The 111,872-nt window shown below is 40.8% G+C and overlaps 16 protein-coding genes, 2 long non-coding RNA genes and 2 other non-coding genes across 32 annotated transcripts in view; 10 read left to right on the forward strand and 10 right to left on the reverse strand.

Annotated features, from left to right (window-relative positions):
- The window catches only part of LOC135593208 (uncharacterized), a 2,144-nt gene extending 2,143 nt beyond the window's left edge, over window position 1 (forward strand). For all 4 annotated transcript variants that reach the window (XR_010479467.1, XR_010479477.1, XR_010479491.1 and 1 more), the window contains one exon: window position 1. This exon is cut by the window's left edge. This is a non-coding gene — a long non-coding RNA (uncharacterized LOC135593208).
- Window positions 2–954: 953 nt separating this feature from the next.
- Window positions 955–4,533, reverse strand: LOC135593296 (uncharacterized). Its single transcript, XM_065083246.1, has 5 exons — window positions 4,302–4,533; window positions 2,685–2,968; window positions 2,326–2,415; window positions 1,653–2,023; window positions 955–1,548 (listed from the first exon to the last, which is right to left on the reverse strand). The coding sequence occupies exons 1-5, from the start codon at window positions 4,474–4,476 to the stop codon at window positions 1,284–1,286; spliced, it is 1,185 nt and encodes a 394-aa protein (XP_064939318.1). The 5' UTR covers window positions 4,477–4,533; the 3' UTR covers window positions 955–1,283.
- A 1,651-nt stretch (window positions 4,534–6,184) lies between these two features.
- LOC135593390 (uncharacterized) lies at window positions 6,185–12,571 on the forward strand. The gene is made up of 5 exons (XR_010479575.1): window positions 6,185–6,523; window positions 7,927–8,267; window positions 10,789–10,827; window positions 10,951–11,005; window positions 11,083–12,571. It is a non-coding gene; the product is annotated as an uncharacterized LOC135593390 (long non-coding RNA).
- Window positions 12,572–13,436: 865 nt separating this feature from the next.
- On the forward strand, window positions 13,437–14,997 carry LOC103980122 (AT-hook motif nuclear-localized protein 20). Its single transcript, XM_009396408.3, has one exon. The coding sequence runs from the start codon at window positions 14,005–14,007 to the stop codon at window positions 14,803–14,805; it is 801 nt and encodes a 266-aa protein (XP_009394683.2). The 5' UTR covers window positions 13,437–14,004; the 3' UTR covers window positions 14,806–14,997.
- Window positions 14,998–19,149: 4,152 nt separating this feature from the next.
- LOC103980111 (uncharacterized) lies at window positions 19,150–22,616 on the forward strand. The gene is made up of 2 exons (XM_009396398.3): window positions 19,150–19,526; window positions 21,061–22,616. The coding sequence occupies exons 1-2, from the start codon at window positions 19,434–19,436 to the stop codon at window positions 22,222–22,224; spliced, it is 1,257 nt and encodes a 418-aa protein (XP_009394673.2). The 5' UTR covers window positions 19,150–19,433; the 3' UTR covers window positions 22,225–22,616.
- Window positions 22,617–24,510: 1,894 nt separating this feature from the next.
- Window positions 24,511–26,042, forward strand: LOC135593588 (zinc finger protein ZAT5-like). Its single transcript, XM_065083778.1, has one exon. The coding sequence runs from the start codon at window positions 25,121–25,123 to the stop codon at window positions 25,919–25,921; it is 801 nt and encodes a 266-aa protein (XP_064939850.1). The 5' UTR covers window positions 24,511–25,120; the 3' UTR covers window positions 25,922–26,042.
- A 1,344-nt stretch (window positions 26,043–27,386) lies between these two features.
- Window positions 27,387–34,320, forward strand: LOC135593423 (protein SOSEKI 3-like). 2 transcript variants are annotated; one of them, XM_065083527.1, is made up of 8 exons: window positions 27,387–27,528; window positions 30,044–30,271; window positions 30,385–30,454; window positions 30,535–30,650; window positions 30,748–31,702; window positions 33,271–33,580; window positions 33,671–33,731; window positions 33,809–34,320. In XM_065083527.1, the coding sequence occupies exons 2-8, from the start codon at window positions 30,064–30,066 to the stop codon at window positions 33,853–33,855; spliced, it is 1,767 nt and encodes a 588-aa protein (XP_064939599.1). In that variant the 5' UTR covers window positions 27,387–27,528; window positions 30,044–30,063; the 3' UTR covers window positions 33,856–34,320. The 2 variants fall into 2 exon arrangements, with proteins under 2 accessions (XP_064939599.1, XP_064939540.1); XM_065083468.1 differs by lacking the exon at window positions 27,387–27,528 and adding an exon at window positions 29,632–29,948.
- Window positions 34,321–35,399: 1,079 nt separating this feature from the next.
- On the reverse strand, window positions 35,400–37,598 carry LOC135593541 (protein WALLS ARE THIN 1-like). Its single transcript, XM_065083690.1, has 6 exons — window positions 37,147–37,598; window positions 37,011–37,073; window positions 36,814–36,930; window positions 36,349–36,745; window positions 35,856–36,007; window positions 35,400–35,768 (listed from the first exon to the last, which is right to left on the reverse strand). The coding sequence occupies exons 1-6, from the start codon at window positions 37,353–37,355 to the stop codon at window positions 35,567–35,569; spliced, it is 1,140 nt and encodes a 379-aa protein (XP_064939762.1). The 5' UTR covers window positions 37,356–37,598; the 3' UTR covers window positions 35,400–35,566.
- A 5,496-nt stretch (window positions 37,599–43,094) lies between these two features.
- On the forward strand, window positions 43,095–46,689 carry LOC103980067 (probable xyloglucan endotransglucosylase/hydrolase protein 32). Its single transcript, XM_009396354.3, has 4 exons — window positions 43,095–43,599; window positions 43,684–43,784; window positions 43,973–44,190; window positions 46,130–46,689. The coding sequence occupies exons 1-4, from the start codon at window positions 43,401–43,403 to the stop codon at window positions 46,491–46,493; spliced, it is 882 nt and encodes a 293-aa protein (XP_009394629.2). The 5' UTR covers window positions 43,095–43,400; the 3' UTR covers window positions 46,494–46,689.
- A 790-nt stretch (window positions 46,690–47,479) lies between these two features.
- Window positions 47,480–54,496, reverse strand: LOC135593684 (ascorbate transporter, chloroplastic-like). The gene is made up of 11 exons (XM_065083942.1): window positions 54,212–54,496; window positions 52,881–53,491; window positions 52,648–52,755; window positions 52,319–52,474; window positions 51,031–51,246; window positions 50,317–50,526; window positions 49,480–49,617; window positions 49,032–49,133; window positions 48,572–48,637; window positions 48,149–48,233; window positions 47,480–48,005 (listed from the first exon to the last, which is right to left on the reverse strand). The coding sequence occupies exons 1-11, from the start codon at window positions 54,264–54,266 to the stop codon at window positions 47,908–47,910; spliced, it is 1,845 nt and encodes a 614-aa protein (XP_064940014.1). The 5' UTR covers window positions 54,267–54,496; the 3' UTR covers window positions 47,480–47,907.
- Window positions 54,497–54,761: 265 nt separating this feature from the next.
- Window positions 54,762–56,952, reverse strand: LOC135593740 (glycerol-3-phosphate 2-O-acyltransferase 4-like). The gene is made up of 2 exons (XM_065084016.1): window positions 56,275–56,952; window positions 54,762–55,733 (listed from the first exon to the last, which is right to left on the reverse strand). Exons 1-2 carry the CDS (start codon window positions 56,902–56,904, stop codon window positions 54,852–54,854), a joined length of 1,512 nt encoding a protein of 503 aa, XP_064940088.1. The 5' UTR covers window positions 56,905–56,952; the 3' UTR covers window positions 54,762–54,851.
- A 560-nt stretch (window positions 56,953–57,512) lies between these two features.
- LOC103980028 (uncharacterized) lies at window positions 57,513–63,182 on the forward strand. Of its 2 annotated transcripts, none has more exons than XM_065084154.1 (3): window positions 57,513–57,920; window positions 59,876–60,135; window positions 62,347–63,182. In XM_065084154.1, the coding sequence occupies exons 2-3, from the start codon at window positions 59,876–59,878 to the stop codon at window positions 62,960–62,962; spliced, it is 876 nt and encodes a 291-aa protein (XP_064940226.1). In that variant the 5' UTR covers window positions 57,513–57,920; the 3' UTR covers window positions 62,963–63,182. The 2 variants fall into 2 exon arrangements, with proteins under 2 accessions (XP_064940226.1, XP_009394593.2); XM_009396318.3 differs by lacking the exon at window positions 57,513–57,920 and adding an exon at window positions 58,439–58,749.
- Window positions 63,183–63,786: 604 nt separating this feature from the next.
- Window positions 63,787–63,858, reverse strand: TRNAC-GCA (transfer RNA cysteine (anticodon GCA)). The gene has a single exon. It is a non-coding gene; the product is annotated as a tRNA-Cys (tRNA).
- Window positions 63,859–63,975: 117 nt separating this feature from the next.
- On the reverse strand, window positions 63,976–64,047 carry TRNAC-GCA (transfer RNA cysteine (anticodon GCA)). The gene has a single exon. It is a non-coding gene; the product is annotated as a tRNA-Cys (tRNA).
- A 1,197-nt stretch (window positions 64,048–65,244) lies between these two features.
- LOC135679848 (FT-interacting protein 3-like) lies at window positions 65,245–68,236 on the reverse strand. The gene has a single exon (XM_065193834.1). It carries the CDS (start codon window positions 68,234–68,236, stop codon window positions 65,408–65,410), a length of 2,829 nt encoding a protein of 942 aa, XP_065049906.1. The 3' UTR covers window positions 65,245–65,407.
- Window positions 68,237–70,046: 1,810 nt separating this feature from the next.
- Window positions 70,047–74,688, reverse strand: LOC135594150 (uncharacterized). The gene is made up of 6 exons (XM_065084581.1): window positions 74,330–74,688; window positions 71,896–72,554; window positions 71,591–71,783; window positions 71,064–71,128; window positions 70,773–70,983; window positions 70,047–70,676 (listed from the first exon to the last, which is right to left on the reverse strand). The coding sequence occupies exons 1-6, from the start codon at window positions 74,498–74,500 to the stop codon at window positions 70,338–70,340; spliced, it is 1,638 nt and encodes a 545-aa protein (XP_064940653.1). The 5' UTR covers window positions 74,501–74,688; the 3' UTR covers window positions 70,047–70,337.
- A 277-nt stretch (window positions 74,689–74,965) lies between these two features.
- Window positions 74,966–78,108, reverse strand: LOC135594218 (uncharacterized). Its single transcript, XM_065084644.1, has 6 exons — window positions 77,709–78,108; window positions 76,211–76,782; window positions 75,948–76,140; window positions 75,810–75,874; window positions 75,524–75,734; window positions 74,966–75,447 (listed from the first exon to the last, which is right to left on the reverse strand). The coding sequence occupies exons 1-6, from the start codon at window positions 77,859–77,861 to the stop codon at window positions 75,079–75,081; spliced, it is 1,563 nt and encodes a 520-aa protein (XP_064940716.1). The 5' UTR covers window positions 77,862–78,108; the 3' UTR covers window positions 74,966–75,078.
- A 1,112-nt stretch (window positions 78,109–79,220) lies between these two features.
- LOC135594290 (probable ascorbate-specific transmembrane electron transporter 1) lies at window positions 79,221–81,331 on the forward strand. Of its 3 annotated transcripts, none has more exons than XM_065084706.1 (5): window positions 79,221–79,761; window positions 79,952–80,000; window positions 80,076–80,275; window positions 80,346–80,521; window positions 81,037–81,331. In XM_065084706.1, exons 1-5 carry the CDS (start codon window positions 79,612–79,614, stop codon window positions 81,182–81,184), a joined length of 723 nt encoding a protein of 240 aa, XP_064940778.1. In that variant the 5' UTR covers window positions 79,221–79,611; the 3' UTR covers window positions 81,185–81,331. The 3 variants fall into 3 exon arrangements, with proteins under 3 accessions (XP_064940778.1, XP_064940823.1, XP_064940869.1); XM_065084797.1 differs by having other exon boundaries at window positions 79,229–79,761; window positions 81,042–81,331; XM_065084751.1 differs by lacking the exon at window positions 81,037–81,331 and having other exon boundaries at window positions 79,226–79,761; window positions 80,346–80,816.
- Window positions 81,332–82,050: 719 nt separating this feature from the next.
- Window positions 82,051–99,051, forward strand: LOC135582240 (K(+) efflux antiporter 2, chloroplastic-like). 5 transcript variants are annotated; one of them, XM_065084275.1, is made up of 22 exons: window positions 82,051–82,365; window positions 82,619–84,247; window positions 86,812–86,977; window positions 87,176–87,266; window positions 88,535–88,671; window positions 88,781–88,840; window positions 88,929–89,048; window positions 89,156–89,224; window positions 89,667–89,732; window positions 91,270–91,359; window positions 92,439–92,543; window positions 92,615–92,743; window positions 94,313–94,522; window positions 94,803–94,952; window positions 95,809–95,862; window positions 95,987–96,045; window positions 97,620–97,686; window positions 97,769–97,945; window positions 98,095–98,151; window positions 98,271–98,345; window positions 98,471–98,605; window positions 98,832–99,051. In XM_065084275.1, the coding sequence occupies exons 2-21, from the start codon at window positions 82,656–82,658 to the stop codon at window positions 98,588–98,590; spliced, it is 3,594 nt and encodes a 1,197-aa protein (XP_064940347.1). In that variant the 5' UTR covers window positions 82,051–82,365; window positions 82,619–82,655; the 3' UTR covers window positions 98,591–98,605; window positions 98,832–99,051. The 5 variants fall into 5 exon arrangements, with proteins under 5 accessions (XP_064940347.1, XP_064940445.1, XP_018683907.2 ...); XM_065084373.1 differs by lacking the exon at window positions 98,832–99,051 and having other exon boundaries at window positions 82,051–82,463; window positions 98,471–98,809; XM_018828362.2 differs by lacking the exon at window positions 98,832–99,051 and having other exon boundaries at window positions 82,051–82,456; window positions 98,471–98,809.
- A 616-nt stretch (window positions 99,052–99,667) lies between these two features.
- LOC103979966 (MLO-like protein 14) lies at window positions 99,668–107,108 on the reverse strand. Of its 2 annotated transcripts, XM_009396243.3 has the most exons (15): window positions 106,246–107,106; window positions 104,896–104,953; window positions 104,457–104,698; window positions 104,146–104,262; window positions 103,459–103,519; window positions 103,041–103,138; window positions 102,746–102,820; window positions 102,026–102,111; window positions 101,782–101,831; window positions 101,575–101,615; window positions 101,321–101,485; window positions 101,190–101,225; window positions 100,996–101,063; window positions 100,847–100,907; window positions 99,668–100,289 (listed from the first exon to the last, which is right to left on the reverse strand). In XM_009396243.3, the coding sequence occupies exons 1-15, from the start codon at window positions 106,369–106,371 to the stop codon at window positions 99,876–99,878; spliced, it is 1,698 nt and encodes a 565-aa protein (XP_009394518.2). In that variant the 5' UTR covers window positions 106,372–107,106; the 3' UTR covers window positions 99,668–99,875. The 2 variants fall into 2 exon arrangements, with proteins under 2 accessions (XP_009394518.2, XP_064940589.1); XM_065084517.1 differs by lacking the exon at window positions 104,896–104,953 and having other exon boundaries at window positions 106,246–107,108.
- Between the last annotated feature and the right edge of the window lie 4,764 nt (window positions 107,109–111,872).

Here is a 111,872-nt window from a genome sequence, read left to right on the forward strand (position 1 = left end):
ATCCGGGGTTCGTAAATTTTTTTTTTTCTCGACTTGATTAAAAACATGTATGTTTATTCTGTGGATTATGGATGTATTTTACAGATTTTCTGGTGAACTAGACCTAAAGTTTGTCTGTTTTTGAGAAGTCACTTATATGAATTCATGCCTTGTTAATTATTGAGGGTCAAAATTTTGAATGGCCGAGTCTTTGAGAAGTCAGTTATATGATGTATATGCGAAAAGGATGTGTTGCTTGTGGAGTACACTAAATTGCTGTGTGATAGATAGATCATACCAAGTAATGTTAAGTTCTACATGAGGTTCTCTGTTTCTTCAATTTTTTAGTTTATTGTTCTGATATCCTCATCAGTTTTAGTTGTTTCATACGACTTTGACACAGTCATCATAAACTTTTTTAAGTTCTATAGTTACCAATAGTCATCCAAAGTCTCCTCCAAAAGTTATCATAAACTTTGATGCACACTGCAACTGAGGATGTACATCTTGCTACCAGCTTAGATAAGAACCTGCAGCTGTGTTCACTTTAGTTACTTGTTTTCTGCAAATATACATGATCATTCCCTATGAATGAATGATTGGTGAAACATCCTTCAGTTTCTCCAATCATATGATGCTTTCATGATCTATCTTTCTGGAGCAAACATCTCTACAGTGTATATGAACTGGTAAAAGTCCTATGTACTAATCTTCATGAGCTAAATAATTCTTTGCATCTCCATCCTTCCAGCGATCTGATCTTTGACTAATAATTTCTTCATGAGAATCATTCTATCTGACAAGTTCTTGTTGATTTTTGTACCGTATATACCTGTATGGTAAGACTGCAAGAAGAACATATTGATGACTAACATTATTCCAATATATGACAGTTTAACAATACAAAATGAATCATAAACACCTAGCAGCATTTTCATGTGAGTTTCTCGATATGGGAATAAATACAATAGTCAATGACTAAAATTTGGTAGGATGTTGACAATTACTCCATGAACGTATTACACCGAGTTTAGACCGTTTTACATTCACATCCAAATCAACTTCCACGATTAAGGGTGATAAAAGTGTACATTCGAAACACTAAAGAACCATTATCTTGATAGTACATCACTGGAATCACATTGTTTGATCCTTCTGGATGTCCAACTATAACTTTGAAAGAGATCAGCAACTTGCAGTGCCATTGCTAACAAGTTCAAATTCGGTACATTGACCGAACAGTGTTGAATAGATCAATTCTCATTGTGAGAAAAATAAAAATCAAAGCCAAGTGATGGAGAGAGCTAACCAAGCCACTGTTCAGCACGGCGTTCACCACCACCTCCGACAGCATGACGGATGCTAATCTTCTCACGTGCGTACTTCTCCTGAAGATATTCAAATGCATTCATGTCAAGTTTACCGGTCACGGACTTCCCTTGTTTTCTTCTGATATGTTGTTCCCTAATTGAAGCCCATAGCTTCTCAATCGCATCTCTTTGTCGAGCCGTGAACTTGTCTATGTTGTCAAAAGCATGCTTAACCAGTATATCAATAACAGTTTGAGCCCTGAGAAAACCAAAGGCACGACATCAGTGCACAACGTTGAATGCTTGTATAGAAGCAATAAAAGCATAAACAGTGTATCATGTGACAAATTTCGATGATCTTACCATGGCACTTTATAACGACGTGCAGCTATTTCCAAACATAATAGTAAAACCTCTCTTTGAGATTTGATAAATCTCTTAGGTTCTTCTGCTTCTTCTTCCTTTTGGTTTGAAGTTGTCACATCCTTTCCTCTCGCTCTTTCATCTTTCTTGGATTTGCTTGGAAGCAAAACATCTAACCCAAATGGATCAGAAACATGGATCTTCGTTTCGGACAAAGTAGCTGATGTAGTAGTACCCAGTTCAGCAGTGTCTTTGCCTACTGCTTTGTTTTCAGCTAGTGCCAGTGCTGCAGCTTCTTCTTTGTCATCATCTACTGTAGCATGAGGGAGGCTAGATATTGCATCTTTGATCTTTCCTGCTGCTTTTGAGTACTAAAGAATAACAATTGTCAGTTACAAAGTAGGTACAAAAACTAAAAAGAAAAAGATTGCTATAACAATTCATTATGTTTATACTATATCATCACCAAAACCATTTAATAAACATATCTTGATGTTTATTATCGATATAATTGCAAGCATTAAGTTACTGCAATTGTCAGGAAACACATTTCTGCAGGGTTCCAAAGCAAACAATCACTAATTAGTAAAAACATGTTAACATGTTACTGCTAAAAGGTCTAATAGCCCATCAGAAGAATTATATGATATTTTATGAGTTCAAAAATGCATACCACAAAGCTGTCATCAGTATAAAGATCATTTGCAACCACCGCCTGCAAAATCCACGTTGCCAGCTGATTTTTCTGCTGCTTACTGAAACACTGCATCTCATGAGAAAACCAAGAATAGGTAAGGACAATCTTTTTTTCAACAGTATATCAACTGAATCAGAGAGAATGTATTTTGGAACAAGGAAACATTAGGTAGAGTAGAAAAATGGTATTAGAATAAACACAAGATTCCGTCAAAGTTCTGAAGCATCAAAAGCTCTCTACATTCTGTCAAATACTAGTGACATGTTGAAAGCCCGTCCTGCAGATATTACCACAATCAAGCGGATAAATATATGTAAAGACTCTGAAAAGCTAACCTCTGCAACATCTTGAACTGCTGAAAATAAGGCTTGATAATCCATTCTCAGTGAAGCCTCATTACAAACTGATGGCGAAGCCATTGCAGCTTCCAGAATATCAAAAAACTGACTGCTAGTTCCCGACTTGACACTTCCAGCTTGGATTAGTTGCACAGCAAGTTTTGATGCTTTGCTGAACTTTGCAGGATTCTTTATGTGTGATGCTATCTTTTGCATTGCTTCTATAACTTGTGCCTCTGTAGCATCAACACTTGTTCTGAACCTTAGGCGCTTCTGAGGTGCTGCAAAAGTATGTCAAGTTGTTTAGTTTTACAAAATGCAACAAATTGAAATCCTAAAAATAGTCCCAGTGCAAAAGAAGATAATTACCATAACCACAACCATCAAGCCTTAACCCAACTAATTGGGTGGCTTTTAGTGATTCTCATTCATCAATCCTTCCTAGTAAGGCAGCAAAAGAGAATATTACATGAAACTAACCAAATTTTTTAAAAATATCATGTTTCTAGCACAAACATGGTCTAGTATTCACAAATATTCATAAGACACAACTCAAAATTCCAAGAGACTTCTAGTACCTCAACTTGGATCTGCTTGAGATGTAACTAAACCATATATAAGAAGAAAGTTAGAAACATATGCTCAGAACCTAGAACATTTATCTTTGCAAGTAGTATGAAGCTCTATGGGTTTGACCCAAAAAAGCAAGTCACAGTACAGATTTTACTGCAACAGCAACTGCATGAAAAAATTTTACCTAGCTCCATTCGGAGTTTATCCAGATGATTCCACTTGGTTTGCTACAAGGAAGCTGCTTAGTCAAGTTCCACAGTCAGTTGAAGATTCTTCATAAAGTACTAAAATAATAAGCGTCCTTATCACTAATATTAAGAAGTTCAAGCGGGGAAAATTAGTAATTTCGGTTAAAATCCTTATTAGTTTCATATCAATTTCAAGCAAAAAGCTGAACTATAATTGTCATATTATATGAGCATATTCCATCTCATCTTTTACAGTCACCACTGCAGACTTTCTTTAAATTGTTCCAATATTTCATTCACAAAAACAAAAATCTCATCCAGCAAGCAGTCAAAAAAAGTAATCAAACATTAATTTAACCACTCAGATACATCTTGCAATACAAGGAATTTTACTTGGATTCTCTTCCTCTTTGAAAGATTGATCAGGCCTAACACCATCTGACATGACGTGGGATCTCATGTCCAGATATCATACCACCGAGGAAGGTCCAACCCACTCAAGTCAAAATAAGATCTTATGTACGCCCGCTACAATTTTAGCGCAGATGAACTAGGTTGAAAAGGGAGAGGGGAAAAAAGGATGAGAAACAAGGAAATTAAGTCAGAAAGACCAAAGACAAGAGTGAAAACCAGTGAACCGCAGACCTAAAGAAAGCATCAAGTTGGAGGTCATAAAAAAAGTTATGAATACCTCTACCAAAGGAAACCCTACCACGAACCCTAAGGACGCACCAAGAACAATTACCACTAGAATTGGACATAATAAACACAACCAAGTAAGACAAAGAGACGACTCAGACCCACATATAGAGGCACATAAAAGATGCTATCTTTATCGAGCAGAATCGCGCACCTGCGTCTTGAGGGTCCGAGGGCTTGTCTCGCTTGAGGGCGCTCTTGAGGATGGGCACCGGAGCCGGCGGCGGGGGCGAATCCCTCTTGGAAGAGGAGGCCGCAGGCTGCTCCGGGAGCTGCGGCGGGGACGCCGTCGAGGGAGGAGGCAAGCCCTGGAACAGGTCGTCCGCCATTGATAGGGAGATTGGGGGAGAAGCACGCGTGCGAAGCCCTCTATGAAAGCTAGTTCGTTCCCTTCAACATAATAATCCCTGTACTATGCAATATTTTTATACTTTCCTAACATTTTTATATTTACATATAAGTCCCATCCAATATGAGATTTGCATTTTTATTTTTATTTTACTGTATTAGATGCTTGTATTGTTTTGGATAAATTTTCAAAAAAATCCTAAATTTCATTTTTTTTCCATAGCAACCCCTTCCTTTTATCTTTATTATCTTTTATTTTTAAAAAATAAAATAAAATTATTATGGCATTCGTCCTGTAGATCATCACGTATCTGCCCTATCGATTATTGCTTTTATCCCTCGCCTTCACCGTGTTCCGAGGCCTCATCACCTTCACATTGTCTTCTTTTTCTCTAATCTCGATGAAGATGATTGTTAATAGTCATATAAAAATAGAGATTTTGCTACATCCTAAAATAACCATCATACAATTCTTATCCTCCAACATCTAATGCTTAGCATCGATGTGTTCGATCAAAAGACGAGTAAGCATCTTGCTGAGATTTCAACCGGCATACTTCAACTCATCGAGACAAGTGAAGACGATCGAAGGAAGGGTCACTTTATCGAGGACATTAGTCTTGATGAGGAGTCTATAGTCGTGGAAATTGATATCTAACTTATTGATGAGAGCGTTGAAGGTGCTCTACATCCGCGGTTTGTTGGTAAATGCGACAATGTCAATATGACATCAGTTATCTAATTCAATAACCTTGAAGAGGATGACAATAACAAATTGAAGGAGCTTGCGGCATAATGCATATCCGACAAAGCAAGAATGCTCGAAGAAATCGAAGGGACATGGTGTTAAGTGCTCGAGTTTGGAAACGATGGACACCCATCAAATTCCTCAACCTAGCCTTTTCGATGATCAACGAGACGAATGCTAATGATAATTTTATTTTTTTTAGAAAAATAAGGACTTTAAGTAGAAATAAAGTAAAAAGATATATTTTGCCCGAAAAAAGTGAAAACTGAAAGAAATATTTTTTAAAAATTTGCTCTAATGTTTCTCAAATATGTATATCGATACTTGTACCTATATACACTAAAAGAATTACATTTGAATGAATATGTATGTATATATATATATATATGTATGTATATATATGTTTATTTTATTTAAATGAATATGAATGTTCACATAAGGCATTTGAACCGTTACGTGTCGACATCTTTGCGTCTATCTCGCTTCAAGAGGCGTGAAGAGACTTACAGGTCGCATTAAGATCCGCGCTTGATACTACGAACGGTAAGATTTCGATCCCTCTATGTCGTATAAGTTCAACAATGCTTTTTTGTACATAAATACACATACACAAACGTTTTCATTTAACTTCCGTCAGTAATGCATCAATTGTCAAGATTCACGCTGTCATGATAGGGAACTCATATCCTCTTTGCGTCGCACATCCAAGGCGCTTCAAGATACGTGCAGTCTTGCAGGTTGCATCAAGATCCACGATATTCATCAAAACCGTAGAAAAGAAAGCATCGCTTGACACTACGAATGGTGAGATTTCGATCCCTATCGTATAAGTTCGACAATGCTTTTTTATACATAAATACACATACACAAACGTTTTCATTTAACTTCCGTCACGCATCAATTGTCAAGATTCACGCTGCCATGATAGGGAACTCGGATCCTCTTTGCGCCGCACATCCAAGGCGCTTCAAGATACGCGCAGTGTTGCATCAAGATCCGCGATATTCATCAAAACCGTAGAAAAGAAAGCATCGTTCTCTCTCCCTCCCGATCCGACGCCGTGCGCAAAAGAAACCCGACGCCAGATTTGGGCTACGCGATCGGAGTAAGGTTGTTATGTTGCAGCCGATTCTTTCTCCTTATTTTGATGTGTTGATGGATCGATATGCTTTTGGATCGACGAACCGGCCTAGGGCTTCTGATTGTTGCAGGAAGATCCCAAGAGTTATCCTGCATTCTTCAATTTAATCTTGTTAGACAGTGTTACTTTATGCCGACAGGTACGGGAAAGATGTATCAGGATTCTATCAGGTTGTAATGATTCGATTGTGTTTCCGATTCATTTATATTCGTTGCTATAGATTTCAGTATTGGGTTTGATTTTATGTGCTCGTTAAAATTCATTTTATCTAGTGGCTTAGATTGTATTATTTGTCGTACGATTATGTACATTGAATCCATCTGTGCAACTGCACTGAAACTTGACAAAATTGACAGAGAAAAGAATTTTGAAGAAGGCAGAGGAAGTAGAAATTTCTAAGTTTTTTTTTTTTCCTTAAGAGAAGGTTAGTTCTGATCTTTCCCTTACCCCGGAAATGATGGACATGAGAATGATAGGAACGTAGGTCTTTCTTTATCATGCTTTGTCTTTTTATTTGTGAAAACGTGTTAGGATGTTGCTTATAGTGAGTTCAAGAAAGAGGAAAAGTCTCCTAAAGCTAACTGACTGAAAGACTCAATTGCAATAGAAGTACTGAGATAATCTAGCCATAACCTCTTGGTTAGTGTAAAAGGTTACATGGTAGTAGGAGTTGTGGGAGACAGGGTAATGTTGTTCCCATATAAAATCTTAGCAAGAAAGACAACTAGACCTCTCGTAGGTAAACAACTTGCTTAACCTAATCATAGTAGGACCCTTTGAGACCAGATAGACATTTTATAGGTTATAATTTACGGTGGTTAGTTTATGATTTTGCATTTTATTCACAGGAAATAAACTGGTATTTTGAACTGACAGATAGTATTAACTTTCTGCCAAAAATTCTCTCCTAAATGGAGTAGCTTTTCAGCCAAGCATCCCTTTTGCTAACACCTCAAGCGAGCTAAGTTTCATAGATCCTCTGACTCCTAAAGTGGATCCATATAACACCTGTTGATATTTGGCCATTTAGAACTCTTGACCAAAAAGTTGATAAACCTATTTGTCTATCAGAAATTTCACTTAAACAGGAACTAGTCACTATCAAAATGCCTGCCTGACACTAACAAAACCTAATTAAAAGTGATCCATTTGCAACTAAAGTCACATTACAGCTAAGTTCTTCTGAACCGTGAGGGCAAGTTGGCCACATCTAGGCCCAAAATGTTTCTTTGCTGCATTAGATAGATTTTCTGTTATCTTTTCTTTTTATGATAATTTGCTTTCCATTGAGATACATTTTCTACTAAGAAGCTTGTGGTTAGACTTTCTAGCACAAGCTATTTTATTTTTCAGCTTTTTTTCAATTACTTGTACAAGTTTTCATGTGACAATTGTTCTAGAAACTTCCTCTGTTGTACCAGTTATTAACTGTACTTATGAACTTGTGTGTATATATATCTTAGTTGTGGTCATGCTGCATCAGCTAGTTGGCAAAACAAGAAGTGATATGTTGGTTGCTACTCATTTTCCACTCTTTTACAGATTGTGTCTGTTTTAAGAATACAATGGAGAAGATTTCTGTAGGTGAAATTTGGTTTAATGTCATGCATGCCGAACTGAATCCATGCACGAATGCAAGACCAGTAGGATGTTTCATACCTTCTGGGTTTGCTAGTAATGACAAAATGCTGAATATCAAGCCCCATGGGTCCCAACTGTTGTTTGTTCATTGCTGGCGTGTCTTGGCTCATGGAAGGGCATCTGGCTGGAAGACTATTGCACGACCTGCTATCATGCCAGTTGAGCATTCATCCATGTCAGGCTCATGGAGTGATAGTATTTATGGGATATCCATATAGTCTTATGCTGGAAAATAGGAAAAGGTATGGTCTTTACTTATTATCTGAGTTTGACTTTGTCTAATGCATCTTGGCAATGTCACTAGATGGTATCAAAGAACTTTTGGGTCTTCTCTCCATGTGAGCCAACATGTGCGATATGGTGTACCTCTTTCATGCCTAGCTGGTTCACCTCACATTAGTCCAACATTGTGATTTCAAAGGACGATTTTGAGCTACTCTTCATAATGAAGATTTCATGAATTTGAGTGGGATAAATTGTCAAATCCCAGTTAGTTCTGAAAAACCAATTGATTTGGTATATATGACACTAGTACCCTAATGCTAATAATCAGGAATTAAGCATTTTTAGTCATGTTGGCTAAGGATCACTTCAAACAAGTTATTGGCTTATGAATTATGATGCGACTTAAATTGACACCTTATATGTGACATTTGATTGTCAAGTTTTGGGTTCAGGAAAGAAGTTTGGTTGTCAAACCAAAGATTGGTAATATGTGATTTCTCATGAGATAAGATCTTTTTTTTTATAGCAAACTTGGTTACAGGCCACTGCATTTGTTCAGATGGGTTGGATTTTTGCCTTAAATGAAGCAGGTCTAATTATCTAGTTTGATGCTCTAGAAGTTGGACTATAATTATTGGAACTTATCTTAGTTTTCCTCAAATCAAAATTATCTCAATGTTAGTTTCTTTATGCTCTCTTTATCGTGTATTTCATATGGTAACCTCTATTTGTTAGCTCCAGCTACATGTAGTGTGGCGAATAATCATTCAAGATGTGGATCAGAAGCAGAGTGAGATTTCATCCAGATCAGTTAGGGACTGAATCTACCCCATCTTTAGCTATATCTATAAGTGGAAAAAAAAAGTTTCAATTGAATCAAGTAAAATGGCTTGTGTTGGAGTTTGTTACTGGCTGGTCGAATATGGAGCTAGCCCTGACTTATTAAATGGTCAGCTCCCCCTTGGCCCTTAAACACTTGAGGCTCTTAATTTTTTGAGAAGTCCAAATTATCCATTTTTTTCTGATCAAATAATTTAGAAAAGTGAGCACAGATCCCTTGTGTTCTAAACCTCCTTTTGTTGGTTGATATATCCCACTCTTCATGTGTTCTTGATCAAATAATTTGGAAATTGAAGGCGAATTTACTTTATGTGTGTTTAGAATCTTTAGATAAATATACATAAGAATATTTAGTACTAGCAAATGAAAAATGTCTAATATTTTGGTCCTCTGAGGAGATGCTTCACTTTTTTATGCTCCATATTAACTCAATGAGTTGATTTGTTTTGACCTTATGTATGTTTATATACTTATATGCATATTACATTTAAGTGAATGAACAATGAATGAACTCTGGCCTATGAGGTGCCATGAATTGAGGCACATGGAGAAGCTTTATTCTTTAGCAATCTGGCAATTAGCAAAATGGACTAAACCCATAAAACACACCATAATTTTTTTGTTTTTGAGATATAGGAATTCTATTTGCCCTGATTTTATAGTAACTTCATTTTGCTATCTCTTCATGCCTTAAAACTCGTAACGTTCTGAATTCATCAACCACAAGCATTGACATGGAGTTACTCCTGATGATCTCATATTCTGATGTGTAGCATAATTTATTCCCCTGTTTTTGTTATTTTCCAAAAAATATATACTAAAATCATTATAAGTCTGAACTTCTTAGTATTTGACACCAAAAGCACGAGACTTAATTCAGTACTGATAAGATTTTTGGAATGTAGGCTCCAATTACTGCCTGAAAACAAAAGCAAATGCAATAGGCACTATGCTCTAGCAATTGTAAGATTAGTTATTTGATGACTTTACCAAATATAGGCATCTCAAGCATGTCTTTATATGCCTTTAACTAGATTTTATACTGGAAATAGGAAATGGATCTCTTTAATTAAAGCATATCTTTAATTATCAGATGGAACCAGAAAGGGAATCTTGGAAATTCTTTTCTGCTCATGGTGTGAAAATTTAGTCTTTGTATATTTTGCACAGGCGCCAGTGCAATGTCTTCACAGATCTGTGTGTGGATGTGTGTGAGGATATGTGCTTTTGTCTGATGGTTTCCTTTTGTCTTTCTACTTTGGTTGCAACATATATAGCCCACCAAGGCTGGACACACCTAACAGCCAAAGGCAGTTGATCTTGCAGACTGGGTATATTATAATTATGAAATGAAGAACTTTACAAGCCATATCAGTTGGATTGTTTTTCTCAAGCAGTCTTTTAGGCTTCTGGTTGATGAAGAAATTGAAGTATTGTAAAACCTTCAAAATGGAAGTAGTTCATCTTTGGATGGTCAAGTTAGTTCTTGTTCTGACCTAAGGAGTCCTTTTTCTCCATCTCCATATTCCCTGTATCTCATGCAGCTTGTGCTCTTTCACCTTGATGATCAACTATATCAAAATTCTTCCCCTTGGTGTTTGAGCTTCACTTTTTTCTGCTAGTTCACTAAATAGTTTTCTCTTGATGTCTAGACCAAACACGTTACAACTTCTGATATGCTTCAATGCTCTTTTACAGTTGACGATGTCATACATGAAGTGATTGAGGGTCACAATGGTATGTTGGTACATATGGTATTATGGTTTTACATGTATTTTCCCTTGTTCCTTTCCTCCATATCCTCCAACCCCTTTTTCAATCATGGCTGTTATACATCAACCTTTTTATGTTTGGTTTTAGGGAAATGATATGGATTCATCAAAGGGCATTTTTACTGGAACAATTCAGGAAGATGGTAAATAGTTTAAAACTCATGAATTACCGTAATCCTTATATCTGGACTGCTGAACTTATTGAGCTTTCTGGTATCAGGTTTTCGAGACCAAATCGAGTCGTAGAATGGCCACCCTTGTGGCGTCCTTTATGACCCTCTTCTTACTTGCTTATTCTTGAGAAAGGAGCAGTCATAGTGTTCTTTAGATTTTTATCATTTCAAGATATCAGAGCGCATGCTTTTGGTTCTGCCTATGTTCTGATGCTGGTGCTTTGTGCAATGTCTTCCCTGAAGGCATGTTTTCAATATATAAGATTTTAGGTGCTCTTGGCTAGTCTTTCTGAAACGCATACAGTTCATGGATTGTGATTACTGTTAGTTGTATTTGTAAGGAACTGTGTGCTTCTTTGTTGTCACATGATAAGTGAACTTTCGAAATGTAAATTGCAACTTTCTTTCACTTTGCAAACTTGCAACCATCTCTCTCTCTATCAATAATATATGCATCTTTCCAAGGGAGGGGTAGGGCATCTGAATCCTGGAGCACCACCAGGTCAGTAAAAAAGACCCTCACTTCCCTGAATAGGGAAATAAATGATTTGTTGTACGGAGCTCTTAAACTGTGCAGTGACAATGTCATTTAACCTTGTACTTTCTTTTGTGATGCATCCTTGCAGGGGTACATACCATGAACTGGATAACTTGCTGCTTGGATAAGGGACAAATGTTTCGGTTCTTTTCATCACCCTTCATCATTTCTGATGCTGCCAACTCATGTGACCCTGAGCTACCAGTGGCAAACATGTGTTCTACCTTAAGACCTGAGAAACTTTGGTTTAGGTATGATTGATCTCATACAGTAAAAAAAGTTGGGTCTTCGGTACATGCATGGGAAAGATTGATTTTAAAACAAGGGTTTACATCTCACAAGATTTAGTGTGTATCATCTTTTGGTTCACATCTGCCCTTTTCATGTGCTCCTTACCTGTACTCCACATAAACTACTGCTCTTGCCTGGCCCAGGTTGGAAGGTCACGCACACACCACCATCATTTATGTTTGACAAATGTAGGTTATCCATTTCATGAAAGCTGTGCCACTGTTTTGTTAATCTATCATTCTTAGTATTTTATTGCTAGAACAGTGCAATTGGATTCTTTATAGCATAGCATGACAGGATCTCATTAGGTGGGGAGCCGTTGTACTTGCAAATTGTGCCCTGGACCACCATTTTGGGACTCTTAAAAGTTGATACTATTATATTAGGTAATCATGAAACCCTTACTTGTTTCATGTGATTTGATAAATTAGGAGGTAGGTTATCTCTCCATGTTTGTTTTAGGAAGTTTAATCTTCCCTATAGTTGGTAAGTCACATAAAAATTGGATCATAGGAATCATTCATAAGAGAAATTTTTATTCGAATTCAGAAGTCACTCATGTTCTTTCTTATCGGGCATGAAGGAGTGAAATTATTCATAGACTGCTATGGCTATAATGTACAGTTTTGCTTTCATAAATTAGAGTAGCTTCTATTACAGAACACATATGGTTGGCAAGTTGGTTAAGGGGTACTTTTTTAATGGCTCATGTCTAGGGGTTCCAGCCTGATGTGATGCAGCACTTTGGTCAAGAGTCTGGAATGTGAAGGTGAGGTGCTTCAGATTTTGGATGTATTTAATTAATGAAATTTCATCACCCAACATTTCTTCCTGTGATCCATGAAAGACTAGCAAATGATAGTTTTGCAGTTTGGTCTCAATCTAGTCCAAAATTCTGCTGGAGACACTTCCACCTCTGCATCCTGATACACTAGAAGAATTATATATGTAGACATATCCACATACACACACACCTAGCTTCTCATAGGCGGCTTTGACCCATCAAGCTGGTTCACCCCTTTTGCTTATAAAAGGTAGAAAGAAACATGCAAGAGAAACAATAAAGATAGCACTGACCAATTTGTTCATGTTGCAGTCGTAAAGTAGTTGTAGATTTATAGTCTTTTTGTTTAGCTGGGTAAGATGGTGGATGCTGATCTTTCTTGGATCTCATATAGATGGAACCAAAGGAAGCTATTGGAATGAATTTACATGTTCGTGTTCAAGTTTGTAGACCAAGCATCACTTTTGTGATTTTGCAGATGTTTTTGCCTGACTGGATCAAGGTTCTGATGTAGCTTCAGAGAGGCTCTTGGTTTCATTGACCAAGCCATCTGTCAAACTGAGGTTGCTTTCCCCTTGTCTCTTGTCAGTGGTCAGCTCAAAAGCAGATGCTTCGATAGAGGTTGACTTATTGCTTGGATAGTTATTAAGTTTTCTGAAAATAATATTTTTGGTTAAGTTAAGAACATTTAAATTTCTATTTATATTAATGTTTCATCTTTTCTGGTAATAGTTGTGGTACATATTTGCATCAATTTAAATGATTTTTTTGTCATTCTATCTTCTATCATCAGAGAAGATAAGTTGTCTAACTGAGCTGCAGGTTTAGTAGCACTGTAGATGTAAATAAGATTGCAGATGACAAATCTGAGCTTGACATATGGTCCTACTACATTGGAAACTCTAATTTTCATCTCTCTCTTTCTCTCTCTACTGCGTCACCTATTTCAGTACCAAACCAATCACTGCTTACACCTAAAGAAGCAATGGATTAGAAAAGTCTTCCCTCTTATATCAATCAGGTCATGCCCATCTGCTTGCATTCCTAAGTTTGAACAAAGAGGATGGAAGAGAATGCATCTTCTACCCTAAACATTATAATAAACATATTCCTCAGCTCTTTATCTCTCCATCGTGGACCAGTGCACATCATATCGCCTCTTTCCTTCCGCCTTCCCCTACTCTCCTCCCTCATCCCTCTTCCCTCTTCAATCCTTCTCTGTTTTGGAGATTGCAGCAACTGAGTGCGAGCAGAAGAAGAGGAACAAAGCTCTGTAAGAATAAGAAGGAACGAGAGACAGAGAAGCTGGCGGCTAATCCTTGGTGGGCGGGGCAGCCGGGCCTTCCCGGAGGAGAGATGGGATCCTCCGATCCCAAGAGCCACGAGCAGGAGATGGGGGTGAAGGAATCCGACACCACCGGGAGCGGCGGCGGAGGCAGCGGTGCCGCCGAGGACGAGAAGGACAACGACAGCGAGCCGAGGGAGGGTGCGATCGTCGCCAGCACCCGCCGCCCCCGTGGCCGCCCCCCGGGGTCCAAGAACAAACCCAAGCCCCCCATCTTCGTCACCCGCGACAGCCCCAACGCCCTCCGTAGCCACGTCATGGAGGTCGCGGGCGGCGCCGACATCGCCGAGTCCATCGCCCACTTCGCCCGCCGCAAGCAGCGCGGCGTCTGCGTGCTCAGCGGCTCCGGCACGGTCGCCAACGTCACGCTCCGCCAGCCCGCCGCGCCCGGCGCGGTCGTCGCCCTCCACGGCCGCTTCGAGATCCTGTCCCTCACCGGGACCTTCCTCCCCGGCCCCTCTCCGCCCGGGACCACCGGACTGACGGTTTACCTGGCCGGTGGGCAGGGCCAGGTGGTGGGCGGCAGCGTCGTGGGGTCGCTCATCGCCGCGGGGACGGTGATGGTCCTGGCTTCCACGTTCGCCAACGCTACCTACGAGAGGTTGCCGCTCGAGGAAGCTGAGGAGAGCGTCGGTGGCGGCCTCCCGGTGCAGCTGCATGGTGGGGTGGCGTCACTGATGCCCGGGGCCGGAGGGCTGCCGGACCCCTCGGCGCTGCCCATCTACAACTTGCCGCCGAATCTGGCACATAACGGCGGCGGCCAGATGGGGCACGACGCCTTCGAATGGGCTCATGCGCGGGCTCCATTCTAACAGGTGAAGCATCACAAGAGTACGTAGCCTCTTTACGTAGAAGTCAATGGAGCTCACACAGGTTGAGCTCTCAGTTATTTCTGCCTACCATGTAGTTGTAGCAGTAGCAGTAGCAGCAGTGTGTTGTCTTTGGACTCCTGACAAATTAAACCACTAATAAACAGTATGATGATGATGTTATTACGATTACAAGTAGTGATTCCTTGTGATGGTTCATTGGATTATGATTACAAGCACATGAATTCTTCTGCACCCTATAGAATTGGTCAGATACTTTCATTCGAGTCAATCCATTGCTAGCCTTCTGGTACTGATGATTGCTGTGAGCTAAGCCTTCATTCATCAAAGAAGCTGATGCCAAAAAAGTAGGCATAATTATCATGGCATATTAATTCCACTTCTTTGATCACACATCAAGTAGTGATGCCAATATTCCACCTATGTCGATTGATTTCGGATTTCTTCTTCCTCCTCTCAACCCCCAGCATGTTAGTCTCCCAAGTGCTTTCTCCATCGAAGACCAGTGTAGACCCAGGAAGAACTAAGGCACACGATGGACATGAAATGAACATTAATCTGCTGTGGTAGAAGGGCAAGTCTTCCTCTGACAAACATCAACCGGATCTCATAATCTATTCCTCGAACCACCTATGTTTTTGTTCACTGACTTGATGATTAGTTTATCATGGTAGTGCTAGCAGTGAAACTTGATACAATTTAATAATGTTGATATCATCCCAGCTAATCTCTACCATTTTCATTATGATGAGTTTGTTCTTCCTTCTTAATCCGAGGTTTCGACTACAGATCCATCAGTAGCTTTTGATTCGAACCACTCTTTTGCTTGTGTCGATCACTATAAACTACTTGAAAGTACTAAGAGCAGACCTAATTTTCAGCAGGTTAGGTTAACATTTGCATCTTAGAACTGTTGATCGCCGTGCCACTACCTGTTTAGTTACTGGCATAGTTCTCAACTCCAGAGATTTCGTTGACAAACCGCAGCTGAAGAAAAGTCTTTGGCATCAAGATGACATGACCAGGCAACTCGACAGTGTTTCCACGATCACAAAATGCTGTAGCAACAGTTCCTCGTGTTTTCAGTTTGTTCAAACTTGACGATGGTTTTCTGTTTTGATTCGTAACATCTAAATCTTCCTGTAACGAAGAGGAACAGGAAGCAGAAAAAGATTTGACTCAGAATTGAAACCAAGGAAAGCCTAATAGCTAAGCAAAGGAAAAGATTGCATGTGGAGATCATGTCACTGTCTTTCTCTTTCAAGATCTTGTTTGTGGATGGATAGACTAGACATCACTTCACAATTGTCGCATGGCATTGCATCAAAGTCCATCCATGGCTCGTATACATGATGTAAGGACTCGATCCAATAAAGACTAGATTGAAACAGCCAACATCAGTCATGATGAAATCGTAAGCTGCTGCTTTCAAGTCTCATGCAATAGCCGCAGTTAAAGACTCGTTTAGTTTAGTTAGATTGACTGCTACTTTGTCGTTTATTTTCCCAACATTATACTCATATTCACACTGATTTGGTCGAAACAGTGAGATCGATGCCGACGTTATAAACATAGTTTTATGGAGAGGAAGTTTGATCCGAACAGGTTTTAACCATGGCAAGAGCTTCCTCGTTTGGTGATGATGGATGAACTTGGCACTGAGCTTGAGAGAGAATCCACTGATCAACATGCACAAACAATTGCTGTCAGTGGCAACAGGAAGGGGGACCATGCATACATAGTAAGATCAAGTGAGATTTCAAGTTAAATATGTCTGCTTCATGGCCATATTCCTTTGGTAGTTTGATTACGATCGTTGATGGAGCATCATCTGCTCCATGAAAGTGGACCACTTTAAGGTGTCATTCATTGTTTAGTGAGTGCAAACAAACATTTCCAGATCTCAAAGCCATGCTATGTATGCCCTCCTCCTGTCTTCTCATTTGAAGTAAACCCAGGATAATATTCTCACAAACCTTGTGGTTTAGTTCGATAGGATAATAGACAGAGAGAATCTGCAAGATCATGAGGATTGGTAAAGTTTATTAGTGGTGTAAGCATGTAATCAAACAGTGGAGTCGAAGACTGATGCGAAACCAAGGGAAAGAAAAGTCCAGTTAATGCGCTTCTTTTGACTAGCTAATCTTGCTTGCATGCATGAGAACAAGAAGATGGTCCTCACCTCTCGATTGCACATAGTTTGACCAGGAAAGTGCAGCACTAACGACAAAAGGTGGGCAGGATGTTTCATGCAGAAAATTCTACTGTGAATGATAAGCTGTGCTTCATGTGTCCAAACGTATGTCAAAGAAGATGGTCACAGTCATCTCCTCTTACCACAAGTCGAAAGATGCGCATCCATGCTGAATGATGACCGAGTTAGATAAATGAAAGTGAAGGATACAAACTGAGATAAAGTCCTACTAACAAATTTAGACGGCCAATGAATGACATATGTATATATATATTGCTACTACTTCTATGATTCACAACTAATCCACGAAGGGAATCATCCAACCAATATATAAGATAAATTATTAGGGAGGAAGAGAGAACACTCAAGACAAAAAAAAAAAAAAAAAATAGAGATTAATAATTAAAAATATTATCACTTTTCGTATTAACAAAGGCATAACGATTTTATCAACTCAAGATTAATACATGAAAAATAATTCTTATAAGGAATGCATAATCAATCAACCATGCAAACACCGTATAAGATCTGTGAGAAAAAAAGATTTAGACGACTTGACTTGACATTCGCTTGCTCGTATAAATAAAAGTCTAATAAGTAACTCAAGTCAGTTATCAATCGTCTTTCTATATGAAATATTTATAAAAATATTCGCAAAAGTCCAATGATAGTTGGGTTGATTATCAACTGTATTCCCTAAGAATATTCACAAGAATATTTTTGAAATTTCAGGGGATAGCTCGGGTCGATTATAAACCAACTGCCTCCCCTACAGAATATTCACAAAAATATTTTTAAAAATCTAGGAGTAGCTCATATCGATTATAAACTGCCTCTCTGGTAAAATCTTTACAAAATATTTTATTTTTTCAAGGTCAGATGTAAAAATATACTGTCAACTATAAGTAAAGAGACACAAATCGAGAACTTAGATAAGTTGACTTAAGCGTCGGACGGACTAGCTCAGGTAACCTCTCCTGACTTCGATCTTTATGCAAGTTAGGTCAAGAGAAGATGTTTGTCATCTTGAACGTTCGTCCATATGGATCAAGGCTATATTGATGTCGATGATATTTTTTTCCTAATAATATCATAATTTGATAATAAATTAGATGAAATAAGTTGTCTAAAATGTTATTCGACTAGTAAATCAGTGTAAATATCCGATCTGATCCAAATCAAATCAAATATAAACCAAAACAGGCTCGATCCTTCATGAGAGCGGGAGCTTGACATACCCAAAGGCCACGAATCGTTACGCTTCCCAATTAGGCCGGAGCTTACTGAACCAACGTGAACCGGCCCGCCCAGCTTACTGCGCCGCATCTAGATGGGTTCGGTCTGCCCACATTTGAGCCGCTCAATAGCAGAACCGTCTTGGATCGGGATGAGTCTTGGGCTGGTCCAATTGAATCGGGCCTTCATGGGCTTCCAATGTGGCTCGCGTGGGACGCTTATCGGGCCGACACGTGGAAGAGAAAAAGGCACCCGTAGGATGCGCACAGCTACCCCGACGTCACCCCATCCGTCGCTAAACTCCAAAGTCAAAAAGCCAACTCCCGACACCGCAGCGTGCGAAGGCAGAAGATGACGACAGCCCCCACCATAAACAAAAGATTAGTATCTAATGACTCCACTAATCACTTTCTCTCCTCGCGTCCCCGTGTTTAACCCAGCACGAACCCGTCTGCTTACCGCCAGCCGTCCGTCCCCCACCTTCTCGGGCCCACCGGGGTGGAGCTCACGCGGTTTCCCGGCGGGCCCCCCGAGGGCGCACGTGGGGTGAGCTGCCCGAGCTACGAAACGAACAGCTGAGAAAACGCTTTCACCGATATCATGTCAAGTCGTCGAGGCACACGTGATGTTGGCGGGTAAAGTTACTTAATTACCCTCACCATTCTACACCATTCACTATCGCGGAGTCGAACAATCTTGACCGTTCGTTTCGCGTTGGATGCGTTGAAGAGGAGTCTGCAATGGGAGAGTGGCGGGTAGGTAAAGTAGTAAATAGATGCAGATTTAGTGTCAAGAGTTTGGTGCCGTGTTTGACCTTCGTAGCTTTTTATTTTTATTTTTTTCTGCAGGAAATTTAAGATTCTTTTTCTTTAAAATGGTTCGGCTCATTCAACCCCCACTTTAATCTCGACTTCTTCTCCGCACTGCCCCCATCTCTCTCGCTCGGTCTCTCCGATTCCAATTCCCTTCCGTAGGGGATTCGGCTCTCGAATCCCAGCGATTTTTCTCGGTGATTAGGTGATTCTTGTCGGGAATTTTGGTCTCGCGGTGGCAAATTCACGTTCGACGACGGGATTTGAGCTGTTCTTGCCGGAACTGTGGTACGTGATTGGGGGGATTTGGGGGACTTGGGGGTAGATTTTGGGAAAGTCTTCCTCTTTCTTATCGGGAAGGGGAAGAGATGAGGGGGATTCATAGTAGCGTGGAGACCGTGAATGCCGCGGCGGCGGCCATCGTCTCTGCTGAAAGCCGGGTTCAGCAGGTCGCCGTTCCGGTTAGTTGTCATTCTCTCTTCCTTGTTCTTGTGCCCTAAGTTTTTAATTTGGTTGTTAATGTTGTTAATTTTTTTTCACCTTAATCAGTTCAGATCTACAAGGAATTGTTGTATGGAACGGTTTTTTTTGGGGTGTAGAATTGCTAGGGTATCTTAAAGGAGGAATTTTTCGGATCAGCTTAATTTGGCAGGGAGCTTATAACTGCTCAGGGATTTGATTATGCTAGATTTCAATTGCTTCTTCGTAGGATTACGTTGTTTAGAGGTTGTATAATTTTTAGTCAACTGTTTATGAACTGATATCAGTGATCGGAGATGAATATAGAGTGTGTCTAATATGTAGATTATGTGGCCTTTTGTAAGGATGCCTTAAGCTTAATACTTATGTAAATGCTTATCATCAAAAAGGTCTTGTTCCATTAAATTGATCTAAACAATCGACTATGCTCTCTAATACTGAGAACAGGATCTCGGGGTTTATAAATTCGAACACTAGGAGGAGATGGTGAACCATATCTTCACTTTTCGAGATACTGCTTCAGAAAATAGCTTATCTTGTAGGTTTGATGACAGTTAAGATAACACTTATTGTATTTTTTTCCAATCAGCACAACACTTTACTACTCAAGTTAATTAAGCAAGGATTTTAATATTTTGATTATTTAAGTGACAGGAAATGGTTAGTGCACCTTGTTCTTTATTATTTGTCTTATGGTTGTTTACCGGTATGTTTTCATACTAAATGTGTTTCACTTCACCAAGGTTTTTGTTTTGGCATGTGTTTTGTGCCTCTCTCTTGGGTGCAAGAACTTTGCATCTTAGTACGTCTGAACCCTTAAACAATTGGAATGAAGCAATTGAAGGATCATGAAAAACAATATGTTAGCAAAGGGATATAACATGGAGGAACATAATCAATCATTTTGATGCAAATTCCTGGGCACTGCCTTTACAAGGATGAGTACCCCCAGACCTCTTCAAGAAGAGGAGGGAAGCCAACCTCTGAACTAGTCAAACATGGAAAAGTTTGTGTCACCAATGTGTCCAAGCCTTGCAAAGTTTCTATATGTTCATTGTAACTGGGCTTCCATATCGAATTTCAGAAGCATATGATTTGTTATTCTCTTTATATTAGAATAATAATAATGTCTTTCATGTTTGCTATACGTAATTACTATTTAGCATCAAGATTAGACCACATGCATTGGCTCTTCCTAAATCTCGCATAAACGGAAGCCTCACCACTAGGCAGCCCTTTTTAACTTTTAGCATCATAAATTATGAGATACCTGGCCTCTGCCCATTACTGGGTGGGTTAATATGAATGCATTAATGGCACAACATCTTAAAATATTTAGGTCTGTGTTATCCTGCGAATTATGTTGAGTCACTCTGTCTCTGCAATCTGCGAGGAACTTCTATTTGTTCCATCTGCATGTTAAAGTTCATGGGCTTTTCAGACTATGCTAGTAATGCTTTACAAATATATACTTTTTTGGATTCCATCAATATTAATTTGTCTTTTAACTGCCAGAGGAAAAGATGGACTGCCTGGCTCAGTGTGTATTGGTGCTGTGGTTCTCATGGAAATGGCAGGCGCATCAGCCACGCAGTCCTTGTTCCTGAACCAGCATTTTCTGTGTCAGATGCCTCTGCACGTAGTAATCCAAGCCATCCACCTGAAGTGAGACTTCCATTTATTGCACCTCCTTCTTCTCCAGCATCCTTTCTGCCATCAGGTATCCCATCTGCAACACAATCACCTGCAGGTCCTGTATCTCTTTCTGCTTTGTCACGAAGTTCCTATTCTCCAAGTGGCCCAGCTTCCATCTTTGCTATTGGGCCCTATGCAAATGAGACCCAATTAGTTTCACCCCCTGTCTTTTCCACCTTCACAACTGAACCTTCGACTGCTCCACTTACTCCCCCACCAGAACCTTTCCATCTCACAACCCCTTCATCGCCTGAGGTACCATTTGCCAAACTGTTGACTTCTTCCATCGATGCTAACTGTAAGAAGAGTGAAGCGTATGAGTTTCAATCCTACCAGTTTTATCCTGGAAGCCCGATAGGTTGCCTCATATCACCAAGTTCGGCTTGCTCGGGTACTTCATCGCCTTTCCCTGATCCTGAATTCTATTCCTCTGCTGCTGGCTCCTTCCAATCATTCCTTATTGGTGAACCACCAAAAATCTTAAGTGCTGAAGGAATTGCTGCACGGAAACTTATACCCCGACATGCTCGAAATGATGGATCACTTTTGGATGGTCAGATATCAGCAGCTGCATCAGTAGTGGACCCTGCTATTGTGCCTAAGATTAATGAACACACAATGGATCACAGGGTATCATTTGAGTTAACCGCAGAAGAGTTTGCACGGCGCTTGGAAAAGAAAGTAGCAATGTCAGGTGAAGGTAAATTAGAAATATTGACTGCAAGAAATGACAAAGCCAATCCTTCTTTAGGAACCGATAACAGCAGCAGAATCAGCATTGATGATACCTACCATGACTTGCCCGAGAAAGCTCAGCCTCTTGTTACTCCAGCTAAAGAATTCAAATTTGATAATTCAGATGGTGTTGCTTCGGAGCCTAATGTTGGTTCAGACTGGTGGGCCAATGAGAAGGTCGCTGGCACGGCAACTGAACATCGGAAGAGCTGGGCATTTTTCCCAATGATACAACCAGGGGTAAGCTGATTGGTAATTTTGCTTTGCTTCATGTACATCAGGGAAGGATCGTCAACTGTTAATTAGGTCCATTATCAGTCACGAGAGACAGACATGTTGGGGATCATGATCCACCTGTGAATATCTTTGTTTGGGTAAACAGTGAAGCATGATAATTGGCTATATGAACTTGATTCGAGACAATACTGATGGTCTTATCTCACCTGCATCGGACAGAAATAAAGAGAGGATTTCACGCTCTTGATCTGTATTAACCGTTGTTACACTTAAATAGTCTACTTGCCTTCTTGCTGACTAATAATCAGAAACAAAAGTCCTTTGTAACATATTTCATGAACTCATATAGTATGTTCAAAACCTTTTTTTAAGTGCCTTTATGTATCTTAATCAATTTATCTTCAGTGATATGTCTTGCTATCCTCAGGTTCATGCCCCTTCCAGTGTAACTTTGAGGTCTTCATCGTCCGAGTATGCTTACCTGGACACATTCACTTCCATTCAACGCATTTGAGTGCTTTTAGATTATCTAAATATATTTATTTGTAGGTTTAAAACATAAGAGACAGCATGCAATATGGTATTCTTATGGTATTTGGTCGTGTAGCCTATATTTGTTGTCCTCTTGGTTGATTTGTAGTTGTGATGAGAACAGGAACTCCATCCCGGTTTTACATCAAGGAAAACAATTAAGCATGTCTCTGTCTTCATCTTTTAGGGGAGAATTGACTTCTCCCCATGTTTTCTAGCCCTCCAAATCTTCAACATAATACATAAACACCATCATATCCATGTCCAACCACAGTATTTGGATTAATGCTCATTCAGAACTACAAAAACATCATCAACAAGTATGTCAGGCAATCCAATTAGCCTTTTCCTAGCTAATCTTCTCCTCTGTGGTTGGACATGCCTTTCACATTCATTCTGTTGCCTCAGAAAGCATTTGCCACAATGGTAGCATCGGAAACAAGGGAGTGGTTGTCCACTAAGAGCTGCAAAGTTCTCACTGGATGCTGAAGGGAGAGTCCACCTGAAGTTGGGAAGGTGAGTGGTTATGGGGTCATTATCTTTCGATGGTTCCTCTGTCACGGCGACACCTCTCAATTCCCAACTTACAAACTTCATGTGGCGCTCCACAGCAACTGGTCACACGATTGGTCCATTGCTGTTGTTGCTGCTCGGCATCTGCATTTAGTGCCAGTGATAGCGTTGGAGCTTGTGGCCATGACATCATTTGTAGCTCCCACCATGATATTTAACTCCGAAAGCTGCTGTTCTGCAGCTGTCTGTTGGATTGTTGGTAGAATTAAGCTTTTAGCTTAATGGTGAAAGGTCGACAGTCGGTGAAACAAGTTTGACTCTCCAGCTGCAAGCCAGCAAGAAACAGTAGCACAGACGAAGGATGGATGAAATGATTTGGAGTCTAATTTGCCTCGTCCCAAGGCATTCACTCTCTTCCTAGTTAATGCTCATCAGAATCTGGAGCAATCTTCTCTGACTCTTTTGTTTCTCCAGCATATTTATTGGCCACCGAATTCATCTCTGTTGGAAATGTGTGTGTGTGTGTGTGTGTGTGCAGCTCTGTTTCTGGACTGCATTGCAGCAATCAGATGCCACACAATTCCCTTTAATCTCTACCTCTCTCTCTTCATCTTCTCTCTCTGTCTGATGTGAGATGTGCTGCCAAGTTGCCAATTATTGTATAAGAGATTGCCGTGCTCTCCGGCAAACTACCGGTGTTGTTCCAGTCCACTTCCCACTCATGCAGCTTCTGAAGCGAAGGGCAAGTTGTCTGTGGTTGGATCTAAGATGCAATTTTGCTCCTGGCTCACCAAGATTCAGCAACATGATGCCATCATCATCCATGCCATTACAATAAGACCAGTAGAACAAGTGTGAGAGAGCTGTGCATGTTTTAGATCGGAGAAGTATTCGTTTCTTGCACCTTTCGTGACTCACACGACCAGAAAGAGAGCCACTTGGTTGGCCATGAATCTGTCCTGCTCTGGTGCCCAGAAATGTCCTAAGATCATCTCAATCCAAAGTATGGCTTATGCTTATCTGGCTTCGATCTTAAATCAAAACACTTGGAATAAGAAGGCCTAAACAAATCCAAGTCAATTGCTTCTCAATCATGTAAGCATTAGCAGCAGCTCAGCTGTATCCTTCTTCAGAACTGTGGAAACAGGAGGGGGGTGAGAGAGACAGGGGCAGAGGGAGACGCTTTTAATGAATGCTGAGATATGTGGATGTCTGCTTACACTTCCACCACTACTGCCAGTCCCCACTGTTCTCAGCACTAGCAGTTTTTAGTAGTTGGAAACCAGCAAACCACAAACAGCACACCACACACTGTCTCCACTCCTTCAATTAAGTACACGGCAAAGAGAAAGCAAGCAGAGCAGGAAATTAGAAGGCTGTGGAGGAGTCCAGTCTAGCAGGCTGATCTTGTCATCAACAATCCTTGGTTTCCTTCAAAGCTAACCCTCTCTCTCTCTCTCTCTCTCTCTCTCTCTTGTGGAGGAGGCAGCAGCCTCTCCAGTTGTCTTTTTGAGGCTTTAACTCCTATTAACGAAGCTTAGGTAACAGTCAAGTGTTCACTGCTCTCTCTCTCTCTCTCGGCCCATCTACAAAGTATGCCTTTCTTGATCGTTGGTCTCCCTAGCGTTTCTGTTGTGGTTCTGTGTGAGCTGCGTGGAAGTGAGATTGGAAATGGAAGGACAGGCCGGACTTGCTCTCGGTTACTGTTCATGGTGGTCACATAAATACAAAGCCTAGTCACAATCCACTCACTCTATATATATATCGACAGCCCTCCCTCTTTCTTCCCACTCTCTTCTTCTAATTCTCTTCTCCGTCTTTGTTTTCTCTCTTTCGTCTGTGTTGGAAATCTTGAGACGTGGGGATGGATGCTGTGGAGGATCAGAACATTCATAGCGTGAGCAGTGACAACAGCCACAGCAATGGCCGGTTCGCCACCGCCATCGTCAAAGGCAAGAGGACGAAGCGGCAGAGGGCGGCCGCAGCAACCGCCGTGTCCCCGGCTTCGTCTACCTCGTCCTCTGAGCTCTCCAGCAGCGTTACAGAGGAAGAGGAGGACATGGCCAATTGCCTTATCCTCCTCGCTCAGGGCCGTTCGTTAGTTGCAGGTGCAGAGAATGAAACCGCGGTGGAGAACGCCAGCCAGGCCGAGAAGTCCACCGTTCGCAAGCTCACCGAGACGGCCACGACCACGAACGGGAAGCCCGGCGTCTATGTGTATCAGTGCAAGACCTGCGACAAATGCTTTCCTTCCTTCCAAGCGCTCGGCGGGCACCGCACGAGCCACAAGAAGCCGAAGCTGGCACCGGTGGACGACGGAGACGGCCCACAAATAACCATGAATTCTCCGATCGCAAAGCCTTCCGTGGCGTCACACATCATCAACATCAACAAGCCCAGGGTGCACGAGTGCTCGATCTGTGGATCGGAGTTCTCCTCGGGGCAGGCTCTCGGCGGCCACATGCGGCGGCACCGCCCCATAACCGAGTCATCGGAGGCCAAGAAGGAGAAGATCGTCCTCCCCTTGGATCTCAATCTCCCCGCACCATCAGATGATGACTCCCAAGACCTACCCAAGTTGCCACCTCCAGCCGCGGCCTTCCCCTTTGAAACTCAGCAGCCGCTTGTTTTCTCAGCCTCGGCTTTGGTGGATTGCCATTACTGAGCAATCAATACATCGAAGCAAACCTCTCCTCCTTCTTTCTTGTCTTTATTTCTTTGTTCTGAACTATGGCATATCAAATGAATTGTATTTAACTGAACATATATAATTGATTCTTTTCATTCGTCTTTGATGTGATGAGAGAAGGAAGGAAGCCACTGAGCTGATGAAAGCGGAGTGAGTGCAAAGGGTACTCTTTGAGTTTTAGTTCTAGTAGCTTTCCTCTCTCTCTCTCTCTCTCTCTCTCTCGTGTAGTTGTGACACAGTGTACACTTGCAGAAGAAACAAGTAAAAGCAAAACCAGGGGAAGTTGTGTGGGAATGCATGGGAGAGTTAGATTGGCTTTTGGTTTCTCCACCACCAAGGAAAAGCTATGGATCAGGTTCTCATCTATCTCACTGAGATTTGAGAGTTCTCTGCAAGCCAACAGCTAGCCAACCTCCCCTCATATCAAATGCCAAAGGAATAAAAACAAAGAGTTGTGGAAAAGACAAGTAGGTGACTCCCCTTCCCTACCAAGGAAACAATCACGCACTTGCGCCAGATAGAAGTGCAAGTATCCACAGGCTGCTGCTGATGCTTATCTCCTCAACACATCACTGCCCACATCACATGTTAGGGAGTGTCAAACCTTAGTCAGCACTCGCATGCCGAAGGTTGAGATTGCACCATCAGAGAGCAAAGAGTTGGGGACAGTCCTTGAGGAGCAAGTCAGCGGAAGCACCTCCATATAATAATTAATCCAAGAACTTTGATGCTTAATGTTGGCGTCAGTTGAGTGCACGTTATAGCAGTGCAGCACAAGCAGAAGAAGGTGGAGACTTTGCTTGAAGCGACCAAAAACATGGAGGAAGATGAAGCGGAAGAGGAGGAGGAGGAGGAGAAGAAGAAGCTTGACATCGTCACATGGAGGTGGGGGGCGGTTACCTTCTCTTCATAATTCATCCTCTACTTTAATGCTCTAAGCTAAGTGGGTTGCCTTCTCTTCTTTGATTATTTGGTGGCTGTGTTGCTTGCATGTGGTCTGCTAACGCACTCTTTTAGGAGTGGAGTTCTCTGCATTCAGTGCAGTGAATGATATATCTTGTGATATCAACTTGAAGACCACACAATCTTCTGTAGGCTTTTAATGCATAATGGTATGTTCAGTGGCAAGCAACCGAATGTACATGAACGGATGTGAATGCTGAGATCAACCGAAGCTTGGTCCAACCTTTTCTAGCTTTACCTCTCGCCGGAGCTGCATGAACAGTGGCTGGCGTGTCATAGTTGACCAATGGGGATCGGGGAGGATGGGGATCAGAGTGGGCATCGTTGACATCACCAACTTTCAATGATTTGGACTCACATGGAATTGAATGGTATGCCGACAGATGAGCTCTGGGATTAGGTCAGCAAAGGCCAACAATGTGTACTTGGACTGATCGATATACCCACCATGCTGTTGTTCTTGCAGGTCAAACCCATGGCTTTCAGAAGCCTTACCTTCTCTGATTTGGACTCGTCAGGAGAGGAGAGCAATGACCGCAAGAAATCTCACTGCTCTTCCCAAAGATTTTGTTTCCGAGAAGTGGATGGAGTCCAGAAGTGAATCAACGTTTTGGTCAAAGGTAATGTTCTAAAACCAGCTTCTTTCTGTCTTCTTTCTCAGCCTAGCTTTTACCTCATGTCTCAATCGGATATCTGATTTCTTACATAGTAAAACCATGTGAGACAATGGATTCAGTAATAGAATAGAGCTCTTCAGTGGACTCCAATGGTGTGGATCATGTTAGTAGTTGGTGGACTCTGTAATGAGGTCAGCTCTTGCAGCCCATCACCCACTCGAGGAAATGTCAAAGTGATCTGCACCTGACAAGGCTTAGTAGTTGTCTTCAGAAGAAGAAAAAGAAAGAAGATAATCTTTCTTATGAGTCTACTTTTAAGCGTTAGATCAAGCTTAAACTCTGGAGAGAGAGAGTCCAAAGCCAGAGAAGAGTCTAGGCATGAGATGCTACAGGAATCCTCAACTGCATCTGTGATCATGAGCTTAGTACTTTAATCTGTGACCTTTGGCCATGGCTCCAAAGTACAAGACACTGCACACCTAATAAAACTGTGAAACAAAGTAGATGTCTACAGTGGCACAGCTCATCCTCTTGGTAGACTCCTGTGCCAAGTCCAAAGCCAAAACCAAGCAGCAGCAGCAGCAGCAGCCTGTGACCTTCCCTGGAAAGGGAGCTTCCACTTTCCTCCTCTGAGAGAAATAAGCCCACTTCATGTTGCTGCTGCTGCTTGTTTTACTCATGCCTTACCTCATGGAAGGCACCAAGAAATCTGCACATTTCATCAAAAATGAACTTGACTATTAGATGAACTATGAGCCTCCCATGCTCCATTAATCATCAACTGTAGCACTCAAGACAATCACACAATGCAAGAACAGTGATGCATGAGCTTCACATGATGATGTAGTCCTCAAGACTTTTACCAAAAGAAGATGTAGGTGTTAACACTAGAAAAGAAAAAGAGTTCCCTGTGGGTGTTCATCTCATGGCCTCCTCTGGTCAAAATTCTGTTTTCACTACATTGGTGTGTGGGTCTCTCTCTCTCTCTCTCTCTCTCTCTCTATCTCTCTCTCTCTGATCCTTTCTGTAGGTGGAAGTACAGGTCTGGTCCAACTGCAGATCGGTTCTGCAATATTCATCTCAGTACTTCTAATTGTCCAGTGAGATTAAACAAGAAATACAAAGGAAAATTTGTCTTGACAGTGATCTCCAAACCCAAAAAACAATCAGTCTGTTTTCTGATTTCTTGATTATTGTTGTTTGGTTCTCTGAAACAAGGAACCAAAAACTCATCTTTCTTGATTGACTTAGGTGTCTGTAAGAGTCTGAAACATCAGCGGATTTGTCCTCAGTAGTGCAAGCAATCAAAGCTGTCCAAATTCTATTTCTTCTGATAAGAATTGGTCACCGGTAAGAGGAAAAAGTGAGCCTAAATCACTTGGCCGACTGCTCACACCATCCTCTCAAAGCAAAACGCCATTAAAAGCGGGTAAAGGCTGTTAAAGCCTAAAGAGACAGGTGATCTAAAGAAACAATCCTGCATTTAATGAGGCGTGGGGAGCAATGCTCCTCCTCCTCCTCCTCCTCCTCGAATAATTGCCAAAGCTAAAGCTTACGGGGAGAGGCGAAGACAGTAAGAGCGGCCAAATCATCCATCAACACCACCTCCGCGTGTCCGCTGCGGTGCCAATGAGTGCGTTGCCACTCGAGTCCTTTTCCGCTTGCTTTCCTTTTAGCTTTTCCTTTCGTTGTTTGCAGGAGCAGATGAGGCACTGCTGCTGCCTCTCTTTGCTTCACATGAGTACAAGAATTCCACTCGCTCTTCCTGTTGATGTTAATGATTAAGAGAGAAAATTAGTAGCATTTCTTTAACACCACTTTGATGAACAGTTGGTCAAACACTGATGAAAAGTTGATGCCATCAAACCTTTCTAGCATTATTCTATCATCATATGTCTATAATGAATGCCCATCAAGAATACAAAGAGGGGGTGGAAGTAATAAACTTGATATTATAAGTTTTATTTGTACAAATATATATATATATATATATATATATGTATATATGTGTGTGTACATTTTTACTTATAATTATTACCATATTATCATTTATATGTGAGGTAATTGCAACATGCACTGTTATGGAGTAGATGGGTGTGGGAGATGTACTCCATATGATGGTGATGGAGCCCTTCACAATGGCTTCTTTGTCTGCTGGACTCCATACTCCACAAGGAGATGACACTGGCAACATTCATCCGCCCCTTCCAGTGATGCGCACGTCGTGCAGCATCCCACCTGTGTTGACAGCGAGCGGCTGCCCACCTCCTCCTCCTCCTCCTCCTCCTCTTCCTCTTCTCCTCGGCAGTAGCTCATGTATGCCTCAATAATTGCCGCAACACTTCTCCCCTCTTAATTAGTTGTCCGCTTCTTCATCGTTGTTGGACACCACTTGCTCGGCATTCTCCTCCTCCCTCCTTGTGGTAGGAATTGCTAGCCACCTCCGATCACCTCTTTGAATTCCTTCGAATCCAGAAACATGATGAGAAAAAAGCTTCCTTTTTTGACATAAACCAAGCCTCGAGCTGAAGATAGGAGATGGATGCGAGGATGAGAAGATATGCGCCGCAAACCAGCCCGGAGAGGACCAAAGTGTGGACCGAGCCTCCTCCCAAGCACCCACTGCAGCAGCAGCAGCAAGGGAGAAAAGTTCCGGTGGTGTATTACCTCTGCAGGAATCGACATCTGGAACACCCGCACTTCATCGAAGTCCCCCTCTCCTCTCCCGAAGGACTCTACCTCAGAGGTAGATGGCTTGATCTTGAGTAACAAAAAAGAGTCTCTTTTTAGTCTGTGTTGTGTTTGATTCGTTGTGGATCTTCCTTCTTTTTATCTCCCTTCTTCGTTGGGTTGGTGTAGATGTGATTGATAGGCTTAATGTGCTGAGAGGCAGGAAAATGGCCGCCATGTACTCCTGGTCTTGCAAGAGGTAATCTTGGACGAACTTGAGATTGGAAGAACCCTAGATTCTTGGTTTTTTGGTTGACTGATGATGTAATGGTAATGCAGGAGCTACAAGAATGGATTCGTGTGGCATGACCTTTCCGAGGACGATTTGATCCTGCCGGCGCAGGGCAATGAGTTTGTGCTCAAAGGTTCGGAGCTCTTGGATCAAACCCCTCCAGGTACATTGGGGATTCACATCCCTCCTTAATCATTGCTAGTTGAGTGTGGGAAACAAAATTATATGATCAGATTGAATGATGCTTTGGTTGGATATAGATCGGAACAATAACGGCACAAGCAATGTGAAGGTCCAGAATCCGAAACACCCTCTGCAAGACTCACCACCAGTTTGTTTTAAAGGCCAAGAAGCTTCTTGTTCTTCCTCTTCGGCAACAGTGGTAATTAAGGAGGCAAAACTTCCCCTGACGTCGACAATGCAACCAAATCCTCCTGCAATGCAAGAAGATGAGCTGTCACCCTCTACTCGTAGATCGGGCTCCTCAGGGAACTTTTCGCCGGAGCCTTGTGGTAGAACTGCCCCATCGTCAGCACTGGGTTCCCCTGACCCAGCGGACTACAGGATCTGCAAGCCCATCGGAGCTCAGGATGCCTCGACTCAAACTGATGATGGAGGAGGAAGGAGGACTTGTGGAACAAACACACGAGTTGTCGGTGTCTCCACCGATGATAGGCCTCCACATCTTGAATACAGCGAGAGCCAAAACGAGCAGACAATGTGCGTAAAGGAGGAGACTGAGATCGTTAAAGTAGAGCGATCACCACCGCCAACATTTTCAAGTATTCCTTTTTCTTGTGGGAAGATGAATACATTGGAGTCCTTGATCAGAGATGAAGTAAACAAAAGGAACAACTTCAGGGTTGTGGAGGAGGAGGATGTTTTCCTGCCAACTGGGCCAAAATTTAAAGCCACAAATATGCTCATGAACGTGATAACATGTGGGTCAATCTCTGTGAAAGACCACTATGGCTTCGGATTTGTGCCAACCTATAGGCCAAGGTTCACTGATATGAAGTTCAGCTCACCAATGTTTTCCAATCCAATAGTTTTGGGGGAAATTAACTGCTTGCCAGAGAGCCAAAGAGGAATGGGCTTAAAGATGAAAAAGAAGGAATATATCAATGGGAGCATGATTGAACCAAACAAGTACAAGGAAGAAACAGGGGAAGGAGCTGCTGATCTAAAACAGTCATCTTTATTTGATGAGGACAGGTAGTGCAGAATTTTAATGCTTAAGTTAATTTTTGGTATAGAATTATTTCTATGAAGTGCTAATATTCTTCACATAGCCCAATTGATTGGCTCTCATTTACATAAATTTGAATTATCTGAAAATCACCACATAATTATGTTTACTTGGGAAGTCTCTCCGCGTTTGCTGAATAGAATGTCTCATCCTCACTTGATGATAGTGTTATCTGTACCGTCATTTCGTATTCGTATTCTTTCTCTTACTTTTTGCAGCTTGGAAATTTAATTGATTATCAGGTATCAAAGGAGAAAAAGGAAAGTTTATAGAAGAAAATTTTTCCTTTTCTTGATTAGCTACACTAATAAAGATGTTGAAAATACTTAACCTTCTTTTAAGTTTATCAAAGTATATTTTTATCAGCTCCCTGCCTTTTTTTTTACATAAAACATGGGGTGTGCCTCTTGGAGAACATATCAACCTTTTTTCCTAGAGTATGTATAACTAACTTTATTTTTAGAAATTGAATTGTAACGGACCTCCTCAAACATCGAATATCTCTAGAGACATTAAAAGACCTCTTAAGTGATGGTAAAGCAAGGACTTGAGTATGTTGGATCTTCCTGGAATGAGCGGTAACCAAATATTTCTTGATGTATAATGCAGCACAGATATTCTTTTCCACAAATTCCGCACAGCACACCCTATATTTCTCTTCCTTCAGCAAGTGTACTGAAGCTTTTTTTTTTCTTTTCCAGCTGCTTAACCTAGATAATATTTTCTTGGGGAATATAAATTACTCACTTGAGTTAAATTGTTTAATATGAATTGTGGATGAAATCATTACATTAGAATGGAAATGTCTAGGGGTGATATATTTCATATGGCACTGAATGTTTGCTATATATGTGATAGATGATCATAACAAAATACAGAGTTGTGTTGTTTCTGCAATTATCTTTCTTAAGAGTTGAAGAACATTCAGAAATTTTGCAATGGTAGAGAGGAAGGATATAATTGTCCCTCGATGAATGGATGAAGGATCCAAGATTTTTGGTCCCAATGAGTTCATTTGGATTTCTGTCAACATACTATTGACATAGGTCCATGCCCACTGATAGTGTGTTGATTTATAGTTACAAGGTGCAGGATCACCATATTCCCATTTTTCCTTTCATTTCTGCACTTGTACCATGACCTGGAACATTCCAATGTTTAAGTGATTGTGCTGATACACCATTCTTTCTTATGTTTTCTCATGCCGATAAGCATAAAACCTGTAGTGTAATGTTTTGACTGTACCATTACCATGTTAGGATGTCATTGTTATAGTGTGTACAGGACAATATGGCATCGAGGTGAATTTGAGTTTTGACCATGCCATAACCGGCTGATTTGTCATCACCATTAGCATACATATAAAAACTTTGACCTTTTTTGTTTTCTAATCGATATTTCCTTGTGAATCAGTCTTCCTATTTTCACATCTGTTTTTGTCATTTTCGTAATTTCAGTTTTCAGTGGTTCTTGGTGCCATAGCCTTTTTGGTTTTGATATTTCTTGTATGCTGACAGAAATATTGATGATGCAGGAGCTTCAACATTCCTTTCATGAAAAAGGACAAAGAAAAGGCAGTGGATTCAGCTCAATCGAAGTGTCTCCCTAGGACTATCAAAATTACATCCAGCAAACATTCCAGGAATGACCAGAATGAAACAATGATGTCCCCAGTTTCAGATAAAAGGAATTCTTCTGCTGGACCAGATATATTCAAATCTTCACCAATCAGTTCGTCAAATGGTGGAAGTAAAAGAATAGTAGATGATTCTTCAGTCAAAGGATTATCCATGAGGTTAGAATCTTTCAGAGAAGAAAAAGAGAAGGTGATCAAGATCGAAGAAAGTTGAGTTATATTGCCTACATCACCTGAAACTGAATTATAAAGGTTATTGGTATTTTGCCCCTAAAAGTTTGTTTCACTTTATTCTTTCAGGCTTACTTCTGGAGCTCGGGTTATAATCCAGTCTAGATCTCGATGTGATGATAGTGAAGGTAGCTCTGATTGATTACAGTAACCCAGTGTTCCCACATCATGTCTTTCATTTCACTTTCAGCTGCTTTCTTCACAGCTGCGCTTGAAGGGGATGTCTGTCAGCAACGTTTAAAGTGCCCGTGAGTGCCATTGGTTCATTTTTTCAACTTGTTCTATTAGTTCTAAGTTGTTCTCTCTAGCAACCCTTGAAAGAACCTTTTAGGTTTCCTACCTGCAAAAAAAGTGCCATTGTTTTATTAATATCTTGGGGCTGTTAAGCCATCCTGAAGTTGCATTGTTACTTTGAAAAGAAATGTTGTCTTCCTTGCACTATGTAAGCTAAGTCTTCTCAGTTTTTATGGCCTAATAACAAGCCTGCATGACATTGTATCTACAATCTATAGATGAAGGAGAGCTGTGCATAGCAATTAGCTACTTTCGACAAGAAACCCTGTATATGATATGTCGCCTTGTGATGTAGAACATATTTCCATTTGATTGGAACACTATGAAGTTCTGGGTGTAATATTCTCGTTGGCTATGTGAAGTTTTGTTCGGATTGACTATTATATTTCAGAACATTCTAGAATCTAGCTTGACATGTGCCAAAGGTGAACTATGATGGTTGAAATATTGTTTTCCAACGATATATGTAGGCATTTTTTTTTTCATAATGATGCCGTGGATGTCTGATGTCGGTCATGAAACGCTGTTTTCATCCTTGAAATACCCATTTTCTTCAGCTTATCGGTAGCTTGTGAAATAAATAAACAAGTTTGATAGCATTTTCTTCTGCCTCTCTCTTGTTGGCTTCAGTCAATCTTGTGAGTTGTAATGGTGCAGCTGCATTGATGATGGGTTTACAATGTCCTCTTATGTTGCAAGAAAAATATTTGGAATAATGCCTTATACTGGTGGCTTTCCCAAATAAATTGTCTCAGGTCCCAAACTCATCATACCTTTATAATGCATTCATACCTTGATGGGATCATTGTGTTGCTCACTATGTTGAACCCTCACACCCATGTTAGGGTTCCTTCTTATTGGGAATATGGCCTGCAACTATATCAGAAGAAACTATTCCAAACTTAGTCATAACTTCAACTAATTCTTTTGATATAGTTGAAGCTTTAAGTATCATCCACCACCTGTTAAAATTGGATGAAGCCAGGACAGGATCAAACACAAGAACAGGTTTGGTTTTTGATGCTGTGTGTGTGCAAAAGTGACTGATAAATCTTGCATTATCTTTGCAGAAACAAGCAGAGTCATGGGTGATGGCCCCTCTTTCATTCACCCATCAACATCTTTCATTCCATCAAGTGTGAGCTTGAGTTAAGATAAGATCAAGCTTAGAGAAGTCAATGTATCAGTACATCTTTCTTAAGAGAAGCTCAGGGGGTTAAGGAATCCAAATTATCTGTCTTACTTGATTCTAGATTTTTTTATCAATGTCATTGCATCTAAAAGCTTAGGTAAGGAGAGGAGACATGATATGTTGATTTATGGACTCTAACACTTGATTATGTCTGTGTCATCAAATTGGAAGTTGTTCTTCTTAGAGGGACAACCATCCTTTTCTCTCATATGCAAGGAAAAATACCATAGTTAAAAGACAAGACAGAGGCTCAGATCCTTGTTTGCAAGCTTCCAAGCAGTAGAAGTGGACAGCAGTAGCAGACAAATACTAAGGCAAACCTCAAACTAAATCTCAGCAGAATAGCAACACTAAGCATGTCTCTTCTTCCCTTTTCTTCTTACAGCAGCAGTTTTCCCCTAAGCGAAAGCTCAAAGGATTCGAGTGAGCATAATGTAAGGCTGCTGCTCTTTCATGGTAGCACAAAGGAGCTCCTCATCAGACACTCTCTGAGGTTGTTGATGGCAGGAGTGGCTGCTTCAGAGAGGAAGCCTTGAAGGAAGCAGCAGCTCTGACAGCATCGTGCTCGGGGTTGGAGGAGGCAGCGATGGCCGCTTCCATGGCAGCAAAGCCTCTTTCTTCACTCTTCCCCCATAGCACCAGATAGAGCCCAGCTATGATGAAGATGGCTCCAATTATGCTGCAAGAATGGTTGAATCCCATTACACAAAGTGGAAGTTTAGAATGGGCACAGAGATTAGAAAGACGAAAGAGAGGAATTGAGTACCCGCCGAGGTAGAACTCCTCGCCCAAGGCGATGGCGGCCATGATGGCGACGACCAGAGTCTGGACCGGCTGGTAGACGGCCACGAACACGGGGCCGCCCCTGTCGATGCACCAGATTTGCACCGCGAAGGCGATGCCGGACGCCACAAATCCCTGCATTCATATCCGATTCGTTAGTAGCATGAAACTTGGTCGAACACCTTCGCTGCATTGGCCTGCCTATTTGTTGCCATCAGCGAATGTGACGAATCATCAAGTATGTCGAGCTGCTCTCTGCTCCATTTCCTGTGTCTGCTAAACCATTACAGGCATGATGAGAGGACCTTTGTCTCCCTCTCTCGATTCATGTAATGATTTCTACATGGAACCTACAGAACTCTCTGCAACGATGAACAGAGGGTGCTGTTGTTGGTTCGTGCATTACGCTGCGCATGCATGCATGCATTTATGAGCACCTAAAAAGAACCGAAAAGAATGGAGAGGGAGCAGCCTACCGCGTACAGAATGGTGAAGAACTCGCCGCCGGAGTGGAACTTCCAGGCCTCGGCATCCCGCTCGATGAAGGCGGCGATGACCAAGAACTGGATCACCCCGAAGAAGCATGTGTAGGAGGTGACGGACAGCCGGGCCGGGTACTTCTTCAGCAACGGCGCCTGGAGCACGAGCCAGCCCGACCAGGAGAGGCAGTGGCCGATGAGGTACAAGCAGCCCAGCGTCCAGTCCTTGCCCATGGTTGGCGCCATGAACTGGTCTGCTCCGTTGAGAGCGCGCGAGGGGCCGAAGATGGTCGGGCCTTTGTACAAGGTGATGACGGTGGCGCCGCCGACGCAGGCCAGGGTTCCCACCAGCTTCGCGATCCCGTCGCGTCGGTCGATCCGCACCTTCTCTATCCTGTTCATCAGCACCTCACGCCATCATATATACCGTGGGTGAGGACCGCAAAGGTGACTGAATCTTGCCTGAGAACGGCGGCCATGAGGAAGGTGATGGCCGGGACAGAGTTCTGGATGGCGGAGGCGAAGGTCGGTGAGGTGTACTCGAGGCCGAGTAGATAGAAACCCTGGTTCGCGGTAATACTACCATGAAAACAACACAGAGAATTCAAGATTGCTTCGAAGCAGGGGCTGTAGATGTAGACATGACAGATGAATCTTACCCACACAAAGCTAGGAGGAAGAACTGGACGGTGAAGGAGAGCGTCATAGCCGGCCTGTCCTTCCTGCACAGCAAACACCATGGTCAAATGCCGTTTCCTTCTGATACCTACTCATGGACATCGCAAGTCTTCTTACTTTTCCAGGAAGTAGGCAAACGGGACGAGGAGGATCAAGGCGATGATGTTGCGGTAGACGGGGAAGACCACCTTACTGATCCCCATATTAAGGGCCGCCCGGGAGACGACATGGAAGCCGGCGTAGCCAAACTGCAGGGCCAGCATGGCCACGTGCAGCTGCACCCTCTCCGGCACGCCACACACTTTCCTCGCGTCCACGTCCGCCATCTCAGCCACCACCTGAGACGAAGGAATGAAGAGGTGGAGCGAGCGGTGCGAAGAGTAGAGCAGCGGTGAGGGGGGTTTATATACAAGTGGAGAGGAGGGAGGAGGGTACAGATCGGTGTGGTGGTGTCGCCTTAGAGAGGCTCTAAAAAGAAGCTACATATACTGATGTTGTCTTCGGGTTGTCTCCCACCTTCTCTCTCCTCCATCCACACTGGAATCTGCGGCGAGGCGCTTTGTAACGCTTGCCATGGATTCCTGTGGGTTTGGGATTTATATATATATATTCGTTCCAAGCGAAACTCTCAACGGCAACATCTCTCTCTCTCTCTCTCTCTCTGTAGTGTTTACTGTGCTGATTCAGTCAACCCTGGGTGGGGCAAGATGATGATGATGATAACACCATCTCACTTTGGTCGACCTGAATCCGGCGAGCTCAACTTTTAGCACTGCATTCCACTCGCCTGCCACTCCCAAAGTCCTCCTGCAATGCGATCCAGGCGTGCAGCCCTTTTCCTCGCAGCAGACCCTTCAGGTTCCTCCCGCTTCCTCCTTTAAAGAAACATCCTGCCCTCCCCCTCCCGGACAAGCCATCATTCCATCACCTTCACAGCTCTCCTCTTCGCCATGGCACCTGAATCGGGCGATGCGCCTCCCTCTGTTGCCACCTTGCCCTTGCTCTCCCTTCGCAAAGCAGTCCGTGCTCGCTACCTGGTGCAGGCTGCTAAGGAGAAGCTTTTTGCCTTGTGTGCTTCTGCTAGTTCCAACTGGTGGTGTTCTATGTTGTTGTCTATACGTTGCCGTCATCGATGGCATCTACTACGGTGTCTCATCTTCTCTTCGGTGTAGCTTCGTGGTCACATCGCTTGCTTTCCCCACAAGAGCAGCGTGCGGCAACTTCACATTTCTTAAGCTGCATGCCGGCAAGAATCTTTAGCAGTGGCTGCGTAAGGAATTCTGATCGAGAAGTAGAATCTTAATTTCCAGAGTTATTTATGTAAACTAAGCATGTTGATCGTGGTTCGATTCGAAATCAGGATCTAATCAATCAGAATTAGATTGAATCCGGTCAACGATTCCATAGTTTTGAATCAAATCCAAACCAATAATTCCAAAACGACTAAATATAAATAAATTACATGATATAATGGTTAGTATTTTAAATTTAAAATTTAATGACATGAGTTTGAATTGATATTTTGATTTTTTAAAACTAATAAGGGATAATTTGGTCGGTCGTTAGTAGTACAACCCGTAGACTCGTGAGAAATTATTTACTTTAAACAACATACTCGTATAATTTTATCTTTTCGAAACACGTGAGCTCTAAAAAATATCTCAAAGGATAAGGGAGACCTGACGGACTTATAAACCTCTGGTTCTCAATACTCCTCAATTAATATGAAATTAAATAACCTTATCAAAAACTGAAATCGTTTGGAATCGCATCCGTTTGAACACCCCTATAATAGAATATCCAAGCAAGTTTTTTTACGGAATAAATCAAGTGTTGCTTTATCTTAATATATAATCAGAAAAATATTTGTATTTGGACTTAAATGATTTTGTTTTTGAAAGAATAAGATGAGAATAACTTTTAATTTAAATTAAATTTCAAAAGACAGACATCTTTTCCTTCCTAAATACCACATTTGGAACATCCTTGTATCGACTGGACGTGGAATGCACTGCAGGGTCCCGTGACATGACTCTTGCTTGCCCACTTCCTGAGGCAAACAAAATCTCTCACTGATTCTGTGGAAAGAGAGAGAGAGAGAGAGGGAAGGCACGCCTCGTCCTTGTCTTCCACCCTCGACGCATGCTCTCAGCGACTTTGAGACATGAAGTGACTGCAAATGCTCACTCGGCAGTCCTTGGAACCCTGGAGATGTTACAGCATCTGCCTTTGTTTCCTCTCCTCATCGAGAGCATGGAAGTTCTTGTTCCCAAGATTAGGTTATCGGTTCATCGTCAACCTCCAGCAACACACTCCTGCTTATTATCTCCATAATATCTGATCCTTGATGTGTTCGAGCAAACTGAAGTCAGATTTAAGACACAAATGATATTTGCCGGTATCTATTCTCTTGGTAAGTGAAATGGTCAAATGAAGATGGTCTAAGCAGCATCTCCGGGTAATGTACGTGCATGTCGTCCGACAAATCACGTCCCATGTCGCTTCATGAACTGATGGGAAATTGCTGCTTTCTTTTCGATGACTCGGCAGCAAGTCCAAAGCAGATGCATGGATTTCCAGCCTGCACAGATGCACTATCTCATCCTCTCTCCCTTCCCCTTCTCTTCCCTAGAGGAACACACACATCACTCTCTCTCTCTGCAAAGGCTTGCTTTAGTGCGCCTGCCTGAACTCCATACCATCGATTCCACCACCCACCGAATAAATGGGAAGCAAAAGCCGGCACATCCCACTTAGGATGACTGATTGAGAAGATGGCATCCGCCGGAGAGGGAGGCTCAGATTCCTCGTCGGTCATGAGCCACGAATGGTTGCTCCGGGGCGGGTGGTATTGGAGGAGCTTCATGATTCCTATTCGTATCAGAAGTAGTCAGATTGGAATGATGTTGGAATCCTCCCTTGGGACCAGTCCGTCCTTTGAGTTGATGGTTTCATGTCACGGGGAGCACAATGCTGGTACTGGCAAGTCTCAGACCAGCACTGATGGGTAGTGTCGGCCGGCGTGGGGCTCGGAGAGGAACCAAGCGATCGATGGGGTGCCCGAGGAGAGCTTGGACTCTTAGTCGTCACCTCGCTCCAGCTCCTCCTCCGACCAAATTCTTATAGCTAGAATCCAATTCCTCTGCCGTTGATATTTGAGGGTCGGGTGGTGGAAGACTCCCTTCCTCTGCCGTTGATATTTGATGGGGGCAGGGAAGAAGTAGGCGTGTCCAAATGCACCATCTATTCTGTGGGAGCAGCCGCAAGTGGCCGTAGTCAACGCCCACCATAGATAAGCTCACGTTCGATGACCGCCGATTCACCCAGGGAACCCAAAAACGAGATATTTCGGTGGCCGAGCTTAATCACCCCCGCAGACTTCTCAGCGGGTGACGTGCTCTCAGTTTGGGCCTCTTCCAAGTGGGTCCCACCTAAAAATCTACAATTAACTAATGGAAAATGTCTACCGACATTTTAGACAATTATATACATTTTAGAAACCTGGCAAATGTATATTGACTGCATACATTTATATGCAATTTAGAGAACCAAACTTCATATTGGATGATCCAATATAACAGGCCTTAATGCCTGTGGAATTGGACAGGCTGGATCTCGTAAATCCCTTATCGGATTCGGGTGCAAATCCTGTCACACGCAGTGTGAATTCGAATTGGGCTGGGCCGATTGATTTGCTGGGTGGACTCAAATCAGGCCCAATAACCTTATCGGTCCACTACATTTTGACCCGACTTCATTGACTTACATATCCCCTACTCCAATAAATTCAGATGTTGATGGCCGAGTTGACATATAAACTGATGGAATGCCACAGATTTCGAACATGAAATTGAGCTGCTTGCCGATCGATCGAGATGAATGTGATCGGTCAACTGACTGCCAATTAAATTTGGAATTAACATTGCTAACACTGGAAGCATATACAGATGCTAATAATGTTAGGGAAAACTTGAGTTCATAGTAGTTTGAAGAGACAGAGTAAAAAGCTACAGAGGATGCGCAGGAGATTGAAAACTCGGGGAGGGGGAGCAGAGAGGGGTGTCGGTGCCTTCAACGTCGTTGTCATGGCGTCTGCAGGTGTTGTTGACCTGAGGGGTCTCTTCACGCAGCGTTTTACAGTACGGAGAACACCGGATGCCCTTCCGGGCATTTGATTGGCCGGGTGAAGTGGGCGCCGATGATGATGGTGATGATTGATGGCACCTGAAGCAAGAACCAGCCGACAGCCTCCTCAGTTCTGTAAACCACCTTTGGGATGCAGTAAGAAGAAGAAGCGACGACGACGGTGGTCTGGGTAATTTTTTTTCTTTTCTTTTTAATATTATATGGAGTCTTTTCATTTTTTTATTACCTGAATTGATTTTTTTTTGATAAAAAATAAAGGATCAATATCCAAATTGATCCATTTTATAATATTTTTTATTATTATCAAAATATTATAATATAGTATAAAAATATTATGATTATTTATAAATTATTTTCTGTAATTAGTTTCCTTTTAGTATCCCGATCTCTATACTTTTAAAAGCTACATTGAGATTTCTATATTTACGAAAATGAAACGAAGATATCTATACAAGGTTAAAAAGATAAATTTATATTATTAAAAATTAATAAATAAATTTTGTTGAAGTAATAAGTTAAAGATTTTAATTTCGTAAGTATAGGAATCGTAATACAATATGTAAAAGTATAGAGATCGAGACGGTAAAAATAACTAATTACATGAGATAATATATAATTAACTCAAAATATTATAATATAATATTTTTTATATAGATTTATAAATATTATGTTTATAGTATTTTCTATTACTGAAAACACTATATTATATTATACCATGTATTTTTTATTGCTGAAAACACTGTAATATTATATGAAAATACTATAAATACTATATATATATATATATATAATTGATTTTAACTCGATCTTGAAGACGATGTTGAAGACAAAAAAGGGAAGTGAAGTCGTTCCCCATATGCATAGAAATGGAGACCTCCAACGTTAAACTGGATGGAGGTGGAGAAGAAGAAGAAGAGGAGGAGGAAGGCTGACGTCCCCACGGCTACCTGCGTCCTCCAAACAAGCACGCACTGTCGGCAGAAGGAAGCCAAGCAACGGGCCTTTTCCCAACGTCAAGTCGCCCAACGGCACTCTCCCCCTCCTCTGTCCTCACGTCGGGCTTTGCATGGGATTCGCTACACGTGAAGGTAAACAAACAGTCTTCCCATGATTACCTCACCTACTCCTCCACTGCTCGCCCAACATCTCACCGTAATCGCATTTCTTTCCTTTCGATCATCGATCCATCGTTCCCCGTCGTCTGTCTCATAAATAAATCATGCCCATGAACTGTTCGTCAGAATGCCAAGTCTAAACTACTATGATGTTGTCCTTTGATTGGCAGCTTAAAGGTCCTCGCTAATAAGAGCGTCCTTTTGCTTGTAATCATGCTCCATATGAACCTCTAGCTTCTTGAGGTCTGACAGACAAAAGTGAAACCAGTACAAGGAATTAGTTGGCACAAAACCTAATTAATCGATCTGCCTCACATCACTCACATCGCACTCGTTCGGACTTTACAGTAGAAAGTATGGGCTCCAAATGCTTCTAGCCTTAGTTAATTTGCATGCTGTAGAGTGGCCATGCAGTTTGCTGATGTTCTTCTTCTTTAGCTCAGCGAAATGGTTCACATAGATTCGGACATGACAACCAATGAAGAAGAAAGATATGCCTTCCTGAATGTCGAACAGTGTACAAATATATTAGACTGCTGGAGAAACACCAGCAGATGAGCTGCTGCTATGCTAATCTTTTGTTGTGGCAGTGCAACCAAATGAATCCGATCTCCTTCCTCAAATCAGTACAAGGCAAGAGAGAAAAATGGGGTGAGGGTGTGTGCGATGGGTCAAGGAGGGCAGACATCAATGATTGGACTGGAGCCAAGATGCATGAAAATGGGAGGACTTCTCCACAAGCTTACAACCCAGTGCTGAGCAGCTGCAGGTACGAAACACTACCTTTTCCTTTCACCATCCATCCTTGGCCTCCTCTCGCCAGCCAAGTTACAAATGAGAGAGTGATGGGGGGAGTAGTAGGAGCACAATAGTGGTACTCCCTCTTTAACTTCATCGTTCACCAAACTCCCCTCGGAGCCCTTAGATCTCATTTACTCTCTTCGTTTCTGCCCAACCCATTAAGTTCTTTGTCCCAACCTCCTCCTGCACATTGCCACTCCCCCTCCCATTATTGCTCTTCTTCCGGTGGGAGCTGCAAGCCTTCTATTTATTTCATCTGTGGTGCCACACCTTTCCTGCACATCAGCATTAATCACAGTGCCTCCAACCATGGATCTCTTTCTACACTGCCTTCTTTTTGTTATGCTGCATTGGAGCAATGCTCAACCTTCCCCTGGTTACTACCCGAGCTACAGGTTCAGGCCTCTGAGAGGCTTCGACCGTGGCTTTAACAACCTCTGGGGTCCTGAGCACCAATCAGTCTCAGGAGACCAGTCGTCGGTGACAATTTGGCTCGACAGGAACTCGGGTCTCTTTACTTGCTTGCTTTCATGCTTTGCGTCTTTCTCTGATGTCTCCATCGCTAATGGCCTGCTGCTCAAATGCCTGACAGGAAGTGGATTCAAATCGATTCGCCCATTTCGAAATGGGTATTTTGGCGCATCAATCAAGCTCCAACCTGGCTACACGGCAGGAGTGATCACTGCTTTTTATGTGAGGAACCTCGATCTCTTTCGCTCAAGAGTTCGCCTTTCTTAACTCTGCTTCTGGCTCGATGATGTTGGATATATCTTGCGAATCTCGATCAGGCATTTGCCAAACATTTTTTTGATACTTGTGGCGATTCGTAGCGTAGATTTAGGAGCCAGGAAGCGTTTAATGGATCGGCAAATGCCTTGCAGCTATCGAACAACCAAGCGCATCCTGGGTTCCATGATGAGGTGGATATCGAGTTCCTCGGAACCACGCCTGGGAAGCCATACACACTGCAAACAAACGTGTACGTGAGAGGAAGCGGCGATGGAAACATCATCGGCAGGGAGATGAAGTTCCACCTATGGTTTGATCCGACTGCTGGATTCCATAACTACGGCATACTTTGGAATCCAAATGAGATCATGTAAGTAACCGAAGCTTTAACTGGAGCCCATTCTATTTTCCTTTATCTTGTGTTGCCTTTGATTCGACTTTTGCACGGTCATCACTGAATTGGACAAGGCTGAAGCCAAAGAGAAAGAGGCTCTCTTTCTAAAGAACTAGTAGAGAGAGGAGGGGGGAATAAAGTAGGCAGCCATCATAATACCTAAACAGCAGACGAGTGTGATACAGACTTACATGGAGTCCTCCTAACTATTTAACTTGTGTTAGCATCCATTTTTGAACTACCTAAGATTAAAGGTCCTGTAGGCAAAGAAATTGCAGCCATCATAATTGTTAGAACAGTGAAGACAAAAGCAGATTACAATATGGTATAGGTAGAACAGGTAAGCTTCAAAGTAGTGATTCTAGCTATTTATGTTTCGTGTTGGTTTTGCTTCATGTGTTGGCACAACCATCTATGAACTAAACAAGGTTGAAGACAAAGACAAAAGGTCCTTTTTCTAGAGAAACTATAGTAAAGAGAAGGATACAAGATAGACAGACATCAAAATAGTTCAGTCAAGATAAAAAAAAATAACATACAGGCAAATTTTGCGAGGTTAATGTGTTGTTGAGGAGGTTAAAAAGCCATCTTTCAAAGTAAAAAACTACAGGAAGTAGGAGAAAGTTAAAAAGAAGGCATCCACCATACTAGTTCAGTCAAGGTGAGGTCATATAGTGGAAGGAATAACCCAAATGTCCAATGTAGCAATACCTTTTCCTACTTGTTTTCAGCAATGTTTGCTACATTACACCTCAGTCATTGGATTGTGTCAATCACTGTGGCAGGAAGGAAGTACATGGTGTAGCCATCCATGATACTTGCAGATGAGAACAGTAGGCATGCAATTTCATGGGTTTTTCTAGTCAACTTGCAGATTTAGGAAAGAGGAGGAGTGCCTCTACCACCTATCAAACAAAAACAGAGTGCTTATGGGTCCCAGCACTCCTGTAGTGGACTCCAATGCTGCACAAGAACCTCTATGGACCATTGCGGCTGGTGCTCCACTCTTGACTTCAATTTGTGATGCATGCCAATCCCCTTTGTGGTAGGGTGTCAAGTTCAAGAAATGGCCACACAGCCCAGTGCTCAATTTAGCTTGTTGGATATGCAGAATCATTTTCATTCAACTAGTGTTACCTACTACACTACTAGTAATGGATGGAGAAGAATATTTCTCTACACTCAGTTGATGTAGGAGTCCACAGTAATGATATGTAGTCAACTTGTTCAACAGTAGTGATATAGTACTTCTGGTGGAGAAATTTTGATCAGATAAGTGATGGAGATTTAACTAAGAAATTAATTTTTATAAATGGATGGTTTTCATCCCTGGGCATTTGGGAGCATTCAGGAGGTACATGATTTTGTACTTGAATATAATTTATTTATATTTTTTTCCTCATTTAATCAAGTTTATTACTTTATGTAGAATTTTGATGTAATTGATCTCAAATAGTTAGGATCTTACGGCTTATCGTTGTTAGTCTTTAGAAATATCAAAAGAGTTATTAATTTTAGAAATTACCAATATTTTTGTCTTCAAGCTTTCACACTTTGTTTAGGTAATTTTAGGAAGTGTAAGTTATTCATGAAAATTTATCCTCTTGTTATTATGAATCAAATAAAAATAAAATTATATGTATGCACAAACTTTAGCTTGAAAACAGTAATTAAGGACACTGTCATTAATGGTATTTTGGATTCTCATATAAATAAAACATTAATTACACTGCTGGATATTAATCACAGAGAGAGAGAGATAGAGTGATTTAAGACATAAATTAGATAAACAAATATTTTTAGGGATGATTAATTAATTTAGGGTATTAGGCAGTCAACAGGATAAGTAAGTAATTGTGAAGGGGTGACTCGGAGAGCAAAAGGTGAGTCATGCATGACTTGACTGTGTGTGCAGATTCTTCGTGGACGACGTACCGATACGGCAATACCCGAGGAAGAGCGCCGGCACGTTCCCGCAGCGGCCGATGTGGCTCTACGGCTCCATATGGGACGCGTCGTCGTGGGCGACCGAGGACGGCAAGTACCGGGCGGACTACCGGTACCAGCCGTTCGTGGCGCGGTTCACCCGGTTCATCGTCCGCGGATGCGCGCCGTCGGCGCCGCCGCGCTGCCGCCCCGCGCCCTCCTCCAGCTACGGCGCCGGGCTCAGCCGCCGGCAGTTCGCCGCCATGGGATGGGCGCAGAGGCACTTCATGGTCTACAACTACTGCAGGGATCCCAAGCGGGACCATTCGCTGACGCCCGAGTGCCGCAGCTGAATGGGGGGGGGACTCTGTTCCCCAGGGGAAAGGGTCTGTTTGTGTTACGTAGTGGTTCTCGATGACACTTGTGGAAGAGGGGGAAATGTGTGTGGCCTTTACGAGGTTGGAGGTGGTTCCGAAAACGATGGTGTTTGCATCATTCCAGTTTGTACGAGGACAAATAAAGGGAATCAGATGGAGTAAGCTGCCTACACGTCGATCGATTCTTTTAGGATTATTCGATGAAATTATATTTAATTTCATATTGGTTAAAATATTCAAAGATTAAAGTTTAATATAATAAAATTAGGGTTTACAATTTAGAATCTCTTTTTTTTTTACTATTGACAACCTATTTATCATTCATAATCTCTTAAAAAATTAATAAAATATTATTATTATTATTATTATTTATAACCTTTAAATTTTAATTTTATCCCTTTTTTTTTTCTTATCCACATCATTTTTCGTCGCCCCCTTATCATCATTATCTTTCGAGGAGGAGAAAGATAAAGAAAGGAAGGAAAAAAATGAATATTTATATTTATTTATAAAAGAATAATTTTAAGATATTAATTTTTTTAAATAAAAATTATAAATAATAAAGAGGAGATTGTAAATAGTAATCTTCTAAAAAAATTAGACTACAATCCATCCATCCGAAAAGGATAAAACCATATAGAATCCATCAATTCCTTTTATATGTTTCATAATATTAATATACATAAATATTATTGTAAATCTTATCAGAAGGCATCCACCATGATTTCTTTAACAAAAGATCACATATTCTTAGAGGACCCACCCATTTTCTTAATATTTTTCACTTGAAACAATGCCCTAACTTCAAAATCAAATGTATCTTGGAACTGAATTTTCAACAATGAAATAATTATGTAACTTAGAGCTATGGTTTACTGTTGGATGATGTTGCTGAGAGATTGATAACACAGTTGGTAAGATAAAATGCTTATGGAAATAGATGATTGGCTTACCCCTCTAAATGCCATAAATAGATATCTATGACTTGTATTGAACACCTATGCAAGGAGCCAAAGGAGAAAGGCAAAGACATAAAGCCTTTCCTGCTGTTCTTTTCTCCTCTTTCTGTCAGACACAGAGAGAGATTGAATAAAGAACCCAAAGACAGCTCCAAGATCATAAAGCTTCTTGGTTACAATGATGATGTTACTGGGCGTTAATGTGCCAATTGGGGCCATGTAGTAGTAACCCGTGCATGATGCTGTTTGACAGGCTAAAAATGGCTCTTGTGGCTACATCTTTGGAGTACTGTCAGTAGTAGCCTTAGAGAATGGTACATTTGCTTTGGGCTTCTCAAATAATGATGCATTTGCTTCTAATCTCTATACCTTCACCGAATCACTTTCTTTGTATCGATAGTAGCTGAATCATCTTCTGGTTGTCTTTGTTTTTAGTCAAGAATTTTCTCGCCGGTGGAAAAGATGTTCCAAACCAGGGTGCCAATAATGTACAAGACGACAGATACCTTGAAAACATCATCCCAAGAACCTGCCAATTTATAAGATTCATAGAAAGAAAAATAATTTGAAAAAGAAACTTAAAAGTTGAAAGTTCGACAAGTTATAATGGAAATGAAGAAGAATAAACTTTCATCAAAAAAAAGGGAAAAAAGAAGAAGAATAAATGATTACCTCGTTGTAGGATGAATCCAGTTACAGCAGTACCAAAAACTCCTGCAAGAACTCCTGCTGTGTTTGATAGTCCCAACAAAACTCCCTATGTTTTCCAAAGATATATAAGTATATGTGTTGCAAGAAATAAAAGTAGCTTACCAGATAGATAAGCATTTTAACATGTCTATAAACCTTAGTTGGCTAGTGCTATGTGGTCTCCTCAGGGTTTTTCCTATTAGGCACAGAATCAAATTCATTTTTTGATAAGCAAAGCATTAATCACATAGCTTTTTCTTATCATTTATGCCATAGAAGTGGGACACGGTATTGTTAAGTTATTTCTGGTCCATTATTTCACAACAACGTTGACTTTCCAAGATGATCATTTAATCTTCCATAACTCTTTAGTAAATGCCTCAGTGATGATAAAGCAGAACATACCGCATAACGTGGCCCAATGTCTTGGTGATTGGAATATAGACCGGACTGGGAAAAGGCATCACTACCCTGAAAAGGAAAGAGAGAGTGACATGATTAATACAGGTAGACACAGTAAGAAACTTAGTAAAGAGTACATAAAAGGTGATATTGTGCATTTTAACATAGTTAAGACCGGCTGGGACTTGCAATGTGTCAGCCAGTCGTGATGTCTGGTTCTTACACCCAATCAAAATTTTCTAGTGGACATTCAATATTGCAGAAAGAAAATGGATGGGGAAGGAAAAGCCAATAGTGCTTTAGAGAAAATAAGATGCAAAGATGGAGTAAAAGTATAGAAATTCAGATCTTCTTTTTCATTTTGAAACAAGCGTGGCGTATTCTTCACCTGGCTCCATTTACCAATAGAAAGAGTAACTTGAATTAAGTTAAGATTTCTTTTCTTTTTTGTAATGAAACAGACCTGACTGCATGCCATGCATAGCACAGCTAAGGCTGGAGTGCGCACATGGCTCAACTGTGTGAGAAAGAAAGCAGGCCCAAGAAAGCCAATTGACTGCATTATCTGCAAGATGTACAAAAGAATCATTAAATGAACCTGTGTATAGTACTGGATCTGCAAACTTATCTCAACAGCCCTTCTTTTGACAAGTAAGATCTCATCAAGAAAGAAGTTTCTTAAGATACATAGATGAAACATTATAGAGCCACTGTGGACAGAAAGTAAAACATGGTAAAGAGTGACAAAGGGAAGAAGGAGAGAGACCAAGGGATTAGCAAGAAGAAGAATCATCGTAGTGCTTCAACAAAAACCATGAGATGATTAAGAGGATTTGTTGCAGAGTAAATTATGAATGGAGCAGAACAATGATATTCTGCATTCGGGTCAGATAGTCAAGGTGAGTACTTACTTTACGGACAGTGGTTATAGAAAGTCCTTTGGCCACAAGAGTATCTGCAATCCATCCTCCTATATTTGCAAACACAGCCATGGTTAACCATGGCAAGACACAGAAGAGACCAGATTCTGTGAGATTAAATTTCAACACCTGCAGAAAACCAATCAAATACCCGATACATCAGATGCAAGTTATAATATATTGATAAACCATAAGTGGTTAAGCAGTTGATATGAGAAAGTATTTAAATAGTCATCATCATCTAAGCTCTGTACTATGATCATGCATGAGCAAGAAATATCTTAATATGGTAAAAATCACAGTTATCATCTTCAAAGATAACAAATGCTGATACTGCACCTTAAATATCATATTCACTATCAAACTTAATAGGCATGTACAGGTGCATTTTTGGATTTTTACCAACATTAAAGTAAGAGTTAATAGACTTGGCATTTTTGATAGGTTTCATTTCAATACAGTTCCTCATGCATTTTGTTTTGAAGCATTATGGAGTCCTCTATAAGATAACAGAGAGAAGATGTGTGACAGTGATTAGCACGAAGCAAATTGATAGCTACAACTACCATTGAAAAAAAAAGAATTTCTTTTGGCTTTTGTAAGGTATTCAGCATGTAAAAATGAGATAAAATAACAAGCCTTTGGTTCCAGCTTTTGTGTTCAGGTAAAAATTGTAATATTCATCAATAGCTCATGCTCATTTTTAAAGAAATTGTCACACACTCCAGAATACATTGATTGTGAGAATATCCTATCAACAATTCCAGTATGCAAACTGTGTAATCAAGACAATTGGCATGTGTTGAGAAGAAAAGAAACTAAGAGTACCTGATTATAGTATGTAGGCATCCAGGTTAAGAGAATAAAGGTGCCCCAGTTATGACAGAAATGGGATATTATCAGAGCCCAGACTGGAGCCTTTGACAGGATTAATCTCCATGGAATGGAAGTAACAGGCTCCTTTGATACACTTCCCCCTAGAATAAGCTTCTTTTCTTCTGCACTAAGTGCTGGATCTTCTTTTGGAGAGCTATACGCCTGAGGGGAGACGAAAGAAACAAATGAGAGAAGGAAACAAACATGATAAACTGACGTCACCAAGGAAACATGGATACACTCAGTAAGCTACTAATAGGTCACCAATCAACTAGAAATACATTTTCATAGAGTCATATTTTGTGTGCCTACATATAATTGCAAATACTAGCTTCAAATATGTATGTACATGTCGTCTTTTTTCCTTTTTCTTTTTGTTAGATTCATTTGGCATGTAGCACATGTACATAGTCATACAATATGCACATACGGAGTAACACATTGTATATTGTGTGGTCCCAAAATTAACATCATCAATTTTGCTCTATATATTAAATTAGTAAAAGTACATACAGCAGATGTTATACATCATTTCATCAACTTGAAATAAGTCCAGAATGACTTCCATCATAACAAATCACCACAACTACCAGAAACCCTCCTAAATCCAGACCACGTGGAATGAACAGAAAGGGAATGGAATAAAAGTGGAAGAACATAGCTTACTTTGCTTTGCCACAGTGTAAACCAAACACTTCCAAGGGATCCAAATGCGTAGAAAACCGAAGGCCAGCCAAATTTGTGAATTAAAATCGGTGAAAAAGCCAAGCCAGTGACAGAGCCAAGATACATTCCACTGTATACCAGTGCAAGAGATCTGCTTCTCTCAGATACAGGGATCCATTTGGAGAGTATATTATTCATAGCAGGCATAGCAACACCCTGTGAAGATAATAAGAGAGACTTTCATATAGATGACAATGGCTCTAAAGAAAGAAGAAAAATATAGACAGCAAATCAGAATTATTGAGATTCGAATGAAAACAAAGACTAACTAGTAATGAAGTCTCAAATTACTCCAAGTTCATTCTCACACTGGACTTGCATTCTGTGCTATGTCATTATCTGCTCCTTTCTGACAAAACTCTAGATCCTCCAAACTTGCAGTTATTCTTACTTTCATGTCATCCATCGCTTATACAAATGATACATTCCAATAGATGGGTTCCAGAATATCAAAACGTGCACTGAGCTTACAGTACAATAATAAATTAATGATGGTATTGTAATAAACATTGTTCATGCAATGTGACTGAGATTGAATAACAATCTCAGTATCCTAGTCATGGAAAGATACGTAGCCACATTGAAATAAATAGCACTATTGATGTAGACAATTCTTAGTGTCCAGCTAATTGCAATTTATTATAACAATGACATAATCTTTTTCCAAGTTAATAACCACAAACTTTTATGGTAGTGAAGCAGCTCTATTCAGCAGGCCAGCAAAAACTAGAAAGTCAATACTACTTAGCAAGACATACAGCGGCTCATTGTTATTGCAGCCATACCTTGTTTCTTGCAACCAGGAACCAAGAGAATCAAGGACCGAAGCTGTGACTGCAGCTTATAATGATCTGGAAACTTACTCTTTTTAGTCATTTTTAAATTATTAATTTTGCTCCTTTCTTTATTTGAATGAATGTAGTAATAATCATCCAGCCATGCACATGGATTGCCATGATAGTCAAAGAACCAATATTAACAGTCCCGCTGGTACAGTGTTGCGTGTAAAATAAAGTGTTAAGATGGCCTAAGCTAGTTTAGCTCAAAGGCTGGATAAATCCAGAGCGAGGTATGGGCTGTTAGCAGTTTAATCAACAACAAGACCATCCTCTGAAAATGCAGACCTAGAGTATGAAGTTCATCACAGTGCAATTTTCCTGTCATAAGCATAAAAAATAGTCCTTCCAAGAGCAACGGAAAAGTAAATGGCATTATATAAGAAACTGACCTCACCAATCCCCATAAAAGCACGCATAACTAGTAAAAATGGGAGTCCAATCTTAGCAGCAATTGGAGTAAGAATTGTTGCCATTGACCACCAGACAACACCAAAGCCCAATACCAGTTTACCGCCAATCTTATCTGCCCAGATACCTCCAACAATCTGCAGATTTCAAAAAGCACATGTCTCATCAACAACACATGGAAAACATCAAATGTAACATGGTTGGATTAGGCACTAATGTTACTCTGGATGTTACAACATACTCAACCGTATTCCAGATAACTATGCCAACAAAGAATAAATATGAAACAGTTTGCATTATCACAACACACCTGGGTGAGTAGATAGCCCCAGAAAAAAGATGACTGAATTAGGCCCATAGTTGCTGGATTCCAATTAAATTCTGCTGCCATTGGAAGGATAGCAATGCTCATATTTACCTGATTTAAACTCAGATTAATAAACACAAAATGATCATAATCAGTACCTATATGCATCAAGAGAACAGTATGTGATTACAATGGAAGGTCAGAATTTTGTTGGTAGAAATAGAAAAATAACATACTCGGTCCATATTACAAAGTAGAAATGAAAAGAAGCATAATAGCACAATCAACCATCGCTTAGGAAACTGCTCCCACCAAGGAGACACTTCTGTCGTATTTGCACCAATCAAAACGGCTTCACTAGGCATTTCTGAAGAATTTAACGAATCAAGCTGTGTTTCTGGTACTTCATACTGCTCAGATTTAAAGTTTGCACGTGTTCTAATTGGCAAATGATACACAGTTTGATCATGAGGAACATCTGAAATTCCAGAACTATCCAATTTTCTCCTCTGCAGCCTGGGGAAACCATCTGAAGAAAGAAAGCAATTTGTTCTCGCAGGAGATCTCTGCTTGAGATTGATATTGCTCGGCCTTAGACTTGAACAATTCCCTAAGAATCTTGCTTGGGGGTGTTCCAATTCTCCAAGGAAACTGTCTCTCTTCATCATGGCATTTTTGTCTGAAGTACTGGTAGAAGAAACAGGGAACAAGATAGGCCTAGACAAATAATAACTTTCTCTTCGGCTGAACAAGACAAAATTTCCAACCCATGCAGCTCGTTCGCCGCGAAACTTGAAATGAATCTTTTTATCATGTGCACTAGTACACTCTGCTTGATACACTTTTCCTGCAGAATAGGAGGCAATTTTTTTGTTATTCCTTCCTAAAAAGTTTACTTTACATGAGCAAAAAACAATCCTAGTGTACTTTTCTTTATCTAAATCGAGTGAAAATTAGCATGCAATTCTTACTGCAAAAGTCATATAAGTTCGATATTATGAGGCCAACATTTATATCACTTTTGCTCCTCCCATTACAATATGTTTTTTTTCTCAATCGACCCAAAACATTTAATCAGCACCAGATAAAACATCTGCTTTGCTGAACTCTTCAGGTTATGGAAACATTAAATTTAAGGTTGAATTAGGAACATCACTTTCCAATTCCAATACTTTGTTCAAACGAAGTGCCTAGCATTAAAATGATGGCGCATGTCAGTGAATCACGTTGGTGTTGGTAATGATACTTGAAAGCACGACACACAATAAAAGCGTCCTCTTTGCTCGAACTGTCAAACAAATAACACTAAAAACTACAACCCTTCCATGAGTAGCAACAACGATTCTACCAAAAAACAAGATTTTGAACTTGCATTGCTCAACAAATCAAGTCTCCGCAAGCAAAAACACGTATCCCGCAAAACTTTGGTTCCACCAGTACTTAGCATCATCTTCAGAGTAAAATTGCAAGCATCACAAGTCGGGAAACACCGTACAGCACACTTCTTCGAAGTAGAAATAGAAACGGGGTCACGAATCATACTTCGTACAAGAAAACGAAAAAGGACCTGGTATTAAAGGGGAGGCGAATCCTCTGCCGGAGACCAGAGTTCCCATCGCCATTCCGACCCGATTCGAGCTCTCAAACAGTGGGCGGAAATCCCAAACCAGGTGCCACGCAAGAGATCTAGGTAAAAGGTACCGAGACCAAAGAAGAAATCGACCGCATCAACGAAAAGAAGAAGAAGGAAGGAAGGAAAGAAAGACGACGAGCAGAAGTTTCGATTTCGTCGATGTGGAAAAGGGCGAGAGGATAAGTGGGAGTGATTGGCTTCAGAAGCGGGAAAAAAAGAGGAGGAGGAGCGACCGCCGACGTGTTTCTACCTTTTATGGACTAGCCCACTTCCGGCTCGCTTTCTGCCACGCGGCGCCCTTTGGTTCTCGGATAAGGTTTGATCGTCCGATTGATCGATCATGGACCGTTGGATCGGAGGCAGCACGAGGATGGATGGAATCCAGTTTCGTGACGGGATCCGCCGATGCCAACCACTCGTCGTGTGGATCAAGAAGCAATTCTGACCGTCCGATCTGCGAACTTTTCCCCGATTCTTAATGAAATGAAACGAAACGAAACGTATTCAATTCAGTTTTAGTACATGCACAGTATTGTTGCAGACTACTGAGGAGCTTGTGTTGTTGTTCTACGACTCAATCGTTCTTGAAGGACGACGACAGCGATCGGATGTCGCCGTCGTTCCCGCCGAGCTTCATGTACTTGTCCTTCCTTGTGAGGGCGGTGCACTCGAAGCCGAGCGCCCCGGCGATCACCTTCTGCACGTGGTTCGCCACCTCCACCGGGCTCCTCCCGCCCTTGCACGTCTGCTCCTCCCGCAGCGGCTCCAGGAAGGTCACCTCGTACGTCGGCCTCGGGTTCATGAAGAAGAAGTAGGGGTCCATGAACTTGAATCCCCTCACCGTTGTCGCGTGGAACATGCTGAGCCTCGTGTTGATCGCCACCGGCACGATCCTGTCGCTCAGCTCAGCGAACAGCGAGCTGAACCGCAGCAGGAACGGCTCTCGGCAGGTGGTCCCCTCGGGGCAGATGACGAGGTCGCCCTCCTTGAGGAGAGCTGCGATGCGGGCGGCGTCGACGGCGCGGTCGCGGGAGAGGGCGATGGCGGGGATGGGGGATAGGGTGGTGGAGAAGCGGCTGACGCTGTAGGTGACGCAGGAGACGAGGCGGCCGAGGGCGACGCTGACGAGGATGGGGTCGAGGGCGGTGCGGTGATTGCAGACGAAGAGGGAACCGGGGGAGCCCGGGGAGGGCGGCGGGGGCGGGGAGCCGCGGATGGAGAGGCGGATGCCAGTGCGGCGGTAGGTGTGGCGGACGAAGGGGCCGGGAACGAGAAGGTTGAAGAAGACGCGGAACAGCGCGAGGGCGAAGCCGAGGGGGAGCCAGAGCAGGACGAGGAGGGCGACGGGGGGGTCGGGCCTCTGGACCAGGCGGCCGTCGTGGAAGACGATGAGCGAGTCGAGCTGCTCCGGCGGGACACGAGCGGCCTTCGGGTCCGGGGGAACCATGTAAGCTTCCTGCACGCACAAATGAGGAGCTCCCTCAAACATTGGCAGCGCTATATAGGCTTGTCACAAAGTGTTCGACGTAAAGCACGGTGTTTCGAACTTACGCTCGAAACACAGCGAATTGTTGTCCACACGATGTTTCTGCTGTGAACACAATATATCATAAAAGCTGTTAATTTTCGTAAATATAAACAAAACTACTGTTTTTGTTTTTACAATTCAATGCCTAATTTCTTCCAAATCCAAATTCTGCTTTAATTATAAGTGATCAAAACCACGGAGAGGGAATGTTGGATTACAATAAAGCACGATTTGGTGCTTTTAAAGCATGACATCTTCTTAATTATTTTTAGAAACAGGAAGCATTTCTAAATAATAATAAATTAGAAAAAATCTTCCCCAATTAGTTTGATCTTTCTCCCCAAATTAGTTTTATCTAATTTGAGAAAATAAATGTGAAGATGAGATCAGTTAATACAGTTGCAAAAGCAGTTAAAGAGCAAGAAACTCCCAACGCCGTTAATAAAGTTGCGGAACGAATTAAACCGACCTTGCAGAGAGCCATGAAGTCGTGGTCGGACTCCCGGTCGCCGAGGCCCAAGTCCGGCGGCGCCGCCCCGAACTCCCTCTCCACCGCCTCCTTCTTCCGCGGACCCACGAGCACGCCGCCCTCCGCCACCCTCCCCGTGGCTCTCCCCGTCCTCTCGTCCACCTCCAATTCCGTCCCCAGCACCTTGTCCGCCCCCAGACACTCCCTCGCGAACGCCTCCACCATCACCCTCGGGTTCGCCGTCACCAGCACCCGCCGCCGCCCGCACGCCCGGAACGCCCGCCAGCTGTCCGCCCGCACGTCAGCAGCGTAGAACCGCGGCAGCACCGCCCGCGCCGCCAGCTCCACGTCCCGGGCCCGCAGCCCCGCCACCGCCACGTAGATGAGCATCTGGATGCCGGCCGCCTCGGAGAAGAGCTTGTACACGAGGAGGATCAGCGGCGAGAGGAGGAGCAGGGCGGCGCCGCGGAGGAGGCTGCCGGCCTCCACCGCGAGAAGGAAGAAGTAAGGGAAGGAGCTCCTGGAGACGAGAAGGGTACCGTCAAGGTCGGCCGCGGCGACGTGCGCCTCGCGGCCAGAAAGATCGCACCGTGACACATAGGGGAAGCTCTTGCGACCCTCCGCAGGCATGGCGGAAATGGAATATGGGGTGTCTTGTGTGTGAGGGCAGTGTATAAAGGTGAGGCTCTCATGAAGCTTGTGAGAGGTTGGTGTTAGTTGAGAATCAATCCTTTACTTTCTTTGTTAGATAAGCAGCAGCAGATATGGTGGATGATGCTGATTAGTAGACCATCTTTCTCGTGTTATACATGTAATCAACATCAGCAATCCAAATCCCCTTCTTGACATATTAGATCAAAACAGGCTTGCGCATATCTTGAGAATGGAGTTGTAGATAAGAGTTTGGAGAGTTGTACGACCCACAATAAATCAAGCTAGAAACTTGATGATTCTAGTTGGAGTAGTTGATTGGTTTAATGCATTCTTCTTGCTGAGTCTACATCAGTAGACAGCAGTAGTTGTGATGGATGAACCAACTTGAGCTTTCAGCTTACTTTTCCTTCCTTTATTTAATTAGATCATAATTGTATTAAATAGTATTATAATAATGGCTTCATACATAAGACTGCAACGTCGATAGCTTCATACGTAATTGTGGAGCAGCAGCTAAAAGTTCACTGCTGCATTTATGATGTTGCCGCAATCGAAGCAGAAGGGATTGGTTTCTGCACCTGAGATGCCGGCAGTGCAGTAGACCGAGGCAAACATCGAGCCAGCCGGCGAAAGGCCCATGCAATCCCATGGGTGCCAACCGTGGTGGAGCAGCGAGGAGAGGGCAAGGCAGAGGAGGAAGAAGAAGGTGGCCGGTTTAATAGGCAGATTCAATGGGTAATAGAACGAGAAAACCGGGCCGGAACATGGTTCGGAAAATTCAACCAAGAACCGGTTCAAAGCCGGTCTATCGTACCATTTGACGGGCGGTTCGAGAGAGCTATGGAAACTGGAACCGACCGACGTCGAGGCAATCGTTCGTCGTCGTCTCCGTCTCCTTTTTCCTCCTGCGTATCTCCGTGATTCTGGATACTTCGTCTTCTACTCCGCCGCCGTTTTCCTACCGCAGCGTTGAAGCTCTATAAGACTTCCATGTGAGTAGTAGACAAAACCCCTATCCGAAGAAATTGCAGGCATCGAACAATCATGTGGTGAAGATCTTTGTATGCCCATTAATTGTTCGCTATATTGCCTCTTTGATGTGAGTAGTAGACAAACACCTATCATATCCGAAGAAATTGCAGGCATCAAACAAGGCCGTGGTGAAAGATCTTTGTATGCCCATTAATTGTTTGCAATATTGCCTCTTTGATGTGAGTAGTAGACAAAACACCTATCATATCCGAAGAAATTGCAGGCATCAAACAAGGCCGTGGTGAAAGATCTTTGTATGCCCATTAATTGTTTGCTATATTGCCTCTTTGATGTGAGTAAGTAGGCAAACACCTATCATATCCGAAGAAATTGCAGGCATCAAACAAGGCCGTGGTGAAAGATCTTTGTATGCCCATTAATTGTTTGCAATATTGCCTCTTTGATGTGAGTAGTAGACAAAAGCCCTATCGGAAGAAACTGCAGGCATCAAACAAGCCTGTGGTGAAAGATCTTTATATGCCCATTAATTGTTTGATATATTGCCTCTTCGATGTCCAGTAAAGAGGTTCAACGTTCTTCCAAATAATTCGGGTATATCCTTTGACACGTAGAGGTCAGTTCAAGAGTAATTGAAATTGACTCCTCTTGAGTTGAACCCAAATGTTACACTCGGGTCAACCATGCCGATAATTTAACTTAACATCCACCCAAATCCCCCCCACGCTACCGCTGGCGATGGAAACCTAGCGATCGCTCGTCCGCTCGTCTTCGTCCCTGCCGCCGCCTCAGAAACGCTTCCCGAGAAGCCGTCGCCCTTCAGCAGTGCCGGTATGTCTCTCCTCTCTATGCTGGCGACCCGCTTCCCGCCTCTCTTTCCCTCTCGCTGTCTTTCTCCTCCTCCTTCACCGTCGTCCCCGCCGAGCCTCCCCGATATCCCCCCTCCCTCCTCCTTCACCCCCTCCCCCCTCGTCTTCGCTCTCCCTCCTCCTCCTTTCCGTGCTTTTCCCCATCCCCACTTTCCTTCTCTCCTGCTGTCGCTATCCCTCCTCCTCTGCCGCCGTCGCCCCCTGCTGAGAGTCCCCGACAGCCCCCCTTCCCCTTCCGCTTCCCTACTACTCCTCTGCCGTAACGACGCCGCCCCCATCCGAACCTTCCCCCCCTCTCTCTCCTCCTTCGTGCTTCTATCCCCGCCACTCTCTGCTGCAATCAGACCATTGTTGGGATCCTCACGCCCTTTCTCTGGTTCTCCCCAGCAGAGCCGCCGAACCTCCTTGCTCTGCTTTGGCCTTCGATAGCGCATCTCCTGCTTCTGACCTTACAGTTCCTCAGTTTTTTTTTTTTTTCTTCTCCCCGACAGCTCCATTCGACCTTACCTCCTCTTGAATTTAATAGTAAAGTTAATTATTAATTATAATAGTTCTTATTTGTTAATAATAACTTATGAATTGTATAAAATGATTGAATTTATCATTGCCAGTATTTTGGAGTGTTGCTGCAGCTTTAGGATCTTGAATCATGACAAATATAGTTTTAGGGTTATTATTCTTTCTATTAGATTTGGGCAATGTAGTACTTTAGTGTTTTATAGATGGTTAAAAGAATTTAATTTGATGTTTTAGTGACGATGTTTTGAACATAAAATACTATGAAACTCATGTATTACCTAATTTTTTTTATAGTGATTATTTCCTCCTTAATTATATCTTTTATAATTTTTATTTCAGTGGGCGCTTCATTTCGCTCCTCAGTCATTTTTGAACATTGGCGTTTTTTAATACCTAGCATCTTTGACAACATCGGGTTTTTTTTGCAAGCTATAGCACTTTATCATTTAAAATGACCTGAAGTCCAGATAGAGCAACCACAGAACTGAATCGTCATGCGAAAAATGGTTATGCTCATTAATTACATGGTGATCTGTGGAATTGACAAATTTGCAATTTGGCCTATGTAGATGGGCAGGACAAAAAAGCAGGGTGTCTTACGAGCCAACCAAGCAATATATCAAGGGGCAACACTTCGTGAGGAGAACACTGGTGTAAAACAAGTGGACGTGAGTTCTATCTTGAGGATGCAGCATCTTCAGCGTTTGGCAACATGGGCTAGTAAAGAAGCTAGAGTGGCTCCTCTTGCTGCATTTTTGGGAGAACGGTTGGCTTCTAAGGCAGAAGCTTCAGGGATTCCTCTGGACCCATCAACTCTTCTTTGTGAGAGGTAATCCTCCCCCCCTATCACTATTACATGCCTATGGAAGATCTTGTGTTGGAAATAAAAGTAGTTAATTAATATATTGGCAAATATGTACTTTTGGGGAGATACAAATGAATGTGAGGCTTTAGAGGGGTTAAGATTATTATTAATTTATTGTACTCACATATAATGAATTAGCATTGCCAATCACCTACTTTGTAGGTTTAATCAAAGTAAACTGCTAGTTTAAATGAACATTAGTCTCATGAAACATTTAAGTATGATGAGATTGCATCTTCTATTCCCTTTTGTATAAATCATGTACTCAAAACTTTCTTTTAAAATGATGGAGCCTTTTTTCATGGATGTCATATGAGCTTATGTCAAATACAAGCTAAACTATGGGTTCTGCATATATTTTATTTATTTGAGGTCAGCTATTTAAAAAGCGTCAAGCGTTAAAAGACGTCTAAAAACGCTCGAGGCGCTAGGCGCTCGCCCGAGCTAAGCAAGACGCTAAAATATAAAAATATATAATATAATTAATAAATATAATTATTTAAATAAAAATATGATATTAAATTAAAAAATCTTACAAAATCATAATATCACATTAACAAAAAATCTCAAAATTCAAAACAATAACAATAATTTCAAATAAATAAATATTAGTAGTATTAAAATTAAAATTATATATTATTAATCTAATAAATAAAAATTATTGTTACTAGTGTATAGTTAACAGTATACTATTAATATACTATTAACAGTATACTATCGAGTCGATGTGAGAAGAGGTAGCAGCGAGCAACGGCAACAGGAGTGGGAGCGGGAGAGGCGAGAGGCGAGCGTCGATAGTGGCAGTGGCAACGAGAAGCGGCAGCGGGAGAGGGAGCGGTGAGCGACGACAGTGGCAACTGCTGCGATAGTAGAGAGCAGCGGGAGCGAGAACGACGAATGGTGATAGTGGCAGCGGCGGCGAGCAGCGACAGCGGGAGCGGGAGAGGCGAGCGTCGATAGTGGCAGTGGCAGCGAGAAGCGTCAGCGGGAGAGGGAGTGGTGAGCGACGACAATGGCAACTGCTGCGGTAGTAGAGAGCAGCGGGAGCGGGAAAGACGAACGGTGATAGTGGCAGCGGTGGCGAGCAGCGACAGCGGGAGCGGGAGAGGCGAGCGTCGATAGTGGCAGTGGCAGCGAGAAGCGTCAGCGGGAGAGGGAGTGGTGAGCGACGACAATGGCAACTGCTGCGGTAGTAGAGAGCAGCGGGAGCGGGAAAGACGAACGGTGATAGTGGCAGCGGTGGCGAGCAGCGACAGCGGGAGCGGGAGCCACAAGCGGCGATAGTGACAGCGGGAGCGACAGCGACGAGTAGGGTTAGGGTTGGGAAGTCGCGAGAGGAAGGCTGATATCGGTGCTTTAGTTGGTTCGATTGAACCAACTAAAGCACTGAAGACCGAACCATACCTAAAATGCTGGTTCGGTCGCCTGGTTTAACCCAGGTGCTTGCCCGAAGCGCCCGACGCCTGGGCTCGAGCGAGCGCCCAAGTGACGCCTCTTTGAATCGCACTGCCTGAAATGAAGCGAGGAGCTCGGGCTTCGTCTCGCCCGAGTGCCTATTGAAATCATTGTTTGTGGTAGCATTTCACTAGAATTTAGCGAACTAACCATGTGACTATTGCTTCTTGCATCAATCATAAAAGTTCAAATGTGCATATTGGATTCATGTAGAACCTATTTGGTTAGAGAGCACCTAAAACATCAGAATTGATTGTACTCATCAAATTTCTTCTTAATAATAGATAGTTTGTCAAGGTCTGGTGTGCAATGATTTGGGGCGTCAGACCTTAAATTATACCTAGAGTAATGGATTCTGAAAAGTCTGCAATGTATCTGAAAGTGCATCCCGCTCATATAGTACTTATTTTATAATCTGAGTTAAGTTACTGTCCAATAGCTATACCTTTTGCTATTCCTAATAAGTTGAAGGTTGTATTGGTCACCGATATTTGATGGTTCAGATGATAGTCTGTTAAATCTTCCCTGTTGGTTCTTGTTTACTAATGAGTTACCTGCAATATGGATTATCTGTTCCGCAATATCATACGTTCATAATTGAGCACCAATGCAGCTGTATATGATCTTTAATTTTTCTTTTGTGATTACTATATTCTGATGCTGTACTGTGATAAAATTAGTTTTGTCTATGCTAAATTGCTTCGGCTATAAGTTCTGCAGATGTGAAACCATCTTGCAGCCTGGGAACAGCTGCAGTGTACGAATAGAAAAAGTTACCAACAAGAGAAGACGACGGGTTAATAAGTCACGATTTCCCCGACAGAACAATGTAATCTACACATGTCATTTCTGTTCTCACCGTAACCTAAAACCAGGCACTGCAAAAGGCCATGTCCATGCTCTATTGGATGCACATCCAGGTCATACCTCTTCAAGATCAAATTCCTATGGCCCCATGAGTGAGATAAAAGGCGACTCTGGTGTGGCCACCAAGGTGCTTCAACATGATGCTGCAGCAGGATCTGTTGAACCGGAACTCAACTCTGGGTTGAACTCTAGCGGTCCTGATACTAATGCTGCAGCTGGATCTGTTGCTACCAAGAGCCCCGTTACTCCACTAATGAAGCTGATCAATAAATCCAACAAGAAGAGGAAGAAGGCTGATGACTCGACAACCAACAACAGTTTGGCGACTGCTGATTCGGGACGAGCGATTGGAGGCTCTAGCAAGCGGCGAAGAAAAGGATGGTCTAGCTTGAAGGAGATCGTTGAGAGCAGCGAGTCAAAGAACGACAGAAGTATTAGTAATCTTGCTATTCCATTTCTTCTCGCTTAATCGGTGCTGCTCTCTAACTTTTCTTTAATCAAACAAGCAAGAAAAACAATTAAAATGTAGATATGCTGTCAGTCTCTTGTATATAGTTTCTAATTGTAGACAAGCAAGAAAATCATTCTGACATCCCATCAGAGATTTGTAACATGTTTTCTAACTGCAGCTTTCTTTTTCTCAATCTCTTGTATATAGTTTATAATTCTAAGAACACTTGGTTTTTTCCTATGATCTGTACACCATTCTGACATAGCATTCATCCGATAAAACATTTGTTTGTTACACATTGGTGACATACTGAAGCCCACAGTAGTTAAAAGTTTCGATGTTTTCGTTTACTGTGACAGACGGTACGACTCGTCCGAGAATCAAAGCAAGGAAGCCATTGAAACCGTGTAGTCCTTTTTAAGAGGTATGACTTCGCTGTACTCTTTCACGATAGGTTAAAAAACATGATATAACTAGTTTTCTCGTTAAGATTCTTCGTCTTAGGAGCAATTGGTAGGGTTAAATGATGCTATATGAATTGTTCCAGAAACAAAGATAGGAAAAGATGATATATCTGAGATTCTGGAAAGATGAAACGATGATATATATATTATATATCTGAGATCCTTTTTCCTTCTCGAGATAGGTTCAAAGATTGATGGCATATGACGAACTCGGTGACACCTGATAAATCACTAACTAGTTTTCTGTGTTCGAGGAGCAAAGATAGATTGGAAGATGGTATATGATAAATGATAGTGTTAAAAATAAATACGACATAATATACGATAAATTTCTAAATTTGTTCTGTTAATAATATCATTAAAAATAAAATTATTATTAGGGCCCAACCGGGTTCGAACCGGTGACCTCTTGATCTGCAGTCAAATGCTCTACCACTGAGCTATGGACCCATTTTGATTTAATTTTAAGGATCATAAATAACATCGTTAGGACATAAATTATAAATCACGAGACAGTTTATAATATTGAAAGCAAACAACCAGAAAATTTATAAACGAAAAATGTACAGGGCCCAACCGGGTTCGAACCGGTGACCTCTTGATCTGCAGTCAAATGCTCTACCACTGAGCTATGGACCCTTATTGAACAGTGATTGATTGAGATTTTTAATATAGGAATCTTTTATCAACGAAAGGCCCAAAACTTCATTGTGAGCTCCCCCCTCCCTTGTTGCCCACGTGGATAAAAGGTCAAGGGGAGCTACTGAAAGCGATTAGAGGTTGTCTCCCCGTAGAATATTCTATGAATTATTTTACTCTTTTACAACTAAGTATAAAAGCTTATGTTTAACATAATGAGTGGGGGTACTTACCTTTTTTTGACTACTTATATCTATGGTCATACATCTTCGGATTACTAACTTGGGGGTCGGAGAGACCAAATCCAAAAACATCTCTCGAATTTAGTCTTCATACAAGTGGCACCTCGAGAGTTTAGTGTTTTTACCTTGGAAACATCTCAGACAACTCTACTCATATGGGTTCATATCACATCGGGCTACCCATGACGTCAATGACTTCTTCCCTCAATATTTTTAGCGTTAGAAGGAAGACTCAACGTCACAGGGATGCACACCTGTCGACCCTCTCAATGAACACACGAGTGAGGATGCTTTGCTCCTAACCCATATTACTTTCATTCGATGAGGTAATAATCACTTTTTTTTCATATAAACGTATTTACGTCGATGTAAACGATATAATAGTTAGTAGCCACGTTGGAATGTATCCATATTCCTTTGATAGAGGGAGGACTTTTCCTTTTTAAATAATTTGATATTTCAGATGGACAATAATATGTTGGCAATAGAATCCTCAAGCTTGAAAAAATGATTAGCATGAATTTTTATTGATAGTGGATATTTACTTATAAAGAATACAAAATATGATAATTATATATTTTTAAATTAATATAAAATATTTATCTAAATCATTTAGTAACAGAGGAGATCATGTTGAGATGATGATCCTCATTATTTGATAGAAACATAATAACATATCATCATAATTTTGTATCATTTAGAATCATAATAATATATCATGAAAAAAATATGATTTATCTTTTCAATAATATAATTTATTTTTTTTGGGCCCAATTATCCTCACCCCATGAGCTCATGAACCCAAAAGATTGACAACATAAGTAGGGAGAAATAAATGGCACTCATAGAATGAGGTGACATGAAGCAATTTCGAAGAAAGTATCTCATAGATACATGAAATAAATGGCACTCATAGAATGAGGTGACAAATCTTAGTTGTTCCGGTCTCCTCGATAACCAAAAAATGGAATTCAAGAAAGTTTAATGGATCACTCGCAGTGTTCATCAACCGAAAACATAGATGGAAATATTGATCACAAGGTAAAAGAATAATGATAACAACAACAATAAAAGCAACAACGACTGGCTTAAAGCGGAACAAATAAGGCCATCTAATTCTAGATCATGCTGTCCGCCCTCGTCGGCAATCTCACGAAAAAGTTAACGGGTGCAGGAGGAACCCTACCTCGAAATTTGGGATGGCGCATGAGATAGAGGCCTGCAAAGGTAGCCAACACCTGCAACGAGGTAGTATACAGCACAAGTGCTGCCACCAAGCAGAACACCACAAACATGGCCGTCGCCCGTGGATCCCTCCAGCTGAGCAACGCCTGCACCCTCTCCCCTTGACTCGCCAGTTCTCCCAACACCGTTTGCACGTTTGCAGCGACTCCCCTTAACCTGTCGTACCTCATTCGAACGGCCTCTGGCTTCCCGCCGCTAGGATACGTGTCGAACTCCTCCTCGATCTCATCCGGAATCGCCGCCTCCGCATAAGAAAGCTGGGTGTTCATGTGCGGAGGATGCCGTGGCCGATACCTGTAGTTACAAATGCCCACCAAGAACAGGTACATGAACATCGCCGTCAGTATCAGCTCCGGGAAGCACACCAGCAGTAAGAACAGCAGGTGCACCACCGAGGTGGTGATGGGGTTCTTCCACGCGCAAACATCCCCAAACCATTTGATCCCGTCGGCCGCAGCCGCGACCACCGACAGAAGCCTGTGGTAATTTGCTTTGCTCCGTCGCATGCTCCATTTGTGAGAGTCCACATCGCACATGTACTCCACCACTTCCTTCCTCAGGGGTGGCTCCGTCCTGCTGAGTCGTGCGGCCACGACTTGGATGGCCTGGCGCCGCAGAAACTCCCGCTGCATCCCGGTCAGCGGCCGTACGTAATGCATACTTGGCAGCAGAGGCTGTGCGTACATGCACATCATGCTGACCAACGATGTGGTCGAGAACCGTATGGCGAGTTGGAGCTCGCCCATCTTCTTAAGCCCCGAGGGTTGCAGAACCAGGAGCGGGTACGAGTGTGTGTACACACGGCCTGTTTCGAGGGTCGACAGACGTATCCTTATCTTGCCGACCATCGCGTCCTTGTTGTTGCCATTGGAACCCTTCTCCCCCAGGTGGCAATTGTCGAAGACACCAATCGTGAGAACCGTGTCTGGATCGAACACCTCCCACATGTACTGCTCGTTGTATCTGGGGAACAGGCTGTTGAGTACGGTACGAGTACGCACCCATATGTGGCCGTACTTTGCTACGCAGTAGGTATCCGACGTCCCCTTCCCTTCTCGGGTCTTCATGGGATGAATCCCCATTGCGTTAAGTATGCCGAGCTCGAGTAACCCCACCGATGGCTTCCACAGCTGCTTGGCCGTCGGTCTGAGATCGCTACTGCAGCTGGCGGACTCATCGAGCACATGATATCCACCTTCCAGGCAGAGACGAAGGTGAATCCGGCAAGAAATCTTGTCCTTGTCCTTGTTCTTCTTCTGCTGAGGCTTCTCTAGGTTGAACCACCGGCCATGGATGATGCCGTCGTCGAGCCGCCTCTCGACGGACCCCAGAGGGACGATGGCGCTGCCTATCACCTCGTCCTTGTTTGGTGCCACGCTGTCTCGGACAGAAAGGATGAGGTCGTCGTCGAAGGGTTCCGCCGCCACGAACATGAGGTCTTCGTTCCAGATGGGGTTGTGTGCCCGCGTCGCGACCGTCCTCGTCCTCGACTCCTGGTTGCCGACTTGAGCCTTGACGTAGACATCGGGAAACCGGGACTTGTCGGCCATCACGATATCCTGTGCCTCGATCACGTTGACTCGGACGTACCATAGCCTCGGCGCATGGTAGACTTTTGACCTGATGTGAGAGGCATCGACGGGAGCCGTTGCGTCCGGAAGCCCTGCCTCCGGGAACGACTCATCCGCTTGGGTCCCGAACCAGACCGCGAGCATGAGCTCGCCCTTCGTCTTCTCCCCCTTCTTGTCATCCAGCCGGTACCACTCTGGAGCCAGTGGACCATTCGGGGGAACACGTGTCGGGACGTCGGTCAGGTCAAAGCGTACGACCCCTACAGGGTCATCCTTTCCGTTGACCACCACCACCACCTCAAGAACCGGTGCCTCCATCCGCTCCTTGGAGAACGCGAACACCTCATTCCATGCCGGGTTCTGCTGCTTCTCGAATTGCTTCGTAGTCCCCTTGTAGTCACCCACTCTCACTTCAACACTTCCTTTAGCGTCCCCGGACGGAAGATCTCGTGCCTTCACGACGCGCACAAAGAGGTACTGCATCTGCTCCACGAGATCATACGTGGTGGCCGGTTTGTCAGCACCACGACCGAGTAAAGGGCGAGTTTCTTTCAGTGCATAGTCCAGTGGCTGCTGAGAGGGAGCCGATGAGGAGAACATGACCACCTTGGGGTTCTGTTGCTCTTTGGCCGGAGCAGAAGATTGTTTCTTCTGGTCGACCTCTTTGGCAGCTGTTTGAGAAGCTTGACTCGGAGTATCAGCTTTGGGAACAGGGTCGGAAGAATTCGGTGAGGGATCAACGGTGAGGAACACTTTGAGGCGGAGCTCTCCCTTTACACGCGAAAACATTCCACGTTTCTCCAGTGGGTGCTGCGTGACCACAGCATCTGCGTAGGGGACGAAAGTGGTTCCGGATATGCTAACCTTGCCGAGGAACGACCGGGGTTGTGAAGCTTTGCTCATGCTGTAGACGGAAGCTTCGAGGGCGAGCTGAGGGAGAGAACCAAGGTTCGGGATGTTGAAGTGGAAGCGCTCGTTCCAGACCGGATTAAGGTTTCTCTCCTTGGTGGTGGTACGAAATCTCTGGCCACTGAATTGAAGCTCCACGAACGGGCTGGAAGAACCTTGCGCGTCCTTGGGCATCAGGTCATGGGCGCTCACAACTTCCACACCCAACTTGTAGCTGCTCATTGTCGTCAAGCTTTATGTCCTCCTCCTCTGTGAGATCTGCATGGTTGAAGCCAATATGAAATGGTATAAGTGGTTGCATCTGCATATTCTAATCAGATTCAGTGACGAATCCCACCTTCGTCACTGAATAAAGCTATGAAAAGAAAACCCACACATGGAACTGATTATTATTGTTGTTGCAATAGGACGGAATCCATTTTAGTCCTATGAACCTTCCATTTCAACAACCATTCTTGGTAGCAATATGTCGAACGAGATCGGCGCATTTAATCTTGCAAGCCGAATGAGTAAAGAAATTTCATGAAACAACAAATCTTTTATCATTGTAATTAAGGAATAGTTGACGGATCTATTGAGTTCCAAAGGTGGGAAGACTCAAGATCTTAGCAACCGAAGGAACTACTGATTACCACTTACTTTGTGATCGAATGAAAGGAACAACTTCGCCAAATTATGGCTGGAACTAGAAGATGCTAAAAGCGTAGAAACCACGACCATCAAAAGATATTCCACAAAGGGTAGCACCGATCTTCTCCGTCTAGAGATGAACAATGGATCGATGATTCCATCAAAAGATATTTCATGAGCTACATCCTCTGCACCCCACTCTAATCGGCAAACTCCTATTCCATTCCGAACCATCACCAATAGCGACAAGGACAACAACACCAACAGAATCGGATGAAGAAGCAAGTATCCTTACCTTCCGGGCAGAACGGCTTCGACTGGAATCGCGACTGGATGTGGAGCTGTTGGATGGGTTCCCACGGTCTCAAATCCCTAACAGAGGAGGAGGAGGAGGAGGAGGAGGGAAGGACGGAGCGGGAAAGAATGGAGGTGAGGAAGAGTGGTATGTCCTTTTAGTTGGGCGCGTCACGTAGACATGCATTGTATTTAACGGCGCAGAACAGCAAATCAAATCAAATCAAATCAAATCAAGATTGAATTAATAAATGGAACGGTCTAATTTCTTATTTGGGGTCGTTTCGGCAGAAAAACTTGGATTACTCGCCTCGTTGCCCTGAAGGCCAATGCTCCGATGGTGGGTCCCCAGAGGACTTCTGAGCTGTTCACAGTCGTCACGCGGGTGGAAAATTCGGGTGCTCGATGGGATGGGGGAACGAGTGCGTCTCTGATAGGAAAGTAAATAATGTTGACGTGGATTACCGTGACACCGTGGAATTGATGTTGTGATAATTTTCAAACCTATAAACATTTTTTTATTTAAATATTTACTTTATTTAGGTTCAAAGTCCGAACTTTGAATCCGAGACTTATCATTTTTACTATGATGTGCTAATTAATTTAGATGTCTTAACAAACACAAATATGAAAACTTTAGTCTGATTTATTATTAGAACCTCATCTTTTAATTTCTTAAGATATCAACTATTATTACGTTATTTTAAATATTCATCCTTTCAAACTTATATTCTTACAATATCTTTTATATTATATTTATATATATAGATTAACAATGATTAGAATTAATTAGTAAAATTTAAAATATATTTAAATCTCTAAAATGATTCTAATAATTTACAATAATAACAATTTCGAATTTCAATTAAATATTAGACAACAGTTAACTAATGGAGATTAACCACAATAGTATATATTACTTATTCAATTTTAAAAAAAATTCTGCCTTAGAGTATTTTGCGGAAGAACATTTATTTGAAAGAAATAGATACGTCAATTATTTGGACTCAGACTACATGCCAGTTTTATAGTCATTGTGAAAAACATAATATACTTAGCTAAATTAAAACCTGACCTGGCAAGATGCTACATGGGAATGATAGAATAGTTGCAATACAAAGCCAATCACATTTACTGCACTACAAGAATCAGAAAAGAATACAGTAAATGTTCATGTTCTTTAACAAGAAAATATATCCTTAGGGCTTCTGAAGATCTCGTGGCATTAATTATGCATTCATATAGTTCTCCATTTCTCATAATTCTCGAGCATTTGACATCTTATAGAGAAAATATCGAGGATGAGGGTGTGAGCTGCGGTCCCCTCAGATCCATTTGCTTCAACAAAAAAACACTCTGTGCTCAAGTTACTAGTCAGTTAGCTTAACCCTAATCATCCTCAAGTGTTTTGCACCCACATCTCCACCTGCTTTACAGCATTAGCCTTGTTCTCATGCAGCTGCTGCAGCTCTTCTGGAGTGAAGGGCGGAGACAATTTGCAAGGTTCAGCATCATGAGTTGATTTCTCCATTGAATCCAACAGGAACTTCTTTACGTCGCCTGGGGCAGGGCAGGCCATGGACTCCAAGCAGAACTCTGTGGCTTTCTCCGGTATTGTAGGCTTGTATCTCAAAAGCTTGGCGTATTCGGTCAGTACATGTAACATGTAGTCATACACAAAATCCATCTTCACTTCTTCTTGAAAGAAGTCACTGCTCGCCTTTCCCATAGTTTGTGCCTGTTAGATTAACAACAATTAGGATCTGCCCATTTTAATTTGTGAGCAAATAGGCATGTAATTGATCAGCCACTTGTGCAAAGACTAAACGTGTACCTCCTGCTGGTGCTCATTGCCCCAGTCCACAGCCAACTTGATCGCTCGACACATATTGTTCTCTGGTATAGGCCAGTAATGACGTCCCGGGATGAGGCCTCTTTGGAAGAACTCGTACCAAGGAGTGTTCACAAATAATGTAGGCGAGTTACATGCCATAATGTACTTCTGGCTCACTGACCATGCAAGACCATCCACATAAATCCTATATCTGTCCATCAAAACCTTTCCCCAGAGTGAGATATGTCGATTAAAGTTTGTTTTTTTAATTATAAAACACAAGTAACTTGCCTGTGACTGCATTGCCTAGCCAGGTTTGAGTGCTGGAAACCTTGCTTTTCCTCTTGTTTCCAATCCTGTAGAGAAGTTGTATTATCAATCAGAACGAAAAAAATGAGATACAAGTAATATGGTGGCACATTTAACGCTGCTAGAACTAACATGTAATCAGTGTTTCCTGCAATAAATTTCCGTTCTGCTCTCTGTGGAGCATGATTTAGGAATCACCTACTCATGAACCGAATGAGAATCCAATTCAAAGAAAGATGCCTGGCACATACGAGCCATCCAGCTGTGACAAAAAGGATGACCATGGCAGCTCCATGACTTAAAACATGGCAAATAGCTAGTAATACTCAGAACAAGTGAAATACACAGGATCGACAATAGAGCTGATGTCATGCATCCTTATCGGTTCAGATGGTTATTGAAATTATAGCCAAGTCTATCAATTAAAGTCTCATGCTGCCAATAAGGGACCTCCATGGGTTTTAAAGTAAGCAAACTTCTTCCCATTGTTAGACCAATTTATGCCATACCTGGGTATAGATCCGAGCATTCCAGTCCTGTTCATTGGTCATGTTGCACTTGAGAAGTTCATGCCTGTTCCGGCCCATCAATGGATTGCCCTTCCAAAAGGCATATGGTTCTCTGTCTGTCCACTTAATCTCTTCATTGGCTTCTTTCATCTCCTTCATCAGTGGCACCCATGGCTTTATATTCGTCTCCGGCCTTCCAATAACCATTACAACCAGTTAGCAGGAAACAGCTTGAAGGGCATCCAATAATGTAAAATCTCAAACAAAAAGAAGCAACAGGACTATTGAATCTGAATATTCACTACCATCCCCAGAAGGACCAGTCAGGGAAAAGAATATCTGATGTCTGGTCATTATTGCAGTAATGGAAAACCGGTGGCAGAGTCGATGACCTGTACTCAGCAGACTTAATAGCTGGCTGGTCCATGCAGTTAAACATGAGATCAAGGTCGGGGACACGCCCAGGATAACGATTAACAAGCTGGAGGATGCCCCAGAGGGTGAATACATTCCTCGCCATGAGATGTCCAAAGTATTCTTCGACATAAACCCGACCATCAAGCACCACCAAACGGAAGGTGGCAAATTTTTTAGCACTCTCAACCGTCTCCTTCGTGATTCCTGTGGACTTCCAATGACGTAAATCCTCATGAATCCATCTGAAATATTCAGGACAGGTAGCGGAGTGTTGGGAAGTGGCGAGGGAGAGAGCAGATGCCAGTGTAGATCTTTGACAGACGGCTGCATTTTGGTTTGGGCAGGATAAGGTAATATGTACTGATTGTGCTTTAGAGGGCTGGGAATTAAGAGACTGTGGATCTACTCCTTGTTCATCTTGTTTATTAGGAGACTTTGGATCTACCCCTTGTTCATTCTGTTTATTAAGAGATTGTGGATCTACTCCTTGTTCACCCTTTGTTTTAAGAGACAGTGAATCAACTCCTTGTTCACTCCAATTAACGGTCTGCAAACCCAAAATATGAATGTTTTTTAGCATTAAAGAAAGGATAGATTGAGTAATACTAAATAGCTAAAAAAGGTACTCTAGTACACCAAAAAAGGAAAAAAAAAAACAAATGTCATTTGCATAGTCATTTTATCCATAGCAGATATGAGTGATTGATACAACAGTCTAGTCAGGCATTATTGTGGGATCTACTATAAGAAAATAAGAATAATAAATGTAAGGCTTTGTCTCAACCACATCAACCATGTAAGGATGGAGAATTTCCAAACATAGAAAGAAAAGTGTTCTCTTAAAAAAATATGTATGAAATTTTGTTTGCTACCAGAGGTAATGCTTTAATATGATTGTTCATGAATTAGAAATAACCATACCTGCATAAACAAACCTGAAATTGTTATCTTAACATTTGCATAGATGTGCCCTTAAATAATACTTTCACGTACTACCTCTTCACATGGTAAAAGAATCTTACAAGAATGGTCACGACTTTTACAAGTCTATAAGGGTCAAGAAAATTCGCATTAAGACCAAAGATAACAGTTGTCTTGTTGTCATTGTTCTCTATTTCTCGTATGCTCATATACTCGATTCAAAACTGCTAGAATTACTTGAACAGTTTCTACCTTTTACAGGATCAGCTCAAAGTTTAAAGGCTAGTTCAAATCAAATAGCAGAAAGTTAATCTGTATTGCTGCCCACATTAAATTTATTGGTCGACCTAGTGCTCTCAGTTGAAATGTGTCCAAGGATCTGAAAAGTGCATAAGGTAATTCTGAGAACTAACATTCATGATTTGTTAATGACTGATTCCATGTGAAGATTTCATTCACTAGGTACATGCTTTGCTCCTCTTCTATTGCCAAGAAGTTCTATATTAACTATTACTATTTTTCATACCCTTGACTGTCTTGGACTCTTCTCTGGAGACATGAAAGAAAAGTCTGATAGGGAAACCATACCAATCATCGGCAACTATGAATGATGGTATGTTCCTAAATACATTGGTTCATCCCATCAGATGCACTGTGATCTAGAGCACATTTGGTCTTTGGAACCTTGGTAACATGTAGCATGTGCTTATTTGGTATATTCTTCTCTTGCAGGTTAAATTAATGCTATAAATATGATGGACTTGGTAAAACAATGTTCACTATATGAGAGATGCCGACATGCTTGCCTTTGTCTACTATCATCAACACATCACTTTAGTTGAAATCGATAGAAGGAGTGTGACAAATAAAATAAGAAAAAGGTTACTATTCAAACATCTTATTATTATCTCTCTTTTTTTTCCAGAAGGAGTCCTAACACTATGTTATATTAACCAAGAAAAATAAAGCTCTACTATAGCATTTGAATATGATTATACTAAAAAAAACTCATTCTCATGTTTTGAACATGATTTGGTAGAAGTGGTCTCAATTTGTGAATATAAAGAAGAAAATGCGAATAGACAAATTGAACTGAAAACTCAATAAATTTTGATCACTATTATGGAATCTACCAAAAGGGTCAGAAAATTGGCTACACCAATTCAATTCAATTTCCTGAAAAATTGGGCTTCAATCCAAGTCCTAAATGTTCCTATAATTGAAGGAAAAGTGTGAATGAACTATGTGCACATAAAACAGTAAGGAGATCCCTTTCTCCAGCCAAAATAGCACAACAAACTGAGGAGATCTACCAGAAAAATCCTTCAAACAGGAACCACAGTTCTTGAATCGAAAACGATACAAAAAGAGGAAGAAGACAAAATCCAAGGTGACGCTTACGGTGCTGTTGGAGATGAAGAAAACGAGAACAAGGAGGGCAACGAAAAGGGCGACGACCAGCTTGATCGGGGAACTCTTCGAGGCCACGCCGCTCCTCCCTTTGCTCTCCGACGACTCGGACCTCACTTGAGATCCGTCCCACAACCTGCCCAATCGTGCCCTCATCGCCATATCGCCGCACAGCTGAATCTATCAGCGGCAGCAGCAGTCAACGAGAGCCTCCGAATCAGCAGAGTCACAGAGTGAGTCCAGGCCTCAATAATTGCATGTGGAGCTGTTCCCGGAGGTCGGCGACATGTCCGATTCCATCATGTCCCTCTCGTGCTCACCACTGCACTGCCCCTTCTCTCCCCCCACTTCCTCGTTTCCCCTCTTCAAGAAGAAAGCTCAGTAGACTTTTCGTCGTTGAAGGTCAACGTGGCGGCCTCCTATTTGGTCACGTCGCTTTGTTCGGTACACCCATCACTAATTCCACAGCGTAGTAGTTCGGTGGGCCCCGCTGCCCGTGTCTTTTGCGACTTCCTCTTTTATGACAGCTGGATCAAAATACCATTGCAGTTTGATGTCATTATATGCTGCTTTGTCATGAGTTAATAACACACACGCACACAAACACTCTCTCTCACAAAAAAGAAATAAAATTAATAATAATTATTAGAGATAAAATGTGATTTTAATACATTAAAAATGATGCAAAGAATAACTCAAAAAGTTACAGCCTTCGTTCCTTTGCTTTGACATTGATCTCATCATGTGCTCTCGTTCCCCTGTTCTTGTTCCCAAGCTTTCTGCTCCCACATCTCCACTTGCTTCACCGCGTTAGCCCTCTTCTCGAGCACCTGGTGGAGCTCCTCTGGAGTGAAAGGTGGAGGCAGAGTGCAGGGCTCCGCATCGTGAGTCCACTTCTCCATTGATTCCAACAGGAAGCTCTTGGTCTTCTCCGAGGCAGGGCAAGCCAATGACTCCATGCAGATCTCGGTGAACCCTTCCGGCACCGTGGGCTTGTACTTCAGAAGCTTGGCGTATTCTGTCAGTGCGTGTAACATGTAGTCGTAGACGTGATCCATCTTCACTTCCTGTTGGAAGAAGTCGCTGCTCGCCTTCCCGATCGCCTGTGCCTGTTAGAGTTTTAAGAGATGTGTCGTGAACTGTGTCGCCGTAGGTTGAATCTTAGTGCGTAGCTAAAATGCTGACCTCCTCTTGGTGAGCGTTGCCCCAGTCGACGGCGAACTTGATGCCTCTGCACTTGTTGTCGGCTGCTATGGGCCAGTAATGGTGGCCGGGCATGAGACCTCGTTGGAAGAACTCGACGAAGCGCGTGTCGACGAACAACGTCGGCGAGTTGCACGCCAAGATGTACTTCTGGCTCACCGACCACGCGAGTCCCTCCACGTACATCCTATACCTGCTCATCAAACCTCTTCCCCATGTCAATCTACGTGCATGCATCGCTGCAGACAGGAGACGGAAGCAGACTTGCCTGTGATAGCATTGCCTGGCCAGGTTTGAGCGGTGATACCCCTGCTTGGCCTCACTGTTCCAATCCTGTGGAAAGGGGACAGTAAGAGTTCATCCGAGGGATTCTGGTTCTCATGTTATAGGCAAATTGAAGATATACCTGGGCGTAGATCCGAGCATTCCAGTCTCGTTCTTTGGTGACATTGCACTTCACAAGGTCTTGCCTGCTGCCGCCCATGAATGGACTGCCCTTCCAGTACGCATATGGCTCTCTCTTCGGCCATTCCACCTCTGCGTTCCCTTCGTTCATCTCCTTCATCAGTGGCACCCATGGCTTTATATTTGTCTCAGGCCTTCCAAAAGATCAATGCATTCGATCAGCTCAAAGCTTACAGAAACGAAGAAAACAGGGACTCAGATTACCAGCCCCAGAAGGACCAGTCGGGGAAGAGAATATCCAGGGTTTGATCGTCCTTGCAGTAATGGAACAGCGGCGGAGGCGGTGCCGACGAGTTGTAGTCGGCAGACTTCACAGACGGCATGTCCATGCAGTTGAATATGAGCTCGAAGTCAGGGACGCGGCCGGGGTACCGGCTGATGAGCTGCAGGATACCCCAGAAGGTGAAGACGTTCCTCGACAGGGAGTGGCCGAAGTACTCCTGGACGTAGACCCGGCCGTCGAGCACCACCATGTGGAAGGTAGCGAACTTGCGCGCGCGCTGGACCATCTCCTTCGTGATGCCGGTGGACTTCCATGGCCGCAGGTCCTCGTGAATCCACCTGAAGTATTCGGGGCAGGTGGGGGACGGTTGGTTGGCGGTGAGGTGCAGGGGAGTAGGCGCCGCCGCGTTGGGAGATCGTTGGCAGACGGCCGACGCTCCTGTATGGTTTGGGCAGCTCAAGGTGATGAGTTTTGGTTGAGGTTTCGATTGAGCTTTCGAGATTTGTGTGTTGAGAGACTGTCGATCTATTCCTTGCTCGCTCCAACCGAAGGTCTGCAATTATAAAACAGATTATAATACAACACTATATATATATATATATATATATATATATATATATATATATATATATATATATATATATATATATATATATATATATGTATTCTTTGATTTTTTCCACTTGCTTTCAAGGTCATGACTTTTTCTCTGAAAGAAAGTCAAAGTGAATAGTCAAACCACCATCATCCATCACCAACTTAGACACATTCACATTCACAATACATTAACTTAGAAATAACAATTAAATTAACTTAGAAACTCCACTCTATTTGGTCTTACGGACAAAAAATATTTAATTATGTAATTATCTATGAGTAATTTTTTATTAACAACAACAATAATAAAACTGTAATAACTCTCAAATAAATGATACAAGTGGGTGGACTTGAGATTAAACAATGCTCATCATGATGAGGGAGACCTTATACTTTTAATTCTTGGATCTTTGGGTTTTGGACATGTTTGGATTCAAAAATTCTCTCAAATCCCCATAATTCAAGGAAAATGATCCTTTTCAATAAAGAAGAAGAAAAAGAAAAAGGTGATATCAATATAAAGATTGGATTTCATGTCTTTTTCCACAGAAAAAGAGAGAGAGAGAGAGAGAGAAATTTGCGCATCAATTTATTAGATAAATGACAAGAAGAAAAGTCAAAATGATGAATCCCCAAAAAAAAAAGTGACCTCCCATTCGTACAATTGAGTTCTTCCAAAATGAAGAAGGAAGAGGGAAAAGAAGGATCCGACATCTAAACCAAAAGTCAAAGACAGAGACTAAATTGCAAGACGATTAAACTTGGGGCAGTGCAAAACCTACGATTATAGCCATCGAATCCATGAAACTCGATCGGTTCTATAAATGCTTTCGAATCCATGGTGTTCTAACACCGAGAACACAGACACAGAACCCCACTTACAGCGCTGTTAGAGATGAAGAAGACGAGGACGACGAGGGCAACGAAGACGGCGATGACCAGTTTGACGGCGTAGGACGTCGAGGCCGGGACGCTCCTCCCTTTGCTTTCCTCTCCATTCCATGACCTGCTCATCTGGGCGTTCATCTTCTTCATATGCTGCAGCCAAATCACGAGGGGCACAGGGACTGCATCACGGAAGTGGTTGGACCTTAAAAACTGGAAGCGGAGTTGCCTCTGGAGGCGGCGAAGATTTCTGATGCATGTTCTTCTCCTGCACTACTTTGCATGTTTAGGTTTTGCACAAGTCCATCTCCAGCCTCCCATTGGGCGATCATTTGTCGTGTTTGGTATCCGACATTATTCTACTATAGAAATAGCTCGGCAGCAGTGATCCCCCCTCCCCTATGAACTGGTCAACACCTAATAAAGTAGAGAAGATGGTGATATTTAATGGGGAAGATGAACTGGGGGCAGTTGGTAGGAATCATGCAAGGTTTGGTTTGACTTGTCAAAGGATCGACATGTTCTAGTTTTATTACCATGAGTCAAAATAATAATAATCCAATTTTCCCATAACAACAATGATCGAAGTTGTGTCCATACTCGTCAATTTCTTATGATCCATTATCATGACTTCAAAGGTTTGATGTCGGAAAAATATAACCCACTATCAATAATAAAATATTTTTTTTTAAATGAAAGAATTAGGTGATTTAATACTTTTTATCCACATCCATAAATTAAATATATATTTTTATTATATAATAATATAAACTTTTAACCTTCCACTCCCTCTCATAAAAATCTGAATAAATTTTTTTAACTGTTCTATATTTATCAATACAAAAATTCTCAAAAACACATAAAATAATTTTTTTAACCTTCCATCATCAAAAGTTTGTGATACATATAATATCCATAAAACAATTAGATCTTAGCCAATGATTCTTGATTATTTAATATAATCGATGTTTTACGGAGAGCTTTACATAATTTAGAGAAAAAAATATTTTTAAATCTTACTTTTGATTCTCACGTACTACTTTGAACTAATTTGACAATCGAAGCAATCATGCATATCATGAGATTTCGATTTAAATTGATCATCGAAGTGATTATATTATGCATGCATCCGACTTTAGTTTTACTCTTAAAAGAATGCTAATCTTATCAAAAATCTGATGGCATGAAATTTTGATAAAAAAAATTTATTTTTTAAAATAATTTATTTTTATTTACTAAATTAGAAAAACATTTATCATACCTAATAATATAAAAAATATATGTAATTTCAACATCACCTAAAAATGAGTGGACCCACAATTGGAATCAAGCTTTTGCTTTCGAACACCAAAACTCCAAATCCCACCACAGACTGCTTCCTCCCTTTGCAGCAATGAGAGGATGCCACGATTGCAATAAAGCCCTATGAAACAACACCCAAGACTCCAAATCCCACAACAGATTGCTTCGTCTTCCACAGTATCTTGCGCTGTCAGCCGTCGTGGGTTGGACAGCGTTATGGCTGGAAGCCAGCCACGCCTGTGTGAAGCCTCGCCGTCCTTGAGCCCGCCACAGGCACCCGAACGGACACGGTCCTCCCACATCCATTGGTTTCTGGATAACGCGGAGGCTCACCGGTACCAGGAACGTGCGGCGCCTGCATCTTCCCGGTTCACTTCAAGGTTTCCGTCAGGCTAAGCGCTCAAGTTCAACTCCAGATGCCCATGGCAGATGTTGATGTGGTGCTCATCTCGATTGGCGTTTGTCAGTTGTGGAGAACAGACTGCTATTTATGCTGCAACCACTGAACTGGCAATGGCCTCATTAGCCTCCTTGTAGTACATGTACTCTCTCTTCTGCAGCAGAGAGAACGACAGAGAGAGGAGCCAAGTAGTGAAAGATGGGAGGGCCGGTGAGGTCGAAATCGAAGGCTTTCATGTGCATAGCGCACCTACTGGCGGCGACGGCGGCCGTGATGGTTCTGGTGTGGTGCATCCACTTTCGTGGTGGCTTGGCCTTTGAGTCTGCCAACAAATCGCTCATCTTTAACGTAACTACGATCTCTTCCTCTTCCTCGTTCGTTCTTTTGCTGTAACTATCAAGCAACCTGTTTCTTTAGATTTAGTGGAAACACGTTTGATCCTCTTGGAGTGTGCTTTCATGAAAGAAGCCCTGTTCTATGTGGATGCCGATGAACAATTCGTGTGAGTGATGCATAGAATTTTCTTGCAATTACGCAGGTGCATCCGGTCCTCATGTTGATCGGCTTCATCATCATGGGCGGTGAAGGTAGAGCAGCTAAAATTCTTCGAAATCACCAGAAATTAACTGGAATTCATGTCTTTATATTTGATTATGTTACAGCTACGATGAGCTACAGAACTCTTCCTTGGAGCAAACGAGTAAAGAAGACTATCCATTTGATCCTTCACGCAATTGCCCTTGTGCTTGGCGTCTTTGGAATCTATTTTGCCTTCAAGTTCCACAACGAAAGTGGAATCGATAACCTCTACAGCTTGCACTCCTGGATGGGGCTTGGGACGATCTGCCTCTATGGCATTCAGGTGATGCATCAGGCTATTGATTCTCTGTTTTGTTTTGTGTTTGTCTGACACAGTGATTTGCTTTCTTTAGTGGATTTTCGGGTTCGTCACCTTCCTCTATCCTGGAGCTTCAGTGTTCCTTAGAACAGCGTATCTTGCATGGCATGTACTGTTTGGCATCTTCGTCTACCTACTGGCGATTGCAACTGCCGAGTTGGGGTTTCTGGAGAAGCTCACCTTCCTTGAGACCTCAGGAATATTACACAGGTACAGTCCGGAAGCTTTCTTGGTCAACTCGACTGCCTTGGTTGTGATTCTGCTAGGAGCCTCTGTGGTGCTCTCTCTCATCGTTCCTTACATAGATTACTCCAATATATATACTGTAGACTGACAGAGCATGTGATGCTTCCGTCCCTTTCTCTCTCTAGGTTTCAGCTTTCTATTGTCTGTAGCATAGCGAGGAACAGAATAATATTTGTTGTATAAAGTAATAGCTACTGTGCTTGGTTGCTGAGATTCATCATATATGAGAACAGGATTGCGATCTGGACTTTGTTCAGTATATCTATCATCAAGCAGTGTGTTGTTGAACAGACATGGATGATAAATCTATTGCTGTAGTTGGGAACATTGTTCATCAAGTCTTTCCCTGAAACAGGCTACATTTTGATCCGTGTCATCAGATTACCACTCAACTTTGCACATCCTGATGCTCAAAAGTTACATCGCATTCACAAAAGGAAATCTCGATCTCTGCTTACTGTAGTTTTATGTCTGCAAAGTGCAGAAAACAGGCAAAGTGTTGACCACAGAGCAGAGCAGGGAAAGTGCCCTCTTTCCACTGACACAACAGAGAGAGAGAGAGAGAGAGATCAGTGGTCGGTGGAGCAGCAGCTGAATAGGAGAAGAAGCTGCTCTGGAGTCCAATAATGGCGATGAAACAAAAGGAAGTCGGAGACATGCTACTGTGCTAAGAGGTGGGATTCGTCAGAGGCCATTCTGAGAGCTTTCTTAAATGAGCTCCCAAAGCAAACTACATCTCTTCTTATAAAACAAGAGAAAGAACAGTTCATTTCAGCCTCCCATTATTCTGTGAAGTTCCAAACTACAATTCACCAAACTGTTCACATCTCCTCCACTAAAACTACAATAACTTGACCTTTAGCAACTTTTCTACTTTAAGTTCTTCTAATTCTAAGAGAGAAAAGAAAAGATAGATCATGAATCCTGCTAATAACTCAACCACAGCAGATCCAACAAACCACATATTCTGACAGTGCATCATTAAAACCAGTTTATGGTATATAAAGGACATCTGGTTAGCAGCATTCCCGAGTGCGACTACGCAGATCTCCGAGCTCTCCTCTTTTCCCCCTCCTCCTCTCTCTTCTGAAACCCAGAGCTGGTCGTCTTCCCCGACCGCTTCATGGCCTCAGATGCTGCTGCAGCCATTTTAGCCCTCCTCCTGCTCATGATATACTCTTCCGATATGTACGCATCCATGGCGACGAGGAAGGAGACAGTGCTGTAGTGCTTATATGGAGCCGAGAAGCGTGGAATCCAGTGGGCTTTAGTCCCACGTTTTGCTGGTTATACCAGTGGGTCGGTCTTCTCGCTTCGACGGGGGCTTTCCACATGCCACGAGTGCATGAAGTGACCGCACGACTTTAGACACTACGAGAACTACGATCCTGTTAATTTATCTTAAAGGGCCGGATTTCAATTACCCGAACCAGATCCGATATGGGATCCGAATCCGAATAGATGACGAATATGCACATCGAGCGTTCGGATTGCGGCTCTTCGCCGCCTCAAAGGAATATTCAACCCAACCGAAGCATCAAAAGACGGCAGCCGCGAGTGATTCGCGCAAGGGGAGGGTAACGCTGCGTCCCCGAACCTGTGGACCAATCGCAAACTGCCTCCTCGCCCGCCGTTCCATTTCAACGCTTCTCCGTGACTCCGCCCCTGCTCTCTGCTTCTCCTCTCCCTGTCGCTGCCACGGGATGGGCGGGGGGTGAAAAGAGGAGCTCCCGCCACCGATTGCATCGTCTTCTCCGCCACTGATCATCTGATCGCTTTCCGACTGAGCTCCGGCATTCGATCTGCCCGTACGACTCCTCCGCTTCCCCTTTGCCCTCGGCGCCCTCATTAGAGCTCGATTTTGAGCTCCTCGGACGCCCCTTTCCGCTGGTCCCTAGGGTTTAATGTTCATCTTGATCCGTTATTGGAATTTTCTTTTCCTCCGGTTTTCTAGGGTTTAATGTTCATCTTGATCCGTCATTGGGAGCTTTCATATATTTGTTGAGTGCTTGGTGCTTGGTGATTTATTCATTATGATGCTGGTCTGCTTGTTTTCCGCAGGTGGGGGAAGTGTTAGATTTGTCTGCACCGGAAGTGGATGATGGATTTAACTTGTGGTTTTCGGCCGACGACCGCGTTCGATTACGGCAATGGCTCCAGTTATTTGAGGTTTACGTACAGAGGGCAAAGTCGCAGCGTACTTCGTGAAACTAAGGTCTGCTGCAAGTCTTATTCCTTGGGGGGGGGAGTGCGTGGACTTGGTAATGGTCGTGTTTCATTGGTCTCAGTGCTCGGGAGAGATTATAGTGAGCCGTTTAGTTTTTCCGGGCGATGGAGGAGACCTTTCGAAGGCAATTTCTTGAACCCTCGGAAGCTTCTGAAGGGATCCATGCTCTTAAACTGTCAATCGAATGATTCTTTGGCATATGTTGGTGCCAGCAATCAGAATTTTGATGCCACTGAAAGCAACTTAGTGGATGAGCAGATGCCTTCCATCGAAGACTCGGAAGTAGGGGCTGGCTCTGATGCAAAGCTGAGTGGTCCAGAGGCGGAGGAAAAGGAAGCCTATCAAGTGGATGAGTTGAGGGAATTGCTACAGAAGTCTAGCAAGGAATTGCAGGTTGCTCGGCTTAACAGTACCATGTTTGAAGAGAAGGCACAGAAGATATCAGAAACAGCGATTGCCTTAAAAGATGAAGCGGAACGTGCCTGGGAAGATGTTAACTCTGCTGTTTCTTCCATTCAGGAGATCATTAACGAAGAGGACAATGCCAAAGAAGCAGTCCAGAAGGCCACCATGGCCCTCTCAATGGCTGAGGCCAGGCTGCAAGTGGCAGCAGAAGCTATTGATTCCAAAAAGGAACAAACGACATTGACAGAACCTTCAATGGAGAATGATGAGGAACAAGCACTTGTATCTGCTCGAGAAGAGATCAGTGGCTGCAAGGAAAGCTTGGAAAGCTGTGCAGAAGGTTTGAGACGCATTCAGATGAGGAAGGAGGAACTGCAAAAAGAAGTAGAGAGGTTGCGCCAGATTGCTGAGAAAGCTCAGCTGGATTCATTAAAAGCTGAGGAGGATGTGGCAAACATTATGCTTCTCGCTGAACAGGCAGTGGCTTTTGAGCTGGAGGCTACTCAACGTGTTAATGATGCGGAGCTGGCACTACAGAGAGCTGAGAAAGCTGTCTCTTCTGCTGATGCTGTCGAGCAGCAAGCACAACCTTCTCAGGACCAGGTGGTTAAGGAGGAAGCAAATGTTGTTGAGGAGGTTACACGAGGTACTGTCAGCGACGCTACTACCGAAAGAGATGAAGTGTTGGTTGGTGATAAACTTGTGGCTGGTGATGTGGCTGTTCGAAGCATTGAAGAGGTGGAAACATTTGATGAACTGAGTGATCAAGAGAATGGGAAGTTGACTTTGGATTTTACCAAAGAAGCTGATATAGAGTTTGAAAAGTCAAAGGCAAAGAAGCAGGAACAACAAAAGGACTTCACTAGGGATAGTTCTTCAACTGTTAATGCACCCAAGGCTTCGTTGAAAAAGTCATCAAGGTTCTTTTCTGCATCGTTTTTCTCTTTTGATGTAGAAGATGAAGAGTTTACACTTGCCTCTGTCTTCCATGGCCTTGTTAATTTTGCGAAGAAGCAAGCACCCAAGCTGGTTATCGGAATTATGTTTCTTGGAATGGGGTGAGTTTTATGGTAATGCATTAACTTCTGCTACTCAAATCCTTCATGGTTTATCAATGTTTTCGTGTCAGGTAGTTCCAAATAATCATTACGTTCTGTTTAGCTCTTAACTGTCGTGGATTGTACTTTCTGCAATTCACAGCACCCTGGTCTAGAGGGACCTTGTTTGGATGAACCAAGGAACATAAAAAGGGCAATATTTTTTAAGTATTGCTATTATTAACTTTCGTCAACTTTTTTTTTTTTTTATCTCTGTGAATCATGGTGTAATGTATCTACAGATTCATGTAACTAAAGACTGATAATTTGATACTTGTGCTATGTGATTATGCTAATGAAGTTGATGAAGAGAATTTATCCAATAACGGAGTTGAAATTGCTTTTGAAAGTCTTAAGAATCCGAAACATTCTAGTAGCTCAGCCTTTCTTCTTGGTTTACACTGAATCTACATTAAATATAAAGATATGCATGAGCCCCTCTTTCCTGCAAAGGAGTTGGTGTGCGTGTCCTAAGAAATGTTCTCCTAAAAGTAGATGGTATACTTGTTACCTTATGATGTGCTCATATGACTTTAACAACAGACTGTTTTGGGTGATCGACTAGGCATAACCACTTTCTCCTGGATCATACTTTTATATATATTTTTTTCATTTGAAATATAAGCAATTCTGATATTTGATAGAACTAGTGCGTTAACTCTATATTTGATATTTCATGGCTTTCTTCTGACGTTGGAACGTGACCCTCTTAAATCTTTTTAGTAGTACTGTTAGTATTCGAGGTGATTTCTGTGTTGCTTGATTTAATGTACTCTTATATTAGGACTAAAATATGTTCTCAACATAATGTTTTTTTTTTTCTCATTATCCATTTATCAAGGACAAATCCATCTGTGGTTAACTTCTGATTTGATTAAATGTACCTTTGCTTCTCTTTTGTGTTAACTTAATTCAAATCTTACATATAGAAATCATAAATTTCATCAACTCACTGACTCCAAAATCATTTATTGTCTGTTGCAATATGTCGGTTGCGCACTAATGGCTCCCTTTCTTTATAAGGTGGTTGTATAACATGTTAGCCCTTTATACATCTACCTTTTTCTCTGGTGTTCTTTTATTTTAAGAGTTTCATTTTTTCGTGCTTAGGGGTTATAGGGTTCTTCTGCCTTGTTAGTGTTTTCTTTGGATTATCTGGGCATCAGTGACACAATTCTCTTTCTCTTTAACCCTTTGAACCATTTTAGTAGATGATGTCTGTGGTTTGACATCTTTTAAATGCTTTGGGAGCAAAACCTGGATCATTCCCTGATAATTTTGTCTTTTATGTTCATTGGGATACTTATTTATTAGTTTATCCGCTCCACTGTTTTACCAGCATTATGTTTTGTTCTTTTTTTTTGTGCCGCAAAAGGGAGTACTCTAAAGGTATCCTTGTCCCTTTTATTTCCTGTCCTTTTGGTGGTGTTTGCTCTTTAGCTATAGAAAATATTCATGATCATTACAATCAAATTTGTAGCTTTTTTGGATTCCATATTTCCTTTTCTATCCTCTTACAAGCAAATGTACAAGGAGATATACTTGATTATTACAAGCAAATTTAAAAATAATGTGGATAAAGTTTGCGCCAACCCTTGCTCTATGATGTTCACACCCTACCGGTGATCTTATTCTTTTTACTTTATTGAAGAGGTTCTTTATATTGCTGCTCTAGTTTTTACTTTTTCTCTTAAGTTTGGACCCGTTTGATATGAGAAATTTTCCATATCACCACACCTTTTGGCCATGAGCAGTTTTCTTTGACTTGCTCTTGGTTGGCCTTAGAAAATGATCAGGTTGGGAAATCTCTAACTCAACTTGTGGCTCCAGTCTTTTTAATGCTACCACATGCATTTGTTTAACTTGCTTGCATCCCAAGAGTTACACATCCAAGCCTGTTGTTCTTTGGTATGTCAATTTCTCTCAGTTTCTGAAAATATAGGTATCGTGATTCTTCAAAGCTTCATGTCCACCAGACCTTGCCGAATAGACTTTCACATCTTTGCTATCTATCGTGTAGCAATTGCTATGCCTACTTTATGGTGCTAAATTTTTGGTCCTTGTTTACTGGTAGATCAATTACACTTATGGCCTATTTGTATTTCCTGTAGGCATCTAACAAAGGAAATATTGTCTATGGTAAAATTTGTAGGTCCATTTTTAATTGTTATAGTAAGATTACCAACTAGTGTTTGTATATTTGCCATCATTTCTTGGTGAAATATTACATTTTGTAGAACAAATGCATGGTTGGCTTGAATGATGACACCCCTAGAACAACTAGCAACAAATACTTGATATGACAGAAGATATACAAAATGGCTTTATTAGTAATTCTTAAATTTCTTAAATTTTCTTTCATGATTCTCCTGTACCCAGAAAGGGCATATAAAGTATAAATACAGTTGGTTTCTCATCCTAATTGCTATTGATTTTCATGATTCTCATGTCTAACTATTTTATTTTAAGCTGTCATGCCAACGAACAATGCTTTGGAATTCAATATGTATTAATTGATGTGCCAGGGCTTACTTCTTAAGTAATCGAGTAGAAAGGACCTCACAATTGCTTCATCAGCCAGATGTAATCAGTATTGAAGAAGTGGCCTCATCTGCCAAGCCTGTGGTTCGAGCAATAAGGAAGATCCCTAAAAGATTAAAGAAACTTATTGAACTCTTACCTCAGCAAGAGGTATTAATTTAATTGCAGATTTTCATCCATTATAATTTGTGACACAATATTTTAGTGCTTATTAAAGTATATCATGGACTTTCAAATAAAAATGTTCTCTAGTATTTTTGATATAGAGGTACTTCCCATTAATTTTGTTAATACTCCTTTAACCTTGCATTTCTCTACTAACATAATTTCTTGCTCTTGTTCTGACAGATAAATGAAGAAGAGGCCTCGCTGTTTGACATGCTGTGGTTACTGCTAGCTAGCGTTATCTTTGTACCAATATTCCAGAAAATACCTGGAGGTAAGCAAGTGCTTGGAGTTTTACTGTTTGTTTATATGCAAAAGTCAATTTGATTAATTATTTCTTTTTCTACAGAATCAACCCTTTTTATTGGTTGATTTTCATATTTCACCACAAGAACACCCTGTTAAATTTTGTTTGTCAAGGAGAAAGCAAATATAATCTGTTTTATTGAAGTGCTAAAAATGGGCTTCTAGTTTTGTAGGAAAAAGACTAGGATTAATAGATTGTGATAAAAGCAAAATGATGCAGCGAAGTATGCCAAGATCACCTACTTAAGAGAGGAACATAATAAAACTAGAGATGTCCGTTGGCTACGGCTTTTTAGAATGGTTTATGAAGATAAATATTGGCTAAGGAGATAATTATAGTCAGAAAGAATTGATGAATCCAACATAGAGTAATTAGAATCTTGTTCACAGTAGCAAGTTATAACTATGATTATGCAAAGCATAAAGTTCTTGACAATTAATTGGGATTTTTTTTTTTGAGGTCATATATTACTCTGTAGTTTTCACATTTCATAGGTTGAAACATATATGCAAATAAAGCTAGACGAAGTTGGTCATTTCATGGATGATGATGTGATGGTGGTTAGTGGAACATATACAAAAACATGGATACTATTAATTATGCATACAAGTCAATTAATACAAGGAAATTGTTTCAGCATTGATGGAAGATCTGATAACTATTTTTTTTCATCATTTTTATATAAAAAACAATGCAATACCAAAATATTTGTCTATGTTCTGGTCGAGTCTCAAAGTGAAATCTGAAACCCATTATGCTTTCTATGTGACCTTAAGATATGCTGCAACTCTAGGCTGGAAAAAATGACAGTTTTGGAGACCAAATTTATGTGGTAAATATTGATAAAGATTATAAGGAACAGCAGCATTCAGTATATAAATATGCCAAAGGTGATTCTTATATGGAACTTATTTACGTGATTCTTTTGCAACATTGATTATCTATAGTCTGCGAGGGGACTAAAATTCATGGGTGGTCCAAAAAGGAAAAATAGAATTATTGTCATGAAAATAATGGACACAGTTTTTGTGAAAAAATTATCATAGAAAATTGATTTAGTGTGAAAAATGAAGACAATTACATGTAAAAATTTGCATGTAATATTCTTCTTTCTGGTCACAGTGCCTTCTGCCTTGTCAAATAGGTGAATTCCTACAGTTGTCTTATGAGATAACCTGTGTTTATTCAAAGAATTTATCTGGATAGCTTCATTTATTCTCTGTTGTATCTTCTAGGTAGTCCTGTACTTGGATATCTTACTGCTGGTATCTTGATTGGTCCATATGGGCTGTCTATTATTCGGCATGTTCACGGGACAAAGGCCATTGCTGAATTCGGAGTCGTGTTTTTGCTATTCAATATTGGGCTTGAGGTAGTGTGTTGAAGTTATATTTTTTTTTATCGGTTGCTGATGTACTAATAGTTGATCATTTGTTGAACTTGTTTGATGAGACAACTGAGTTTATGACACACAATTGCAGCTTTCTGTTGAAAGGCTAAGCTCAATGAAGAAATATGTCTTTGGCTTAGGATCTGCTCAGGTGATTCCATTGTGCTGTAATTCTTCTGTAATTGTGATCCTGTGCAAAACTGTTTATTGTAGGTTGTTGCTTTGTTGACAATTCACAGGTTTTGGTCACTGCAATAGTAGTTGGCTTGATAGCGCATTTAGTCTCTGGGCAACTGGGCCCAGCAGCAATTGTTATCGGTAATGGTCTGGCTCTATCATCTACAGCAGTTGTCTTGCAGGTATATTTGTTTTGCAACTACTCATTACTTTCCGACTCTGGATGTCCATTTTCATGTGTATATTTTGTGTGTCACTTCATTTTTGTTATCAACTTGCACGTTTTTAGGTGCTGCAAGAACGAGGGGAGAGCACATCACGCCATGGACGTGCTACTTTTTCTGTGTTACTCTTTCAGGTATCTCTATCTTTTCTAGGTAGAAGTTTCATTTCTGCTTGGTGCTTGCAATATGAATTTACAATATCCTGAACTTGAAACCAGATTTGTCTGCCTGCAAGTTAAATCAGATATCAGGCTGTCTTGTCTTATATGTATCTTCCCAGCTGCTGTGTGTTACCTATATTGACAAAAGAATTCCTCTATCCTAAGGGAACATTTTTGTCCTGCTTGTAATTAGCCTTGTATTTTTCCATCAGTTTAAAGCCTATATTGACAAAAGAATCCTCTATTCTAAGGGAACATTTTTTTTCCTGCTTGTAATTTGCCTTGCATTTTTCTATCAGCTTAAAGGAGTTGAATATCATATCGTGGTATTTGCTGCTATATATTTTTTATTCTGTTCCTGTTAATAATTTTTTGTTTGATCTAGTAATTGATGCCTTACCTTAATCTATCACAGGACTTAGCAGTGGTGGTTCTGCTGATACTGATACCTCTCATTTCGCCAAATTCATCCAAAGGAGGGGTAACCTTCTATTTACTCATTTTTAACAATGCTTTATTAGTTTTTATAGCAGCTTGTTCATAAAATCTTATTAAAGTGTGACCCTAATATAGGTTTTAACTGTATGACCATCTTTATAAGCTATAGCATTAATAGCTATCTTTGATAGAAAAACTAGATTTTGACTTGTTAGCTACAGGATAAATCAGATGTTAACTGATATTTTTCTCCCCAAAATTTGATGCATTTAGGGATCAGTTTTCCTAAGATCTGAGGTAGAATGGCTGGTATCCTTATGGAGCTTGAGTTGATATCTTGTTGTCTACTCTTTGAGGTCTAGTTATGGTGCCTTAAATGGGTTGTGATGTAGCCTTCAGCAAAAAGGGGCGTGTCCAGTGCATAAGGCTGCCAATGCGGTATCTGGGGACAGTCAATGTACGCAGTCTTACTTTAAATATTTAAAAAGAATGTTTCCATCTCCCAGATCGCAAAGGAGCAACCTTACTGTTATACCAAGGTCCGCGCTTAGCCTTAATGCAACCTTACCGATGTAGCATTCAGCCTTTCATAATAGTTGTCTCTACACTCCATCTCATTAATATTTTTTTAAAAAATAAAGTGATGTAACACATTGTACTTTAGTCACAGAGAGAGAGAGAGAGAGAGAGATATGTCACCATGGTAAGGTTGTCTATCAAGGTTGAAGCTACATAATAGCCTTCTGCTTGCAGTTACAAGGTTGTGTCTATTTACTCTCCCAAACTCTGGTATTTGCAGGAGCCTTCTGATCTGAGCCACCTTTTTTAACTTCAGTTACTCTGAAGATTTTTTTCGTCCTTTACAGAATTTGCATCATGATAGAGGGATATATAGTGCACTAAAAAGTTCAAATTATGAAGAGTAGCATTCTAAATAGCACTATGAAGTTGATAAATGAATGTCTTTGATTCTTATCATATAGGTTTATGGTTCAAGAAACCAAATAATCTTTAGTTTTGGAAGCCCTAACTAGTAATCATCGGATGCCAGATCACAATTCATCAAGTTGTCTGCATAAAAACTTGAGAGTAAATATTAATGAACCAAGTGACCTTGATAGAATACAAGAATCATATAAGAAGAATCAAGTTGCTAGTAGTAGATCCACATTCCCTTGTATACCAAGACCGCGAATGTTACATGTCATCATCTTTTGATGCCAGACTAATTGAGCTGCCTCATTTGCCAAGACAATTACTTTTCAGTATCCCTGTTGGTGGTTTTGCACTTTGGTGCACTCTGATAATCTGATTGACTACTTCAGATGCACTTTTCTAAGAACTTTTTTGCAAGTTATCATCGACTGTGAGTTCTTTAGTGATGATCTTTCTGTCTTTTTTATTTTTTATTTTTGCTTGGTTAACTGTAGCTTATCATCATATCTATACTTTTGGTAGGGGTTGATGACTACGTAATTTATATGATTTTACCATCTTATTGATCAAGATCTCCTTCAAGTGCAAGCTCATAAAATAAGCTAAGAAAATTATTGTTTGTTGACTGTCTTGTCTTCCCTCAGGTGGGATTTCAAGCAATAGCAGAGGCTCTTGGATTAGCTGCTGTAAAAGCAATAGTTGCTATCGCTGCCATAATTGCTGGAGGACGCTTGGTAAGTTGGACTTTTATTGAACAAATATTTCATTATTATCATGTTTTTAAATACTGGTTTGATATTAGTTGCAATAAACTATTGGATCAGTATGATACAAGTATAGCTAATGATTTATCGACATGTCCTGCAGAGTATTGTTGAAAAGAATGGTGTATGATATGAAACTATATTCACCTTACCAGTACTTGTTACCAGTTCAACTGGTATTTTAAACCATTTTAGTGTAATATAACAAGGGACCAACAAACATAATACCCCTTATACAACTACAACAACAACAATAAAACTGTAAGTCCTAACTATTTGGGATTTGCTACATGAATCTTTTGCCGTAATTAAGATCTGCAAAGACCAATTCGGGACACTTAGGTGGTGTAGGTGACTTGTCACTTTCGGGTGATGACCTAACTTTCTTTATATTGAAATCAGATATGATCAATGTTCATGAGACTGATATAATGTTATGCTGGTTGTCAGTGACCTAATGCATCCCTCTACCTTTTTCATCCGGGCTTGGGACTCACATTGGCAGTGTTAAACATAACACCCCCTATATACTGTTTAATTTTGAGTGACGTGTTTGCTAAGCCAAGCAAGTTAACTTTTCCATCTTGCTTATTTTTGTCAGTTTTTTTTTTTTGGCTGAACTTTGTTATTCTTGTTTGTATTATCTTATTCCATATGGATTTCTTTGTTTTGTTTTTTTAATTTCGCTCTAATTCCTGATTGATTTAACGTTGTAATATCCTTCATAATTCTTTATGTTTAATTTCACTTTCTCACTACTGCTATCCTGATATGCTGAAAGTTTCTCTTGATTACGAGATGTTTCCTTTACTATTGACACTTGGAATAATTTTATTTTGGATATAGGTTTTGTATTGTTTGAGTAAGACATGTTTTTATGGTCAGTTTGCATGACAGAGTGTGCTTAAATGAGTGTTTTTGGTTAAAATTTGATGTTACAACACAAAATTTTCTGTTCATACATCTTGTAGAATTTTCTTTTTCGAGTTCATCATGTTTCTCAATATATATTAATTGTCTTTGACTCTTTGGCTATTATGACCTGGCAGTTTCTTCGGCCAATTTATAAGCAAATTGCAGAAAACCAAAATGCTGAGATATTTTCTGCAAATACACTCCTTGTTATATTGGGAACAAGTCTTCTTACAGCAAGGGTATGTGCAACTATTTATTATGATTCCCTGCTGTTCTCTCAAATGATCATTAGTGGAACTTCCTATAACAGGCTGGACTCTCTATGGCTTTGGGAGCTTTTTTGGCTGGTCTTCTCCTAGCAGAGACAGAATTTTCCTTGCAAGTTGAATCAGATATTGCTCCTTATCGTGGCCTTCTGTTGGGCCTCTTTTTCATGACAGTATGTACTCTATCCGAATCCTGTGTCCCATTTCTTCATGATTTTGTTACATAAAGCAAGTGAATCAGGTTGAGAGTCAATACACCACCCATTTTTCTATCCGTCAGTATTTTATGTTTGCTTTTCAAAGCATCCTTTCATGTTGATTGTTTAGACAACAATGATGCTGGGCTAAATTCACATTGCCATTATGCTATGAAGTTACTTTATGCTTTTATATATCCTTTTTGTACATCCATTACATATTTGCATACAAGTAAATTATAAAGAAAGAGTGAAGCAATAAAAGGATATGCTATTATTGAATCCTTGTTGAGTAGTAAATATAGAAAATATGAAAGAGTGGAAAAGAAACCACCGATCTGCTTAACTAATGCAGGTGAAGAACTCTTTAGCTGTTCATTAAATGTCTATTTGAACAATGCTACATAAGGGTTCACATGGTTTGGTTCAGTTAATTTTTTGTGGAAATTTAGAATGGAATCAGACATATATAGTGTATGGAACCACAAGGAAAAACCCAACCAAAATTAGTTGATTTGGTCTGGTATCAAGATTGTATAATGTTTGTATATTATGTTATACGTGATTATAGTTTATGTGAATGTTACATTCATAACACTTACATTAACTATAAAATTCTAACAAATATGTTCTATGTATATTGATTATTATATATAACTTGTAGGATCTTTTTTTTTTTGTGGTAAATAGGGTTCAAGACCACCATAAGATTTGTTCCAAAAGTAACAGAAACATTCATCATGCATATCATTTTTAGCTAAATCCAAGGCATTTGCTGGGGAATTAACCGGGTACAACACTCCAAAAAAGAAGAACAAATTTTGCCTCCCAGTCTGCTAATATATGGGAAAATTGCATATGATGGCCATGGGCAGTGCAATCAGAAACATCAGCTAGAAAGGAGAGAGCAGCTGCACAAGCCAGCCCTTCACCGGACAACCACCAAATGACCACTGTGGATCACCTTTAATTAAGATCTGGGTCCTGTAGGTGGTTGATGCAAATAGGATACCCTCCCAAGCACCGTGTATTATGTATGGTTATATCATTTCCAGTTTGGTTTAGTATGGATGTTTCTTAGACCACAGACCAAACCAAACCAAATTGAAAGTTGTTCTACTTTTGTCTTTTTCAAACTATACTAGGCCAGTCATTATAGAAAAATTAAACCGATACAAAACAAATGCAATGATTTGAGTTACATTCTCAATTGACTGGTTCATTGGCACGCACCTAATGCTATATACTGTGATCCTATTCACAATGGAGTGTGAGTCTGCTGGGCCTCTCTCTCTCTCTCTCTGCATGTCTTGTATGAAGCTTTCCCTAGGACATGCGATGAGCCATGGTAGATAGCATTTCTCATTTAGTATCATGTCAGCTTTAGCCTTAGTATAAGAAGTTTCTGAACTTTGGTTATATTGAGAAAACTATGCCAGTTATTGGACTGTATAACATGGCCTGAATATACAATGTAATGTGTATAATTTTCTATGTGCTCATTGACAAACTTGTTCATAAACTTCATGTGTGTATTTTTTTCAGGTTGGTATGTCCATTGATCCAAAACTGCTGCTTGGAAATTTTCCAGCTATTATGGGGACACTGAGTCTCTTAATTGTTGGAAAAACTGTGCTGGTTGCCTTAGTGGGTAGACTATTTGGCATTTCGCCTATAGCGGCAATAAGAGTTGGTCTTCTCCTAGCTCCTGGTGGAGAATTTGCATTTGTTGCTTTTGGAGAAGCTGTAAATCAGGTGATCTTTCTGAATTTGGTGTTTTTTAAGAGCTCTTTTATACTATTTATTTTCTCCAAATATGTCGCGACCATACAATATATATTAATTGGTGTTTGTTTAGGTTGCAGCATGCTTATACATGTCATTATGCATTGGCTCCATCAGTAGCATAATTATGCCATCAGGGGAAAATTAAGGGTTATCCTGTTATAGATTTTTTTTCCTTTTCCTGTTATAGAAATGGCTAGATAGTTTTGATTGACAGATGAAACTTATTTATTCTATTTTTTGTATATAGGGTATCCTATCTTCTCGGCTTTCATCATTGTTGTTTCTGGTTGTTGGTATTTCAATGGCTCTTACGCCATGGTTAGCTGCTGGAGGTCAGTTGCTTGCTTCTAGATTTGAGCAGCATGACGTCAGAAGTCTATTGCCAGTAGAAAGTGAGGTAAAATAATTGGACATTTCATTTCAAATACAATAGGATCTTATGGTACAAGTTTCTTTCATTTTTTTGAATCTAGTCAGCAAGGATATTCAGTGCTTTTTAAATATATTTGCACACACATTTCATTACTTCTTAAGGATTTCTGGGTAAAAGTTGCAGGATTCTGAAAAATTGTGATAATCTGTTTCATGTTGTATGTTTATACACATGTCACTACATTATATTTTCAACCAATTGTTAGCCTGGATTCTGCATCAACTTTCGTGTATCTTTATCTTAGATATGCCCCTGAGTTGGATATTTGTCCGGCACTTGGACACCTGTGAAGCTCTTTGATATACTGGTAGAAGGTTTCTGCAACAATGGTCTGACCTGCCATACTTAAACGTCCACATACCTTTGAACATAAAGAACTCCATATACAATATTTATTTAACAATTATTAAAGTGTTGTTTTGGAATATGACTTTCATGTCCTTAATTAGGTAATACAACTGATTAGCAAGAAAATTGCCAATTTCTAATTTTCTGTAAACCAAGTGTTCTGCAAGTGAAACACTTTTTGTGATGATTAATATTAGTAGAATTGTGCAAAAAAAGAAAAGTAGAATTGTGGATGCTAACTGATATTTGGTTTGTTATGGGAATACTGCATGTTTTGAAATTCCAGCTTAGTGTCTTACTATTAGCCACGGATTGGCTCCCAATTCTTTTTATATTTTACTTGAGGCTTGGAAGTAAATTACACGTATAAATGGTTCATAAATATTTTATTTTTTGTATTATCCCACAATTGTTACTATGTACTTATAGCTAGCCAGAAATTTAATCTTCGTTATCATCTTTTCTTGTATAGACTGATGATCTGCAAGACCATATAATCATATGTGGATTTGGACGTGTTGGTCAGGTACTTCTGCTACCCTCCTCTTTGACACATTAATTTGCTTATCTTGAACCAGGCCAATATATGATGTTCCCACAGTATTATGTTCATTTCAAAATGTAACAGCTTTTCGGTCTCTCTGTTTTAGATTATAGCCCAACTTCTTTCCGAGAGGTTAATTCCATTTGTTGCCCTTGACGTCAGAAGGTAAGGTTCTTTTGTATTCTCTTATATGGCTTATGTTATACTTTTATATTAATGATATGAGCTCTTTAAAGTACAAATGTATTTACATAAAAAAAATTGCATGATGAACTCAGGCATGAAGTAGATAGGCATGCTCTTACATTTCTGTATAATTAAGTGCATGGAATGTAATCTCATACCGAACCCCTGTACTGGTCCCGGGTTGGATCAGCACGGTATAGGCAGACATGGGGAAGAATACACGACTCGATAAGTTGGGGTTTTACTTTTAAATTTTAAATTTTAAAATAAAAAATCTGGCTGGGCTTACTGTCCGATCCAGGTCCATTGCCGGGCCTGAACTTGAACCGAGCCTGAATTAAAATTTTTAATTCACAACCCTCACTGCCCGGTTCATAGGGCTTACCGATCCGTAATCCTGTGTTACACTTGAACCACTCGAAATTGGGTTGGTCTGCTTGCCGGTTGGCGATCGGACCGGCAAATACTGGTCATGCCATACCGAACCAGGCGAAATTGCATATCTTGATTTAGTGTTTATATGGTCACAACTTTGCCAGCTACTGACCTATGTGCTTTCGAGTGTCTCCTGCACAGAAATGATCACTACTAGTAGTATATACATGAGTACTCAATAGAAAACTTTGAAATATTTTAGCAAAGCACTTCTTGAAATGTAATCTTCATTCATCTGCATTATTTTACCTAATATAGAAGCATCAGAATTTTTAGTTGTATGATACTGGCATGGTTAAGCCTTACCACTACCAACTAAATTGTCCAAGGATATAGGAGCAATTTTATACCCAACAAAGCATAATTTTTGGCACACTAAAATAAATCTGATTATATGTATCAGAGGATTTACATTTGTGTCTCTGCAGAAGTTGGAAATGGTGGATGTCTCTTTAAAAAATTTACACTTGGTACATGGCCCCTCAAAAGATGGGAGTAACATCAATGTCCCTCTTAAGGGATATTTCTGAAAGACTTGGGTCTTTCATAATTGTCCCTTGTGAGGGACATTATTGTTGATTCACCAATTTTGTGGGGCAGACTCCAAGTTCTTGCTTTCTGAGAAATTGTTACTTGACAGTTGTCAAGGGATAAGCATGTCATTTTGTCATAATTTGTCTACTGAATAGTATATTATAAATTTCATCATAATGACTATTAGTAGCTGAAAAGAATCTTATCAGTTGCTAACTATTTTGGATATAAACAAAACATCTGATTATGCGGTTATTGCATATCACTGTTATGCTACAGCCATATATGGCATAGGACAACAGGATTAAAACTATCCTCAGATAGAAAGGAATGGTGAAGATCCTCTGGGTTGTTTGGAGAGTAAATTAAATTAAAATCTTTGACATGTACATTTGAACGTTGTGACAATTGAAGTTCTTAGTCATATTAGTTGAGATGGCAAAATTGATAGAACATCTTTACAATACTTTGAACTTTAAATGGTCTCATCAGAAAGGATCTACTTTTCTTTGACTTAAATCTCTTACTTGTTTCCAATTATTTTTTGTTTGTTAAGTTGTTTATCTTTCATGCCATATTATCAGTGACCGGGTAGCGGTTGGACGTGCGCTTGACCTTCCTGTGTATTTTGGAGATGCAGGGAGCCGAGAGGTTAGAAAAGCTTTAATTTTGCTTATCTTCACTTATAATATAAAATAATCTGTGGCATAGATTCAGGAATCTTAATTTTCAGGTTCTCCATAAAGTTGGTGCTGACAGAGCTTGTGCTGCTGCAATAGCTTTAGATACTCCTGGTGCAAATTATAGAGCAGTATGGGCACTGAGCAAATACTTTCCAAATGTTAAGACATTTGTTCGGGCCCATGATGTTGATCATGGCATTAATTTGGAGAAGGCAGGTGCATCCGCGGTAGGTTATGCGATCCCTTTTCCATTTCAAAGCATAGGAAGAGAGAAAAAAGTGTCAACATGTTTTCTTCAGTTATATAGACATTACTATATCATGATGAAAAGATCATTTTGACATTCTAATTAGATTTTCTATTGAATATTGTCAAGGTTGTCCCTGAAACTTTGGAACCAAGTCTCCAGTTAGCATCAGCTGTTCTTGCACAGGTAAACTGAATATCAATGTGTGATTGAACTTGCATGATTCTGAATATTTAGTACTTGGTCATAGATAACATTGGTTTGATTTTGTTCATTGAATCTGTGAGAATTATGTTCCCCTTCAGGCCAAGTTGCCTATGTCAGAAATTGCTGCAACAATCAATGAATTCAGAAATCGTCATCTCTCAGAGCTCACGGAGGTAAAATATCACAAATTGTTCATGTTATACTTGCTGAATTGATTTATTTTTGTGTGCTAACCTCTAATTTCTTATTCTGCATCAAGTTCCCTGACCTTCACGCGATGAGCTTTCTGTACTTGCAGTTATGTCAAACAAGTGGTAGCTCCCTCGGATACGGATTTTCACGGGTTGCGTCGAAGCCAAAGCCCCAGAGTTCAGATTCTGATGAGAATGAAATTATTGAAGGAACATTGGCAATATAATTTCGCACAGATTAGGTGATAATAAAATTTTGTTTAGCTGTACAGTTGGCGATTTATTTTGAAAATCTAATTTGTATAGAAAAAAATAAAATACTTGCAGAACCCAAAAGATATAATACTTCATTCATAGGTTATATGACATCAAAATTTTGCTTCCTGTAATTTGAATTCCTGTTTCAGGATGGTATATTGGAGAAAAATCCTAGCTTTAAAATTTCATACTTCCAAAGTAACCTTGCAGGATGCAGAAATCCTCAGCCTCGCAAGTTTGTTTCTTCACATAAGCTCACTAGCCACTGGCGTCCAAAGTTGGAGCAAAAACTCCGGATGTGTTATGGCTTGCAGTAAGAGGTAATGTTACAGGTAATTCCTATCTTGCTCTTCTGAGTTTAGCATCAGTGAGCGCCTAATTCGTATGGGTTGGCTTTGTCCCTATTGTTTGAGACTGGGAAATGGGTCATACGTGCATGTCGATGATCATCAGGTAGCCGGTCGATGTAATTGAACCGGCCTGAACGTTTGATGCGTATGACTTATGATTCTTGTGCTCCTGCGTGATCGATCGATCGAGTCTGAGAGAAGGGTGGTCACAAAACCAACCTGAACTCGGGTCAAAATAGAATCGGCCATGAGCTATTTTTTGTTCAGGTCAACCACACATGCATAACGTAACGCTGTGTAGCGTATGCGACCCGATTCTATTTCTACCCTCGGTGTAAGTGAACCGGCGAGATAAATTCGACCCGGACCGTTAAGAATTATGATGATCTATGCGGCATGTTTGACTGCATTGACCCATCTAAGAGAAGGCTGGCCTCAAATCGACCGGTTTTCGAGCTAAATTGAGCCGATCATGAGCTCACGTGGGTTGGTTGGTATATATAAAGCTCTGTGGCCCCTCGGACCGGGTTTTTTTTTCTACTTTCGGGGTAATCGAACCTGGCTTCAATGTTTTCCTTCTGCAGTAAGTCCGATACTTAAGCTCAATTGCCAGATAAAGACTGTCAAATCAATAACGAGCTTCTACATGGCTGCTGCAACTATTACAGACAACACCATCCATGATAAAACTTATCAGAGATCAAATATTTGCGATGCCTAAGCCTCGGGTAAAACAAGTTCATCATCAGTTAATCTTGTTTACATCAGGTATTCATCCAAGGGGAATTACAGGAAAACACTTGGAGCTAACTCTTAGACTACCTATTACCATACGATCATTATACACACACACACACACATATATATATATATATATATATCTCTCAGGAGTCTCTCTAAATTTTCATGCATCTCTTGATCCTCTCCAATTTGGCATGGAAGCACACCTTGATATTCCATTTCCTCGCCCCGAGAGGGCAGGGGAAGAAGGTACCGATAACGAATGAAGGAGAGCTACATCGTCGTTGATGTAGGTGGAACCCCCGTTACGAACTGTGGGATGGTCGCTATCGGTAATGGTAGTAGTGATGGTCGAAGAGGGCTGCAACTCGATCTGGATATATGAATGGTCGGAGGGATCCTCGAGTAACTCCTGCTCATCCTCTTCGATGGAGCACACGGTACTCGTCTCCGTGTGGATTGTCGACTCATCCATACCACGTCGGTGCTTTCTCCTCTTCCTTGCTGCCTTTCCCCATCCATGGATCGTGTCTCTGATTCTTTGCGGAAGAAGTGCAGCTTTGTAGTTTGATCCCATCTGATCAACAAAAACATATAGCAGTCAGCAAAGTGTGTACATATATGTAAATGGAGAAGAGTGAGTGACCAGAAATCAAACAACCTTGTCCTCAAAGCAATCAGGTAGGTATAACTTTACACATTTTGATAGTCATACCGATGATTTGGAGGCCACTCGTATGTGTGCATGCGTTATAAGTTCTGGCTAAGACAAGTATTTTCAAGGAAGAAACAATAACATAGAAGTTTCCGATCAAACAAGTATCCATATGCATAAATTTGAGGCCAAGTTTTTTTTTTTTTTACAAGGAAGCAAACATAGATCAGCTGTCCGCTTAATAGAAGTATTTGTTAAGCACATATTACATGTATTTGAAGCATATAAAAAGTTGTATACACAGATATGCATGGTCTAGATTTATAACATATACATGCATGCATTTACACTTGCATAATGCAATATATATTCACATAAATCAATTTATTCATCTTTGTCCCTCCAAAATTTATTCTAGAATTGAAGCAATAAATTTGGCTAATGACCAGAAATCTAATTATCACTTCATGGCATAATACCTGCGTAACCAGCGCATACAACGGCAGCGTACTGTAACTGCAGAGGAACTGACCGGCAAACCTGAGAGGCACATTAGCAAACATCGAACTGACCATTTTAGGTCTTCCTACCAAACCAGTTAAATCATCATTGGCCAGCAATTGCTTACCCTAAGATAAGGCGGCAGTATACCAGCAAATGGTTTTTAATAAAGCATGAATCGTAGCCAAACTGCCACTGTAAAATAACAGCCAAAAGGTGTAGTGATGCAATTAAGTACTGAAGCTACATTTGACTTGACCAACAAGATTAATCATATTTCCAACTTTATTTACTCAAAGATCAAAAGGGAGAGAGAAATACCCAGAACCAGAAGAAAGAAGCGAGCTCAAATGCATTCTGCAGGCGACAAAAAGCCTTTTAATTTTTATTCATTCCTAAGCATGTAAGTAAAAAGGATGCAAGTGTTTATAAAATAAAGAAAAAGCACATACCTGGAAAAGAATGAAATGAATCAATGATAATAAGAGCTCTGGTTTCTTAAACCAGAATAGATCATCTCGAGGTTTTAATCTACCACCAAATTCACTTAAGCCAGCGCTTTCAAGTGCCAAAGTTGCAATAACATGCTGCAACTTCGCACCCACCAGGAGTACAAGCTGCATAGACGGACAAATGAAAGGTAGATCTATGCGATCAATTTAATTTCTCATAACTAGTTAACAGTAATGAACAATCTAGTACTTACTGTGACAGGAATAATGGCTATCCAGAAATAAAGATTAGATCCTGCAAGACAAATGGTTGTAGTTGCAATAAGCAACTGGAAGACTAGAGTAACACCAAGAATCAAAATGTGAGTGCTGGGGGGAAAATCAATAACAAATTCCCAATTTTGGATATTTCACACCTACATGTGAAGCAATTTTGAGGAATAAGTATCATTAAAACTTACCATTTATGTTGAACAACATAAATGCAACAACAAAACCCCACAATGGTGCACTGCATAAGTTAAAATTTAGAATGTTAGTTAATGTATATCAAAGGAACATGATGATTTAATTATACAGTTCAAAGTAGGTTAATCATAAATATTTTAATATAGTTCAGTAGAATTAGCTGGAATATAATAACAATGAAGAATAAAGATGCTCAATTAGATTAAATGGACATTACGCATCGAAACTTCAACCAACCTTACACCAACAATCCTTTTAAATTCTTCTTCCATAGAGCGTATCATGTAGCTATGAAAATCATATGTCGATATCAGATGGTGGTTCTGCCATTTATACATGAGAAAAAAGATAAGTCTCCGAGAAAAGACAAGAATCTTCCTTCACCAAAGTATGCCATTGTATGGTGACTAGGTCAACTACTAGGTGCTAATGAATAATGATACACGGTTCTTTTTTTTTCTTTTTTTTTTGCAAATTTTATCTTAGAAGGAAAGAAATTAAACAAACAGTTGTCAGTGTACTACTTCCACCACTTCTCTCTGAAAAAAAAAGAGAAAGGAATGACATGGATATTGTCACCAATTTTCAGTACCATTTTAAGAAATACACTTAATAATTGGTTTACTTGCAACTTGAAAATTTAAAATTATTCACATTACTTCTCTAACACATGCTTGGTCAAAAGGGAGATGCAAACAAGCTTTTGTAAATAATTGGTTAAAATTATTCATGTTATTTTATCTTATACCAAAATCAGTACACTTTAGAGAAGAAAAACACTATAAAAAATATGGAGAAGAAAACAAAATATAAGGGGCTTGTATTCATCATTATAGTAGAAAGAATAAAAGCACAATAACAGATGAGCACTATGACTTAATAACTACAGATGCCTTTACGAGTAAACAGGAAGTAAATCTGCATCCAAACCACTTCACTATTCAGATTATGGTGTACCAGCATAAATCCCCGGCGGAGGGTAAGATAATCAGCTCGTACAACCGATCTTCCAAACTGGCGAAAGAAACAGGTCTGCAGAATAATTAATTGGACACCGCAAAGCAGTTAATATACAATTGCAGAACTGAACAACAGTACTTGCCAAGAGTAAACACACCTAATCTCTCTAAGTTCACTCACTTTATCCTCAACAAAGAATACTGTGCTTTTATTGATTCTCATACGCCTTTCCTCGTGTATCAAAAATATAGACTAGGTTTTTAATGTAATAAACCTAATAGTTTGCACCTACCACCCAAATAACAAATTTGTTTCTGGTCCACGAATTTGATGAATGGATTTTCATAAAGCTTGACTGCCTTCTAATTTGCAATGCTCTTGTGATTTCCGCTGAAACATGAAATTAAAAAATAATGATGATTGAAGACAGAAAAGCAGGATAATGTTCAGGGAGACAATAATTGTTTATTGAAATCTACTTAAGAGTTCTAAGAATGCATGTGCACTGAACCATAACCAATGACCAAATAGTAGACTGTTATGCCAGTTTGTTCAAGGTGTCAAGAAACATGAATCTATATTCCATGGTCATAATGTTGAAGCCTTGCTCCAAATAGGCGGGAATCAATTATAGTTGCTCCATGTCTGAAACTTGGATTTAAAAGTTTTTCACTTTAGACCACTGACCAAAGAACCATCAGGCATCTTACCACCATAACAATCATAGTGATCTCTACGAGCTTCTTCTTCCCAATCTCTCCAAGTATGTATCTGTTCAGATAACATGGCAACGACAATATTAGCCCTCCACGAGTATATATATGCAACTAAAATAAACAGCTAAAATGCATATAAGAATGAGGTGCTATAAAAAAATAAGATTCTTTTAAAAAGTATAAAAATATAAGATTTTATGAGTTCTACTGCTATTCATGTAAATGTATATGGCTTAAGGATGTATATTCCCACAGTGAAACTAACACCCTGTTTAATGAGATTAAAAAGAAGAATAAAATATTAAGAAAAAGACCTGAGAAAAGAAAAGGGACTGAATTCCCCAAAATAAAGCCCCAAAAAGAGATCAATGCAATAACATCAATCGACCAAGCCATTAATGTCTTCATTAAAGTGAGCTGTCATCTTAACTCAGAGATGTTAAGGTACATGCCCGACACATTTTGCTGTCCTTATCTCTGTGTTAACATGTCTCTGGTGACATTATTATGAGACAAAAGATGAACAAAAAATGAATAGCAAATTGAAAAGCACAAAAAAAATATAGATATTTCATCAAATAAACACGTCTATGTGTACAGAACATTTGTAGGTGTAGGTTATACATCAATGATATCAGTGTTTTTTTTGTTTTCCAGGATAAGTGAATCATATCCGCTAACCTTTACAATAGCAAGCAACATTGTTAAGCAGCTGTAGGACACATGGGTTATTGCCATCACAAATATAAACCTGTGTAGCTGTTCCAGGCCTTCATAGGAAACAAATGGTTCATGACCCTGCAGATCATGTGAACTCAAGTTTATGTAATCAAGACTTCCCAGAATTAAGTAAACAAAATTAATGAAAGCAACTTGTAAGCATGAGAAACAAGCTGGAAAACAATAAGGTATATAAAGAACAAACAGCAATGTACTAGAGAGCTTCATCATTACTTCATACGATCTTAATTTCGTAATGGATGAACACATGCCTCTGAACAGGTCTTCCGGCTGAGCTCAGTCAAAGTCCTCTTAAAGGAGAGATGATGAACAATGCCCATAAGCTGTTTGTGATGTTGAGGTGGGCTATTCTCGGTGTTCACCACATCCTCAACCTCATCTCTGGTACATGGAGAGAAGTTACTATTATAGAACTTTGAATCGATACAAATATTTGAAATAGTTCTTGAGGTGGCCGTCAGGAGCAGCGATATAAATCCAAGTAACATTAGTTCTGCAGCACAACAGATCAACATGTAAGATGATCAAGCAAGCACCATTACAGTCACAAAAGTATATACTGTGCCAATACATGAGAAAGAGAGAAAAAATAGAGATGTGAAGAATTGTAGTCCTCACAACATTTTCACAGCAATAAACCAAAATGGCAACTTTGTTTGGTTGCACTTAATAAATAAAAAAGGCGAATACCTTCCTTCATTTTCTCTAGTGCTTCAAAAAGTGGGTTCCGATGGGTTTTCTTCAACCACTAGACAAAAAGTGAGATAAAACAAAGTAAGATACTTAAGACTTTAGTTGAAACAAAACTATGAAACTACTTTCCTGTTCGATGTTACAGTGGTTATGATTTACAAAAAGAGAAAAAAAAAGGTTTCAGCAGTGTGCCACATGAATCAACTCAGGTTGGCAAATGCTATATTGGATGGGCTAGTCCGAGAGTTACATTTTGCCAAAGTGAAAAATCAGACTCAGTAGAAACTATAAACATCTACAATCGCAAGTAATTTATAGCGATGATTAATATATCATGAAGCACGAGATATGTCAATCTATCAAGTAAACTTCAATATACACTAAAGCATCTCCATGAAGAGCTGTTTGATCCAGTATATTGATGATTTTTGTGAAAAAGCATGGTAAAGTTAAGCTGCTATAACTAGCATTACCAAATTAGTGATCATATAGTTTAGTGACTAACAAACATGAGAATGAAAAGAAGTGTTCAACATTCACAGGATTGCTAATGCACAAATTAGAATCTTATGTGAAGCACAGGAATAAGCATGAAGAAATATATGGACTGGCCCACAAGAACGGAGACAGAGAGGTACCTGAAATCATATGATTGCACTATTTTCATTAGAGAAAAAATGTAGCATAAGACTGCACATTGATGAGGTAAAAAAATAAAGGGAAGCGATATGATTGCATTTAATTTCAGGACAAGTATGTCAGCTGCCAATATCAACAAAAACATCACATGGATGTCTGAAATTTCAGTCAACCTACAAGGAAGCAAGAAAATAAGTAGACTAAGAAAACAATTACATATAAAGTTGTGCGACAATGATTTTGCATTTTTTTGTGCCCAAGGTTTTGGAGTTAGGGCAGAACTCAGACAATAGGATGCTGAAACCTGTGAATCCAGTTAGATGGAACCATGGAAGTTCACATCAAAATTTAGAATACTGACGGAGCGATTTGGAAGGGAAACGGCAAGAATATTTAATCGAACCTCTCCGGCTCCAAAACAAAAGCTGCTAACTCATTGTGCAAGCATAAAAGCTCAAGCAGCGAAATGACCCAAATCCTACAATAGCTTTTTATTTTTTGGCATAAACGTCCGCAACATCAAGTGAGGCACACATCTCGCAAACAACGCTTTAGTTCCCAAGATAATTTATGATCGTTTACTCTTCTTAGCAGGTTTCAGAAGATATGAGGAAGACACGGATATCACCGTGATCGATCACACAAACAAACACAGATTAGATCACAAGGTGTCATAAGAATCGAAATAGAAAGTCCAGAAGCACTTACAGAACTCAGACGGTGGATGGATCGCTCCACCAGCAAAGAAACAGCCACAAAGATCGTCAACACAGCGGCCACCGACCAGGTAGGCGTCAGTGCCAATGACCGCGACTCCGGCAACTCGGTCGACATTCCAGACCTCGATTTCTCAGGATATTTCTCCAATCTCTGGCATTAAGTAGTAAAAATCACAGGCAGAGTTACATCAACCTCTTACCCTCCTTCTTCCCCCTTTCCTTCTCCTTCGCGTTCCTGCTAATTTCTTCCGATAACTACTCCGATAAGACCACAAAAAGCATCTCCCAGAGCAGATAACCAAGAAAAAAAAACCGAATCAAAACCTCATCTTTCTCCCACGCTCACACCAACAACGTCAAGATTCTTTAAATGCCAACAAGAAATCCTATTCTTCTCTTTCTTCTCAGAGACAAACACTTCGAGGGGCGGGGTAAAAATCCCTCCTTTGAAAGATCCCAATATATCAGAAACACAAGAAATAGAAATCAAAATCTCATCTACAGGAACACCATTACTGGAAGCGTCCTGGAGGTCTACCTCACGAGTCAGGACACACCCACCCGAGACGAACCGGACCCCTCCGGTGTCCGTGAACTACGAAGTGCCAAGACACAAAGAGAAAGGGCCCTTCTAGGAGCTCCCTGAGGAGGAGAAGATTCGGGGTTGCAACCGAGACGCTCTCCCACTCTCCCCGCCTGACACACGCACGAGATGGAAAGCAAAACGAAAGGGCCAAAATAGTAGGAGGGAGAGGCAGCTGCGACCGGGGAACGAGTGTGTGGAGCTATAAACTATCAGTCGCCAGCTTCACCGGTCAACCTCGGCTCAATACAATACTCCTTTGCCTTCCCTTCTTTCTCGCTATCATTGCATGGCCAACACAGTCGTAGTACAGTAAAATAAAGGAGTATGAACGCTGCCGCCTGTCTCACATGCCCAACCCAAACAAATGGCTTACAACTAATTAGCCTCACTAAATAAATAGAGAACACAAACAAACAAATACAAATAAATCATATTTTTTATTATGATGATTTTTTTTCTAGAAAATCATCTTTCAATAAATAGAGACCTTTTTCAATAAAAACCTTTATTTCTAGATTTTTAATTTGGTATCCCTTAAATTTAATTTAGGCTAATTATATATTAGTCGTTGTATCGTAATTTTTATATTTTAAAAATTTGTATTAGGATAATTATAAAAGTAAAATAATTACTTTTATTTTTTAAATATCATCGACTATATTGATATAACATATAATACGTTACGTCGAGTGTTGAATTATCGATTTTACGAATGATAAAATGATCATAAACATTACTATACTATTTGTATCACACGCCTAACAAATAGATCATGCCTGACTAAATAAATAAGGAACACAAATAAATAAATAAAAATATTTTTTTTTTAAGATGATGATTTTCTTATAAGAAATTTATTTATCATTTTTTACCTTTTTCTTAAAAAAAATATTTTTTAAATATTTCATTTTGTATCCCTTAAATTTACAGTATTATCCAATAAGCTTATCTCATCCAAGGCAAAAGGTTCATAATATCTTTAATAATTTTTAAAATTAATTAATGTTTCATTTATCGAGTAAAAGTTTTTGCGAACAAATCCCTCCTTTTTATTGAAATTTTAGAATCATTTTTTACATATTTATGGTCATACATGTATAATGTAATTAGCAATTTCATGTTCTTCCTCGGAAGATTGATGATGTAGATTTTTTTTTTCTCCCACTTGGTGTGGTGTTTGAGAATAAAAACAAAGACAAGCTAGTCATTATGTTGGCTACACTCGTTCAAGTATTTAAATGAACGAAGTAGTCATGTTTCGGAACATTATTGGCTAAATCATTGAGAATATTCATATAATCCACATTGCTCTTTTGTGGCATGTCTTCGTTTCCATGTGATATTAAATTGACTTTGGAGTACACCGAAATCATTAGACAGCTAATAGTCATTGTGTTCATCATTTCATCCATGTAAGTTGGAATGGTCCCTTCTATAAGGATGTTGACTTGGAACAATATTTGTACTGTAGAGGTAAAATTGCATGTTAATTAATTATATATATATATGATTTTATTCGTCGGATGTTTTTTTTTTTATATTAAAAAATTTTATAAAAATATCATTGACGTTTTGTTCTGTCCAATATGATTCGGACTAGGATTATTCAAGATGCCTCCAAGATGAAAACGTAGATTTAAATAATTTAAAAAGAAAATCCCTTCAATTGGATTTAAAATATTTTGTATATTTAAAAAAATAAGAAAAGAGTTTATGATCGTCTTCTTTCTCACAAAGGATAAGAAAGAAGTATGTATTGATCTATTTTGAATCTTGATGGAGGGTGACTTAAATATCATATGATATTATATTTTTTTATCGCGACTAATATCGAGATTGATTCTATACATATGGTGGATGATTACAAAAAAAATTATAAATCGGGTAAAATCATTAAAAAAAAAAAAGAGTAAGAAATATCAACTCTTGTGCCATGAAAGATGATTTGACGTAGATTCAAGAACAAAGCTAATTTATGATAATGGAACCAAGTAGACCAATTATATATAGATAATTTGGAAGTACAAGAGAGTGGGGGCCACGAACATTAATGAACAAAAGCCACCTGTGTTGATGTACACGACCTCTTCCACTAATAATTGTGCATTGGAATTATTTGGCTGATATCGCTCGACCAAATCCATCAACTGTGCACCAACCCGACCTCATTAATTTCCAGCCTTCGATCTCACTTCCGATGCTTAGCCTCCATAACTCACTCGTTGTTGTTGTCTTCTATATCAACTAATTTTTCGGGAAGAACGAACGCAGACCGTCTCTCCGACGCGATTTCTCGGTCGCTGGTGGGGGCGGGGCGCCACACCACACGGCGTCACTCGTTCGTCGGCGCACCAACAAACCATGCACCTTCTGCTGTCATCGTCCGCGCGCCATGGACGCATGCATGCGATCGTTGGACGGACATGGGTGGCGGTGGCCGTCGGTGTGGAGAGATGGAACGACGTAAAGGTATCAGCTGAAGCGCAGGAATGGAGGTGGTGACATCAGGGGGATCGGCGGTGAGGGCGACGCGACGACGAAGCTGGAATCCGACGTGAGAAGGGAAAACGATTGGGGTGAGAGCGACTCGACGCCGACGCCGACGCCGACACGATATGGTCCGACTTCAAACAATAGTTTGCTGTTTCATTTGACTCCGACGTGATTCCATTATTTACGCCTTTCTGTCCGGGCTGATACGTCGAATATTCTTCGTCGATCGATGTCTAACACGTGACACGTTATCGTATCTTTATTAGCACACAATCAATAAACGAGTGTATTCGTTTAAAAGATATTTTTTTAATATAAATTTTTATGTCAGAATTAAAATCAAATAACATTATATCGAATTTACGTTCTGTAATATCTTAATTACAAAACATAATATACTAAGAGCAAAAGGTCTCGGATAAATTATTTTTTATTATAAAATAAATTATTTTCTATTAGTCAATATAGGTTATCATAATTTAATTAGTTATATTATATATCTTATCCAATTATAAATTATAATATAATCTAACACTATCAAAATATTTTTTTTATAAGGTGAAGTGTATCATCCGAATAATTGAATAGTGCATCAAATTCGATTATGAAATAACGATTTATCGAATCAATCTTCTAAACTCGTGAGGTCGAAACAACATCCTCATCGACATCATATTACCAACCTTATAAGACTGATTCTTCCCGACATGTCAATCAAATAAAAAAAAGGGTCGTGTGAGATAAGTTGGGATGCATTGATAGTTCAACAAGTTTCCCATGAAACTATTAAAAAAAATAAAAAGATAAGAAGCTTTATTGAAAAAGCTTGAATATATCAATATATCCCTCTTCTATTTATTCAGAATAGAATGAAGAATTTTTCTCAACAGAATAGAGGATTTCTCTCAACAAAATAAAGAGATTTCGTTAAAAAAATCTTATCTAAACTTAGCGATAATTGATCAAAGCTACAAAGCTGATTTCAATCACATTGAATGACGATGGCAATCCCATGTGATGTGCTTCCTGGAATTGAAATGTGAAGGCGACGCATGTCTCTCCTTCGCATGCTCACTTGGTTCTGCTGCTTCTGCTCACCGAAGACACCTTATCGACAGCTGACAGTACTGAGTACTGCAGGAAGGCAGAGAGATGAGTACATGCACAATGATTTGCGAGAGTAACTCAGTTCCTTCTGTTACTAAGTTCATCGATGTCATCAATGGGAGAGGATAGGGATGAAGTCGGCGGTGTCGGAATCAATCCGACTCCATTGGAAGGAAGATTCGTAAGCTCATTTGGTGCATATTTTATGATCGATTTATACGCCAATGTTAAAATTAATATGAAAATAAAATAAATTTATTAAATAATAACTAACACTCCATATGAAGTTTCGTGTTTGTAAGGATATTTAATCCCATAAATAGAAAACTAAATAGTTATAAGTTCACTGATAGGTTATATTAATGATGATCAAATATTGATTTATTGAATTAGCGCTAGAAGGAGGACCATGAGCCCTTGGCTACATTACGAGGGAGCACTGATAAAAATATTTAGTCCACATTGATTGGTGAGTAGGACAACAAATGACTTGCAAGTCTCTCAGATTACCCTAACCCACAAAGTCGGAGTTCACGAGTCCCAAGAAGATAAAAATCGTATGAGTATATTCAAAGCGAATAATTTCTCATGAGACTGCATCAATAACGACCAACTATTGACTTATCACATATGAATAAAAGTGGATAATTCCTTTTAAGTATATGAGGTTGTATTAATGATGATCAAATATTGATTTATTGGATTAGCGCTAGAAGGAGAACTATGAGCCCTTGGCTGTCTTACGAGGGGGCACTAATAATAACATTTAGTTCATATTGATCGGTGAGTATGACAACAAATGAGCCCTTGCCTATCTTACGAGGGAGCACTAATAAGTTCGTCGGATTACCCTAACCCGCAAATTTGGAGTTCGTGAATCCCAAGAAGATAAAAATCGTATGGGTATGTTCAAAGCGAATAATTTCTCATGAGATCGCATCAATAACGACTAACTATTGACTTATCACATATAAATAAAAGTGGATAATTCCTCTTGAGCCTATGAGGTTATTTTAATGATGATCAAATATTGACTTATTGGATTAGCGCTAGAAGGAGGACTATGAGCCCTTGGCTATCTTACGAGAGAGCACTGATAAGAACATTTAGTCCACATTGATTGGTGAGTAGGACAACAAATGACTTATAAGTCCATCGAATTATCTTAACTCACAAAGTTGGAGTTCGCGAGTCCTAAGAAGGATAAAAATCATACGGGTATATTGAAAGTGGATAATTTCTCATAAGATCACATCAATGACGATTAATTATTAACTTATCACATATGAATAAAAGTGGATTATCAAATTTTATTATAGAACATTGAAAAACTTATAAACATGACAGGATTTGTATATCATTTCAGAAGTCAATTGTCTCTTAACCATAATATTTAATAAAAAAAATCGAATCAACTCCATCGCATTGAA

The sequence above is a fragment of the Musa acuminata genome, chromosome BXJ1-1, assembly GCF_036884655.1.
Source record: "Musa acuminata AAA Group cultivar baxijiao chromosome BXJ1-1, Cavendish_Baxijiao_AAA, whole genome shotgun sequence".
Classification (NCBI taxonomy): Eukaryota; Viridiplantae; Streptophyta; class Magnoliopsida; order Zingiberales; family Musaceae; genus Musa; species Musa acuminata.

What these genes read in the sequence shown, in the direction of transcription:
- LOC103980028 (XM_065084154.1), top strand. Translation starts at nt 59,876, where the DNA reads ATGGGCAGGACAAAAAAGCAGGGTGTCTTACGAGCCAACCAAGCAATA. An exon ending in TCAACTCTTCTTTGTGAGAG is followed by an intron (nt 60,136 to 62,346) that starts GTAATCCTCCCC and finishes TAAGTTCTGCAG; the next exon opens with ATGTGAAACCATCTTGCAGC.
- LOC135593588 (XM_065083778.1), top strand. Translation starts at nt 25,121, where the DNA reads ATGGATGCTGTGGAGGATCAGAACATTCATAGCGTGAGCAGTGACAAC.
- LOC103980111 (XM_009396398.3), top strand. Translation starts at nt 19,434, where the DNA reads ATGAGGGGGATTCATAGTAGCGTGGAGACCGTGAATGCCGCGGCGGCG. An exon ending in TTCAGCAGGTCGCCGTTCCG is followed by an intron (nt 19,527 to 21,060) that starts GTTAGTTGTCAT and finishes TTTAACTGCCAG; the next exon opens with AGGAAAAGATGGACTGCCTG.
- LOC135593541 (XM_065083690.1), bottom strand. Translation starts at nt 37,355, where the DNA reads ATGGCGGACGTGGACGCGAGGAAAGTGTGTGGCGTGCCGGAGAGGGTG. An exon ending in TTTGCCTACTTCCTGGAAAA is followed by an intron (nt 37,074 to 37,146) that starts GTAAGAAGACTT and finishes TTTGCTGTGCAG; the next exon opens with GAAGGACAGGCCGGCTATGA. An exon ending in CTCATGGCCGCCGTTCTCAG is followed by an intron (nt 36,746 to 36,813) that starts GCAAGATTCAGT and finishes GCTGATGAACAG; the next exon opens with GATAGAGAAGGTGCGGATCG.
- LOC135593296 (XM_065083246.1), bottom strand. Translation starts at nt 4,476, where the DNA reads ATGGCGGACGACCTGTTCCAGGGCTTGCCTCCTCCCTCGACGGCGTCC. An exon ending in ATACTGATGACAGCTTTGTG is followed by an intron (nt 2,024 to 2,325) that starts GTATGCATTTTT and finishes GTTATTCTTTAG; the next exon opens with TACTCAAAAGCAGCAGGAAA. An exon ending in CGTCGTTATAAAGTGCCATG is followed by an intron (nt 1,549 to 1,652) that starts GTAAGATCATCG and finishes TGGTTTTCTCAG; the next exon opens with GGCTCAAACTGTTATTGATA.
- LOC135593684 (XM_065083942.1), bottom strand. Translation starts at nt 54,266, where the DNA reads ATGGCGATGGGAACTCTGGTCTCCGGCAGAGGATTCGCCTCCCCTTTA. An exon ending in TTACACTGTGGCAAAGCAAA is followed by an intron (nt 50,527 to 51,030) that starts GTAAGCTATGTT and finishes GTCTCCCCTCAG; the next exon opens with GCGTATAGCTCTCCAAAAGA. An exon ending in TGCCTACATACTATAATCAG is followed by an intron (nt 49,618 to 50,316) that starts GTACTCTTAGTT and finishes GGTTTTCTGCAG; the next exon opens with GTGTTGAAATTTAATCTCAC.
- LOC135593740 (XM_065084016.1), bottom strand. Translation starts at nt 56,904, where the DNA reads ATGCCTGCGGAGGGTCGCAAGAGCTTCCCCTATGTGTCACGGTGCGAT. An exon ending in ACTTCATGGCTCTCTGCAAG is followed by an intron (nt 55,734 to 56,274) that starts GTCGGTTTAATT and finishes TTGTGCGTGCAG; the next exon opens with GAAGCTTACATGGTTCCCCC.
- LOC135582240 (XM_065084275.1), top strand. Translation starts at nt 82,656, where the DNA reads ATGATGGATTTAACTTGTGGTTTTCGGCCGACGACCGCGTTCGATTAC. An exon ending in TATTGCCAGTAGAAAGTGAG is followed by an intron (nt 94,953 to 95,808) that starts GTAAAATAATTG and finishes TTTCTTGTATAG; the next exon opens with ACTGATGATCTGCAAGACCA. An exon ending in ATCTCTCAGAGCTCACGGAG is followed by an intron (nt 98,346 to 98,470) that starts GTAAAATATCAC and finishes CTGTACTTGCAG; the next exon opens with TTATGTCAAACAAGTGGTAG.
- LOC103979966 (XM_009396243.3), bottom strand. Translation starts at nt 106,371, where the DNA reads ATGTCGACCGAGTTGCCGGAGTCGCGGTCATTGGCACTGACGCCTACC. An exon ending in TCACTATGATTGTTATGGTG is followed by an intron (nt 103,139 to 103,458) that starts GTAAGATGCCTG and finishes TTCATGTTTCAG; the next exon opens with CGGAAATCACAAGAGCATTG. An exon ending in TGTATGCGCTGGTTACGCAG is followed by an intron (nt 100,290 to 100,846) that starts GTATTATGCCAT and finishes TTTGTTGATCAG; the next exon opens with ATGGGATCAAACTACAAAGC.
- LOC135594218 (XM_065084644.1), bottom strand. Translation starts at nt 77,861, where the DNA reads ATGAAGAAGATGAACGCCCAGATGAGCAGGTCATGGAATGGAGAGGAA. An exon ending in ATGCTCGGATCTACGCCCAG is followed by an intron (nt 75,875 to 75,947) that starts GTATATCTTCAA and finishes CCCTTTCCACAG; the next exon opens with GATTGGAACAGTGAGGCCAA. An exon ending in GCAACGCTCACCAAGAGGAG is followed by an intron (nt 75,448 to 75,523) that starts GTCAGCATTTTA and finishes AAACTCTAACAG; the next exon opens with GCACAGGCGATCGGGAAGGC.
- LOC135594150 (XM_065084581.1), bottom strand. Translation starts at nt 74,500, where the DNA reads ATGGCGATGAGGGCACGATTGGGCAGGTTGTGGGACGGATCTCAAGTG. An exon ending in GACTGGTCCTTCTGGGGATG is followed by an intron (nt 71,784 to 71,895) that starts GTAGTGAATATT and finishes GGTTATTGGAAG; the next exon opens with GCCGGAGACGAATATAAAGC. An exon ending in GCAATGAGCACCAGCAGGAG is followed by an intron (nt 70,677 to 70,772) that starts GTACACGTTTAG and finishes TTAATCTAACAG; the next exon opens with GCACAAACTATGGGAAAGGC.
- LOC103980122 (XM_009396408.3), top strand. Translation starts at nt 14,005, where the DNA reads ATGGGATCCTCCGATCCCAAGAGCCACGAGCAGGAGATGGGGGTGAAG.
- LOC135594290 (XM_065084706.1), top strand. Translation starts at nt 79,612, where the DNA reads ATGGGAGGGCCGGTGAGGTCGAAATCGAAGGCTTTCATGTGCATAGCG. An exon ending in ACAAATCGCTCATCTTTAAC is followed by an intron (nt 79,762 to 79,951) that starts GTAACTACGATC and finishes GCAATTACGCAG; the next exon opens with GTGCATCCGGTCCTCATGTT. An exon ending in CATCATCATGGGCGGTGAAG is followed by an intron (nt 80,001 to 80,075) that starts GTAGAGCAGCTA and finishes ATTATGTTACAG; the next exon opens with CTACGATGAGCTACAGAACT.
- LOC135679848 (XM_065193834.1), bottom strand. Translation starts at nt 68,236, where the DNA reads ATGAGCAGCTACAAGTTGGGTGTGGAAGTTGTGAGCGCCCATGACCTG.
- LOC103980067 (XM_009396354.3), top strand. Translation starts at nt 43,401, where the DNA reads ATGGATCTCTTTCTACACTGCCTTCTTTTTGTTATGCTGCATTGGAGC. An exon ending in TTGGCTCGACAGGAACTCGG is followed by an intron (nt 43,600 to 43,683) that starts GTCTCTTTACTT and finishes AATGCCTGACAG; the next exon opens with GAAGTGGATTCAAATCGATT. An exon ending in GAGTGATCACTGCTTTTTAT is followed by an intron (nt 43,785 to 43,972) that starts GTGAGGAACCTC and finishes AATGCCTTGCAG; the next exon opens with CTATCGAACAACCAAGCGCA.
- LOC135593423 (XM_065083527.1), top strand. Translation starts at nt 30,064, where the DNA reads ATGGATGCGAGGATGAGAAGATATGCGCCGCAAACCAGCCCGGAGAGG. An exon ending in CGAAGGACTCTACCTCAGAG is followed by an intron (nt 30,272 to 30,384) that starts GTAGATGGCTTG and finishes GGGTTGGTGTAG; the next exon opens with ATGTGATTGATAGGCTTAAT. An exon ending in TCGATGTGATGATAGTGAAG is followed by an intron (nt 33,732 to 33,808) that starts GTAGCTCTGATT and finishes CTTTCTTCACAG; the next exon opens with CTGCGCTTGAAGGGGATGTC.